This window comes from Hyperolius riggenbachi, chromosome 5 (genome assembly GCF_040937935.1).
Source record: "Hyperolius riggenbachi isolate aHypRig1 chromosome 5, aHypRig1.pri, whole genome shotgun sequence".
Taxonomy (NCBI): Eukaryota; Metazoa; Chordata; class Amphibia; order Anura; family Hyperoliidae; genus Hyperolius; species Hyperolius riggenbachi.
In genome coordinates, this window is record NC_090650.1 from 318,534,054 (window position 1) to 318,658,420 (window position 124,367).

Genomic DNA, 124,367 nt, shown 5'->3' on the forward strand with positions numbered 1-124,367 from the left:
ATATTTAAACCCCTGTGTTGTTCACCTTAGTTGCCATTCTCCTCCAGCTCCTGCCATGTGCGGTTCCTGTGTTTGAATATTGGATGAGTAAGTAGTTTGTGGTCTCTAATTCATCAATTGCTTAGATAGTGATTGTATTATGATATATCTATGAGACTGTATTGAGCCTGTGATTTTTATAGAGTAGTTTATTCGCTGTGGCCATTATATTTCATCTTATCTATTTAATTTTTGATGCCTGCTCTATCCATTTTTTCAGAGCGTTTAATTAATGCCTGCCATTTTCCATAGTTACTGATTGGTCATTTTAAAGAGAGTCTGAAGCGAGAATAAATCTCGCTTCAGACCGCATAGATAGCAGGGGCATGTGTGCCCCTGCTAAACCGCCGCTATCGCGCCGCTAAACGGGGGTCCCTTCACCCCCAAATCCCCCTCCGTGCAGCGCATCCCCTCTTCCTGGTTGGGGCAGGGCTAACCGCCGCAGCCCTGCCCCACGCGCGTCTGTCAGCACGTATCTCCGCCTCTCCCCCGCCCCTCTCAGTCTTCCTTCACTGAGAGGGGCGGGGGAGAGGTGGCGATGCGCCGCTGATAGACGCGACTGGAGGCAGGGCTGCAGCCGTTAGCCCTGCCTCCAGGAACGACCAATTCCACGACCAAGTGTTGCGGGGATGGGTTTGGGGGTGAAGGGACCCCCGTTTAGCGGCGCGATATCGGCGGTTTAGCAGGGGCACACATGCCCCTGCTAACTATGAGCTCTGAAGCGAGATTTATGCTCGCTTCAGAGTCTCTTTAAGTGTTTTGCTTGCTGTTTTTTTAATTAGCTTAGTGATAGAGTTTACATATACGTATAATTTTATAGGTGGTCATACCTGGCTTCATATTGTCCAGATGTTTTTTAAGAACAAGTGTTAACTATACAGGTACCCTTTTTCAATCTTGAGTTTGCCATTTTTATCGGTGGTATCTGTTGCTTATTACTCTCTTTAGGGTTCCTGGTATCTTTTTTCTTTTTTCAATTGTTTCTTTCCTTACTATAACAACCTTGTCACACCAGTGGTACTGTATATTATTACTCTTTACTTTTGCACTTTTTATTTTCTTTGCACCAGCTCATATTATGCTTCACTCTTTGGTTACATCGTATCACTATATGGTCCTAATGGCTTTATATTTATTGTTTTTAGATTTATCTTTACATGTGAAGGCCTGATGAAGGGTCTATCCCGAAACAAGTCGACGTTGTCGCCTCAATGTTTACAATTGCACTAATCTTGATGTTAATCACTGCTGTATGTTTGCCATTCTTTCCTATGAAAAAAAAAGATTTAGGTCCTGATTCACAAAGCGGTACTAACTGTTAGCACGCCTGTGAAAACCCCTTTAGCACGTCTAAATGAGCTTTTCGCGCACAAAACTTTATGCGCGTAAAACTTTACGCGCACACTGCACAGAGCGCAGGGCGCTCCGCGCGAAGTGCCCATTAAAGCCTATGGGACTTAGCTCGCGCATAGGACTTTGCGCGTGCAAAACTTTGCGTGCGGTACTTAGCGCGCGATCTGATTGAGAAAACCGGTGCTAACCTACTTAGCACCCTGGTTAGCGCGCCTAAAGAATTTAGATGTGCTAAGTAGGTTAGCACCGCATAGTGAATAAAGCCCATATTGTATCTTTATATATACATTTTTCAAGTTTCTTCAATGTGCTTGATATACATATCCTTGTATTGAAATAAAATGTATTCTGTGGACCCCGCCAGTGGGAACACAGACAGCAGGAGGATAAATACAGCAGCAGCAGGAGGAGGAGTGACGTGTGGCAGCAGGCAATGTATTCTGTGGACCCTGGCAGTGGGAACACAGACAGCAGGAGGATAAATACAGCAGCAGCAGGAGGTGGAGTGACGTGTGGCAGCAGGCAATGTAACAGGGCCATGGTACTTAGCGTTGGTACCACGGCTGTAAATAAACAGCAAGATCAGGAGGAGGTTCCGGTCAGCAGTCAAGAAGCCCACATTGTGTCCAATGCACAACTGGGACAGCACAGTTTTCAACCCAGACACCTCAGAATTTTTTTTTTACAACAGTATACAGCTATTGTAGCGGCGTAATAGCTAGTGGCGCATGGCAGCAGCGCATAATTCTGTGGACCCTGGCGGTGGGAACACAGACAGCAGGAGGATGAAAATTAGCGCTGTGTAATATGTTGGTGCTTTATAAATACAATAAATTCGCATAGGACTTTGCGCGTGCAAAACTTTGCGCGCAGTACTTAGCGCGCGATCTGATTGAGAAGACCGGTGCTAACCTACTTAGCACCCTGGTTAGCGCGCCTAAAGAATTTAGATGTGCTAAGTAGGTTAGCACCGCATAGTGAATAAAGCCCATATTGTATCTTTATATATACATTTTTCAAGTTTCTTCAATGTGCTTGATATACATATCCTTGTATTGGAATAAAATGTATTTTGTGGACCCCGGCAGGGGGAACACAGACAGCAGGAGGATAAATACAGCAGCAGCAGGAGGAGGAGTGACGTGTGGCAGCAGGCAATGTATTCTGTGGACCCTGGCAGTGGGAACACAGACAGCAGGAGGATAAATACAGCAGCAGCAGGAGGTGGAGTGACGTGTGGCAGCAGGCAATGTAACAGGGCCATGGTACTTAGCGTTGGTACCACGGCTGTAAATAAACAGCAAGATCAGGAGGAGGTTCCGGTCAGCAGTCAAGAAGCCCACATTGTGTCCAATGCACAACTGGGACAGCACAGTTTTCAACCCAGACACCTCAGAATTTTTTTTTTTTACAACAGTATACAGCTATTGTAGCGGCGTAATAGCTAGTGGCGCATGGCAGCAGCGCATAATTCTGTGGACCCTGGCGGTGGGAACACAGACAGCAGGAGGATGAAAATTAGCGCTGTGTAATATGTTGGTGCTTTATAAATACAATAAATTCGCATAGGACTTTGCGCGTGCAAAACTTTGCGCGCAGTACTTAGCGCGCGATCTGATTGAGAAAACCGGTGCTAACCTACTTAGCACCCTGGTTAGCTCGCTTAAAGAATTTAGATGTGCTAAGTAGGTTAGCACCGCATAGTGAATAAAGCCCATATTGTATCTTTATATATACATTTTTCAAGTTTCTTCAATGTGCTTGATATACATATCCTTGTATTGAAATAAAATGTATTCTGTGGACCCCGGCAGTGGGAACACAGACAGCAGGAGGATAAATACAGCAGCAGCAGGAGGAGGAGTGACGTGTGGCAGCAGGCAATGTATTCTGTGGACCCTGGCAGTGGGAACACAGACAGCAGGAGGATAAATACAGCAGCAGCAGGAGGTGGAGTGACGTGTGGCAGCAGGCAATGTAACAGGGCCATGGTACTTAGCGTTGGTACCACGGCTGTAAATAAACAGCAAGATCAGGAGGAGGTTCCGGTCAGCAGTCAAGAAGCCCACATTGTGTCCAATGCACAACTGGGACAGCACAGTTTTCAACCCAGACACCTCAGAATTTTTTTTTTTACAACAGTATACAGCTATTGTAGCGGCGTAATAGCTAGTGGCGCATGGCAGCAGCGCATAATTCTGTGGACCCTGGCGGTGGGAACACAGACAGCAGGAGGATGAAAATTAGCGCTGTGTAATATGTTGGTGCTTTATAAATACAATAAATTCGCATAGGACTTTGCGCGTGCAAAACTTTGCGCGTAGTACTTAGCGCGCGATCTGATTGAGAAAACCGGTGCTAACCTACTTAGCACCCTGGTTAGCGCGCCTAAAGAATTTAGATGTGCTAAGTAGGTTAGCACCGCATAGTGAATAAAACCCATATTGTATCTTTATATATACATTTTTCAAGTTTCTTCAATGTGCTTGATATACATATCCTTGTATTGGAATAAAATGTATTCTGTGGACCCCGGCAGTGGGAACACAGACAGCAGGAGGATAAATACAGCAGCAGCAGGAGGAGGAGTGACGTGTGGCAGCAGGCAATGTATTCTGTGGACCCTGGCAGTGGGAACACAGACAGCAGGTGGATAAATACAGCAGCAGCAGGAGGTGGAGTGACGTGTGGCAGCAGGCAATGTAACAGGGCCATGGTACTTAGCGTTGGTACCACGGCTGTAAATAAACAGCAAGATCAGGAGGAGGTTCCGGTCAGCAGTCAAGAAGCCCACATTGTGTCCAATGCACAACTGGGACAGCACAGTCTTCAACCCAGACACCTCAGAATTTTTTTTTTTTTACAACAGTATACAGCTATTGTAGCGGCGTAATAGCTAGTGGCGCATGGCAGCAGCGCATAATTCTGTGGACCCTGGCGGTGGGAACACAGTCAGCAGGAGGATGAAAATTAGCGCTGTGTAATATGTTGGTGCTTTATAAATACAATAAATGAATAAATACTGTGAGGGGTTAGCTTCAAGTGGGGTTCAGACAGTGTTACAGACAGGCTCAGGCACAGTACTTCACAGACAAATGGTGCTTTATTGTGGCAAACAACAATCAAAAAACAGTGCAGCAGTACCACAAAAACGGTCCTTACTTGGTGATAGCCAAACAGTGTAACACACAGTGCACCGAAAAGTCCTCCAAAATGCCGCTAGCGTTCCTAGCTCCAGAAACTTCCAGACAGCAGACTTCAAGTCCTCACACTCTGTCAGTCTGTCTCCTCACTCTCTCTCTCTGCACACTAATCTGCTGCCTATTTAAGCATTAGCACCTGATTAATCAGCAGGTGCACATCAGAAAACCTGTTGAACAACTCCACCCAGGACTCGGCAGGCAGGAGCACCCACCCTGCACTACTCCTGGCCAGCTTCAGACCCAGACGAGGACTTTGCTCATGCTAACCTGCATCAGCAAAGTCCAACTACAGCCTCTGGAGCTGCTTAACAAAGAAAGCGCCGGAACCTGGGAGCAATATGTCTCCCATCTATAACACAGGACAAAGTAAGTGGTGTTTCACCACTCACTTTGTCACAATACATACATAAATAAATAAAATCATAAATAAATAAATACAGCAGGAGGAGGAGTGACGTGTGGCAGCAGCAGGCATGTCATGGGCCATGGTACCTAGCGTTAGTACCACAGCAACTAAAGAAAAACCAGGCCAAATTATCAGGACCCAGGAACTGAGGGTTGATGGCAAACAATAATTCCCCGGCACCTCATGTCCTCCTCTCGCCGACAACAGGTGCCAGGAACGTGCCTTCAATCCAGGCCTGGTTAATATTTAGAAATGTCAGTCTGTCCAAGCCCTCTGGGGACAGACGAGAGCGCTTCTCGGTGACCACGCCACCGGCCGCACTGAAGCATCTCTCGGACTGCACGCTGGAAGGGGGGCAAGACAATACTTTCAGGGCGTACTGCGCCAGCTCACTCCAGATGTGCAAGCGCTCCTCCCAGTACTCCATGGGGTCCACAGGCTCTACGCTGCCGGTGTCAAGCCCACTGAAGGACCTCATGTAGTCGGCCACCATCCGGGTCATGCGTTGGCTGTGACTTTGAGAGGAGGTGGCTGCTGCACGCACCTCCTCTCTCGGCTGCTCTACCGTCATGTAGAGCGCCTGCGTCAATGACAGCAGGTCTACTGGGTGCCTGAGGCTGCTGCTGGCCTCAGACACTGGCTGCTGTGCTGGCTGAACAGGGACAGAGGGGGTGGGAGGCTGGAGGAAGGTTTCACCAGTCGCCGAACAAGGATCTCCTGCAACTCCCTTGTTCGCTGCTCACGGTCTCTAGCAGGCAGAAACTGATCCCACCTCCCCCTCAGCTGTGGGTCCAGGATCATGCTGATGCAGGCATCATCCCTTGCTTGCAGCTGCTTGACCCTGGGGTCTGTGCACAGGCAGCACAGCATGTGTGCTGCCATGGGGAGCAGGGTGGTCCGTCCAACAGAGACATCAGGGTCAGCGTCCTCCTCTGGCCCCTTGAGCCTCTTCCTCCTCTCTCCACCCTCGCACCACTGCTGCTGCGCTCCGCTGTTCCCCCTCAGCAGCAACGTCCAGCACCTCCAACTCCTCCTCATCCTCCTCCAGGGACTCAAATACCTGCGCAGCAGTGGACTGCGCAGGCGGATGCTGTTCCAGCTGGTTCAAGGCCTCCTCTCCCAAATCCACCAAATCCAACAGACAAACAAAGGGCACCCACTGGCGGAGTGATGCCCATTGTTCGCTCACCAGGTTGGTTCCCTGCAGGAAGGGAGCCAACACCAAGCAGACCTGCTGCATCTGCCCCCACTGTGCGTTGGTGAGGATCTGGAGTTTGGTGTTGCTGACGGCGACAGTGGCATCATAGATGTAGCATTGGACAGCCCTCCTCTGCTCAACCAGCTGCTCCAACATTGCCAGGGTGGAGTTCCAGGGAGTTGGCACATCGATGACGAGGCGGTGTCATGGCAGGCCCTCGAGCTGCTGGATGCCTGCCAGTTTTGCTGCGGCAGCAGATGAGCGGCGGAAAGTGCGCACAATTTTCCGCGCCACTTCTAACAGCTCCTCCATCCCCTGGTAGGTGCGCATGAACTTTTGCACCACCAGGTTGAGGACGTGGGCCAAGCAAGGGACGTGGACCAAGTCTCCCCTGCTGATGGCAGCCAGCAGGTTGGCGGCATTGTGGGACACCACCATTCCCACTGTGAGGCCTCTGGGGGTCAGCCACATCTTCTCCTGCTCCCTGAGGTACTGGAGCACGTTGGCTGCCGTCAAGCTGTTTTTACCCAGGCTTCTCATCTCCAGCAGCGCTTGGCAGTGGCGGGCCTTCACGCTGCTGTTCAGATGGGTCTGCTTGGTGGCTGGAGCTGCTGCTTCTCCCCTGACCCCGCGTGGTGGCACCACATAGTGGGCGACTGGTGCCGCTGCTGCCGCTGATGCACCCGAGGGTGGACCTGCTGCTTCCTCGCTCAAGCATTCCACCAGGCTGACCCAGTGGGCCGTAAAGGACAGATAGCGGTCTGTCCCGAAACGGCTGCTCCATGAATCCATGGTTATGTGGATCCGCGCACTCACGGCGTGATCGAGCACGCAGGCCACGTTCACCATGGCAAAGCTGTGCAGTGCTGGGATCGCCGTGCGTGAAAAATAGTGGCGGCTGGGGACTTGCCACTCCGGGATCCCAACCTGCAGCAGCGCTCTCATGTCACTCCCCTCCTGCACAAAGGAATATGGCAGGAGCTGGGAGCACATGGCCCGGGCAAGCAACCCATTCAGCACCCGAATGCACCTGTTGGTGGGAGGCAGCACCTTGGTCACACCGGGAAAGGACTCGCTGAGCAGGGTCTGGCGGCGTTTGCCTGCACGGGAGGATGAGGAGGCCACTGTGGAGGGAGCTGATGAGGCCACAGAGGACTGGCTGCCCGGGGGGGAACAGTGAGTTGCTGCTGCTGCTGTGCTCCTGCTGCTGCTGCTGGATGGGCAGGAGGGTGGAATGCTGCTGCTGCTGCTGAAGTCTGTGCAGTGGCTGTCTGGCTCTGACCACTGCCTGCGCAACTGTCCTTCAGTTTCATATACTCACTATAGTTCTCAAAATGTTTGTTCTCTAAGTGGGTCTGCAGGCACGAGGTACTCAACTTGAGGAGATTGCGACATCTGCTCACACTGACACCGCAACTGTTGCAAATTGCACGGGTCGCGTCCACTGGGCACTTGGTGAAGTACCACCAGACTGGGGACTTCAACTTGCTCTTTGAGCTTGAGGGCTGGGGATTTTTTTTGCCCTTGGAGGGTTGTGCTTTTTTCTGTTTGCTTGGAGGAGGTTTGCTGCGGGTGGTGTTAGCGGCTGAAGCAGCAGGCTGTTGCTCCTGCCTTCCACGCCCTGTGCTGGCTGCCTTGCTGCTGCTGCTGCGCCTCTGCGCCAGAGACGCCTCCTCCTCCGATGATGAGCTGGCTTCAACCAACTGTGCTGGTGGTACTGGTAGTACAGAGGAAGGATCCAGCAGCACATCATCATCATCCCTAAACATCTCCTCTGAGCCCGCCTCAACCAATTCCTCTACTCCAACATCCCCTGCATCACGCCCCTCCTCCTCAGCGCCAACAACAAACTGTTCCACCTCTAAACTCCTCCTCCTCCTTGCATGTCCCCGTATTGTCCACCTCAAATTGCTCCAAAACATCCCTGTAAACGCTTGCGAGCTCAGTGAGGGCAGGCTGGTCGATGGGGTCACCGTGACCATGACCTCAAGCGGTGGTGGAGGCCTGCTGCGGACCGGAGTGCTGGTGGTGTTGGCACTGGTCTCGCTGGTGCTGGAGGCCTGGCTGAAAATGTTGGCTTGCTGCTCCGCCATCATTTCCACCACAGCCTGCACCTGACTCTCCAGAATGGGCAGGGGGCGATAACCCGTCTCAAAGATGGGCACAATGCGCTGCTGTTGTGCCTCAGCTCCCTCCTCCACAACTCTGCGGTCAGTGGCTGGCGACGGACCAGTCACAGACCTGCTGCTGCTGCCAGTGGCTACTGCAATGGCGCTGCCTCTCCTGGTGGTGCCTCGCCCTCTACCTCTGCCAGTCATTATGTAATAATAATATACAAATACAGTTAAAAAAATACGTAGAAAAGGGCGGGAAAGGGTGAAAACTTTAATAAAGTCTGGGTTGGTGGTGACTGGTGTTGAGTGACAACAAAAAATGAAAGATTTTTTTTATTTATTTAAATAATAGTACTACTAACAACAGTAGTGTAGTCTACAGTACTAACTAACTCATGTGACGGACAGTGACAATTAAAGTCAGTCACACACTGTCAGACGCAATCAATCAATAGGGTCGGGCAGATGACTGTCACAGATCACAATGGATGCTGGCCTGTGATGTAACTGTTATTTATGACGCAGTGCAGAAACGAACAAACTCACAGACTAACAGTAGAAGTAGAAATTAAATGAACGGGTAGTAAGTACACAACTAGCTATAAATCGCTAGTGTACTTCTACACAATAACTAAGTCATGTGCCAGACAGTGGGTGACAAATTACAGTCGGTCACACACGGTCAGACGCAATCAATCAATAGGGTCGGGCAGACACAGTCACAGGTCACAGTGGATGCTGGCCTGTGATGTAACTGTTATTTATGACGCAGTACAGAAACTAATAAACTCACAGACTAACAGTAGAAATAGAAATGAAATGAACGGGTAGTAAGTACGCAACTAACTATAAATCGCTAGTGTACTACTACACAATAACTAAGTCGTGTGCCAGACAGTGGATGACAAATTACAGTCGGTCACACACGGTCAGACGCAATCAATCAATAGGGTCGGGCAGACACAGTCACAGGTCACAATGGATGCTGGCCTGTGATGTAACTGTTATTTATGACGCAGTACAGAAACTAATAAACTCACAGACTAACAGTAGAAATAGAAATGAAATGAACGGGTAGTAAGTACGCAACTAACTATAAATCGCTAGTGTACTACTACACAATAACTAAGTCGTGTGCCAGACAGTGGATGACAAATTACAGTCGGTCACACACGGTCGGACGCAATCAATCAATAGGGTCGGGCAGATCACAGTCACAGGTCACAACGGATGCTGGCCTGTGATGTAACTGTTATTTATGACGCAGTACAGAAACTGATAAACTCACTAACTAACTGTGAGAGATCACGGAATAGCCGCCACATGTGCTACTGAGCAGGCGGCTGATTCCACGTCCAGTGCGGCGGTTTGCACGCGGAAGCATGTGTTTGGTAGCAGGGCAGAACGCAGAAAAGCCGCCGCATGCAACAACAGTAAGGCGGCTGGTTCCGCGTCCAGCGTTGCGGTTTGCACGCGGCAGCGTGTGTCTGGTGTGGCTGAGTCTGTTAGTGCACATAGACCTAGGAATACACACGCGCGCACTGAGAGGCAGAATTCTTATACTAAGCAGGAAGAGTCAGCTGACCACGCCGATCAGCTGACTCCTGAGCGGGATACTATTGGTTGAGCAATTAGGGGTGGTGCTGGAGAGCACTACTCCATATATAGTTCCTGCTGGTCACTTGTAAGTTGTGTGCCGTTGCGATCACTACGTGGAAGCACTCCGACCTAGTCAGATCCTCAGTGTGTTTGAACCAGGTGGACCTTGGAATACACACTTAGCCAGATTATTTGAATTGTATTTTGTTTATGCTCTAGATAGTTCCAGGGTGTAGAGACCAAGGACCTCACACCCAGCTTAGGGAACTGTATTATCATCTGTGTTATACTTCAGACTAGTTCCAGGGTGTAGAGACCAAGGACCTCACACCCAGCTTAGGGAACTGTGTTATCATCTGTGTTATACTTCAGACTAGTTCCAGGGTGCTGAGACTACGGACCTCGCACCCAGTCTAGGGAATACTGTATTATCATCTGTGTATTCTTCAGACTAGTTCCGGGGTGCTGAGACCAAGGACCTCGCACCCAGAATAGGCATTGTTTGATATATGTTATGACTTATAGCTTTTCTGACTACTCCTCTGTCTTCTGATTCGGTACCTCGTATATCTGATATTCCGTTGCCAGACCCTGCTTGACTTGGATACTGAATCAGCCTTCTGTCTTTGTACTTTATCTGTCAGTGTGTTGCCGACCCGGCATGCCCGACCTCGAGAGCTATCTCTCCCCTTAAAAGAGATAGTCTCCAAATCAGATAGTGACATCCATCTTAGGTGTCATTCACTCCTAGGTCCTTCCCGTCTCCAGCCTGACTCCTCCCCCCGTAGAGCCTCAGGCTGCTGGAAGGTTCCTGTTCTCCCAGAGCTGTGTCTCTATATTGTATACCACCTGCTCAGCAGGTACATTACTCAAAGTATTACTGTTACACCAAACACTCATTTATCCATAGGTGTCCAGAGGTTAGCAATAGATCTGATTATCGGTGATACTGCAGATCATCAATAATCAGGTATATATCTGCATTCTTGGTGATACTGCAGATCACCAATAATCAGATTCTCTCTGCGTGCTGACACCAATCGTTACAGAACGGCAGACCAAACCCAAATGGACGCATTCCGCAGCCGTCTCGATGTACTCACCACTATGGTGGAGAATTACAACCGAGTACTGGGCAGTCACCAGGCTCAACTCAACGCTTTGTCTGGGATTGTACAAGTTTATCAGACAGCTGTGGATACCGTGCGATCTCCTCCTAGCACAGACATTCGTATGCCTGTACCTGAAAAGTTTTCTGGCCACAGATCTGACTTCCGGAATTTTAGAAACAGAGTGTTATCATACTTTGAGCTAAGACCTAATTCCTCAGGGACCATGGCCCAGAGAGTAACTTTCATTAAGACTCTATTGTCAGGGGATTCCCAGACTTGGGCGTATAACCTTCCCACAGGGGATAAGGCCCTAACCTCGGTAGAGGAATTTTTTAAAGCGATGGCTATAATTTATGATGACCCGGATATTGCCTCGTCCGCTGAACGGAAACTCAAGTTATTGGGGCAAGGCAAAGGTCCGGTAGAAAACTATGCTGCTGAGTTTAGAAAGTGGGCAGTGTCAGCTCGATGGGACTCATTTGCTCTACTTGACTGTTTCTTATCAGGATTGTCAGACGCAGTTTCTGATCTAATGTTGGGTCATCCTGAACCCAAATCCATCGATGAGGCCATTTCATCGGCCATCAGAATTGATCGTCGTTTACGATATCAAAGACAGACCCGGGGTAGGAACAATGTTAGGTACTTGTCCTACGCAGCGTCTCCTTCTGCTCCATCTCCACCTGATTCACCCCCACCGGAACCAATGCAGATTGGTCGGTCGAAATTGTGGAACGGAGACGCAGGGAAACAGAGCAGCTCTGTCTTTACTGTGCAGAGGGGGGTCATAAGGTACAGAATTGTCCCAAGAAGTCGGGAAACGCTGCCGCCTAGGTGTAGTCGGAGGTAATACCCTAGGCGAGCAGACTCGTTACCTCTCGATGATAAACGTTTTCTTCTCCCTTGCACTATATCTTGGCAAGATAAGACAGAGACTACTGAGGCCTTCATTGATTCAGGCTCAGCAGCTAATTTTATGGATTACGAATTTGCTAAGAAATTGGGGATCCCGATCTCCCCTTTGAAACAACAGATTCGGGTCACAGTGGTGGATGATTCCCCCCTGCAGAGTAATCACCCTCTTTCCCAGACACCAGAGTTGGGGGTCACAATAGGGGTCTTGCATAAAGAAAGTCTATCATTTTTTGTGTTACAAATGGCAACCTCCACGATCATTCTTGGCATGCCATGGTTACAGATTCACTCGCCTCAGATTAATTGGGCCACGGGTCAGCTAACCAGCTGGTCTACCCACTGTTATCATCATTGTCTTGCGAAAGTAACCTTTGGTAAAACCAAGATTCACATGGAGGGATTGCCAGATCCCTATTCAGAATTTGCAGACGTATTCTGTCCCAAGTCAGCAGATAAACTTCCTCCACACCGTCCCTTTGATTGCCCCATTGATCTTAGGTCTGGTTGTATGCCCCCTAGAGGTCATCTCTATAACTTATCTGGGCCAAAGAAATTGGCCATGCAGGAATACATCCGAGAAAACTTAGCTAAAGGTTTTATTCGCCCTTCTCGATCCCCGGCCGGGGCAGGGTTCTTTTTTGTGAAAAAGAAAGATGGTGGTCTACGCCCTTGCATTGACTATCGGGGCTTAAATAAAATCACAGTAAAAAATCGCTATCCTTTGCCGTTAATAGACGATTTGTTTACTCAAGTCACCAATGCTAAGATTTTTTCAAAGTTGGATCTGAGGGGTGCTTACAGCCTTGTGTGAATCAGGGACGGTGATGAATGGAAGACGGCCTTTAACACACCCGACGGGCATTACGAGTACCTAGTGATGCCTTTCGGGTTGTGTAATGCACCGGCCGTCTTTCAAGAACTGCTCAATGAGGTCTTCAGAGAGGTATTGGGCAAATTCGTCTTGGTATACTTAGATGACATTCTAATTTTCTCATCCAACCTCTCAGAGCACAGAGATCATGTTAAGTTTGTGTTACGGAAATTGAGACAAAACATGCTGTACGCTAAACTGGAGAAATGCATATTTGAAGTGACCTCTGTCGCCTTTCTAGGGTACATAATTTCAACCTCTGGCCTCTCTATGGACCCTGGGAAAGTTTCAGCTGTGTTAGATTGGCCTCAACCTGTGGGATTGAAAGCTCTCCAGAGGTTCCTGGGGTTCGCTAACTACTACAGAAGGTTCATAAAGTGGTACTCTATGGTGATATCACCTCTCACCAGTCTCACAAAGAAAGGGGCGGATACTCACCACTGGTCCCCTGAGGCCCATGCTGCTTTCTCCACGTTAAAGAAATTGTTCTGTACTGCACCCATTTTGAGACACGTTGACACCACCTTCCCCTTTATCGTAGAGGTAGATGCCTCAGAGGTAGGGGTAGGGGCTGTGCTGTCTCAGCGTTCTGGGTTGCAGGGAAAGCTACACCCCTGTGCCTATTTTTCACGTAGGTTTTCACCCGCTGAGAAAAACTACTATATAGGCAATAGGGAACTTCTAGCCATTAAGTTGGCCTTTGAGGAATGGCGACATTGGCTAGAGGGTGCAGAACATACCATTACTTTCTATACTGACCACAAGAATTTGGAGTACATTGAGGGCGCTAAGAGACTTAGCCCCCGACAGGCTCGGTGGTCATTGTTCTTCTCGAGATTCAGATTTTTAATCACGTACACCCCTGGTAGTAAAAACATCAAAGCTGATGCTTTGTCCAGATGTTTTGAGCCCAAGACAGCACAGCCCTCAGACCCAGAAACCATTCTGCCACATAAAGTGGTTCTGGCCGCCACTGAGACCTGGAGGGACTGGACTAAAACGTTGAGTCCGTTCCAACAGGATGTACCTGAGGGAAAGCCTGAAGGGGTCATGTTTGTACCACTGCCTTTTCATCTACAAATACTGCAGTTGTTTCATTCTCACAAGAATGCTGGGCATCCTGGAGCCACCAGAACTCAGGACCTTGTAGCAAGATGTGCCTGGTGGCCTTCATTGGCAACTGACTTCAAAGAGTGCTTCTCCACGTTAAAGAGAATGTGCAGTGTGTGCAAGAAGCAAACCCTCCCGTCAGGCACCTGTTGGGACATTACAATCACTGCCAGTCCCGAAGGAACCATGGACCCATCTGTCCATGGATTTTGTGGGCGAACTCCCTAGGTCTGAAGGCATGACGGTCATTTGGGTGGTAGTCGATCGTTTTAGCAAGATGGCCCATTTTGTCCCCCTGAAAGGACTCCCCTCGGCCCAGGAGTTGGCCGACCTCTTCGTCCAACATGTTTTCCAGCTGCATGGCATTCCGGAAAATATAGTGTCAGATCGGGGAGTCCAATTTGTTTCTAAATTCTGGAGGGCATTCTGCCAGCAGTTAGACATGGAGCTATCTTTCTCATCAGGCTACCACCCACAGACCAATGGCCAGACCGAGAGAACCAATCAGTCTCTGGAACAGTTTTTGAGATGTTATGTGGCAGATGTTCAAACTGACTGGGTTAAATTCCTGCCATTTGCAGAATTTGCACACAACAACTTGCGGAGCTCGTCCTCAGGCTTTTCTCCATTTCAGGTGGTGACTGGAAGGTCACCTAAGTTCACCCTATTGCCAGTGGCTGCCACCCCGTTTCCAGCCCTGGAAGATTGGCAAAGGTCCTTGAAGCAGACGTGGGGAATGGTAGAAAGAAACTTGAGGAGGGCTTTTCAGAGTCAGAAGAAACAGGCTGATAAAAGACGTTCCATTGAGTGGGAGTTTCTTCCAGGTGACCTGGTCTGGGTGTCCACACGACATTTGGCTCTGAAGCAACTGTCTCCCAAGTTAGGTCCCAGATTTGTGGGTCCGTTTCCTGTGATAAGAAAAATCAATGATGTCACTTACGCCATTGATCTCCCCGCCAGCATGCGGGGTGTGAGATCTTTCCATGTGTCCTTGCTCAAGCCGGCAGTGCACGTGGATTCCGCTCCCCCCCCCCCCCCCCCCGTGTTGATTGATGACCAACCTGAGTATGAGATTGAGAAGATTCTTGACTCCCGACTTGTGCAGAACTCCGTGCAGTATTTGGTGCATTGGAAAGGGTATGGCATTGAGGAGATAACTTGGGTGCCAGAATGTAGCATGCATGCAGAGGAGTCAAAAAAGGAGTTTCATAACTTACATCCTGAGAAGCCGGGCAGGAGATGTCCGGAGTCCACTCCTCGGGGGGGGGGGGGGGGGGGGGGGTGGAGGGTACTGTGAGAGATCGCGGAAAAGCCGCCACATGTGCTACTGAGCAGGCGGCTGATTCCGCATCCAGTGCGGCGGTTTGCATGCGGAAGCGTGTGTTTGGTAGCAGGGCAGAACGCGGAAAAGCCGCCGCATGCAACAACAGTAAGGCGGCTGGTTCTGCGTCCAGCGCGGCGGTTTGCACGCAGCAGCGTGTGTCTGGTGTGGCTGAGTCTGTTAGTGCACATAGACTTAGGAATACACGCGCGCGCGCTGAGAGGCAGAATTCTTATACTAAGCAGGAAGAGTCAGCTGACCACGCCGATCAGCTGACTCCTGAGCGGGATACTATTGGTTGAGCAATTAGGGGTGGTGCTGGAGAGCACTACTCCATATATAGTTCCTGCTGGTCACTTGTAAGTTGTCTGCCGTTGCGATCACTACGTGGAAGCACTCCGACCTAGTCAGATCCTCAGTGTGTTTGAACCAGGTGGACCTGGGAATACACACTTAGCCAGATTATTTGAATTGTAATCTGTTTATGCTCTAGCTAGTTCCAGGGTGTAGAGACCAAGGACCTCACACCCAGCTTAGGGAACTGTATTATCATCTGTGTTATACTTCAGACTAGTTCCAGGGTGTAGAGACCAAGGACCTCACACCCAGCTTAGGGAACTGTGTTATTATCTGTGTTATACTTCAGACTAGTTCCAGGGTGCTGAGACTACGGACCTCACACCCAGTCTAGGGAATACTGTATTATCATCTGTGTATTCTTCAGACTAGTTCCGGGGTGCTGAGACCAAGGACCTCGCACCCAGAATAGGCATTGTTTGATATACAGTGGTGTGAAAAACTATTTGCCCCCTTCCTGATTTCTTATTCTTTTGCATGTTTGTCACACTTAAATGTTTCTGCTCATCAAAAACCGTTAACCATTAGTTAAAGATAACATAATTGAACACAAAACGCAGTTTTAAATGATGGTTTTTATTATTTAGTGAGAAAAAAAACTCAAAACCTACATGGTCCTGTGTGAAAAAGAAATTGCCCCCTGAACCTAATAACTGGTTGGACCACCCTTAGCAGCAATAACTGCAATCAAGCGTTTGCGATAACTTGAAACAAGTCTTTTACAGCGCTCTGGAGGAATTTTGGCCCACTCATCTTTGCAGAATTGTTGTAATTCAGCTTTATTTGAGGGTTTTCTAGCATGAACTGCCTTTTTAAGGTCATGCCACAACATCTCAATAGGATTCAGGTCAGGGCTTTGACTAGGCCACTCCAAAGTCTTCATTTTGTTTTTCTTCAGCCATTCAGAGGTGGATTTGCTGGTGTCTTTTGGGTCATTGTCCTGCTGCAGCACCCAAGATCGCTTCAGCTTGAGTTGACGAACAGATGGCTGGACATTCTCCTTCAGGATTTTTTGGCAGACAGTAGAATTCATGGTTCCATCTATCACAGCAAGCCTTCCAGGTCCTGAAGCAGCAACACAACCCCAGACCATCACACAACCACCACCATATTTTACTGTTGGTATGATGTTCTTTTGCTGAAATGCTGTGTTACTTCTATGACAGATTTAACAGGACACGCACCTTCCAAAAAGTTCAACTTTTGTCTCGGCGGTCCACAAGGTATTTTCCCACTAGTCTTGGCAATCATTGAGATGTTTTTTTAGCAAAATTGAGATGAGCCTTAATGTTCTTTTTGCTTAAAAGTGGTTTGCGCCTTGGATATCTGTCATGCAGGCCGTTTTTGCCCAGTCTCTTTCTTATGGTGGAGTTGTGAACACTGACCTTAATTGAGGCAAGTGAGGCCTGCAGTTCTTTAGATGTTGTCCAGGGGGCCTTTTGTGGCCTCTCGGATGAGTTTTCTCTGCGCTCTTGGGGTAATTTTGACACAGGAAAAAAATGAGCAGACATTACTAAGTAACTAATGTTGCTACAGTTACCATAATAGGCTGGGGGAAATGGGTCACCGACCCAAGCCAATGAATGCAAAGAATAAAAAAGAACTAGAAGTCCCCTTTATGAAAACGATAATTAAGCAAATGATTTGCTGGTGTCTTTTGGGTCATTGTCCTGCTGCAGCACCCAAGATCGCTTCAGCTTGAGTTGACGAACAGATGGCTGGACATTCTCCTTCAGGATTTTTTGGCAGACAGTAGAATTCATGGTTCCATCTATCACAGCAAGCCTTCCAGGTCCTGAAGCAGCAACACAACCCCAGACCATCACACAACCACCACCATATTTTACTGTTGGTATGATGTTCTTTTGCTGAAATGCTGTGTTACTTCTATGACAGATTTAACAGGACACGCACCTTCCAAAAAGTTCAACTTTTGTCTCGGCGGTCCACAAGGTATTTTCCCACTAGTCTTGGCAATCATTGAGATGTTTTTTTAGCAAAATTGAGATGAGCCTTAATGTTCTTTTTGCTTAAAAGTGGTTTGCGCCTTGGATATGTCATGCAGGCCGTTTTTGCCCAGTCTCTTTCTTATGGTGGAGTTGTGAACACTGACCTTAATTGAGGCAAGTGAGGCCTGCAGTTCTTTAGATGTTGTCCAGGGGGCCTTTTGTGGCCTCTCGGATGAGTTTTCTCTGCGCTCTTGGGGTAATTTTGACACAGGAACAAAATGAGCAGACATTACTAAGTAACTAATGTTGCTACAGTTACCATAATAGGCTGGGGGAAATGGGTCACCGACCCAAGCCAATGAATGCAAAGAATAAAAAAGAACTAGAAGTCCCCTTTATGAAAACGATAATTAAGCAAATGAGCAAACCAGATACAGAATGCGTGGAAGGTACAAAAAATCTTTATTTATAAGCCAACCATAATTAAAAACAATTAAGAACAAGGCAGCCAGACCTGAGCGTTAAGCCCCTGGTATATCAGTATAAAAATGCAAGCCCTGCGTATCAATAAATGGTAATAAGCCTGTGTGTGCCTACTTAGGGATCTCTGCAGAGAAAATGTAAAAAATAAATATGTATAGCAGTGCCCAAAAGGTTGTGTTTAAAAAAGCATAATAAGTGACACAATAGTTAGGGCACTAAACTGCAGAGAATAAAACCCCCCAAGGGGGCACACACATCCGTTTAAATATAGGGTACAAACAGTGAAAACAAAGTTAAGATTGAGTAACAGCAAGAAAGGAGAGAATGTCTGCGCAAGGCTCACCTAGTATAATGGATGAACGGGTCTCAGGACCAGCTGCAAGGGCACTACCAACGCCGTCCGACTAGTTCCGCCTAAGCTGCAAGGGGACATGCTTTTGGTCTACTTCTCTGTGTCAGATAGCTCCTACCGGTGTGGCAGTAATCAGGCCTGGGGGTGACTACAGAAATTGAACTCAGGTGTGATAAACCACAGTTAAGTTATTTTTTAACAAGGGGGGCAATCACTTTTTCACACAGGGCCATGTAGGTTTTGAGTTTTTTTTCCTCACTAAATAATAAAAACCATCATTTAAAACTACATTTTGTGTTCAATCATGTTATCTTTGACTAATAGTTAACGGCTTTTGATGAGAAGAAACATTTACGGTAAGTGTGACAAACATGCAAAAGAATAAGAAATCAGGAAGGGGGCAAATAGTTTTTCACACCACTGTATGTTATGACTTATAGCTTTTCTGACTACTCCTCTGTCTTCTGATTCGGTACCTCGTATATCTGATATTCCGTTGCCAGACCCTGCTTGACTTGGATACTGAATCAGCCTTCTGTCTTTGTACTTTATCTGTCAGTGTGTTGCCGACCCGGCATGCCCGACCTCGAGAGCTATCTCTCCCCTTAAAAGAGATAGTCTCCAAATCAGATAGTGACATCCATCTTAGGTGTCATTCACTCCTAGGTCCTTCCCGTCTCCAGCCTGACTCCTCCCCCCGGAGAGCCTCAGGCTGCTGGAAGGTTCCTGTTCTCCCAGAGCTGTGTCTCTATATTGTATACCACCTGCTCAGCAGGTACATTACTCAAAGTATTACTGTTACACCAAACACTCACTTATCCATAGGTGTCCAGAGGTTAGCAATATATCTGATTATCGGTGATACTGCAGATCATCAATAATCAGGTATATGTCTGCAGATCACCAATAGTCAGATTCTCTCTGCGTGCTGACACCAATCGTTACACTAAGGCTGGTTTCACACCAGGACGTTGCGTTTTAGGGGACGTTATGGTCGCATAACGTGCCCCTAACGCAACACCTGGTGCTCTCTGCTTTGGACGTCAGAGTGAGCCGCGTTGTGCAGCTCACTCTGGCGTCCGTGATGCCGTGATGCGCACTCTTGGACGCATGCGGCATCACGTGGTCCCGCCGGCCAATCGTCGCACAGAGCGGCCGCTCCAGGAAGTAAACACTGCACGTCACTGAGTGCAGTGAATATTAATTAGCCATGTACCTGGTCGCTCTCCGCTCCTCCCCAACGTTACTGAGCATGTGCAAACAGTCTAACGTGGCTCTGCCGCTTACAAAGTACTGCATGCAGTACGTTATATTATGGCGCAGCGTTACACTGTAACGCAACGTGGGCACTGTGAACAGCCCATTGATTTTTGATTGCTGTGCGGTGGGGTGCGTTACAGGCTGCTCTAACGTGCGCCTGTAACGTCTCACTGTGAAACCAGCCATACAGTAGAAATAGAAATTAAATGAACGGACAGTAAGTACGCAACTAACTATAAATCGCTAGTGTACTACTACACAATAACTAAAGAAGATAGGTAGAAAAAAGTAGACGGGCACTACACTGCTAGTGTGCTTTCATCAAGGTATATAAATGACATTAAAGGAATCCGGGGTAAGGACCAGGTTGGATCAATATAGTTCATGCGTGCTCAAAACCAATAAACAACATTGTGCATATGAAAAAAGGAAAAAGAAAAGAGCAGTTTGGCACTTGCATTCCACTAAAAAAGCTTTATTCTTGCGGCTTCAGAATTTCTCTTGAATAAATACATGTAAAAATCATGTTGAAAGTTCCTACCAGGTCCCTTGGGCGCTGTGGGGTTGGTGGGAGCAGTGTAGGGCCTGACGACCGTTTCGCTCACTGAGCGTCCTCAGAGGCTCTCTGCACGCTGCGGCATCCATTTTTGGAATCATTTATAGGGATATCCTCCCTCCCGCTTGCGTGCTTAATCACCGCCGCTCGCCGAATCCCCGGCCGGCTGTCGCTTGATCGACGTCACGCCGGAACCGGAAGTTCGTGCGTTCCACCGCGGCCTCTCATTGCCAGGAAAACAATGTAACCACTGGCAGTGTGAGAAGCCACCGCTAGATGGCGCCAAAACATAAAGAGCATATGACCGTTCAGTATGGGAGATTCTTATCTCCCATACCAGAAACCGTCCTATTCTGACCTGGGAGAAAGATTACTGTTTAGTTAAAAAGTACAGGCAACAAAATAAATAATAGTGGATAGTGATGTTGATAATGAGATGCATAAAGGGGGGGAGGGAAAAGAAAAAAACACACACGTGCGGGTGCATGCGCAATGGCCACCAAGGGATAAAGTCCTATTGAGGTTTGCCACCGCACATCCACCTACACCCCATCCACCCCTAAAAGACATCACACCATCCTAAAGGGAAAGGGGAGGAGAAGAAAGACCATGGGATAATTTATACTATCTCTCAAAGTGTTCATTTACATTTTGGCTATTCAGTTCCCACTACTCACTCCCACGTGTTCCCACCTATTCTGACTGTACTAGCTAAAAACAACAATAAAAAAAAGTGCAATTAGACATGTGACTCTTTCCATAATAACTATCTAGGAAGGATGTATTCTCCACAGGCAACTCACTACACCTAAATTCAGGGGTCAAGAAAACAGGCCATGTCCACATAATCATTTAGTCCCAACGCACCCATGGCATCAGTTCTAATAATCCATTGGGTTTCTTTTCTCAGAAGCATTTTCTTCCTATCTCCACCTCTATGTGGTATCATGACCTGTTCCAATCCAGCAAATTGTAAACATCCTGGGTTTCCATCATGTTGTGACCTAACATGTTCTATCAAGCGGGGACAGCCCTTCCCTGACCTTATAGATCCCAGGTGCCTTTGTATTCTTTCTTTAAGTTTTCTGGTCGTCATGCCAACGTAAAAACGCTGGCACGAGCACCAGATAATATATACCACATACCTCGTCTGGCATGTAATTAAGGTTTTCAACCTGTTTTCTACCGGGCCTACTTTCAAACTCTTCCCCTGTTCCATTTGGGGACATACAGAACAACGTCCACACCTATAGTTGCCTTGTGGCTGCATTTTTTCCAGCCAATTCTGTTTTCTAGGGGTCCTGAACTCACTACTAGTTAGATGGTTTCCCAATGTTGGAGCTCTCTTGAAGGTAATTAAAGGGGGTTCTTTGTAAATTTTCCCTAAAATGGGGTCTCTTTCAATAATTTTCCAATTTTTCAAAATACTCTTTTTTATTTCTCTGGCCATCGGTGTATACTCAAAGGTGAAGGTGAGACGCTCATCTGTTCTCTCTTGTTTTTTGTTTTTCCTTACTATCAGATTCTTCCTATCCACTCTTTGTGCCCTCATCCAGGCTTCATCTAATTGTTTCTGGTTGTATCCTCTTTTCTCTAGGTTTGATTTGAGTTCTTGTGCCTGTTCTATGAAGTCCTCTTCATTTGTATTATTTCGCCTAAGGCGCAAAAATTGACTATATGGCAGGGATTTAAATACATGTTCCGGATGGTAACTTTCTCTGTGTAACAGGGTATTTCCTGTAATTGGTTTTTTATAACCTTTTGAAGTAATAAATCCGTTCTGTATTCGGATACATAGGTCCAGATATGCCACTTCCTTAGTACTGTAGACATAGGTGAATTGCATATTATTTTTTCCAGTGTTCAGGTATTCAAAAAACTCCTTAAACATGTCCTCGGTCCCGGTCCAAAACACCAGGACGTGTGCCAGACAGTGGGTGACAAATTACAGTCGGTCGGTCACACACGGTCAGACGCAATCAATCAATAGGGTCGGGCAGATCACAGTCACAGGTCACAACAGATGCTGGCCTGTGATGTAACTGTTATTTATGACGCAGTACAGAAACTAATAAACTCACTGACTAACAGTAGAAATAGAAATGAAATGAACGGGTAGTAAGTACGCAACTAACTATAAATGGCTAGTGTACTACTGCACAATAACTAAGTCGTGTGCCAGACAGTGGGTGACAATTACAGTCGGTCACACGCGGTCGGACGCAATCAATCAATAGGGTTGGGCAGATGACTGTCTGTCACAGATCACAACAGATGCTTGCTGGCCTGTACACAGTCAGTAACTAACTATTAACTAACAGTACTGAAGCTATAAACTAGTGTTGGGCGAACATCTAGATGTTCGGGTTCGGGCCGAACAGGCCGAACATGGCCGCGATGTTCGGGTGTTCGACCCGAACTCCGAACATAATGGAAGTCAATGGGGACCCGAACTTTTGTGCTTTGTAAAGCCTCCTTACATGCTACATACCCCAAATTTACAGGGTATGTGCACCTTGGGAGTGGGTACAAGAGGAAAAAAAAATTAGCAAAAAGAGCTTATAGTTTTTGAGAAAATCGATTTTAAAGTTTCAAAGGGAAAACTGTCTTTTAAATGCGGGAAATGTCTGTTTTCTTTGCACAGGTAACATGCTTTTTGTCGGCATGCAGTCATAAATGTAATACATATAAGAGGTTCCAGGAAAAGGGACCGGTAACGCTAACCCAGCAGCAGCACACGTGATGGAACAGGAGGAGGGTGGCGCAGGAGGAGAAGGCCACGCTTTGAGACACAACAACCCAGGCCTTGCATGAGGACAAGAAGCGTGCGGATAGCATGCTTTGTACCACCATGCAGTCATAAATGTAATAAAGATAAGTGGTTCAATAAACAGGGACCACGCGGCAACGCTAACCCAGCAGCAGCACACGTGATGGAACAGGAGGAGGCGCAGGAGGAGAAGGCCACGCTTTGTGAGACACAACAACCCAGGCCTTGCATGAGGACAAAAAGCGTGCGGATAGCATGCTTTGTACCGCCATGTAGTCATAAATGTAATAAAGATAAGAGGTTCAATAAACAGGGACCACGCGGCAACGCTAACCCAGCAGCAGCAGCAGCAGCAGCACACGTGATGGAACAGGAGGAGGCGCAGGAGGAGAAGGCCACGCTTTGTGAGACACAACAACCCAGGCCTTGCATGAGGACAAAAAGCGTGCGGATAGCATGCTTTGTACCGCCATGTAGTCATAAATGTAATAAAGATAAGAGGTTCCATAAACAGGGACCGGCAACGGTAACCCAGCAGCAGCAGCAGCAGCAGCAGCACACGTGATGGAACAGGAGGAGGCGCAGGAGGAGAAGGCCACGCTTTGTGAGACACAACAACCCAGGCCTTGCATGAGGACAAAAAGCGTGCGGATAGCATGCTTTGTACCGCCATGTAGTCATAAATGTAATAAAGATAAGAGGTTCCATAAACAGGGACCGGCAACGGTAACCCAGCAGCAGCAGCAGCAGCAGCACACGTGATGGAACAGGAGGAGGCGCAGGAGGAGAAGGCCACGCTTTGTGAGACACAACAACCCAGGCCTTGCATGAGGACAAAAAGCGTGCGGATAGCATGCTTTGTACCGCCATGTAGTCATAAATGTAATAAAGATAAGAGGTTCCATAAACAGGGACCGGCAACGGTAACCCAGCAGCAGCAGCAGCACACGTGATGGAACAGGAGGAGGCGCAGGAGGAGAAGGCCACGCTTTGTGAGACACAACAACCCAGGCCTTGCATGAGGACAAAAAGCGTGCGGATATAGCAGCAATGCTTTTTGCCGCCATGCAGTCATAAATGTAATACAGATGAGAGGTTCAATAAACAGGGACCGGAAACGCTAAACCATCCCAGATCTTCATCGGTCATGTTACTTGGTTGGGGTCCAGGAGTGTTGCGTAGTCGTTTCCAATCCAGGATTGATTCATTTTAATTTGAGTCAGACGGTCTGCATTTTCTGTGGAGAGGCGGATACGCCGATCTGTGATGATGCCTCCGGCAGCACTGAAACAGCGTTCCGACATAACGCTGGCTGCCGGGCAAGCCAGCACCTCTATTGCGTACATTGCCAGTTCGTGCCAGGTGTCTAGCTTCATGCCCGGTTTCAGGTCCAGCGGTGCCAGCCACAAATCCGTCTGTTCCTTTATTCCCCTCCAAATTTCCTCCCCTGTGTGCTGCTTATCCCCAAGGCAGATCAGCTTCAGCAACGCTTGCTGACGCATGCCAACAGCTGTGCTGCACTGCTTCCACGATCCTACTGCTGCTGGTGCTGGGTTAGCGTTTCCGGATGAGGTACAGCTTTGAGATGCGTTGGAGGAGAAGGAGTCAGAGAGGTAGGTGCTGCTGTTGTTATCCAGTGGGAGGGACGGCGGTGCAGCTGTTTGCGGCGTGGGCAACACCCGCGCCGTAGCAGGTGAGGAATCGCTGCCAGGCTCCACAAGGTTCACCCAGTGCGCGGTAAGGGAGATGTATCGACCCTGGCCGAACGCACTCGTCCAGGTGTCAGTGGTGAGGTGAACCTTGCAGGCAACGGCATTCTTCAAGCTTCGGGTTATTTAGCTGACCACGTGCTCATGCAACTCAGGCACTGCAGAGCGCGCAAAGTGGTAGCGGCTGGGAACCACGTAACGTGGGATGGCCACTGACATCATGCCCTTGAAGCTGTTTGTCTCCACCACTCGATATGGCAGCATTTCGCAGGCCAGAAGCTTGGCTATGCTGGCTGGCTGTTACTGCCACGGCCCGGGGGTCATTTGCTGGCAATTTCCTCTTGTGCTCAAACATCTCAGAGACAGACAACTCAACCGTAGCGCTGCACACCGAAGGGCTGTTGGTTGTTGTGTTTGATGAACACTGGGAGACCTCAAGAGCACTAGTCCGGAAAGTGACAGTGTCAGCATCGTCTGATGTTTGTGAATGTTGTGAACCACGCAATGGCTGGGCTACTGCTGCTGCTGAGGCGGGTCTGGTGGTGAGTCTGGTGAACCCAAGGGAGGCAGTGTTGCTGGTGGTACGGTGGTACCCTGTCCTGCCGCGTTTGCCCACAGAGTGGGATGTTTGGATAGAATGTGGCGGCTCATGCTGGTGGTGGAGAGGTTGTTAATACTTTTCCCCCTGCTCAGGCGGGTCTTGCACACCTTGCAAATCGCCATGGTAACATCCTCAGTGCAGTCTTCAAAGAAAGCCCAGACTTTAACTGGCTGAGGACTCGGACCTCGTGCGTGATGTGCTGGTGCTGCTTAACCCACTGCTGGACGCTTGAGAGGTCATCCAAGTAATTATCTGGTCCTGTTCTTTTGGATCTGTGAGGGTTGTTGTCCTGGACAACATGGGCAGTATTGAGTGGGTTTTCTTGGGTGCTCCCCTGTGGCCTGTACGTGAACCGTCAGGGGAAACACCTCTTCCCTTGCCCCTCCCTCTTTCACCGGATTTCTTCCTCATTTCACTTATCCTTAAAGTACACGCTGACTGGCAGCAGTACAGTGGCAGTACAGAAATGCTATACAGTGGTGGGTGAGCGGTGTACCACTATTGTCAGCAGTGACACAGAGCACAATGCTATACAGTGGCGGGTGAGCGGTGTACTACTGTTCCCAGCAGACACAGAGTGGAAGTAAACACAATGCTATATAGTGTGGCTGAGCCGTGTACACAGAGTGGCATTAAACACAATGCTATATAGTCTGCTATATAGTCACCCCGAACAGGGTGATGTTCTGCAGAACCCGAACAGTGGCAAACACTGTTCGCCCAACACTACTGGGAGGGATCGCAGATTTTAGTACCTAAACACACGATACAACATGTTTTCCGGGGTCGGACTCTGAGGCACATACAGATGGTCCCGATCATCATCCTCATCATACAACTCTTCTCCTGAGTCTGACCCACCCACCACCTCTGCCACCCCAACATCCCCAGACACAGACCCCTCATCGTCCTCAACATTAACTTGGGATGCTGGCCTGAGCCAGACCTCCTCCTCCACATCAGGCCCCATCATCTCCTCAATGGCAGCCCTCATTAATCGCTCTGGCGACGGACTGATGGACACAACGTTCTCCTCCGGGGAGGGCTGCTGCTGACCACTGGCTGCTGGGGTGGATGTTATAGCTTGCGTGGGGCGTTGGCTGTTGCTGTTGTTGGGAGTGCTGCTCACAGCGGAGGTCTCTGGGGAACTCATGTTGAGCTCATATAGTGGTTGACGGTGAGTGGAGTATTACTGATCCCAGCAATATACACACTGACTGGCAGAGTACGCAATGCTATATAGTGTGGCTGAGCGGTGTACACAGAGTGGCAGTAAACACAATGCTATATAGTCTGGCTGAGCGAGCGGTGTACTACTGTTCCCAGCAGAATCAGAGTGGCAGTAAACAATGGTATATAGTCTGGCTGAGCGGTGTACACAGAGTGTCAGTAAACAATGGTATATAGTCTGGCTGAGCGAGCGGTGTACTACTGTTCCCAGCAGAATCAGAGTGGCAGTAAACAATGGTATATAGTCTGGCTGAGCGGTGTACACAGAGTGTCAGTAAACAATGGTATATAGTCTGGCTGAGCGGTGTACACACAATGCTATATAGTCTGCTATATAGTGTCAGTAAACAATGGTATATAGTCTGGCTGAGCGAGCGGTGTACTACTGTTCCCAGCAGAATCAGAGTGGCAGTAAACAATGGTATATAGTCTGGCTGAGCGGTGTACACAGAGTGTCAGTAAACAATGGTATATAGTCTGGCTGAGCGGTGTACACACAATGCTATATAGTCTGCTATATAGTGTCAGTAAACAATGGTATATAGTCTGGCTGAGCGAGCGGTGTACTACTGTTCCCAGCAGAATCAGAGTGGCAGTAAACAATGGTATATAGTCTGGCTGAGCGAGCGGTGTACTACTGTTCCCAGCAGAATCAGAGTGGCAGTAAACAATGGTATATAGTCTGGCTGAGCGGTGTACACAGAGTGTCAGTAAACAATGGTATATAGTCTGGCTGAGCGGTGTACACACAATGCTATATAGTCTGCTATATAGTGTCAGTAAACAATGGTATATAGTCTGGCTGAGCGAGCGGTGTACTACTGTTCCCAGCAGAATCAGAGTGGCAGTAAACAATGGTATATAGTCTGGCTGAGCGAGCGGTGTACTACTGTTCCCAGCAGAATCAGAGTGGCAGTAAACAATGGTATATAGTCTGGCTGAGCGGTGTACACAGAGTGTCAGTAAACAATGGTATATAGTCTGGCTGAGCGGTGTACACACAATGCTATATAGTCTGCTATATAGTGTCAGTAAACAATGGTATATAGTCTGGCTGAGCGAGCGGTGTACTACTGTTCCCAGCAGAATCAGAGTGGCAGTAAACAATGGTATATAGTCTGGCTGAGCGGTGTACACAGAGTGTCAGTAAACAATGGTATATAGTCTGGCTGAGCGGTGTACACACAATGCTATATAGTCTGCTATATAGTGTCAGTAAACAATGCTATATAGTGTGGCTGAACGAGCGGTGTACTACTGTTCCCAGCAGACACAGAACAGTACACAGAATGCTATATAGTGTGGCTGAACGAGCGGTGTACTACTGTTCCCAGCAGACACAGAACAGTACACAGAATGCTATATAGTGTGGCTGAACGAGCGGTGTACCACTGTTCCCAGCAGACACAGAACAGTACACAGAATGCTATATAGTGTGGCTGAACGAGCGGTGTACTACTGTTCCCAGCAGACACAGAACAGTACACAGAATGCTATATAGTGTGGCTGAACGAGCGGTGTACTACTGTTCCCAGCAGACACAGAACAGTACACAGAATGCTATATAGTGTGGCTGAACGAGCGGTGTACTACTGTTCCCAGCAGACACAGAACAGTACACAGAATGCTATATAGTGTGGCTGAACGAGCGGTGTACCACTGTTCCCAGCAGACACAGAACAGTACACAGAATGCTATATAGTGTGGCTGAACGAGCGGTGTACTACTGTTCCCAGCAGACACAGAACAGTACACAGAATGCTATATAGTGTGGCTGAACGAGCGGTGTACTACTGTTCCCAGCAGACACAGAACAGTACACAGAATGCTATATAGTGTGGCTGAACGAGCGGTGTACTACTGTTCCCAGCAGACACAGAACAGTACACAGAATGCTATATAGTGTGGCTGAACGAGCGGTGTACCACTGTTCCCAGCAGACACAGAACAGTACACAGAATGCTATATAGTGTGGCTGAACGAGCGGTGTACTACTGTTCCCAGCAGACACAGAACAGTACACAGAATGCTATATAGTGTGGCTGAACGAGCGGTGTACTACTGTTCCCAGCAGACACAGAACAGTACACAGAATGCTATATAGTGTGGCTGAACGAGCGGTGTACTACTGTTCCCAGCAGCGACACACAATGACTGGGGGGGACCCTGGCTAGCGTGGCTGGAGCGCGAACTACCCTGCCTGCCTACCCAAAGCTAAACCCACAGACAAATGGCGGAGATATGACGTGGTTCGGGTATTTATTTACCCGAACCACGTGACAGTTCGGCCAATCAGAGCGCGTTCGGGTCCGAACCACGTGACCCGTTCGGCCAATCACAGCGCTAGCCGAACGTTCGGGGAACGTTCGGCCATGCGCTCTTAGTTCGGCCATATGGCCGAACGGTTTGGCCGAGCACCGTCAGGTGTTCGGCCGAACTCGAACATCACCCGAACAGGGTGATGTTCTGCAGAACCCGAACAGTGGCGAACACTGTTCGCCCAACACTACTATAAACTAACAGACTACAGCAGTACAAAGTAATTAAACTAGTACTAGTACTAATTAAACTAACTATAATCCCTAACCTACCTAAGCTAGTAGTAGGCTAAGGCTGCCCTAGGCTAGCAGGCCTAGCCTGCACACAGACTAACACTAGCCTAGCACAGTACACTATACACTAGCTGACTACAAACAATCAAATTACTAGCTATCTATATAAGAGTACAATCAATGTGTTTAGGAGGTGTTTAGGAAGCAAAACGCTGGGTTTAGCTCAAGAGAAATGCACTTGCTCATACGCAGCAGCACTGGAGATACTCTCAGTACCAACATAAGTCACACAGCAAGTACGTGGCTCCGCAACATGGCCGCCACCTCATATAGAGGAGGGGAGGGCCAGGCTCCCGTCTTCTGATTGGTTGCTAGGGTTGCCAGGGCCTCGGCTGGAGGACTTCTCATTGACCCACGTCACTCCCGAGTACCAAAACTGAACCCACCGCGTCATCTGGCCGAATTCAAGTGCGCATATTTGGGAACATTCGGATTCGGCATGATGCAGAAATCTTTAGGTTCGGTTTCAGTTTCGGCAACGCTAAAAATCTACCCGAATATTCAGGTAGATTTGCATTTGGGAGTCCTGGAAAGCACCCCTGCACACACACACAGGGACAGGACGCAGAGACACAGGGGTTTTATTATAGAGGATATCACAAATAGCTGCTATATTATCACATAAAGCATAACATTTTCTGACCCTGTTATTCCTGTCAGGGCCGGTTTAAGCAACAATGGGGCCCCAGGGCAAAATAAACAATGCCCCCCCCCCCCAACAGATTCCCCGGAACAAAAATCGGCATTAAGGGACCTTTTTTGCAGCTGGTATAGTCAGGGTGTGAAGCCCCAATCGGTCGGAGCTCCACATTCTGGCTACCCCAGCCTGCATGGGGGACAAGGGGTTAAGGGGGCAAGGGGGACCCCACATAATTTAAAAAAAAAAATTCCCGTACTCTAAACATACATTTTTTGGGGGGGAAATAGGAAAAAATGCCAGGGATCTTCATACAGCCATATTGCGGCTGCATAGCGATCCCTGGCCAAAGCGCTGCGGCTGCGTATGGACCCCCTGGAAACCCCGTCAGGAAATGTATTGCTCTTTCTTTTGATGCATGTAAAATTACACTATCGTTAGATTTGCTACTAAAAGTGACATTTACCGCATTTAAAAGTATACTTTTTCCTTCGAAACTTTAAAATCGATTTTCTCAAAAACTATAAGGTCTTTTTGAAAAATTGTTTTTTCCTCTTATTCCCAATGATCTCCTTAACATATCCTGCAAATTTAGGGTTTCTAGCATTTAAGGTGGATTTGCTATTAACCATTAAAGTCGGCAGGTTTTTAAATGTGTATTTTTTTTTCCTTTGAAACTTTAAAATCAGTTTTCTCAAAAACTATAAGGTCGATTCGAATTTTTTTTCCTCTTGTAGCCACTGGGGGCCCCTACAAGCTCTGGGGCCCTGGGGCAATTGCCCCCTTTGCCTCTATGGTAGCGCCGTCCCTGATTCCTGTTCTATTTTGTTGACTTTAATTCCAGTACTTTTTATTCTTGGTATTGTCTTTTGTTGCAAGATTCTGCCCACTCTGTATCCTACATACTGTAATAATCCCCCTGTGTGCCTGTGTCGGTGCCTGCTGCCTGGTGTGCCTATGCGGCATGCAGGTGGGCTTCTGGCAGTGGCCATGGACAAGATGTGAGTGTGTGTGTGGAGGAGGGTTGGGTGTCGGGTTGTGGATAGTTGCCTAGCGCCTGTTATTAAGTGTGCAGGCTTTTTCACTAGTCATTAATAAGATTCTATACTGGAATTAAAAAAAACTGTAATGAGAAAAATATGGAGGCTGACATATTTATTTCCTCAAGGAGTCAGAAAATGATCCCCTTGACTAATTGACCTGTCTGGGTGTGGTGAACTGGTTGCCCTCATATTAAAGAGAATCCGAGGCAGGGTTCTGACAATGCAATCCACGTACAGAGGCTGGGTCTGCCTATACTGTCCAGCCTCTGTTGCTATTTCAATCCCCTCTAAGTTTTCCCTGCGCTCTGCAATCCCCCATAAATCACAGCCGCGCTATGCGGGCTGTGTTTACATCTGTACTGTTACTCTGCGTGCTCCCCCCGCCTCCTGCATAGCTCCGGTCCCGTCCGCGCCCCTTCCCTCCAATCAACGGGGAGGGAAGGGACGCGGGCGGGGACCGAAGCGATGCAGGAGGCGGGGGGAGCGCCAAGACTGACAGTACAGGTACCGTGACACACTGCGTGTCTGCAGCGCGGCTGTGATTTATGGGGGATAGCAGAGCGCAGGGGGGGCTTAGGGGGGATTGAAATAGCAACAGAGGCTGGGCAGTATAGGCAGACCCAGCCTCTGTATGTGGATTGCATTGTCAGAACCCCACCTCGGGTTCTTTTTAAGGGAGTAGGGAAAATAGCATCTCATTCAATAAGCCCACTTCCTTTTTGGAAAACTCTGGGGAGACTCTGAGGAGGATCCATTTGTCTCGCTGCAATGGGACAAGGACACTCTTCAAATTAACATTTTCCTGTTCAGTTGAAATTTTGGCTCATCGTTAATAATAATTAGGCCTGGGGTCCACTGGGAGGGATTTTCAGTACTCTACGATTCGGGAAATCACATGCATTTTGTCATTTCCAGTAAAACACTAGTAGTGGGTCCCTAACCTTAAAGGGAACCTGGACATAAGTAAAAAATGCCAAACTGGACACTCCTTAAGCTTCCTCCAGCCCCCCGCAGTCTGTGAGATCCGATGGCGTCCTCTGGCTACCTCTGTTCTCCTGCTGTTGACTCCATTAACTGCGTGACTTGGCAGGGACTCAGGAGCAACTACGCATGTGCAGCCCATCTGCGCATGCTTCTTGCTCGGCGACGGGCGTGCAAACGGGGCGGGCATGCGAACAGGCTGCAGATGCTCAGTTTCGCACGACTCCCGGCTAAGTTGCACATCTAACAGAGCCACAAGCGGGAGAACAGAGCGAGCCAGAGGATGCCGAGGGACCTCACGCACTACGGGTTACCTGGAGGAAGCCCCAAGTAAGTTCAGTATGGCACTTTTTACTTGTGTTTAGGTTCCCTTTAAATTTCCTCCACTCCTTTTAGGCTATATTCACAGTGGGATGTTGCAGAGCTGCGTTATAAACTCTAAAACACAGATTACCGCACTGCAATGCTAATCCTATGGTACATTCACAGTGCAACGTTAGCGTCACACTGTAACGTGTAGCGTTATGGTAACGCTCTGCTGCAATGTGTTACCTCTAAAAACACACGTTACCAGGTACAGGAAAGCATTCTTTTTATTGCCATGCTTTACTGTACCTAACGTATGCAACGGTAACGCAGCGTTAATGTGCGTTATCACCCTTTTTTTGTGACTTTAATGTTGCATTACAGCGTAATGTCCCACTATGAATAAGCCCTCCATTTAACTAATTTTAGAGAACAGTGGAGAACACTGGAGAAATTAAAGGACAACTGTAGTGAATGGTATATGGAGGCTGCCATATTTATTTCCTTTTAAACAATACCAGTTGCCTGGCAGCCCTGCTGATCTATTTGCGTGCAAGCATGCAGCTAATCTTGTCGGATCTGGCACGCATATAAAAAAAATGCATATGCGTTTTCAAACCTGCATTTTTAAAAAAGCTGGTTTTGTTGCATAATATTGCATAATATTCATGAATGCATCAAAAACACACATAATGAAAGTCAATGGAAATGCAATGGTATGCGTTTTCCTATACGTTTCTTGAAAAAAAATTGTTTTATTATGTATTTCCACTTCCTGTCTTCTTTCTAGTGATTTACATAAAACGCAAAAGAAAAACGCATTAAAAACGCATCCAAACACATATACATTAAAATGCACGCAAAACGCTTAAAAAACGCATCTACACTAATTTTGTTAGGCCTAGTGGACACCGAGCGGTTTTGGTAGCGTTTTTAGAACCGCTTGCGGATGTGGAAACGCTTGGGTTATGTATTTCAATGGGCTGGTGCACACCAGAGCGGTAGGCATTTTGCAGAAATGCATACTACTGGGCTGCAGCATTTTTTGGATTTCAAAGGTGTTTCTGCCTCCAATGTTAAGTATAGGAAAAACGCAAAATGCTTGATAAAATGCCAGATCAGAGCGGTTTTCCAGGTGTTTTTGTTACAGTAGCTGTTCAGTAACAGCTTTACTGTAACAATACCTAGAATCTGTTACACAAAAAAATGCTACACAAAACCGCAAATCGCTAGCAAAACGCTTCATGATAATAAGAAAAAACGCTTCAAAAAACGGTAGCGTTTTGCGGATCAGCTAGCGGTTTTTGGTGTGCACTGGGCCTTAGTGAATATTTAAATTATATTATTAAAAATAAATATTAGTTTGATATTACTATGTGAGGCTGCAGTGATGGTTTATAAATATTGTTTCCTAACAAAATCCATATGTGAATTAAACAATAGCTCGTGCAAAGGACTTTTACACTGCTTCTTATTACTCCAGAGAACATTACAAAACAATCTTGAAAATCAATAGTTGAGGCGTTCGCATTGACCTGTTTGTGTTGGTAAAGTACTGCTGGGAAATGAGAAATCAGTCTGGCTGCGAGTCCTTCAGCTGCTGACAGGAGCTGCTGTGGGGAGATTTACAAATCTTTTAGTGGGTAAACATTTTAAATATTTGTAGGATGTACGGTAACTACAAAGCACACTTTTAATCTGTTTTCAGTGTATTTTATCCTTTGTTGGTGCCCCTGTTTTTTTTAATTGTTTATACCTACTGATATCCACCCCTGGTGGAGGAGTGCTTCCCCCCTTTTCTACATTACAGAGAGCAACTCCTTAAAGTGAACCTCCGGACTAAAAATCGACTCAGCAGCACTAAAAAGGCTTGGTGTTTCTTTAACAGTTTCACAGCATAAGAACTTTGTTTCTCTTATACAAGCCTCATTTTTAGCTGCACAGAAGAAAACTGCCCGGGCATTCTTTCCCCTGATGCTGTGCAAAGCATGATGGGATTTCTGATTTTGTTCTCGTTCTGCTGTTTTGGTGCAAATTTTTTTTTTACATTTTGAATTTGACATTTGAAGCCTAGCGTGTGCAGCTGGGAGGGGTAATCAGGACACAGGACAGTTGGAACTGTGTCTCCTGCTCCTTGTCACCTCCTTTCAACCAAAAAGATGGCAGCCCCCATGAATCACAAACATTTGCCTGTTCTTTTAAAACAGGGTGGGTAAGAGATTATATTACCTATCTATTCTAATTAACATAACTAATGTAACTTAATGACAGTATGTTTGTTTAGGCTGAAGTTCCTCTTTAACCTGAGTGGGATCAGGTCTAATCTCCCCATCTGCCTTTACAGTGGTTGCCTTTGGGGTACCCCACCATTGTGAGTATCATTTCAATCAAGCTTTCTTATGCTGGGAATACACGGTGCGTTTCTGAGGCTCGATCGAGCCATTAGATGGCTCGATTGATAATTTCCGACGTGTTCGATCACCTGCCAGATCGATTCCGCGCTCGATACTGTGGGACAATGGAAAAAGATAAGGAAAACGAGCAGAAGATAAGAAAATCGCCCGCGTGGACGAGCGGGAATCGATGCGGCGGCATAATCGAGCCGCGGAAACGTCCCGTGTATTCCCGGCATTACAAGCCATCCAGTATGGCCTAGTGCACACCAAAAACCGCTAGCAGATCCGCAAAATGCTAGCAGATTTCGAAACGCTTTTTCTTCTTTTTCTGTAGCGTTTCAGCTAGCATTTTGCGGTTTTGTGAAGCGTTTTTGGTGTAGTAGATTTCATGTATTGTTACAGTAAAGCTGTTACTGAACAGCTACTGTAACAAAAAACGCCTGGCAAACCGCTCTGAAGTGCCGTTTTTCAGAGCGGTTTGCGTTTTTCCTATACTTAACATTGAGGCAGAAACGCCTCCGCAATCCAAAATCTGCAGCAGCCCGGGAGTATGCGTTTCTGCAAAACGCCTCCCGCTCTGGTGTGCACCAGCCCATTGAAATACATTACCCTAGCCTAGCGGATCCGCACCCGCAAGCGGATCGCAAAACGCAGCCGAACCGCTCTGGTGTGCACTAGGCCTACCAGTACATACTGCATTATAGTTGGCTCTCGGTTTCTCCTCACCTCTTTTCTGTCTTACAGGTCACAGAAGTAGCTTTTATGATGAGGTGATAAAAGAATGTACCTCTTATTATAATTAACCACTTGCCGACCGCGCACTCATAACGCGCGTCGGCAAAGTGGCAGCTGCAGGACCAGCGACGCAGTATTGCGTCGCCAGCTGCAGGCTGATTAATCAGGAAGCAGCCGCTCATGCGAGCGGCTGCTTCCTGTCAATTCACGGCGGGGGGCTCCGTGAATGCAGGCTAAATGTAAACACAAGCGGAAATAATCCGCTTTGTTTACATTTGTACGGCGCTGCTGCGCAGCAGCGCCGTAAGGCAGATCGGCGATCCCCGGCCAATCAGCGGCCGGGGATCGCCGCCATGTGACAGGGGACGTCCCGTCACTGGCTGCACAGGACGGATAGCGTCCTGTGCAGCCCGGATCTCCAGGGGGGGCCAGGTAGGAGAGGGAGTGGGAGGATTTCGCCGCGGAGGGGGGCTTTGAGGTGCCCCCCCCCCCGCAACACCCGCAGGCAGGAGCGATCAGACCCCCCCAGCACATCATCCCCCTAGTGGGGAAAAAAGGGGGGCGATCTGGTCGCTCTGCCTGCACGCTGATCTGTGCTGGGGGCTGCAGAGCCCACCCAGCACAGATCAGCTACAACAGCGCTGGTCGTTAAGGGGGGGTAAAGGGTGGGTCCTCAAGTGGTTAAAAGACGTTCTAATGGATGCAGTTGTGACGAGTGGGAAGGTTGACTCCAGGATTTTCATTTGCTGTTTTACCAACTTGTTTGTTGTTTTGGCTGTGTGTTTTTGTAATTGTTATAGTGGAATAATAATACACCATCATTTTACTTTCAACACATTTTATATGTTCTATTTGATTGTTGTTGTGATTGTGTCAAAATCAAATATGTGCATGTGTTACATCCGTTCCATGAGTCTAAATTTTTTATTGTGGCTACATTCACAGTGGGACGTTGCGGAGCTGCGTTATAAAGTCTTATAAAGCAGCTTACCACACTGCAATGCTAATCCTATGGGACGTTCTGCGTCATTAGAGTCACATTATAACATGTTGTGTTATGGTAACACAGTGCATTACCTCTAAACACACGCGTTACCAGCTACAGGAAAGCATACTTTTCATTGCCTATATGCTTCACTGTACCTACTGCATGCAATGGTAACACATCGTTAATGTAATGTTAATGCTTTTGTACGTTGCATTGTAATGCTGCATTGTGACTTTAAAGGGGTTCTTTCGGGAAAAAAGTAGGCAGTTAAAAAATGTGACAGATGACAGGTTTTGGGACAGTCCATCTTTTTAATGGTGCCCATACACGATACAATAAAAATGTTCGATTTTCCCGTTTATTCGATCTAAATGATCGAATTGAATGAAAGTTGAAAATATTTTTTTTTTTTTCGATTAAGAAATTCGAACGATTATCCCGTTTTTTTCAGGAAAAATGATCGGACATGCTGGAAAAATCTTTATATTCGATCTAACGGAATAATCGAACTAAATTATCTAATTGAAAAATTGTACCATGTATGGCCACCTTAAAGAGAATCTGTATTGTTAAAATCGCTCAAAAGTAAACATACCAGTGCGTTAGGGGACATCTCCTATTACCCTCTGTCACAATTTCGCCGCTCCTCGCCGCATTAAAAGTGGTTAAAAACAGTTTTAAAAAGTTTGTTTGTAAACAAACAAAATGGCCACCAAAACAGGAAGTAGGTTGATGTACAGTATGTCCACACAAAGAAAATACATCCATACACAAGCAGGCTGTATACAGCATTCCTTTTGAATCTCAAGAGATCATTTGTGTGTTTCTTTCCCCCATGCACTGAAGTTTCAGGCTGATCTTTTCTTCCTGCAAATAGCTTTGCCCTTGTCTGAATTTCCTCAGTATGTGAAAGCCCAGCCAGCTCAGAGGACGATTTATCCAGCTTGTAAAAGATAAGAGAGAAGAGAGAAGCTGCTCTAATCTAAATAACACACAGGCAGTGTGCAGAGAGGGGCCTGGAAGGTTGAGTTCATAGCCGAACCACAACACTGAAGAACTTGGCAGCCTTCCAGACACAGGCTGACAAGTCTGACAGGGGAAAGATACATTGATTTATAACAGAGACAGTGATAGTATAAAGTGCTGCAGTAAGCCAGAGCACATTAAAATAGCTTTTGGAACTTGTAGGATGATAAAAAACAGGATGCAATTTTTGTTATGGAGTCTCTTTAAGGGGGATTCTCAGGGCTTTCTTTGTTTTCAACAGCATTTCCTGAACAACAGTTGCAAAATCTAACTGACATAATAGTGTGCAAGTGATTAGGGAGGCCGGCTGGTATCTTGCTATTTTGGCAGTTAAACTGCTGTTCAGGAAATGCTGTTGAAAACAGAAAGAAGGGAAAGGGAAGAAAGCCCTGAGAATCTCCCTTAAAGGGGTTCTTTCGCGAAAAAAGTAGGCAGTTAAAAAATGTGACAGATGACAGGTTTTGGACCATTCCATCTTTTTAAGGGGGATTCTCAGGGCTTTCTTTGTTTTCAACAGCATTTCCTGAACAGCAGTTTACCTGCCAAAATAGCAAGATACCAGCCGGCCTCCCTAATCACTTGCACACTATTATGTCAGTTAGATTTTGCAACTGTTGTTCAGGAAATGCTGTTGAAAACAAAGAAAGCCCTGAGTATCCCCCTTAAAAAGATGGACTGGCCCAAAACCTGTCATCTGTCACATTTTTTAACTGCCTACTTTTTTCGCGAAAGAACCCCTTTAAAGAAAACCTGAACTGAAAATTAAAAGTCAAAATAAGCATACACAAGTCATACTTACCTTCCATGTAGTCTACTCCTCAGTGTCTTTCTCCTGTCCCGCGTCCTGTTTCTTCACTGTGATCAAGGGAATTTTCTGTCCTCCATTTTGAAAATGGCCATTACCCCATAACAGCTTCCTGGTCAGCACACAGTTAAACTGTAACATCGCCCACTTAAACCATAGGGAAACATGGACATTACCTGGTACATCAGTTTTCCTCTCAGTTATAACTGACAGCAACTGATATTTTACTGACAGCAACTGATATATTTCAGATCTGACAAAATGTTGTCAGAACTGAAAGGGATTATTGTCAGAAGAAAATTGTGAGCTTCTGAGAGGAACTGATGGCAAGGTAACTATGCAATGTTCATTTGAAGTTACCGCATGTGTTTATTTTAAATAGTTTTACTCAGTACAGGTTCTCTTTAAGCTGGCCACTAACGGTCCAATTTCTAGCAAAAAATCGTTCGAGCGATCAGAAATTCTGATTGGACGAAAAATCGTTCACTACACCATCAACTAACCAATCATTGCTTCCTATCTATCACGACCACCAAGAAAATCCAAATTTATATTCGACGAAAATTCATTCGGGCGACATTTTTTTCACTCGTTCATAATCGATTGTGTCCACCAATGGAGATTATTTACAACCAATCCGATCAGAATTTCTGATCCCTCGAACGATTTTTCGCTAGAAATTGGACCGTTAGTGGCCAGCTTAAAGCTGGTCACTAGCGGTCCAATTTCTAGAGAAAAATTGTTCGAGCGATCAGAAATTCTGATCGGATTGGTTGTAAATAATCTCCATTGGTGGACACAATCGATTATGAACGAGTGAAAAAAATGTCGCCCGATTGAATTTTCGTCGAACGAAAATTTGGATTTTCTTGGTGGTCGTGATAGATAGGAAGCAAAGATTGGTTAGTTGATGGTGTAGTGAACGATTTTTCATCCGATCAGAATTTCTGATCGCTCGAACGATTTTTCGCTAGAAATTGGACCGTTAGTGGCCAGCTAGATAGACTGGCCCAAAACCTGTCATCTGTCACATTTTTTAACTGCCTACTTTTTTCGCGAAAGAACCCCTTTAACTTCGCATCACAAGGCAACGTCTCACTGTGAATAAGCCCTGAGGAGAAAAACAAACAAACAAAAAAAGATTGAAATCGTTGAATCAAAAAAAAAGGAAAAAGTTGTGACGTTACTGGCCACCTTTATGCTCAGTTCCACTTGTAGGCTGGTTTCACAGTGGGACGTTACAGGCGCACGTTAGAGCAACCTGTAACGCACCCCACCGCACAGCAATGAAAAATCAATGGGCTGTTCACAGTGCCCACGTTGCGTTACTTAGTAACGCTGCGACATAAGACAACATACTGTATGCAGTACTTTATAAGCGGCAGAGCCGCGTTATACTGCTTGCACATGCTCAGTAACGTTGGGGAGGAGCAGAGAGCGGCCAGTCACATGTCTAATTAATATTCACTGCACTCAGTGACGTGCAGTGTTTACTTCCTGGAGCGGCCGCTCTGAGCGGCGATTGGCCGGGCAGGGACCACGTGATGCCGCATACGTCCAAGAGTACGCATCACGGCATCACGGACGCCAGAGTGATCTGCACAACGTGGCTCACTCTGACGTCCACAGCAGAGAGCACCAGGCGTTGCGTTAGGGGCACGTTATGCGACCATAACGTCCCTTAAAACGCAACGTCCTGGTGTGAAACCAGCCGTATGGAAAAACGTAATGCTTACCACAGCACAGCTAAACTGAGCAAACCAATCCAATGCAGACCCATGGGTCCACCTCCACTCTTCATTTAAAAACAGAGCGGATTCTTCCCCAATCAGGGAAATAATTATTGAAAACTCTGAAACAACTTGCTTGGGTCTAATTAAGAAACTGCCAATCTATCCTACACCATTCCATTTTCTGAAAAAATTATCAGAAGTTTCCACCATTCCCAATCAATAGAAAAAAAATGAGAAATTCAATCACAGTTCTTGCGCTGAAAAAATTCATTTTTCCTGAACTACTAATAGTTTTTATAGAAAATCTAAAAAAATCTAATATTTTTTATTGTATCATGTGTGGCCACTGTTACTATCAGATTTGTATAAACATAGCTAGCAACAAACTAAAATTAAAAGCATAATATTCAATAACACTTGAGCAGCATCAATCCACGTTATCAGCACATTTTTTTAGCAGGAGTGGAATTGCCCTTTAAATATTGCAGTGTGTTTTGGATGAAGGATCCAATCAGCTGCAAGGGGTGTGGTTTGTCATATTTATCAGGAAGTCTGGGAGTTGAACAGGGCTGTGTAGACTTCTCTAGTTTGCTGTGCTTACGCTCACTTCACACGTAACTGCTAGGAAGAAATATGGTTAAAGCAAAGATTACTGGTCTTTCAGTGACTGATGTGCGCTTCCCTACATCTATGGAACATCATGGCTCTGATGCTATGGTAAGCACAATCATTAGTTGCTCACAAGCTGCATGTGTGCATTCAGCACCTGACTCTTCTCAATGCCTGAAACTTTGCAGTTCTGGAGAAGTGATCTCAAATTAAAATTGTGAGGTGTTTTTTTGTTTGTTTGTTTTTTATCTTAAATTACTAGAATTTCTTGGAGCTGAAGCAGAACTTTGCAAGTGACTAGTCAGATTTGGAAGCTACTTATTGATACAGTGATGTCGTTCACATCTGCTGCGCTGAAAAACATGTGAAAGTGCGTGGTAAAAAATGCATGCGCTTGTGTGTGCTTTAGTGTGCATTGCGCTGTGCTTCTTTAAAGCACGTTTTGCTTATTGTAGCAGTTGCCAATAAAACTTTTTGTTTTTATATGTAAATGTATTTTTTTTTTCTCCAATTAGGGGTAAAAACCACATGTGCTTCTATGCCCTTCTATGTGCTAAAAAAAAAAAAACACCCATTCACTTGCATTGATGTGCGCTTCACCCATTCACTTGCATTGATGTGCGCTTCACCCATTCACTTGCATTGATGTGCGCTTCACCCATTCACTTGCATTGATGTGCGCTTCACCCATTCACTTGCATTGATGTGCATGCAACACTACTTTCCTCCTTTTTTTTTTTTTTTTTTTTTTTTTTTTTTTTTTTTTTTTTTTTTTTTTTTTTTACACTGCTCTGCGCAGCGCATAGATGTGAACCAGCTACATTTAGTTACATAGGAAAATCAATACCTTGCTGATCTCACAGGGCACAGCGAGGCCTAACTATTCAAACTTCTACTAGCTTCTTAATCTGATTAGCCCTGTACAGAGTTCTGGTTCAGCCTTTTGCTATTTCTGGTTCCCACTAAAGCTCTGCTTGTTTCACAGTCCTGTAAGAGTAGTAATGATCAACTATATGTAAATATTTTTTTCTCCTTGCATTCAAATTTCATACTATGCAAACTTCAATGGTCTGCAGTTTGAACTTGGACTAATAAGTTGCCAGGAAGTTATTCTGATTGGTCTGATTTCAAGCTGCATACAATTTTTACATGAAATTTTATGCAAGGAGAAATGATTTTCATCTTATTGGGTGCTAGTCTAGTTCTGCGATTACAGCACCCTACAGCTTGGCTGAAAAGTGTGGGTGTAGTTTACTACAACCTAACATTTCCAAAGGGTGCTATTCACCCAAATATGTCAGCATATTTTGCCTAGGAGGTTTCCTGCTGGGTCCCCTAAACTAGACTAATGCCTCTCGTTGATCTCTCAATACATTATGAGCACTCAGTGCAAGGAATGTTTTTGGGGTATATAGACCACTCTACTAGCTGCCTGGTCTGGAATCCCATCATCAGTTAATTCCTGCAGTACAGACCAGTGATCAGAAAATCTGAATAAACTACGGCTGTGGGTTTAAAATGTGACTTTTTTTGTGTATGTTTAAGGCAGAGAACACACTTGTCAGAATCGCATGTGGTTTCCACTATGTGCTATGGGAAAAACACATGCAATTCTGCTCAGTATATGTGAGAAAGGCTCCCTGCACACTGCAAATCCGTTTTCCGATTCAGTTTCCGATTTTCCTTGAATACATTCAACAGAAAAACGGATCAAAAAACGCAGCATGCAGTTAAGATTAAAAATCTGAATCGGATGTAAAAACAGATTAAAAAGCGGAATCGGAATCTGAAATGCATGCAGTGTGCAAGAGGCCGTAGATGTGTTTTGCATGCAGTTTTCTTTTTTTTTTTTTTTATGCAAATCACTAGGAAGTCAACAGGAAGCAGAAATACATCCGAAAACAGTTTTTTCTTTCAATAACTCATACAAAACGCATTACATTGTCACCATTGACTTTTTTTAATTATGTATTTTTTTTTATTTTTTTTTTTAAATGCGGCCCATTGACTAACATATGCATCAACGCTGCATTTTAGGCAATGCTAGCGGTTTTATAGTGTGTTCCCAGCCTGAATGCAAGTTTTCTGTGCACCCATTGACTTGCATTGAAACAAAAATTACACACATTAAAGGATACCAGATGTCTAACAAAACCTAAAATGGAGTGGGTAGGGGAGTAAGCGCTCAGTCAACCTCTGTTCTCACATAATCCTTGTTCTCACATAATCCTCTCCAGTCTTCTCTGTCTGTCACTGCAAGTCAGACAACTCTCCTGACTTGTCTTCTGGGCATACTGCACCGTGCATGTGCAGTATGTCCTTTTCTGTTTCCCAGTGGCCGCACATAATGATGTAGCAGCCTGCCAATGCTACGGGTTACATAGGGACAATGCAGTGGATGCAGCCGTGTCTACATTGGCAGTGAGGCATACTTTGCTGGTACTGCCTCACTGTATGGTCGGTTCTGCATTGCTGCTTAGATCCATGACCAGTTTTTGTGTCAAGATTTGTAGTTGCAGTCACTTTTCTCAACACAATGGTAGCATTTTGATACTCTTACTGAACTACTGGATTATACTTCAGCTCAGCATTTTAATACCATTAGTAGAGATGGCACCAACATGAAATTTTCAGTACTCGAACTTGTTGCAAATGTTCACAAACGGGCGAACCGATATAGACTTCAATGGGCAGGCAGGTACTGGTTCTGGACACAAAAGTGATGGAAAAGTTGTTTCAGGAGGCCTAACACCTGGACGGGGGCATGCTGGAGTGGTATCCATAGCAAAAGTTCCACCAAAAATTACGTAGTTTACGCAGAGTTGTGTTTTAATCCAGGGCTGTGGAGTCGAGGAGTCGGGGCAATTTTGGGCAGTCCGAGTCGGAGTTGGAATGGGAGTCGTGGTTTCAGAAACTGCGGAGTCGGAAGATTTTTGTACCGACTCCACAGCCCTGTTTTAATCGCTAAAGGGCAAAAATCACTTTATATTACTAAATTTGTGGAATAAAGTGCATTAAAACGTCTGGCATGTGTACATGTCAATCGGGTAGTGTAAGGGTTAGGCCCACTTCACACTGACAGACCAAATGCTGCATTTTTCGCACCGCAAAGAGCTTTAATTTATGAAGTGTGCCCAGTAAAGTGGCCAGAAAATCCCCAGCTCTGCAGAGCCTGTCCTAGCACCCAGGTCCTACAGATGCTAATCTAATCGATGGCTCGTTCTTGTTCAAACATCATGATGAGCATGGAACTGCAGCGAGTCTGGCTGTCGCAAATCAAGCCCCTCACTGGCATGTTTCGCTGCTGAATCTCAGCAAAGCGCACCATCGTTGTGTATGAATGTCTGCAGCAGAGGCCAGAACGCTGTTGTCATGGCATATACATACAACATTTTTTTTATTTTTTTTTTTGCATCCCTGGTGAGTGGCACTGACAAGAGATGTGTTGTCTTGGCCAGGGCCGGATGTGTACTCTTTACTGCCCTAGGCCACTGTCGCCTTCCGTATAGGTAGCCAGATGACTTCTCCCCCTTTTCCCTCCAGTATAGTTAGCCAGATGACTCAATCCCTCTTCCCCCCCCCCCCCCCCCCCCCTCAGTATAGGTAGCCAGCTTGCCCTCACTGCAGCAGCCATCTGTGTCACTCATTTCTCCGTTCGTCTCCAGTGCAGAAGCTTCCTGTTTCTTTTGTTCCGCCTCCAATGCTGTCCAAGTCCATAGCCGCCGGCCACAATGCAAACATGCACAGAGAGCACGGTGGCTGCTGCACAGGTGATTAGCAGCAGAGTACTGCAGTCAGGTGCTCACCTTATCTCCCTTCATTGCAGCATTTGCTAGCTTGCAAATGCTGCACCAGTTTAGCCTGCTTTGGTGCCCTTCCTCCTGTGGTGCCCTAGGCCATGGCCTAAATCCGGCCCTGGTCTTGGCTCTGCAAATGATTGTGCAGATTTACACATACAAAATTATATTTTAAAAATAAGTAAATAAAATTGTCAGACGCCAGGCAAGAGGGATATTCAGAGACATCGGCTATTTACACTCAAATTTCCTTCACAGAAACCTGACTGGGCAGATGAGCAGCAACTGCACAAGGTTAGAGGCAGAGTGGAGGGTGGTGAGGCGGGACAAGGACTACAGAGGTAGACATGGTTAAAGAAGCAGGACCAGGAGGGTGGCTTTGACTGTGTGCTGCTAATCCTAATGTGCTAAATGCACTGCACATTGATTGCTGTGTTTGTTGTCCCCGTTTTTATTGCCTGAAGAAGTCGGTCTGTTCCCACGAAACTCGTTGCAGATTTTGGGGTACTATTGAATAAATGTATTCGTTTGATTTGATGACAGACCTTGGTGTCTAATTATTGAGAGGAAGTCCACCACTTTCCCTCCCGGCAATTTTTAACAATTTTATATATATTTTATTCTGCTGGCGCCTCTGATCACCTACCAGTATAATCCTAATGTGTTGCTCCCATTGTCGTTTGTGATGGGAGATTAGGTGCTTTCACAAAGTTGTACCTAGGTGGGAAGTGGCTTTTACCCCCCCCCCCCCCCCCCCTCCTCTGGCAATAATGCTTGTGCATCACTAATTTCCTCAAACTGATGTGTAAATAACTCCCCTGACACTTCGAGTGAAGCAGCTGTCACTGTGGTAGTAGTAGTGGGGCAAGTCGTGGAGTGCCTAATCAGAGCCGGAGGAGGATGGTGCAGCAAGGTTCCCAGAGGAAGCAGTAGATGGGCTGTGCTGTTGTGTAAGCCAGTCAACTACTTCCTTAGTATTTTGGGAGTTCAGGGTATGTGGCCCCTGAACACTGGGCATTATTCTAGCTTCCCCCCCCCCCCCCCCCCTGCCAGTGAGGAGGAACTGGTTCACTTCACACAGGTCTGTGTGCGCACACCTGTGTCGTGCAGCTAAAGTCACTGCACTGGACACAGAGAACTGCAATATAACCATATCAAAAGAGAACATAATAGCACTTATGTGAACAGTATCAGTAGTGTGCACAGTGCCCACCTGCATCTGTGCACTGTGGACAGTGGCCTCAATTCACAGAGCTTTATCAAACACTTTATCAAACTTTTGATAATTTTCCTCATGGGTAAAATCTAATTTTGAATTCACTAAGGTGTTATAGATTTATTGAAAATTTCATCGATAAAACATTTGATAAATCTGTAACACCTTAGTGAATTCAAAATTAGATTTTACCCATGAGGAAAATTATCAAACGTTTGATAAAGTGTTTGATAAAGCTCCGTGAACTGAGGCCAGTGAGACCCATAGAACCGTGATAGCACAATAGTGAGAAAACCTGTGAACCAACCCTTAGAAAGGGGTCTTTGGGAGCTCAGGATGCTGTACTAACAGCAAGAAAATCAGTGGAGACACAGAATAGAGGCCTAACTAACACTATTCCTATCTGCAGGGTCAAAGTTTGGCTCCATGATGATGTATGGGGGAGGGTCAAACACGCCATGTATTCGTCTGAAGGGGTATGCGCGAACAACCATTCTTTGCTGTGAACTATTCGCCAGGTGAACAATTCGGGCCATCCCTAACCATTAGCCACCGCATACAACAGGAAAACCTTGCAGCACTTGAGGTCCACCCTTCCCTGCGCCTGTGGATCACTGACTTCCACATAAACAGGTCCCAAGTCGTCAAGCTGGACACTCTCTCCTCACAGTCAAGGTCACCAACACTGGGGACCCACAAGGTTGCGTCCTGTCACCAATCCTTCACTAATGTGTCAAACACCATAAGTTAACAATTGTTTTGGGGCCACACAGGTTCCCCTTCCTCAGAACAGTGCAGACAAAGCTGTTTGTCTGCACTGTTCTGAGGAAGGGGATCCTGCGTGGCCTTGAAACAATTGGTTGACACATGATTGAAGAACAATCCTATGCCTTGCTCTTTGAGAAGCCTGTGTGCTAACCAATCCTTCTGACTTGATGTAGGATGTTGCTTTGCATCCATGGTTATGAACCCAAATTGGTATGGTAAGGTGTGCCGCTCCTCAGTTCTCTGACACAGATTCTGTTCTCCCTTTATACAAATAACTGCAGATCCAAGACACTGTCAAAGTCCTCAGATTTGCTGATGACCTCACCATAGTCTACATCATTACTAGTAATGACAAGAAAGCCTACCGTCAGCAGGTTGACAGAATATGCCATTGGTGCAGTGAGAACTGGTTGGTCTTAAACATTGCCCAAACCCTTGATGATTGTTCTCTTTAAGAGGAACTCGCCCCACCCCATCTCTGATATTCAGGATCTTCTCAAAAAATTTGCATATTGTGATAAAGTTCATTATTTTCTGTGATGTACTGATAAACATTAGACCTTCATATATTTTGGATTCATTACACACAACTGAAGTAGTTCAAGCCTTTTATTGTTTTAATATTGATGATTTTGGCATACAGCTCATGAAAACCCAAAATTCCTATCTCAAAAAATTAGCATATTTCATCCAACCAATAAAAGAAAAGTGTTTTTTAAAACAAAAGTCAACCTTTAAATAATTATGGTCAGTTATGCACTCAATACTTGGTCGGGAATCCTTTTTCAGAAATGACTGCTTCAATGTGGCGTGGCATGGAGGCAATCAGCCTGTGGCACTGCTCAGGTGTTATGGAGGCCCAGGATGCTTCGATAGCGGCCTTAAGCTCATCCAGAGTGTTGGGTCTTGCGTCTCTCAACTTTCTCTTCACAATATCCCACAGATTCTCTATGGGGTTCAGGTCAGGAGAGTTGGCAGGCCAATTGAGCACAGTAATACCATGGTCAGTAAACAATTTACCAGTGGTTTTGGCACTGTGAGCAGGTGCCAGGTCGTGCTGAAAAATGAAATCTTCATCTCCATAAAGCTTTTCAGCAGATGGTAGCATAAACCCACTTTGATCCAGAAACGGCGGCAGAAGCGCCTGACCTGGGCTACAGAGAAGCAGCATTGGACTGTTGCTCAGTGGTCCAAAGTACTTTTCGGATGAAAGCAACTTTTGCATATCATTCGGAAATCAAGGTGCCAGAGTCTGGAGGAAGACTGGGGAGAGGGAAGTGCCAAAATGCCTGAAGTCTATTGTCAACTACCCACAGTCAGTGATGGTCTGGGGTGCCATGTCAGCTGGCGGTGTTGGTCCACTGTGTTTTATCAAGGGCAGGGTCAATGCAGCTAGCTATCAGGAGATTTTGGAGCACTTCATGCTCTCATCTGCTGAAAAGCTTTATGGAGATGATTTCATCTGCAAAAGGATCCCCGACCAAGTATTGAGTGCATAACTGAACATAATTATTTTAAGGTAGACTCTTTTTTTTTTTTTTTTTTTTTTTTTTTTTTAAAAACCCTTTTCTTTTATTGGTCGGATGAAATATGCTAATTTTTTGAGATAGGAATTTTGGGTTTTCATGAGCTGTATGCCAAAATAATCAATATTAAAACAAGAAAAGGCTTGAACTACTTTAGTTGTGTGTAATGAATCTAAAATATATGAAAGTCTGTTTATCAGTACATTACAGAAAATAATGAACTTTATCACAATACGCTAATTTTTTGAGAAAATCCTGTACATTGAGGGTACAGTTGTCGAAAGGTTACCCTGTGTCTGCCTCCTGGGCACAGCCATCTCAAGACCTGAGCTGGAAGGCCAATGCCACCTCTACCCAGAGGAAAGCCCAGCAGAGGCTTTTCTTTCTTTGCCAACTGAAGAAGTTTGGTATGGCCCAAGAACTTCTGATTACATTCAGTATTGAATCTGTTCTCTGTCCGTCCATCCATCCTGGTTTGGTATACTGGCTCCTCTGCCCACAACAGACACAAACTACAGAACGTCATCAGATTAGCCGCGGGATTCATTGGGACTAGTGTTGGGCGAACAGTGTTCGCCATTGTTCGGGTTCTGCAGAACATCACCCTGTTCGGGTGATGTTCGGGTTCGGCCGAACACCTGATGGTGTTCGGCCAAACTGTTCGGCCATATGGCCGAACTAAGAGCGCATGGCCGAACGTTACCCGAACGTTCGGCTAGCGCTGTGATTGGCCGAACGGGTCACGTGTAGTGTTGGGCGAACATCTAGATGTTCGGGTTCGGGCCGAACATGGCCGAACTCCGAACATAATGGAAGTCAATGGGGACCCGAACTTTCGTGCTTTGTAAAGCCTCCTTATATGCTACATACCCCAAATTTACAGGGTATGTGCACCTTGGGAGTGGGTACAAGAGGAAAAATTTTTTAGCAAAAAGAGCTTATAGTTTTTGAGAAAATCGATTTTAAAGTTTCAAAGGGAAAACTGTCTTTTAAATGCGGGAAATGTCTGTTTTCTTTGCACAGGTAACATGCTTTTTGTCGGCATGCAGTCATAAATGTAATACATATAAGAGGTTCCAGGAAAAGGGACCGGTAACGCTAACCCAGCAGCAGCACACGTGATGGAACAGGAGGAGGGTGGCGCAGGAGGAGAAGGCCACGCTTTGAGACACAACAACCCAGGCCTTGCATGAGGACAAGAAGCGTGCGGATAGCAATTTGCATTTTGTCGCCATGCAGTCATAAATGTAATACAGATGAGGTTCAATAAACAGGGACCGGAAACGCTAACCCATCACAGATGTTCATTGTTCATGTTACTTGGTTGGGGTCCGGGAGTGTTGCGTAGTCGTTTCCAATCCAGGATTGATTCATTTTAATTTGAGTCAGACGGTCTGCATTTTCTGTGGAGAGGCGGATACGCCGCCGATCTGTGACGATGCCTCCGGCAGCACTGAAACAGCGTTCCGACATAACGCTGGCTGCCGGGCAAGCCAGCACCTCTATTGCGTACATTGCCAGTTTGTGCCAGGTGTCTAGCTTCGATACCCAATAGTTGAAGGGTGCAGATGGATTGTTCAACACAGCTACGCCATCTGACATGTAGTCCTTGACCATCTTCTCCAGGCGATCGGTGTTGGAGGTGGATCTGCACACTTGCTGTTCTGTGTGCTGCTGCATGGGTGTCAGAAAATTTTCCCACTCCAAGGACACTGCCGATACCATTCCCTTTTGGGCACTAGCTGCGGCTTGTGTTGTTTGCTGCCCTCCTGGTCGTCCTGGGTTTGCGGAAGTCAGTCTGTCGGCGTACAACTGGCTAGAGGAGGGGGAGGATGTCAATCTCCTCTCTAAAGTCTCCACAAGGGCCTGCTGGTATTCTTCCATTTTGACCTGTCTGACTCTTTCTTCAAGCAGTTTTGGAACATTGTGTTTGTACCGTGGATCCAGAAGGGTATAAACCCAGTAATTGGTGTTGTCCAGAATGCGCACAATGCGTGGGTCGCGTTCAATGCAGTCCTAGGCCGAAGAGGTCATAGCCTAGGGTCACAAAACCTGTTTATTTGGGCAATTTCAATGGTGGCGAGTCTGACGTACATAAATCGCAGCAATGGCCGTTAGCAACGTCTGAATCTCACAAAATGTCTCATGCAGGTAGAAGACATATTGTTAGACTTGGGCTCCAAAGATGGGTTCCCTACATCTCTGCAAACCAGAGTTACAGGGCTCCAAATTTGGTTAAATCACCCATAGGCTTTCATTGGGCCTCCTATTTACAGTTCCAAAATCTCACATCTTTTCAAAGGGCAATGGCTCAGCAGTACCAAATTTTCTAGCATTGTAGGGACCCTTAGGGGGATCATGACTGGTGAGTTTTGCCACTGCTGAGCCATTGCCCTTTGAAATGGTGTGAGATTTTGGAACGGTAAATAGGAGGCCCAATGAAAGCCTATGGGGGATTTTACCAATTTTGGACCCCTGTAACTCTGGTTTGCAGAGATGTAGGGAACCCATCTTTGGAGCCCAAGTCTAACAATATGTCTTCTACCTGCATGAGACATTTCGTGAGATTCAGACGTTGCTAACGGCCATTGCTGCGATTTATGTACGTCAGACTCGCCACCATTGACATTGCCCAAATAAACAGGTTTTGTGACCGTAGGCTATGACCTCTTCGGCCTAGGACTGCATTGAACGCGACCCACGCATTGTGCGCATTCTGGACAACACCAATTACTGGGTTTATACCCTTCTGGATCCACGGTACAAACACAATGTTCCAAAACTGCTTGAAGAAAGAGCCAGACAAGTCAAAATGGAAGAATACCAGCAGGCCCTTGTGGAGACTTTAGAGAGGAGATTGACATCCTCCCCCTCCTCTAGCCAGTTGTACGCCGACAGACTGACTTCCGCAAACCCAGGACGACCAGGAGGGCAGCAAACACAAGCCGCAGCTAGTGCCCAAAAGGGAATGGTATCGGCAGTGTCCTTGGAGTGGGAAAATTTTCTGACACCCATGCAGCAGCACACAGAACAGCAAGCTTGCGGGGCGCATGCGCGACGCGCCGGAAGGAGGAAGCATGGAGGAGTAGCTCCGCTCGTTACTGATCCAATTTGCCGCTAACCGGAGGGTTCTTTAGCACTGCTGGACACTAAAATACAAGCCATCCCCTCCTGAACTGTTGGTGCATGTCTCGGAGGCGAAAGACCGAATCCTCATCAACACAGAGGTCAGTCTCAGACTATTTTCTCAGACCGCGAGTAGCAGCCATGTTGACCCAAGATGGCCGCAGCTCCCCAACTGCGTCACAAGACTCCCTGCCCGATACAGGCCCAGACTGGACTGAATCAAGACCTGAACGGGAAAAACCTCTTACTAAAAGAGACTTAGAAGACAGTCTGGAGCTGATGTACACTAAGCTAGCGGGGAAGTTTCAATCAGAGCTGCGAAGGGTGGAAGAAACTTTAGCCCATGAGATCGCTTCTCTCGGCAGGAGAACAGACCTACTTGAAACTAAGCATGATGACTTACTTAAGTCCCATAAAGAGCTACAGGCTGAACATGGATCTTTGCAGGAGTCTGTACAGGCGCTCTAGTTGCAGTCAGAGGACCTAGACAACCGCAATCGGCGGAACAACTTGAGGATTAGGGGCCTTCCGGAATCTTACCAGGAGTTAATCCCGCACGTCAATAACATCTTTAAAACACTGTTGCCTGATACGGCTGATGGCGCTTTTACATGCGACAGAATGCACCGAGCTTTACCAGCACCAAACTTGCCACCGAGGGATATCATCCTATGCATGAAGGATTTCTTAATCAAAGAGCAAATCATACAAGCTGCAAGAACCGTGGGGCCTATCAAATATGAGGATCACGATATCCAAATTTTTCAAGATATCTCACCGATCACCTTGGAAAAGCGTAAAAGCATGAAAGCAATCACCTCGGTCTTGATTAAGGAGCAAATTCGCTATAAATGGGGTTATCCCTTTAAGTTAATTGTAACATCGAACGGCAAGACACACATCATTCAGACACCAAAAGAAGGTGAAAAGCTGCTGGTCTCGCTGGGCCTATCTAGGATGTCTCCTCAGAAATCACAATCACAGCGAAGGCCTCTGACCCCCATCTGGTCACAATCAAAGAATCGCTCTGGCTCTTCTTCTGCAAGAAGCTCTCCCTCGAGGTCACAGGATCCTACTTGACGTGAGACTGGAACTGGCAAGCATTATTACTTTTTTGTATTGCACCTCTATTACGGATGACACTTATGAGAATCTATCTTTGCTCACCCTATAATGCACCTATTTTGAACTAAGCTTCAGATAGCAGCGGCTCCCTCTGGATTGGGCCTAGCGCATTATTCTCCCCCCTCAGCGTTTGGATTTATATCCCTTCTGCTGTTGTATCACAGGAACTCACTCCCAAATAATATTGGGGTTGTTACCTGCTGAACTTATCACTCTACTGTTAGTTCTATTGTAATGATTGAACTTAGGATTGCTAATGTAGCTGTTCTCTTATTTTTTAATTTTTTCCTTAACATTATTATTTTGAATGTTTATGATATGCTTGTTCCAGGGTCGATATTTCACACTTTGCTTTTATTTACAAAACGTATACTCCAAGCCGATTTGAACATACTGGGCCACTCTCAAAGGAATTGCACCGCCCTTAGTAATTCTGAGCTATTTCTCCTATACTTTCCAATATGGCCATTCGCCTAATTAGCCACAATGTACAGGGATTTAACTCCCCATCTAAAAGGAGGAAAGCCTTCAATCAGTATAAACAGCTCAAGGCTGACATTCTGTTTCTACAGGAGACTCACTACAATACTGGGGCTTGCTCCAGATTTTTTGATAGGGCTTATCAAAAAGCATATTTTACCACGTATACAAATAAAACTAGGGGCGTTGCAATTCTGATCAGAAATGGCATAGCTTTTGATCCGATAAAGACATATAAAGACCCTGAGAGTCGATTCCTGATTATACAAGGTTCTCTAAATGGGAAGGATGTCACATTATGTAATATATATGCTCCAAGCTCAGCTCAAGCATCATTCTTTCGCGATTTTTTTATAATACTTGATAAATATATCTCTGGCCATTTGATAGTAGCAGGGGATTTGAACTGTGTGAGTAACCCTTTATCTGATAGAAGTTCAGTTTCAGAGGTTAGTAAGTCATTTCCTAAAGCGCTTCGCAGATGCCTGAAAACGCACCAATTAACAGACCTTTGGAGGGCCTTCAATATGGGGGACAGATCATACTCCTTTTACTCTAATCCACATAATACTTATGCCAGGCTGGATTACTTATTTCTCTCACCCATCTTGATGGCTAATGCCACTTCCTCAGATATTCAACATTGTGTATGGTCTGATCATCACATTGTCACAGGTAATCTGGGATTCCTTGGAATGCCATACTCACATGAGAGTTGGCGTCTTAATGACTTATTATTACAGGACCCTGCAATTGTACAAGAAGTCCATGCATCTCTTGAAGAATATTTTCTGTTGAATGATAATGGAGAGGTGTCTGTTGGAACCTTGTGGGCGGCACACAAAACTGTATTGAGAGGAAAACTTATACAATTAGCTTCTAGGAGGAAAAAAAAAAGATTGTCAAATTCTGAAGCTTACGACTGAGCTGGATAATTTATATAATCAGCATAGCTCTACATTAGATCATAATAGGCTGATCCAGATCCGGGAAAAGAGACAGGCACTGAATCAGCTTCTTTCAGACTCAGTGGAGAAAACGTTGAAATTTTCTAAAGCGAGATTTTTACTTTATGGCAACTCACCTAGCACACAATTTGCTAGAAAACTGACACAATACTATAAGCCTCCTCATTTATATAGGCTACAAAACAAACACGGTGCAGTTGAGTCTGCTCCCCACAAGGTTCTTGAGATATTCGAAGATTTTTATACTAAGCTCTTTCACGCCCCTCAGCTACCACCAAACCCTGACCTAGACGGATGGCTGGAGTCTTTACCATTACCTAGGATCACTGATGAACAAAAGTCTCACTTAAATGCCCCAATCTCTATCAAAGAAATTGAAGCTGCAATTTCCTCATTAAAAAATTCAAAAGCCCCAGGCCCTGATGGCTTCACTGGTCTTTATTTCAAGAAATTTAAACAAATTCTTATCCCTCAGCTCCATTCTTTATATAATGATGCTTTGAGTGGTCAGAAATTCCCTCCAGACCTCACCAGAGCATTTGTGTCTCTGATACCAAAGCCCAATTTAGACCACACCCTCCCACAAAACTATAGACCTATCTCATTGATAAACAATGATATTAAAATCTTCTCAAAGATCCTAGCCATCCGTTTATCATCAGTTATAACAGACTTAATCTCTCCCTCTCAGTCTGGCTTTGTCCCTGCGAGGCAAACTACAGACAACACCAGATTGGCCTGTAATATCTTACAGGACGTTAAGCTGAATGATCAAAGACTCCTTCTTTTGAGTTTAGATTTACATAAAGCGTTCGACTCTGTCTTGTGGCCCTATTTACATGCAGTACTTTCTAAAATGGGCTTCTCTGGAGAATTTGTCCAAGCAATTTTAGCTTTGTATAACACTCCACAGGCAAAATTGAGATTGCCAGGTATTCTCTCCAATCCAATTCCGATCACTAGAGGTACCAGGCAGGGGTGCCCCCTTTCCCCGCTACTCTTCTCCATAGCGATTGAACCCCTCTCTCTTGCAATACAAACGAATCCCAATATTAAAGGTTATACGAAAGAAGATAAAGAATACAAACTTAGCTTGTATGCTGACGACGCTTTATTATTTCTATCACAACCCTTGACATCTATGCCCACATTACTTCCACTACTAGAGCGTTTTGGTGAACTGTCCGGTCTCAAAGTGAACCCCTCAAAGTCCCAAGCATTACCTATAAACTTACCCACACAAGTGATAAAATTATATAAAGCCAACTTTGATTTTAAATGGGTGTCTAAAGAGCTTTCTTACCTGGGGATTAAATTAACCCCTACATTTGATGGCCTTATTAAGGCTAATTATGAGCCATTACTTAAAAATATTGAGAGTACACTCAAGGAATGGTCGCAGTATAGGATCTCGTGGTTGGGCAAGGCAGTTGCTATAAAAATGGTGATATTGCCACGTGTACTATATTATATGAGAGCCCTTCCTTTAAATCCTGGAAACCAGATAATTTCCAAAATGCAGAAATTACTAAACAAATTTGTGTGGGGCGGAAAATCAGCGAGATTTAAAAATATTTATCTATATAGGCACAGCTCTAAGGGTGGAATTGGCTTACCTAATCTTTCTTACTATCACTTGGCAGCTAGATTTGCACAATTAATAGCATGGTTTAACCCAGAAAAACAAACACCCTGGATAAAATTTGAAAGAGACTCGGTTAGTCCTTTTAACTTAACATCTATACTTTCCCTCAAAAAGGCAAATTATAAAAAGCTCAAGTCATTAAACCTAATAGTTGCAGACTCTTTCTTATTATGGCATATTCATGGGGTCAAGTGGAAGCTGCAGTCCATGAAACCTCCTTGTTTATCATTTGTCGGCCACCCAGAGTTCCCCCCTGCATTTGAAGATCATTCACCATTCCAATGGTGGATAGCAAACTCTTTGACAACCTCAAACCGATTTTGGATAGGCGATAAATTTTTACCTTTTTTCTTTAATCCAATTTAATTATAATGCCCCTATAGTAGAGCATTTTAGATACATACAAATAAAGAACTTCTTCTTAAAAAATACTGTTCCAAATGCTAGACTTAATTGCACATTTGTTGAAAACCTTTATCTCACTCCAGCACCTAATTCTGGAATAATCTCTAGAATATATTTACACATAATTGATCTAACACAAGAGACTAAAACTAAGAGCATGCTAGACTGGGAGAGGGAACTGCAGCTTGACTGGGACATTCATGAATGGAATAAAGTAGGCCTCAACCGAATTAGCTCTACTAGAACGCCTGCATTGAAGGACACTGCACTAAAATTAGCAACTAGATGGTACAAGACCCCTGTTTATTTACATAAAATTTTTCCAGCAGTATCTTCACAATGCTACAGAGGATGTCAGAGTGAAGGCACCCTGAAACACTTGTTTTGGGATTGCAGTGCTGTAAGTATACATTGGGACAGGATTAAAGTTGAACTGGGTGCATTAGCCGTATGTACAATCACATTAGAACCATATCATGTACTATTATTCGCCCCTAACCCCAGTATCCCTAAAAAATGGAAGCGGGTGTATTATGTCATGATCAGCGCTTTATTGTGGGCAATTGCGAGAAACTGGAAACAACCCACGGTACCTTTTGAACAGGTTTATTCCAGGATAGAAGACATTCGACTTATGGATTTTATTACTCATACCATGCACGATAATATACCTAAATATAACTACGATTGGGAAGAGTGGTCCAGTTCTGATACTTTTTCACTCAACAATCCTTAAATCGGCTTGGAGGCAGGAATGATATGTGACCCTGGATGTATATGTTTCCCTTAGACGGTTTATTTGGTCTTTAAAGGATTAAGCAGTTTGAATTCTCTTATGTTTAGCTAATTCCATTCTGAGCACTTTGATATCGCACCATATATGCACATATACCTGGAAAAACTATTTCTATACGCTTGGAAAACATCAATATGTACAATGTAAAATGTGCTGATGTACCTCATTACTGAGAATTCTTTGTCTGTATATGACTTTGTTTTTCAATAAAAATTTAGTAAAAGAACAGCAAGCTTGCAGATCCACCTCCAACACCGATCGCCTGGAGAAGATGGTCAAGGACTACATGTCAGATGGCGTAGCTGTTTTGAACAATTTATCTGCACCCTTCAACTATTGGTTATCGAAGCTAGACACCTGGCACAAACTAGCAATGTACGCAATAGAGGTGCTGGCTTGCCCGGCAGCCAGCGTTATGTCGGAACGCTGTTTCAGTGCTGCCGGAGGCATCGTCACAGATCGGCGGCGTATCCGCCTCTCCACAGAAAATGCAGACCGTCTGACTCAAATTAAAATGAATCAATCCTGGATTGGAAACGACTACGCAACACTCCCGGACCCCAAACAAGTAACATGAACAATGAACATCTGTGATGGGTTAGCGTTTCCGGTCCCTGTTTATTGAACCTCTCATCTGTATTACATTTATGACTGCATGGCGACAAAATGCAAATTGCTATCCGCACGCTTCTTGTCCTCATGCAAGGCCTGGGTTGTTGTGTCTCAAAGCGTGGCCTTCTCCTCCTGCGCCACCCTCCTCCTGTTCCATCACGTGTGCTGCTGCTGGGTTAGCGTTACCGGTCCCTTTTCCTGGAACCTCTTATATGTATTACATTTATGACTGCATGCCGACAAAAAGCATGTTACCTGTGCAAAGAAAACAGTTTTCCCTTTGAAACTTTAAAATCGATATTCTCAAAAACTATAAGCTCTTTTTGCTAAATTTTTTTTCCTCTTGTACCCACTCCCAAGCTGCACATACCCTGTAAATTTGGGGTATGTAGCATGTAAGGAGGCTTTACAAAGCACAAAAATTCGGGTCCCCATTGACTTCCATTATGTTCGGAGTTCGGGTCGAACACCCGAACATCGCGGCCATGTTCGGCCCGAACATCTAGATGTTCGCCCAACACTAATTGGGACATCCCTCCCATCTCCAGGGCATTGATTGCCAGCAATCCCTCACATCCAGGCCACTGCTTTTTCAGATGGCTCCCATCAGACTGGAGGTTTTGGGCCATCTCAACCAGAAACTCAGGACATAGGGACAGGTGTGTGTGTGTGTGTTCGTCCCCCCTGCCAGTCAAACTCCTGAACTCTCATCACCACCCCAGTCTACAGTCTAGTCTTAATTTAACACAGGCAAATACTATAAGCATGTTTGTTTAGGTCAAAAGGCGTAATCTAACGAATTGTTTTTGGTCAGTCTGTTGAAATGTATTGGAGGATCAGCATGTTGGCCAGGAAAGAAGCCTTTATTAAGTCTGCAACAAATCCTTCCATATTCCTCTTAGGCCCCTTTTCCATGAGCATGAGGCAGTGAAATGCCTCTCAAACTCTCAAAACTGTTCGCTGCTGCTTGGTAACTGCTTGCTGAGCACACTGTTCCACTGCCTGTATAAATGAACCCTTAGGCTTTCATTAAAGCACACCTGAAGTGTGCCTACATTTTAAAATCACAGAACCTGGTGAGCAAAAGTTTGTTGTTCTTCAGGATCCCTCTCATTCGATAAGTCTGTCCGTCATATTTATTCTCCAGTGTCCCAGGCATGACTAATACTCCATCCAGCAAAGTCCATCCATTTAAGACTGGTGAACGTAGCACCAATCTGTCCTAAAAGGGAAGCAAATGCTGACAAAGCCTGCAAGGGGCAGGCAAAGTGCATAGGTGGGCGGGGTTACATGCCTGCTCTGCTGCAGGAGCACCCCCATTGGCCACTGACCATATTCATCATGTTTACCACCTACCCACCTCTTCCCACACATTACCAGCAACATCAGTCTACTGCTGTGGCTGCATCATTAGACTAATAGACTGCTGCCTTTTCTAAAGACATCATATAGTTTTCATATGTCATGGCCATAATTGGACAAAAAAATGTATGGCTATAGCCAGCTGCTTTGTATGTCACATCTGCTATTCAGCAGACTTCTTATCTTCTGGCTTCCTGTTATTTGTGGAAAGTAATTATTCACAGCCTTTATACTGGACTTTGTTTACTAGCAGGAAAATATTCATTCACTTACTAAATGCATTACAGAGGCCACCAGTTGTAAAGATTTACATTGATTCTGCTTTGCTATGATTTTGTTAACGCAACAGAACCTTGATCAGTACAAGCATAATTTTTTTTTTTTTTTTTTTTTTTATATATAGTCAAGGGAAAAGGATGGTGAATTGATAGGCAGAGCCCTTAACCATTACACTGACCCAGGAAACCTGGGTTCACATTCCAGCTTTTCCTGTTCAGTAAGCCAACACCTATTCAGAAAGGAGTCCTTGGGCATGACTTCCTAAGGCCTCTTTTCCATGGACTGTTGAACTGTGTGCTCAGCAAGCAGTTGCCAGGCAGCAGTGAGTTTGAGAGGCATTTCACTGCCTATCAACAGTCTGAAAAGCAGCCTCGCACTGCTACTGCCTACTGAATGCGCCTTATTTGTTAGCGGCTCTGTCGCTTTCAATCCGCCAGGAGTGTGATTTAAATGTTCTGCATCTGTCTGTAACTAATTTGAGAATTTTGGCATCTAGTTTCCAGTTGACAACTCTTACTTTAATGGATTATATGCACTTTTTACCTAAATTTATCCTAGCATTGGTCAAATTCTTTTCAAACTGTATAAAGTCAGACTTCTCTTTCATGCCTCTTATCCTACTCCTTTGTGGTCCTATCAGGTGCCAACCCTTTTTTCCTAAATAGTCACAGTAGAGCCTCCTTCACTGCAGTACGAATATTAAAATGTGGTTTCTATGCCATATGAGGAGTTGAACATATTCTACAGAAAATGATTGCCTCTCGCTGTATATTCAATGATTTAGTCATCTGCTCATTAATTTCCACATAAGTCTAGGTCTTCAGTCTCATCCTTGGCCTTGGTTTGTGACTGCAGAGAGGGAGTGGTTATTAGGCAGTACTGCCTGAGATGCTTTTTAGAAGTGGATTGCTATGTATAGCAGTATCTGCTCTATAAACTTGTCCAGCTTAGGCAGCCGTGTCAGGCGCAGTTGATAAAAGTGCAGCCAAAAAATGGGCGCAATTGTGATTTATCGAAATATTGATAGCCGTTACACTATTTAGTGGGCGGCTGCAATTAAAGGTATTATTCCTAGCAGTGTTCCGCTAAGGCCCGGTTCACTTTAGTGTTTTACGGAACCGGACATACGGATCAGGCCAGCTGGATCCAGTGAAAACTGTCCATTTTACAGCCAGTGTGTTGTAAAATGTCCGTTTTTCATTGGTTCCTATATGCTGCAAAACCTTCCGGTTCCACTGAGCGAAACATGCCTGGAAGAAGCCGCTGTATGTGGCGAATCGCGACGGCCTCTTGCACGCCTGCCCTCTGGTCCAGCTCCACGCCGGTAAGCCCTTCACTCAGCACGCACGCTTCCAGTCACTTCGACTTCTCCCTAACCAGGGCTTTCATTGCCCCTCTTGTCTGGCCATCACTCTTCACCCACTGGCCTCAGTATATGGAACCACCGTCCATAATCTCTCTTTTCTCACCAGACACACACCTTATCAGCATAGGCCACTAATTTGCATGCTTAGACTTGCCCTCTTCACATCCCCTCCCTCCTTGTTCCCGGTGTGTGCAGCTGTGTTCAGGCTACATTCTACATATGTATCCATATGATTGATATGAGCATATACAGTGCAATTTTTGAGGGCATTATTTATACTGTGCTTGTTTTTATGGTTTTGTTTGTATGGTTCAATAAAGGCTATTTTGTACTTTCTACATATTGTGGTGCGGATTATGCAGGGCCATACGCTTGTCTTTTTGGTTGTATGCCACTGAGCGAAATAGTCCAGAAAATTGGGTCCTGCAGCTTTTTTTTATGTGTGTGTGTGTGTGTGTGTGTGTGTGTGTGTGTGTGTGTGTCCGTCTCCATTGGCAAACGCTAATGTGAACCGGGCCTCAGGGTTAGGCACAGGGGAGGGTTCTGTGTGAGAGTAGGGAGAGGTTATGTTATAGTCAGGTTGTAGACTTATCAGTAAATTTACAGATAATGTAACACTGCAATTTACCGTTTTTGTTATGATGGTTGTTTAACCTCTAGCCCCAGGACTGCCTAACGCCGATCGGCGTGAAGTCCTGGGGCTCTGTTTTGCAGGAGATCGCGCGCAGGGTGCGTGCGCATCTCCTACTTGGTGGGCAGAGCTGAGCTCCACCTTCAGTCTCCTCGGTTGCCGCTTGGGAGACTTAGACAGCGTAACCGCCATCTAATTACATGTACAGCGCTGCGATCTGCAGCAGCGCTCCTGAGACACAGAGGTGATTGGCTGATCACGGATTGGCTGGCAGGAGGAGGGAGGGGGGGGTTACAGATGTGGGGGGAAAAACCCACTTTTTTTTTTTTTTTTTAAACCACACACATAAACAAATATTTGCGGGGGGGGGGGGGGGGGGAAATCACTTGTGTGCTTGTCGAGTGGGCCTGCAGCTTGGCCTTAAAGCCGCAGTGGCCAATTTAATGCAAAATGGCCTAGTCTTTAGGGGCGTTTAACACTGAGGTCCTCAAGAGGTTAACATTGTGCCTGAATGGTTGTTCACCATTGATATTATTTACCGTTGTGCCTAAATTACCTCGCCACTTTTTTCCAATGTACACCACAGTGTTAAACTGTGCTTATGACAGTAAGGTTGTGATATGGGCTCCTGATACTAGCCAATCAGATATATCATTTTTTTTTTTTTTTTTATCCTCATTATGCTGTAAATGTACAACAATTATTTTTGATTTGCTTGCCTAACTTGCACAGTAGTGAATTTTGTTACATATTTCACATTTTCCTTTTCTCACTTGGGTGTAGCACACAGATCCTGACTACTCCGCAGCATATGTCGTCCTAGAAACTGATTCTTGTGATGGATTAAAAGGGTACGGTTTAACCTTCACACTGGGAAAAGGAACAGAAGTTGGTAAGTATTATAGCATTATTGATGCTGAACTTGTCACTTTACTGTCAAGAAAAGCAGACATGCTGAAATTAAGGAAGTGTAACTATCTGTAGTCTGGATGTCACTTTTCACCCAAGAGCTTTCCTGAACTGAAGGAACCAGCTGTGAAAAGAGAACTGCCAGCTACAAAAGAATGCTTAGAAATGCATTCTAATGCAGTTCCTTGTACAGTATTAGGAGACTTCTGCCAGTATGTGTACTAAAGATGCTCCATGGGGGAGGAGGGGAAACTGAGGGACTTTTTATGTTTGACTCATAAGAACATGGCTCCACTAATTTTGAAGTCAGAGCGCCTAAAATCACAAAAATCAACCCATGTCAACCTGCTAAATATGTTGTATGTATAATTTAGGCGTTTAACCACCCTGGCGGTATGGACGAGCTGAGTTCATCCAGCAAAAACCTGCAAAAAACGTTAATGAGCTTGTCCATGCCGACGGGAGATTTCCTGTTTCTCTGCCCCACGGCTGCATTTTTTTTCCTCATCGGAGGGATTCCCCAGGATGGCTGGATGCCTGACTGCACGCTGTGGGTAGCGATCTGTGCTACCCCCAGCATGCAGAACAAGCATCCAGCCACCCTAGGGAATCCCTGGGCAGCCAGCGGGACAGAGAATGTGCAGGGGTTCCCCCTTGTATGCGGAGGCTGTGCGGGCAGGGGATCCCCCTTCTTTGGCAACTGTGTGGGTGGCCTATTTCCCCCCCAAATCTCAGTCCGTTGAGTAAATAAATCTACTCACCCGAGGGCTTTCTCGAGCGACGGCTGTGGCACACACCCTCCTCCATCTCCAAATGAAAATCTCGTTCTCTGTACAGTTACATTACAAGACTTGGTGACGTCACCAAGTCTCGTTTCCTGATCCGTTATGTGTAATATTCACATCTGCTTTGTAAGTGAAGTGAGCTCACATGCAGTAAAGCATTGCAACACCACATGAATTGTGCGAATGCACCCATACTGACTGGTGAAGCAATAGGGGATGAAGAGGTTGGGGCAGCACCTGGACCCTGAAGCAAAGCAGACCCTCATTCAGCCAGCCATTATTGGTGCTTATTGGGTTTACAATAGTGGCAATCTTTAACCATTTTGCCCCACCTCACACAATGGCATAGCTCCCAACTATCCCTCTTTTGGAGGGACAGTCCCTCTTTGGTAGCCCTGTCCCTCTGTCCCACTTTCCTCCTCATTTGTCCCTCTTTCAGGACTTTGTCCCTATTTCTACCAAAATATATATCTATATCGATCTCTCTATCTCTCTATCTCATTGACTCTAAACTTTATTCCCATCCTTTAAATTGATATATTACTAATTTTAAAATGTTAATACGAAGGTAAATGAACCAGGATAGAAAGGAACAGTGTGGTTTGAATTATAAAACATATTTTTCTTTATGGTATGCCTGGGGTGGGGTGGGATCAGGGGTGTGGCTTAAGTGTCCCTCATTCTCATCTCAAAGTTGGAGGTATGCACAATGGTAAGCAGGTTAAGATATGAGCTTTAATTCAGACTGCCCCGACTTGAAATTGAGTCTGTCAAGCCCAGGAGCTAATTGACTAACGCCTATGCCAGTGGAAATTTGCATGGGTGTCTGTGTTAAAACATAGTTTCCCTATGCAATTAACGTTCTCTTCTTCTAAACCGGCTTCTGACTTTGCTACATATACAGTAGACAATTGCTCATAGGAACTCTGTGCCTTCATGAATATAAGCATGACTGTTGGGTAATTGACAATGTACAAATATTTCACAGTGGCAAACTGTCCCCCATGTGATGCATTGTGTAATCTCTTGTACACTGTTTTGCAGTGGTGTCTGCTGTTAAAGCCCTTTCAAGACTCGTTGTGGGAAGAATTTTTCGAGACGTTGTTGAGAATTTCAGCGGCTTCTACAGGGAGCTAACCAGTGATGGACAGTTACGCTGGGTATGGTAAACACTTCATTCTATTGCTTTTTATGAGGCAATAATAACCAATACTTGTGTGAATATATTTAGAGAATTGTGTGTGCGATCAAGATTAGCAATGTTCAAAGACGGCCCGAATGGTTCACTGGTGAACTGGCGACCCCCCCCCTACATCAGTCAGCAGGCACATTGTGGCCAATCAGGCTACACTCCCTCCTGGAGGGCCCCCCCCCTTATAAAAGGCAGGCAGCGTCAGGCTTTTCACTCACTTATGTGCCTGCAGTAATCCGAGAAGGGATAGCTCCTGCAGACTCTCATAGGGAAAGCTTAGTTAGGCTCTTGTAGGCTTCTTAGCTTGCTCCTTGCGGATTCTTATTGCTCAAAAAGCACCCCTCAACAGCTCTTTTGAGAGCTAATCTTGTTCTTGTGATTTATTTTTATTTTTTTGTCTGGCCCACTTGCATTATATACAGCCCAGTCAGTCGCAGCTGGCCTTTGGCCCCTTGGTGGTATAATTATTACTGTGCAAGGTGCACATTATAATACCCGTCACTTCATATACCGACCTGTTGTTCACTTCAGTGCACCCACCTACCTACGTGAGCGCACGCAATGTAGCTGTGCCTGTCCGGTACCTGTCTCTGTGTGTGTGACAGATGCACATTGTAAGACCCATCACTGCATATACCTACCTACGTGAGTGCACGCAGTGTGATATACCACTCCGTGCATACCTGTTAACTGCACCTGTGTGACTGACTGCACATTGTATTAGTCAAGTCAGTGCATACCTTTCACTTCTATGGACAAAACAAAAGGCAGAGGCAGGCCTGTTCTAGATCGTGATTTCGTGCAGCCCTCGACCAAAGTACAGTGTTCAGAAGAAGACACGTGCCATCAACCCCCAATATTGTCAGGACGTAGTTGACTATTTAACACAGAACACCTCATCTTTCTCAGCTTCCGCGCGGAAGTGTGACATATCCTTATGCTCTGATTCTGGTACCCCACTTAACACTCAGTCGACCACCACCAAAGTGCCATCACCCCAGGGCTCAGCAGTAGGGAATAATTTTTTTTTTTTTTTTTTTTTTTTTGGTCTGCCTCAGATGAGAGCAATGCCATCTGTACTCTCTGCCACTGAAAATTGAGCCGTGGAAAGACCATGACCTGCATAGGGACAACTATCTTACGAAGGCACATGATTACAAAGGACAAACTGCAATGGATGACCACCTGAGGAAAAGTAGCACACAAAAGCAAAGCCACTCACCACAGTGGTAGATACCAGTCCGCAATTATTTCTCAAAGGCAATACCTAGACTGTACCGTGATGTTGAAAGGCAAGTGGTGACATCTCTGGCACACAGCGTTGGGTCAAGGGTCCATCTGACCATGGATGCCTGGTCTGCAAAGCACGCTCAGGCCTGCCCGAAGACTAAGTCAGTCCCCACACACAGCATCTCTGCCTGCACGCTGTGTGACTGCCTGCCCCAAGACTAAGTCGCTCTCCACACAGCATCTCTGCCCGCAGGCCGGTTGACTACCTTCTCCGCCACCAACAGGGTCCAGGACTCCAGGTGGATTCCTGAATTTTTAAGGCCGCTCTACATGCCTGCCTAATTTTTCTGGCTGCACTGCAGCTGCAACAACAAAACAAAAGGCATGTACATGTGCCAAATCCCCTTCTTGATCATTACCTTGCCATGGTGAAGGGGCTTGTGTATCACAATAAAGCAATGACAGACGGCTATATGAGTGTCTGGGGGGGGGGGGGGGTGCACACCCAAGATAAGGTCGTTGCTTCATTGTGGACAGACCAAATTTCATCAGCTGGATAGTCACTGTTCTACCACTGAGCTACCACAGCCCGGCAACCATATGGGCTTGAGAACCGCCATGGCCTGCACTCTCGCCATGGTGCGCACCAGTCCAGCATGGCCGTCACAACACAAACAGCTGTTTGCGGTGCGTTACAGTGAGTTTGGTGTTTCAGTGTGAAGCAATACTCTAATTACACTCCCAAGATGTTTTAAAGCACTTTAGGCCTGCAATTTGGCATTTAATGTGATTTCGGCCCTTAAAACGCTGCTTTGCTTCAAATCCAGATTTTTCCCCGGGACTTTTGGCGTCTATCCCACTCCGACCATGCCCCCCTCCCAGGTGTTAGACCCCTTGAAACCTCTTTTCCATCACTTTTCTGACCAGCATAAGTGTTTCTAGTTTTCAGAGTTCGCCTCCCCATTGGAGTCTATTGCAGTTCGCGCGAATCGAACTTTTGCGGAAGTTCACAAACCAAAAATCGGAGGTTCGGGCCATCTCTATGGTTAAACTCAAAAAGGAAACCTTAAGTTGGGGGAATATGAATGCTCTATAACAAAGGTGTATGGACCCCCCCCCAACTTGTACCTAAAAAAAGATAGACCCTCATATAAGCCGGGGGGTAAGAAATGCTGGCCACGTGTTAACCCCCCCAGCCTCCCCCCCCCCCCAGTGTGTCCCAGTATAGCTAGTATCGTGCCCAGAATGGGTAGGTAGTGCCCCAGTATAGCTAGTATAGTGCCCATATAGCGCCCAGTATAGCTAGTATAGTGCCCAGTATGGGTAGGTAGTGCAGGAGCCGTAGAGAGAGAGCGGTTCCCATAGCTACAGGAAGTCTCTCTCTACGGCTTCCTGCTTCATCACAGCAGCCGCCGTGGGGCGCGATGCTGTGAATTACTTTACAAGCGGAGAGGGGAATAATAGAAGATGCGGGGCCGGCTCAGGTGATAGCGGCAGCCGTAGGAGGGGGGAACGGGGGGGCGCGGACCACAGGTGACTCGCAAGCAAGCCGACCCCCTTTTTGGGGGTCAAAAATTCGGCTTGCTTGCGAGTGTATATATGGTAAATAAACATTCAAGCCTATGGGCATTTTAGAAAATAGATTTTATTTCTAAAATCTTGTATTTTTAATTTGGGTCCACTTTAACTGCTAGTTGCTATAATCCCATTATTCACAACAGGTTTTACTGTAAAGGAAATTATTAGCAGCTATTGCTGAATGTGAATCAGTTGGTGCCAAGTTTTGTTCTGATAACGAGAGGTGGGGCATCAGTGTATAAAAGAGATTCAGTGGTATAAAAGGTGTGGATTCAATCAGTGACCTTTCAGATCCCTTTCAGGTATGAACCTTTTTTTTTTTTTTTTTTTTTTTTTTTTTTTTTTTTTCCTGGAACTACGGTATCTTGAACACCTTCCTTGTTTGCACAAGTATACTTCTAATTTCCCAGAACGTCATTTCGGACAGCACCCCTGGATGAGACTTGTCTCCCTCCCCACTGTGGACAGGAAACTGTTAAAAGAAGAATTTGCATAAGCAATAGGCAGCCACATATAAGATACTACTCCTGCCACAGTACCTCAGTTTAGTTTCCTGTCCCGGACGGGATGCATGGGAGAGGTCTCCAGGAGTGCCATCCATGTCAGGCGGCAGGGGCAGCGTTTTCCAGGGCTCCAAGCAGCACTGTTCAGTGAACAGTCGGAGCCCTGCAGCGTGGAGGAGGCTTCTCCATTGGAGGCAGCAACTTTATGCGCGCAGGTGCGTGCATTGGAGAGAGTTCACTTCCGGTTGAACCGGAGGTAGTCACGCGCTGGCGTCCCGCGTGATCTGAAGTCTGAGCCGGGCGGCAGGGGCCGCGGCGGTGATTAGGAATCGGCATACAGCTGATTCCTTAAGGTAAGAAGCTGATTAAGCATATGTTTAGACGGCGGGGGCCGCATGCATAATTGGATCAGCTGCATCAAATCAGCAGCACAGGTATAAGTTTGTAGAGTCCATGATGCACTCTGGTTTGTGGCTGGGATCATGGAGGACGCCTCTGGGTCAGCTCCTGCACAATCTGCTGAATCTGCCCAGGATCCCTCTCTGGCAAGTAGATGTGATTATGTTTCTTCTGCTTGGCTGGATGTATGTTATGTATAGAGGGATTTGTCTAATGGCTGGCTATCGTTTATTATGTTTTATACCCCAAAAGACATAAGACTGAGAAGGTTGAAAAGTCTGAAAAATCTTCTACTCAGTCCAGTCAGCATGGATTGGCAACTCTGAATGGAAATTGTGCCAGTATTGTACAGAGAAGGTCCACAGCAATAGGAAATTAAAGATTCTGCTATTGCTTCTACCGCCTCAGCTGCTTCAGATGGGCCTGGGACTAGTACTGCTATGGCTTATCTACCTGTTATAGCTAATCCATCATCTCCTATGTTGTCTGCACCTCTAACTATGCCTCCTGCTTCCAAGAGACATAGGCCTCTATTTATTGAGCATTCCTGCATGCGGTAATGCTCAAAACAGCTGACTTTACCCACCATTTAGTAAAGTGTGCATTCATAAAACCTGTGTCCGCATGAAAATTTATAATTCCTGAGCAGGTGCGGGAAATTAACACCTTGTGCGGAGATTATCACAACACAGGTCACTGAAGGTTAATTCATAAAAATTAAAGCAGGCAAATGTGAGCAGAGAAACCCTGGCTGTTTAGAGAAGGCGATAAGCCAGCCATAACAGGCAAGCTAATGGAGAGACAGACCTCCCAGGCAGCTGCAGTGAGAGCAGAACAAACTGCATCCCAGAATACCCAGGCTGTGTTTTTAACCCCTTGGGTACCTGTTTTCAGATAAATTTCACATCAGAAAGCCTGCATGTGTAACATTCTTGAAGTTCTTCTAAGCTGCAGCAATTAAATAGATTGTTTAAAAGAACTAGACAGATTCAGGGCAAGGAGAGGCAATTTAAACAAAAATGCACATGTAAAGGAATGCTGGGGCTGCCTCCTTTATAGTAACTCTCTCTGCACAGAGAAAATGTATCAAACTAGGAGGAAGATTTGAGTAAAACTGACTAAGGGCCTTTTTTTTTCATTACTCTGCGAGTTACGATTTGATTCTGATCACGAGGTACGTTAAACTAATGGAAACTGCAGCAGCAATTTCCATTAGTGCAATCTGATTGCGATGCGATTTGGACAAAGCACAATCGTCATCCTCCTGCATTGTATGCAATTGAGCTGTACTATAAGTATAGTAGCGCAATCGCATAGTGGAAATTGAAGTGCGATTGGGATCGCAAATGCGGTTGCGATCGCATTTCATAGTAGAAAAGAGCCCTAACCGCAATGTTTTTTTCCTGAATTAATGAAAGACTTACTAATAGGTATTAAGTCTGAGCAGAAATCTTTGACACCTTTGGATCAAATGTATGAGAGTTTGGCGGATCCTCATTCTCGGCTTATTCCAGTCCATTCTACTCTTAAGATTAGGATTAAGGAGTGGGATAATCTAGGAAAAGTTTTTTTTGGCCCAGATCATTATCTAAATGTTGTTTTTCTCCTGAAGATCAGGGTTTTGGGGAACCCCGCCTAAATTAGATCCATATTTTTCAAGGGTATCAAACAAAACTGACCTACTTTTTTGAGGATTTCTGGGAAATTTTGAATGATTTCCCTAAAGTTTGGAATGCTTCCAATTATCTAGTGGACGCTTCAGATGATACGGTTAAACTTATGGCCAGAACTACGGCATTAGTTAATTCAGCCAGAAGAGGTGTATGGGTAAAAACTTGGAATGATGACAATTCTTCAAAATCAAGTTATGTGGTGTACCTTGTGAAGGGGGTCTGCTGTTTGAGTCAGTTAGACAACCCTCTAGACAGAACGGCAGACACACAATAAAAAAAAAACAAAAAAAAAAAAACAAAGTATTCCTGTTAAAGGAATTCTATCGATTCACATATTTTCAATTGACACAGGAATTGTTTGGGAAGTGTTGCTAAGTACTGGTGTATACATTTTAGTAGCAACCTCTTTGTTTACTGTTATCAAAATGCTTTCAAACTTTACTGACAAAACTGACTCTGAGCCATGAGGAGAGGGGAAATTCCCCTCACACTTGATCAGATAACTCTGTGTAACTGTGTGACAGAGAGAACAGCTGCAGCTTCTGTGTCCTGTTTCGGACTGAAGTGTCTGTAGAGAGCAGAGGAAATGTAACTAATTGTTACAGCTTTTCATACTGTTTTTTGCTTTCAGAGTTTGTTTGATATTTGCTTTCTGTAGTCCGATATGCAACTCTGGCTGTGCATTGAAGTAGACACCCCTTCTGCAATTGATTTGTCCCAATATAGCTAATCCTACCCTCAGTAAATTACAGCTTTTGCCTCTGATATTTAACATGAAAGGTAGGAAAATGTTTACACAGCAACTTAGACATTATTTGTACATTGTCATTTTAGAACACTTGGGTATCGATAGTATTCCTTTAAGAAAGGACCTTTTCAAAGTAAACGGTCCTTTCGTCCCTCCTTCTAAGAATAAGTCAGATCCCTAGTCCTCTAAGGGCAGGAGATGGGCTCTCTACAAGTCACAGAAGCCTAAGGGCCTGTTCAGACTGCACACGTTTCCTGCTGCGTTTTGGAAACGCGTGCAGAAGGCCAACACGCACGACATCAGACAGTGCATAGAGTGCACTGTCTGATGTTCACACTGCATGCGTTCCGGACCTGTGCGGTCCGGGAACGCATGCTGCACGCAGATTTAGCAAAAACGCGCGGCTGTCCCATTCACTTTTCAGTGATGGGATCAGCCACGCAACGCATGCAAACGCGGATGGCGTGCGTTCGTACGCGTTGCGTTCCGCATGCGTGGCCGTCCGCGTTTGTAATGTGAACCGGCCCTAAGTCCAACTTCACTTTTACCAAGAAGTCAGATAAGCAATGACGCTAGTATTCCAGTGAGATGGAGAATTGCAAATTTCAAAACATGGCAACTACAGTGCACAAAATATTGTTTATTTAGGCTTCTTTCACAGTGGGACGTTACAGGCGCAGGTTAGAGCAGCTTGTAACGCAGCCCAGCTCACAGTAATGAAAAATCAATGGGCTGTTCACAGTGCCCACGTTGTGTTACACTCTAACGCTGGACGTTTAAAGAAAGTGCATCATGCTGTGCGTTATACACGGTTTTTAGCCGCATTAGACTGTTTGCATATGCTCAATGTGTGTTTTTTGTTTTTTCTTGCAGGAGAGGAGGGGAGAGTCCGCTGTTGTGGCCAGCCACATGACTAATTAATATGCACTGCAGTGTTAACTTCCTGGAGCGGCCGCTTATTGGCTGGCAGGACCACGTGATGCGGAGTTTTCCGATCACGTGCTCTCCACAGTCTTTTGCCGCATGCGCCGTTTTCGTCCGATAGTAAGCGTCAAAAAGTACGCATCACAGACCCATCAGGAGACGCATAACGTGGCTCTAAATAGCATCCAACTTCAAAGCTCACATGCGTTGCGTTGGGGGCACGTTATGTGACCTTAGCGTCGCATCTAACGCAACGTCTTAGTGGGAAAGAGCCTTTAAGGTGTTTTTTGTTGGAGGGATACAGAATAGAGTTCAGCCAGCCTCCTTTTAAGAGCTTTTGCATTACTCCCCGTTTGCAGGACCAAATAAAGTTTTCAGCCCTACAATCGAAAGTCCTTTCCCTGTTTAGAAAAAAAGGGTAATTCGAGAAGTACCGAAATGTCAGAGGACAGGGATTCTATTGCCCTGTGTTTTGTCTAGTAAAGGAGCTACAGGGAAATCAGTTCATACTAAATTTAAAGAGTCTAAACAAGAGGGTAAAATACAGAAAATTCAGGATGGATTTGATCTATTATTCATCTCTTACAGAAGGACGATTTCCTAGCCTTTCTAGACTGAAAAGATGCGTATCTTCAATTACCGATACATCTGACTTCTCAATAATGCTTAAGGTTTGCCATCCAGATGGAGGAAGAGGTAAGAATGTATCAGTTTAATGCTTTGCCCTTCGGATTATCCTCAGCTCCAGGGTTGTTTATGAAGGTAATGTCTGGGGTTCTAGCTACACTTAGACAGAGAAAGGTTAACATTTTGGGTTACCTTGATTTTCTGTTTTGGGGGACATCTCCCAATTCGGTAAGAGATCAGATTGTTACGACAATAGTCTTACTACAAGATCTACGTTGGATCATTAATTGGGAGAAATCTTCCTTAATTAAATCCTACACAGATTATACATTTGTTTGGGCTATTTCATTAGCATATCAGACACAGGGGGAGCAATTCAATTCTATCATGGCTCATTCCACAAGAGGAATTTCGACTTCTTGGGCAGAGAGGGCAGGGGCCTCTATAGATCAGATTTGCAGAGCTGCGACCTGGTCAAGTCACAATAAGTTTGTAAAGCACTATCGCCTTAATGTATCTGTCTCTGCAGGTTTATCCTTCAGAAGGAAAGTTTTGCAAGCTGTGGTCCCACCCTAAGGTTTTAACTCTTGTATATCGTCTCATCCAGGGGTGCTGTCCGAAATGACGTTCTGGGAAAGACCACTTTACTTACGGTAAAGTCTTTTCCAGTAGTCATGAGGACAGCACCCCTGCAACCCGCCCTTATTTGGGTAGGAAAGAGAAATAAGTTTGTGTAAGCATCATTAAATGTCCGTGTCATCTTTTTATTAACTGAGGTACTGTGGCAGGTGTAGTATCTTATATGTGGCTGCCTATTGCTTATGCAAATTCTTCTTTTAACAGTTTCCTGTCCACAGTGGGGAGGGAGACAAGTCTCATCCAGGGGTGCTGTCCTTATGACTACTGGAAAAGACTTTGCCGTAAGTAAAGTGGTCTTTTGTGTTTGCTTCCTGGTAATCAATATCTGCTAAACTTTGGAAAAACAAATTCTTATTACCCCATTCCCCCCCCCTCTTTTTTTTTTTTGTTTGTTTGTTTGTTTGTTGTTTTTTTTTTTTTTTTTCTTTGTTCTAGCACCGATTGCTAAGAATTCTACAGGGTTTTATTTGGCACTATGTAATATACCGCTGTTATACATGGCCCTACAGGATATCAATTACAAATATTTTTAATATCCCATAAGCCAAATGTATAGTGAGCCCTGACTAGTACCTTGGTTTTTAAAACCACAAATAGGAAATACAGCAGAAAAGTGATTCATGTTTGAACTTTCAAATTAATCACAAACCAGGTAAGCGATAATTAAAATTTAACTTGGTTGGAACTGTTTTTTTCTGCATCAGTTATTTAAACGCTGAAAGTAAAGTTAACCCCTGCATTCCACCAACTTATAGTTGACACTTATCCTCGTGTGTTTGCGCCACTGCACATGTATGGTACACGGGTGGACATTGGCGAGCAGGAGGACGGGTGCAAAGGGAGTGCGAGCGTGCAGTGGAGAGTGCTGGGAGCGTGGCCGTGCGTGATCGTGGCGGGGAGAGTGGCTTTCAGCATGGGCAAGGGGGGGGGGTCCAAACACGAGCTCACTGAATAACTCATAAATCCAGTGGTGTAGCAATTGGGGGTGCAGAGGTAGCGACCGCACGGGGGACTTTGAACCAGAGGGGACCACTAGAGGCCCTCCTTAATCCATCTTATTAGCTTTTTAATGGTGTAATTATGTTTAACGAACACCTCTGTGCTGTGAATAGTGGTAATACTTAAACTGTTTCCTTACTCTGCCACTGCCTAAATTCAAAGTATATGTTGTTGGTAACAAGGGGTTTGCATATTTCTGTTAATCTTGATCTTCAGGACAGAGCTTAGAATTTGGGTGACCTGGTCCCATTTTAAAGGAAACCTCTACTTACCTGGGGCTTCCTCCAGCCCAAGGTAGTCGTTCTGTGCACTCGCTGCAGCTCCGGTGGCTCCCGGTGTTCTTCGCTGCAGAAGCCGACCTCGACAGGTCGGCTTCTTCTGTGCTCCATGCCGCAGGTCACGTGGTCTGGACGACGTCATCAGGATTGTACTGCGCAGACGCAGTAGGCCTGTGCAGTATAATCCTGATGACGTCGGCCGGACCACGTGACCAGCGCCAAAGAAGCTGACCCAGAACCCGACCTAGCGAGGTCGGCTTCTGCAGCGGGGAAGACCGGGAGCTGCAGCGGGGGGCGCAGAACGACTGCCAGGGGCTGGAGGAAGCCCCAGGTAAGTGGAGTTTTTTTTAGCTTGGACCTTCACTTTAAGCACAATTAAAATGAACCAGAGATGGTTCACTAGGCTTAATTTCTATACTTGCCCAGAGCTTCCTCTAGCCCTATAAGCAGCGCTGAGTACCTCTCTGTCCTCCTTGCCCCCTCCGTTAAGTTGCTATGACTCCTGGTAATCCAGCCAGTCGTGGCCTTCTGCACAAGCGTAGCTTGGCCATGTGTGCACCCCTTGTCACACTCCTGTCCCTTGGTGTGTCCTGCGCATGAAAGCTCCATGGGGACAGGAGGACGCCGGGGATGCCCATGCGCAAAAGACCTCAACTGACCGGATTACCTGCAGGCGTAGCGCCAGAGCCGAGGGGCCAAGGAGGACAGCGAGGGACTCCGTGCTGCTTTTGGGTCTAGAGGAAGCCCCAGGTAAGTATAAATTAAGCCTAGTTTACCATCTCTGGTACACTTTAAGCATGCAAACAGTTTAAAGGACACCTGAAGTGAGGGATATAGAGGCTGTCATGTTTGTTTTCCTTTTTAAAGTGGACCTGAACTCTTGCACAGGACAGAAGGAAAACATAGATAAATGCACCCTGTATGTATTTAGAGAGTTTAGCCTGTCTAATTACCCCTCATCTGACTAATTGCCACTGTAATCTTTAAGCTCAGGAATCTCCTCTGCCACGGTAGAGCAGCTAATTTGTAAACACAGGATGTTAACAATATGCCTGCTTCCATGAAAACAGGAAGTAGACAAACTTTAGATTTATTGCAGGGTTTGCATGAGCTGTAACAAATGTTTTTTTTTTCTTTAAAGGTCATTATGCTGTTGCATATGTGGAAGTTCTGAGTTCAGGTTTGCTTTAAACAATCATTATGAATGAAAGTACTCAGGAAAATATAGTATGAATACGTATCCCTAATGGGAAAGGTCCCTTAGCGCACTGAGGGTTAAAAATTAACTTTTATTCAGTTCAATTAAAATATAAATTGCAGTGCAAAACACATATGACATGACAGTGCTTTACATTCATGTGTTCATGTATAATGACACACAATATATATTATGTGAGTGAGGGGCACGCAGGTGTCATGTAAGCAAACCTGCTACCCTTCCTCTATTGCAGGTGTCCACATACTGATTACACACACTGCGCCACAGTTCCAGATTCAATAATTTAAAAGTTCACCAGTTCCTGGGATCGCTGCAGAAAGTCCAATCACGGATAATCAAATACAAAAAGCTGCTGTGCTCTCCAACCTGCTGATTCCCTCAACGATGTTATAATGCGCTAATACCACTAGATTCTCCACATCTGCAATGTAAAGTAAACTGCACATAGGGTAATAACGTCAAATATATAGATAGCCTGACTCCACACACAGATGCCAGTATCCAGATAGCAACCACTCCCGTGGAAAATTACACCTCCGTGCCTGGAACTTTCACTCTGTGCACCCTCAGTGTCAATCCAAACGTAGTGAATGCCAAAAAGCTCACCAGATGCTGCCCACCTCAACTTGCAGGTGGAAACTGCGCTTACATTCACTTCCAGTAACACCAAGGCACTTGCCGATAAATACTACTTTTAATCCAATAAAATTCTCAATAAAATCAAATAAAAGAAAAGTACATAGCGTAATACTGTTAATATTAACCTCAGGGCGCATACAGAATTGAACTTGCGCATCCCGGAGAAATTTCAGCATATAACCACTTGCATAGCCAATGCCCATCCGCTTAGATTGCTGGGTGCGGGATATGTGTCCGCAGAGCTCCGTTCCCAGTTTTCAGCCGCAGGATAATTCTCTTTCGTTGGCGTTGCCTACTGCCGGTCCGTCTGCTTCTGTCTGTGTGTGGAGTCAGGCTATCTATATATTGGATGTTATTACCCTATGTGCAGTTTACTTTACATTGCAGATGTGGAGAATCTAGTGGTATTAGCACATTATAACATCGTGGAGGGAATCAGCAGGTTGGAGAGCGCAGCAGCTTTTTGTATTTGCTTATAGGTGTCCACATAGGCCCACTCTGTGGACTGATGCACACCGGAGAGGGTCTGGACCGTTTTTTAAAACTCTTGCAGGGGAAAACCGCTTGGCTAATGGAAGTGAATGGGATGGTGCACACCAGAGCGGTTCATTTTTTCCACAAACGCAAACTGCGGGGGGCGCGGGGGGGCGGGGGGCTGCAGCATTTTTTAAATTTCTGAGGCGTTTCTGCCTCAATATAGGAAAGTGGAAATCTGCTCTGAAAAACGCTAGATCAGAGCGGTTTTCCAGGCATTTTTGTTACAGAAGCTGTTCAGTAACAGCTTTACTGTAACAATATTTGTAATCTGCTGCAAAAAAAGCTAGGCATGTTAAGAAAACCTCTCTAAACATGCCTAGAATCGCTCTGAAATCTGCTTCAAAAACCTCTAGCGTTTTGCAGATCTGCTAGAGGTTTTTGTTGTGCACTAGGCCTTAACCTCCCTGGCGGTAAGCCCGAGCTGAGCTCGGGCTATGCCACGCAGGGGGAGATCTCAGCCCCTAGTGGGGCGATTTTCATTCTGTAAATTGCTGTGCGCGCAGCCAGCACTTTGCTAGCCGCGTGCACAGCTTGATCGCAGCGGCTGAAGAGGGCCCCCCCCCCCCCCCCGCCAGAGCCCTGCGCTGCCCAGATCAATGAGTTCCGGGCAGCGCTATGGGCTGGATCGGGTGTGCAGGACGTCAGGACGTCGGCTGACGTCCATGACATCATCCCGATCGTCGCCATGGAGACAGGAGAAGCCAAACAGGGGAACGCGTTATATACGCGTTCCCCTGTTTGCTATAGATGCCGGCGAGGATCGGACTAGAGGGCCACATGCGCCCTCTAGTGGTGTTTCATGTAGCTACCACTCTGGTAGCTTTACATGAAACAAAAAATTTTTTAAAAAAAAGGATTTTTTTCAATTAGGAAAAAAAAAATTAACAGCCATGGAGGTTAATCACACTGGGAGGAAATACTACTATAACACTCCCTATCAAAAGGTGTAAATACACCTGTCGTGTCTAGGACTCCAGAAACGCTCACACATACTTCAGGCAGTTAGGTGAGATGGGTGCATCACCCCCTATATCGCACACAAGCTCAACATGTTACACCCATAGAGAACGAGCTTCATCAGGAGACCATATACATGTATACAGTGATATCTTGTGAAAAATAACCCCTCCCCCAACTATAAATTAAAAAACTGCCAGCATAACAGCCCCAGTCAGAGCTCAGAAAACGTATGCGCAAATACATATGCAGCAAAATGCTACTTTTCGCGCACTGCCTGAGTGCCTGTGTTTCCACCCTCAGTTTTTAAAAGCAATCAAATGCTCAGCACACAAGTGTTAAGGATTTTCCACACTCTGATCAGATGTTTCCTGCAGCCACCAGCTGTACTTGATGAAGCGCTGAGCATGTGATTGCTTTCAGGGCTCATTCAGACTATGCACGCTGCCATGTGCATTTTGGTAGCGCGCATAGTGTGTGACATGGAAGGGCATAGACAGCCCTTCTACCATTCCCATCATATGCGCTGCGCAGCAGTGCAATGCGCTATCGCTTTGCTGCATGTATTTTCTTGAATTGCAGCGCAGATCCCATTTACTGTAGTGAAACGTAGCGCAGATGGCATGCGATCGTACGTGTTGCATTCTGATCGCACAGCCATCTGCGCTGAATGATGTGAACGAGGCCTCAGTTTTACTACTGTGGATGGTTACCTCTAGCAACTCATCAGTCATCTGTGTGACTATATAGCACCAGTATTTCTTATTTGCTACATAGTTTCAGATGTTTCCATTCGACTGTACCGTATTAATTTTTTATTTTATTTTTATTTTTTTTATAGCCAGTGTGCTCATTGAGCAGGAGATTGGAAGCTAAACTGTATATTTAACCACTTCACCACTGAGGGGTTTTACCCCTTGAGCACCAGAGCAATTTTCACCTTTCAGCACTCCCTCTATTCATTCGTCTATAACTTTATCATTACTTATCACAATTAAATTAACAATATCTTGTTTTTTTCCGCCACTAATTAGGCTTTCTTTAGGTGGGACATTATGCCAAGAATTATTTTATTCGAAATATGTTTTAATGGGAAAATAGGAAAAATGTGGGAAACTTCATTATTTTTCAGTTTTCGGCCATTATAGTTTTTAAATAATGCATACTACTGTAATTAAAACCCATGAAATGTATTTGCCCATTTGTCCCGGTTATAAAACTGTTTAAATTATGTCCCCATCACAATGTTTGGCGCCAATATTTTATTTGGAAATAAAGGTGCATTTTTTTTCAGTTTTGCGTCCATCCCTAATTACAAGCCCTTAATTTTTTTTTTTATTTTTTTTTACCACTTGCCGACCGCCTACTTCATATTGGCGGTGGCAAAGTGGCAGCCCCAGGACCACGTAACGCAGAATGGCGTCAGGTCCTGGGGCACTGTTTTGCCGGCAATAGGCTCCGCCCACCCGCGACGTCAACCCGCCGGCCAATCGGAAGCGCCGGCGGGTTGTTAACCCGACGATCGCCGGATAGGAAGCGTATAATACGCTTTGTAATGTTTACAAAGTGTATTATACAGGCTGCCTCCTGCCCTGGTGGTCCTAGTGTCCGAGGGACCACCAGGGCAGGCTGCAGCCACCCTAGTCTGCACCCAAACACACTGATCTGCCCACCCCCCAGACCACTGTTTGCACACAATCACCCCCCTAATCACCATCAATCACTCCCTGTCACTATCAACGCTTTTTTTTTTTTGTCCCTAAACTGCCCCCTGGGTACTCCTGATCACCCCCCCCCCCTGTGTACTGTATGCATCTATCCCCCCTGATCACCTGTCAATCATCCCCTGTCACTGCCACCCATCAATCAGCCTCTAATCTGCCCCTTGCGGGCAATCTGATCACCCACCCACACCAATAGATCGCCCGCAGATCCGACATCAGATCACCTCCCAAGTGCAGTGTTTACATCTGTTCTCTCCTGTAAACACCCACTAATTACCCATCTATCACCACCCATCAGATTAGACCCTAATCTTCCCCTTGCGGGCACCCAATCACCCGCCCACCCGCTCAGATTGCCCTCAGACCCCCCCTTATCAATTCGCCAGTGCATTATTTACATCCGTTCTTCCCTGTAATAACCCACTGATCACCTGTCACTGCCACCCATCAATCACCCCCTGTCACTGCCACCCATCAATCACCCCCTGTCACTGCCACTCATCAATCAGCTCCTAACCTGCCCCTTGCGGGAAATCTGATCACCCACCCACACCATCAGATTGCCCCAGACCTACCCTCAGATCACCTCCAAAGTGCATTGTTTACATCTGTTCTGCCATCTAATCACCCACTGATCACCCATCAATCAGCCCCTGTCACTGCTACCCATCAGATTAGACCCCTAGGGCACCCAATCACCCGCCCACACCCTCAGAACGCCCTTAGACCCCAGCCCTGATCACCTCGCCAGTGCATTGCTTGCATCTATTCCCCCCACTAATCACACCTTGAGACACCCATCAATCACCACCTGTCACCCCCTAACACACCTACCCATCAAATCAGGCCCTAATTTGCCCCGTGTGGGCTCCTGATCAATCGGCCAAACCCTCCGATCCCCCTCAGACCCCCTTCCGATCACCTCCCCAGTGCATTGATTGCATCTATTTTCCCCTCTAACCACCCCCTGAGACACCCATCAATCACCTCCTGTCACCCCCCCCCCCCCCCTAGCACTCCTATCCATCAGATCAGGCCCAATACAACCTGTCATCTAAACGGCCACCCTGCTTATGACCGGTTCCACAAAATTCGCCCCCTCATAGACCACCTGCCATCAAAATTTGCAGATGCTTATACCCCTGAACAGTCATTTTGAGACATTTGGTTTCCAGACTACTCACGGTTTGGGGCCTGTAAAATGCCAGGCAGTATAGGAACTCCACAAGTTTATTTTTATTATTTTTTTCACAAAGTTTCATTTTTCACTGACTTGTGGCAAAAAATAAGATCTTCTATGAACTCACCATACACCTAACGGAATACCTTGGGGTGTCTTCTTTCTAAAATGTGGTCACTTGTGGCGTTCCTATACTGCCCTGGCATTTTAGGGTCCCTAAACCGTGAGGAGTAGTCTAGAAAACAAATGCCTCAAAATGACCTGTGAATAGGACATTGGGCCCCTTAGAGCACCTAGGCTGCAAAAGTGTCACACATGTGGTATCGCCGTACTCAGGAGAAGTAGTATAATGTGTTTTGGGGTGTATTTTTACACATACCCATGCTGGGTGGGAGAAATCTCTCTGTAAATGGACAATTGTGTGTAAAACAAATCAAAAAATTGTCATTTACAGAGATTTCTCCCACTCCGCATGGGTATGTGTAAAAATACACCCCAAAACACATTATACTACTTCTCCTGAGTACGGCGATACCACATGTGTGGCACTTTTTTGCACCCTAACTGCGCTAAGGGGCCCAAAGTCCAATGAGTACCTTTAGGATTTCACAGGTCATTTCGCGACATTTGGTTTCAAGACTACTCCTCACGGTTTAGGGCCCCTAAAATGCCAAAGCAGTATAGGAACCCCACAAATGACCCCATTTTAGAAAGACACCCCAAGGTATTCCGTTAGGAGTATGGTGAGTCCATAGATTTTATTTTTTGTCACAAGTTAGCGGAAAATGACACTTTGCGGAGAAGCAGCGGATCATTGCGTGGCTTAGATCAACGAAAGGGAATGGATTTTACCGTTCATTGATCTCCGGGCGAGCGGCCGGCGGCGTGTTTACGAGCGGGAGTGCGCGCTACAGCGAGCGGGCAGCGGCGGGAGCGCGGAAAGTACGGATTTCTTCGTCCCTGGGGGTGAAAGGATGGAAAAAGGGACGGAGAAATTGGTACGGGCGGGGGTAAAGTGGTTAAGTGTACCCGAGGCAACATAAGATAAACATTTGTATGTACAGTACAAAACCTATTAATAACCAGGCTTTGTTACTTGTTTTGCTGCCTGAAAGTTAATTTCTAGGCATGAAAGTGACACCTTCGCTTCTGTCTTGTTGGGAATATAGTAAACTTCTCTGCTAAGCAAATTAGAGCCATAAAAGTTTCCAGGAAGAATATGACTTATGAGAAACTATTGTGCTTTTTTTTTTTCCTAACTCTGGGACACTTAATAGGCTGCCACTGATTAGAGACCGTAAAACATTCAACCTACTTTGTAAATGTTTAAAAATAAAACTGATACACAACAGTAATTTTAGGAGTAGGGATTGTTTTTTTTTTTCACATGGGGTTCGCTTTTAAGTGTATTAAGGAATTCAATCTATGTGAATTCCTTCCTTACTACATGCCTTCGTTAATGAGGCCCAGACAGTTCTTCTTCCAGCGATTATGATGGATGAGTCCTAAAATCTTTGTACTGTCTTCCCTTCTTACAGATTGGCCCTGAGAAGGGGGCGGTGCATCTGGCAACTGCTGCTGTCCTTAATGCAGTATGGGACCTATGGGCCAAGAAGCTAAGGAAGGTAATATACATGCAGTCATAAAATTACATCATACTTTGCCAGTATAACCAAATGTAGCTAAATATGTTAGACCCAGGTTACACCTCCTTATGCTACAACACACTGATTCCCAGACTGTCACTGTCCACAGCCGCCTTCTTGCTACTTTTCCCAAGATTGTCAATGGAAGGCTTTGGGTTTGCTTTGCTTTGTTTTCTGACTGATATGCAAATTTTATGCAGCTAGGAATTGGGACTAGATTGTGAGCCCCTCTGAGGGATAGCTAGTGACAAGACAATATACTCTGTACAGTGCTATGTAATATGTCAGCGCTATATAAATACTTGAATAAAAAAAAAAATCAAATTCACTTCCTCCTGATCTGGATTGGCCCAATTCCAAGTTGCATACAATTCACATGATATTTACCTGGAAGTTGAAACCATTAGCATTTTGTTTAACAGCTCTACCTGCAGATGAGAAAACGAGGCTGGTTTTCAAGGGGTGTGCTCTAAGGGCTTCTTCACACTTAAGCTGAGTACGCACGTACGATAACGATCATTCGAAAACTAACGATAACGACAATCGGACCAATAATCGTGCGTTCCAAATTTTACAACGATCGTTTTTTGTTTTTTTTGGACGATAACGACCGTTATCGTTCAATCCGACCGATCCAACCCGGCGAATTTTTTCGAAACATAATCGTTCAATCCTTGCAGTGTGTACAAAGATCGTCCGATAATGATTATCTGTGGAGTAGTACGCATGTTCTTATTGCCTGTCATAACGTCTCTTCCGTTTGCGCACGCATTTTTTTTTATCGTTCGTCGTTCAGTACTTTATACTTATATCGTTCCCGTGTGTACACAATCGTTCATTACGAACGATCTTTTCGTTCTAATTTGAATATCGTGTAAATGTCCTGAATTGTTCGTAACGAACGATCTTTATCGGACATGTATACTAACCCTTAGGCCTCTTTCCACGGCCTGTTGATAGGCAATGAAATGCCTCTCAAACTCACATCTGCTCATTGCTGCCCGACTGTCGGGAATTGAAGACAAATCAGCGCTTGTGATAGAGCTGGCAATTTATAATGTGAACAAGGCCTAAGGGCCCTTTTCCATGGGCAGTTGAACTGTGTGCTTACCAAGCTGTTACTTAGCAGTGTGCAGTGAGCAGTTACCAGGCAGCAGCGAGCAGTTGTGAGTTTCAGAGGCTTTTCACTGCCTATCAACTGACGTGGAAAGGGTCCTCACTCAAGATAACTTATTTTTAATAAATGCAGGGAAGTATGGATTAGTTAAAGGAAAATGCTCGATGAGTTATAATGCAGCTTTATATATTTTAGCCCCTTTTTTTTTTTTTTTTTTTTTTTTTTTTTTTTTCACACAGGCAGTTGATGGGCAGTGAAATGCCTCTCAAACTCAGTGATGTCTGGTAACTGCTTGTTGCTGCCTGGCAACTGCTTGCTGAGCACACAGCACAGCTGCCTGTGGAAAAGAGGCCTAAGAAACCCTGATGATTAAATTAACCTGGAGGAAAATTCTACTTTCGCCATGAAGTTGCCTTTTTCATTTTGATCACAGCCTCACTAAACTTTGTATTTTATTGTTAGTCTTTCATTTCAATTTGCAACCAGCTATGAATTTCTAAAACAGAGCTCACCCTGCACTACTCTGCAACCGTGGCAGCAATAATGTTTGGAGTACACGGTCAAGAAGTCCATGCATATAGCATGAGCTGCTATTACTAATTTTCCTCAGCAGCAATTGTCAGCACCATCTTGGGGACTTTTGCCACACCACTCCAACTGCTGCATGGTCGCTGGACAATGTCTGCAGCACTCCATAGTCATTTAACCCAGCCTTTCAGTAGTTGAAAGCACTGACACAATGGGGTGTATGCACTAAACTGCGTTAAGCAGAATTACGTACGTAAAGTCTTAATACATTGCATTCAGCTCTACTGATTGTGCAGTAAGACTTTGTGGAAAAGAAAAAGTGACCTGGATTTTATGCAAATGCTTGATTTATTTTCCCATAGCCAAAGATAAACACACGACGTTTCGGCCAGCGGCCTTTATCAAGTGTGGGAAGACTTGCTGAGTGTGCAAATGAGCAGGTAGATGCCATCGTATGATGCAATGAGGTAGAAAGAAATGCAGATTTCATTCAGTATAGAGGGTGCTATTGCGGCCAGGAACGTGAACAATCACTCACGTTCCCAGCCTGTCGGCGATTGTCACCGAAAGCTAAGGGGGCTGCTGGCAGGGCCAGGAGGACCTGATGGAGACTGCGTGGACACCGGACAGCTGCAGGGGGCTGGTGGAAGCCCCAGGTGAGTTAAACTCCCCCCCCCCCCCCCCCCCCCCTCCGAGCCTTAAGTGTCCCTTTAAATTGTATTGTTACAGTAAAGCTGTTACTGAACAGCTACTGTAACAAAAAACGCCTGGCAAACCGCTCTGAAGTGCCGTTTTTCAGAGCGGTTTGCGTTTTTCCTATACTTAACATTGAGGCAGAAACGCATCCGCAATCCAAAATCTGCAGCAGCCCGGGAGTATGCGTTTCTGAAAAACGCCTCCCGTTCTGGTGTGCACCAGCCCATTGAAATACATTACCCTAGCAGATCCGCACCCGCAAGCGGATCGCAAACCACAGCAGAACCGCTCTGGTGTGCACTAGGCCTATATGTCCATGATCTATCTGTCTACAGATTGCTGTCAGACTGCAGTGCACAATGTAGCTGTGTCTGGCTTCTAGCGCTGCTATGAATCAGGTTCCTGCATTAAACGGCACCACTTAGTGGCCATTTTATATACTACACTGCAAACTTCACTGAAGGGTGCTTTGCAAATGTACAGTAGTCTTCATTGTGTAGTTAGAGTACCTGGCAAGCTCACAGTGAACCAGCACTACTAGGAGTGTAAGGCTAAAAGACTGAAAAACCCTCAGTAGTGATGCGCTGTGAGACCTCTGAGCGCACTCTAACCGAATAATTCTAAATACCCTCTGTTTAAGAAGGCAAACTTCCTTGTGAAGAAAGTTTATGTAACTATGGGGAACAAACCAGTTGGTATAGTTTCTTAGCTTGTTGACAAACTTATTTACAGTCCAGTGAAGCAACATTTTTTTAAAACTGTTTTTTCTCTTTCAGCCCCTCTGGAAGTTGCTAGTTGATATGGTAAGGTTGTGCCCCTTATTTGTATTTTCTTATGTTTCCATCAGGGCCAGATTTACAGCTGAGGAACCTATAGGCACATAAGCTTCGGTGCCCTAATCGCCACTTCTTAACTCTGGCAGCACCCCTTACACACCCCCATATAGGTTATCCGGGTATAGGTGTATTAGTATAGGTTTCCCCAGTATAGGTTAACCAGCTATGGGTGCCCCAGTATAGGTAGCTAGGTATAGGTTAGCCAAGTATAGGTTAGCCAGCCATGGGTTCCTCAGTATAGGTTGTCCAGCTATAGGTGCCCCCAGTATAGGTTAGCCAAGTATAGGTTAGCCAGCCATGGGTTCCTCAGTATAGGTTGTCCAGCTATAGGTGCTCACTTTCCCTCCCTCTGCAGAGCATGAAGAGTGGATCTCGATGTTCCAGTGATGACGTTTATTCAGCAGCGTGTCCAGTGTTGTCACCATAGCTACAGCGTGTCACCCGGCGGCTTGTAACAGCAAGTCGCATGAGTCATGTGACACACTGCTATGAGCGTCTGGGTCACACGCACAGACACGCTGAAGCTATGGCGATGACGCTGGATAGGCTGCCGCTGCTGAATGGACGTCATCGCTTGAATGTCTGGACCCGATGCGGGTGGGAATCTGTGGAGTAGGAGACACACACTAATTTGCTATGAAGGTTGGCCCAAGAGGTAACCCATCTACTACTTTAGAAGAAATAAGGGGGTGTTAATGATTATTAAACTTTCAGTTAAAGGTGGAAATGCTTTAAGGCGGCAGTAATGTATTTGACCGTGCTTTAGTAGCAGGTTTTAGGCCTAATTATATAGTAGTGGTTAAGGAAATCCATAATGTGATGCCTTGTATTGATCTTTTAAATGCGTTGCTGGGACACTTTCAGCAGAGCTTTATAGACTGCATGGAACACGCTCATAACTTATACCTGACAGAGAACTGGATTCTCTAAAGCTTGCAGTCCATTATACTGTTTTAACCAGTAGGGCATCTCTTACTTCCCCCTCCAAGGTGAATAATGCAACAAGTACTATTACTGTACATTACAAAGTCATTCTGAGCGTTTTTAATCTAAAAGGGCCCCACCATAAAACCTAACTGTTGTGAGGAACCTGATGGCAATCTGAATTGATTTGTGGACCATCTATTGATCTTGCGAAAATGAGCCTTTTTGAGACCTGCAGGTTATACAGGCCTAATTGACATAATTCAATGAGTAATACATTCCTTTGACATAAAATGTGTGTAATTATATTCCTGTTTCCTGCATTTCAGACTCCAGAGCAGTTGGTATCCTGCATTGATTTTAGATATATATCAGATGCACTGACTGACGAGGAAGCACTTGGTAGGCCACATTCTTACACCAGGTCTACAATCGGAAATAAATGCTAGTTTGTTTTTTTTTATTTTTTATTTTTTTTTTATATTATAGAAATCCTTAGAAACGGAAGACAAGAAGGAGAAATAAGAGGTAGCTAATATTTGAGCTTAATAACCGTGTTGAAAGGTTTGTCCAGGATAGATTCCCTGGTCCTTTGCATTATCCACGTACAAACACTTTTGGGGGGCAGTGAGGTATTTCTTTACATAGTGTATCCAATCTGACTCAAAGCCCATTTAACACCAGTCAGCATGCATTGTTCACCCCCCCCCCCCCCCCTTCATAGTCACATTTGTTAGACATTCAAGGCATGCATGAAAGATTAGATGGCGTATGTTTGATTTATCTACACTTATAAGCATAGATGATTGGTCACAGTTACCAGAGTTTGCAAGAAGTCATGTGGCCCAGCCAACAAGTGCCACACATCTGCCCTGTAACCCACCTCATGGGTTGCCCAGTATCTTCACCTTGCTTGCATCCTTGTTTTGACATACACAGAATAGTGAAGATAGCTATACTAGTGGGGTGCATAGTTCTATTTTTTACAAAAAAAAAATAAAAAAAAATCACCCCCAACAGGTCCAAGCTGACCACTAGCAGAAATGTTAAGAAATATCTCAAACTTTCCAAGACTAAAGTTGGTGTCCCTGATGGTATTGTTTGACCACCAAAGTTCCAGAAACTATGAACAAATGTCTAATATACATACACACTATGTAAAGAGTTTGGCTGCAATCCTTATTTGCTGGTATGTAAAGTATGTTAAGATATGTGTTTTTTTTTTTTGTTTTTTTGTTAGAGCAGTACATGCTACAGAATGGATACCCTGCATACACAACGTCTTGTGCCTGGTTAGGCTATCCAGATGAACAGCTAGAAAAGGTTTGGCTTTTACTAACCTAAGTTGTTGGCAAATGTGTTTGTATGTCAATTTAACATGTTATCATAGAACAAAGCGTACCTAGACTTTTCGTTAACTCCTAACTGCACAGAATACAATTGCATTTTTAGTGCTTTAGCCCGCAGTTTTGTCCGCTTTTCAGTTACGTCAATGTTACAGATGCTGAAAAGTGGACGGAAGCGGCTACAACTGAGTTAGTGGGCTCGGGCCCTTACCTTGGCTAACTGTTTTGCCTCTGTGCTTGGTGACTTGAGAGCAGTTTTTTTTTTTTCTGCTTTTTAACTTCTGATCTTAAATCATGCTAACTAGAGATAGGTGTATTCCATATTTATAGAAGTCTGTGTCTTTTGTATAAATATTTGGTTTCTTTTTTTTTTCCATTTTATACACGAAGTCCTCTTCTAGGTCTTTAAACCAGTGAAAGGCTAGAAACCCTCTGAGTTTGTGGGGCTAGTTTAAAGTAAGAATGCCCTAGTTTAAAGTGGAACGCCTGTGTAAATATAAAACGCACAGGCAGCAGAAGTTCTAACAGAATAGCAGGAAAATGTCTATAAACTGACCACTTGTGCCATAAATGCAAGATTTTCTTAGCCATGCCCCCTTTTTTGCCAATGAGATAGTGTTATCTGTGGGTGGAAGGTGCCTCATAGTTTGGCCTGCAGGGTGCTCTGCTTCTACCTGAGCCAGGCTATCTCGGAGAGGAGAGATGAAGAGAAAAATAGTGCAGTGCCAGCCACAGTATTTTGCATTCCAGAGCCGCCACAGTGCGTCCCTGCTGCTCAATGAAGTAGTCAAGCGTTGCTGCATTGGGTTAAAAAAAAACCCACAAACTGTCATATAGTTTCACTCAATTTACAGTGGAGGTCAACTTTAACATACATTTTTTTTTTTTTCCTATCAACCTCTTGTGTTCCAGCTGTGTACAGAAGCGATAAAGGAAGGCTGGACAAGGTAAGTTTACCCCACACACACACAATAGTTGAAGCACATTTCAGACTAATTTTGCAGCTTGAAAGTGGACTAATGAAATGCATGTTCACTGCATCTATTTAGTTTTTTTTTTTTTTTTTTTTTTTTTTAAGAGTAAAGTCTATCAACTTAGAATTATAAGCACTTTATTCAACATCCCTGGATCTTACTAGTGAGATTCACTTTTTTTTGAGAACCGCTAAAGAAATAAGTGGATTAAACACAATATAAAGGGAGCCAATCCTAACAGGTGAATAGCACCTATAGCAGGAATATTGGAATTTTAGAATTCTTGAAGAGCTGGGACAGATCGGAATCATCCAATGTAGGGTACCTATAGTTCCGTAACCGTTCTTCGATGTCCCTTTTGGAGCTGTTGCTGAGTACATTTCGACAGCAAGGTCTTATTGCTGCATCCATAAAAATCAAACACCAAGATGCATGTATCTATAAAGATGGACATTCTCTCCATCTCAAACCTCCAAAGATTCTCTCTATCAGCTTAATGTCATTCAGCTGTACAGGCACCAGAATTGCCTAGCATTGATTATCTGATCTTTTCCTGTAATCCATAAAAAAAATAAAGGGTTTGATGTACTATGCGTGGGGAATATTGCTCTGCGCAAGCAGTGGATGGAAATATTACGGCCGACCGCATCCTGCATATCCTTTGCAACGCAGAGTGCAGATTGTGACATCACTTCCAGTGGAGAGACTTGGCATCCTCAGTCAGATCCAGTACACCCGCGTGAGTGGTGTTTGTGCACTCAGCATGGAACGTATGCCCGCGGAGGACTTCATGTAACAGCTGGAGGTATTTTCCTTATACCCACGCTGTTTGCTGGTACTGCTTTTACACAATCAATACAGCGGCTGGTTTTCAGGGACATTTTATCCTCCAGCCATCAAGCGCCAGGTCCTCCTAGTGTTTATTTTGACTCTGAACTGTTGGGGTTTGAGGACTGACCCTGAGACTTCTGACCTAGGCTTCTTTTTTTCTTCTCCAGTATGCCCACTGCTTTCTTTTATATTTTCATTACTGTAGTAACTATGGCATTCATTGTAATGTGGGACGCGCTAATAGTGTAACCCGCGCTACACTGGTGGTGGTAGTAACGGTAATATTGTACAGCAAGATTACCGACACTTGTATAAAAGAACAAATTAATTCTACCTGAAACTGTAACCATATGTTCTTATGAATTTCATTTTCAGATTTAAAGTGAAAGTTGGGGCAGATTTAATAGATGATTACAGAAGGTGCAAATTAATCAGAAACCTGATTGGATCTGAGAGAACACTGGTGAGCAAACCCTATTGTATTCATATATAATCCTTGCTTGTTATGCTTACCCCTTTTCAACATCAGAAAGATGCCTGTCCTGCCTAATCTGTAAAATAATGCCAAATTTTGAGGAGAGCTTCAGCATTAAAGGGTCACTACAGCGAAAAGTAAGCAGTTAAAATCTGACAGAACATCAGGTTTTGGACTAGTCCATCTCCTCACGTGGGATTCTCTGGGTTTTCTTTTTTCAAATGCATATCTTGAATGGTAGTTCAACTGCCAAAATGGTAAGATACCAGCCAGCTTCCCTACTCACGTGCATGCGATCTTGTCAGGCAGGGAACATGCTTGTCCTTCAATTTTCTGTACACAGTGTGTTTCTATGCAAGAAAAGAGTGCATTCATATTTTTTTTTTTCACAACAGCTAATGTAATTGATAGAGGAAACTGACAAAATGTGCAGAATCATTCAGAAATATATTTTTTTTTTTTTTTCTGCATGTGAAACTCATTTAGTGTAAACTAGCCCATTGATTAACACGAGTTGACTGTTTTCTGCACAGAAAAACTGAGCAGTGTTCCCTGCCTTACTTAGCAATTGCTGTTCAGAAAATGCTTTTGAAGAAAAGAAAAAAAAGTTGTGCAGATCTGAGATGGGTTGGCTATTATTACAGGCTGGTCAGTTTCTCAAGGCTGGTCTGTGAAGCTGAACATCAAGGAATAGTCTGCACCTGCTCCAAGTGTTGCAGTCATTATTCACAAAGAATAATACCAATGTTTCAAGTTCTTGTTAGTCAGTTTTTTTTATCAAGGTAATGTGCTGTCAGGCCAGGGCTGTGGAGTCTGAGTCGAGTCGTGGAGTCGGGCAATTTTGGGTGCCTGGAGTCGGGAAAAAAATGCACCGACTCCGACTCCTAATGAATTTGTAACTGTAATTAAAATAGAAAATATGATAAAATGTTATATTTCTCAGATAATGGTTATTAAAAATAATGTATATATACAGTGTATATATATATATATATATATACAGTAATAGCTGTGCTTAGTCTACAAAAATGAAATAAACCAATCAAAATTAGTTACTTGTGCTGCTTCAATAAAGCAGTCCCCGTATTTTTAAAGTCAGATATACATATCTGATTGTGACTGTATATATGATGTGTACACAGGAATCTCTTATATATACTAAATAACATCTATACTGTAAGTATAAAGCCTGATGTGTAGCTGTGTCACTAATAGAGATGGTCAACGAGATGGAAATAATTCTGCATTGATGCTGATTTATGCAAATGTATGCACTCCCTTTGCTGATGAAATCAAATAATTTGATATGTTATTAAAATTTGGTTTGGTGACTACAAATTAAAGGGAAACTGAGACGGATGAAAAGTAAAGTTTTATACATACCTGGGGCTTCCTCCAGCCCCCTTCATGCTAATCAGTCCCTCACTGTCTTCCACCACCCGGATCTTCTGCTATGAGTCCTGGTAATTCAGCCAGTCAGCGCTGTCCGGCCGCATGCCGTTCCCACAGCCAGGAACATTCTGCACCTGCGCAATAGTGCTGCACAGGTGTAGTATGCTCCTGGCGGCGGAGTGTGTGAATGCGCACTACGCCTGACTGGCTCAAGTACCTGGACTCATAGCAGAAGATCCAGGTGGTGGAGGAGGACAACGAGGGACTGATTATCCTGAAGGCGGCTGGAGGAAGCCCCAGGTATGTATAAAACTTTAATTTCATCTGTCTCAGGTTTACTTTGTTACACAGTAGTACTATACTCTACATATGCACTCCCCACAGAGCTGCAGGGAATCCACTGAGAATGCTGTGCACATTGAACACAGAGGTGTTGTCTGTTTACAATCTCCTCATTCCCCTGCAGAGTACCTGCACATCATTCTTACATGTACCCACACTTACACTGCCTAGGGCCTGATAGATGTTCTTTGTTCCGGTTTTTACCTTTTACAAGTACTCTTACCAAGGACTAGTTTTAGTCTAAAGGGAATAAATATAGTAGTCTACATATCCTTCTCACTTCAGTTGTCTTGTAAAATTCCTAAGCGTTGGCAGTTAAGAGACGAATTTCACGTTACATACTTTTAATCAACAAAATTGTAATATGCAAATTAGAGGAGGTGGAGTCGGAGTCGGTGGAATCCTAAACTGAGGAGTTGGAGTCGGTGGATTTTTGGACCGACTCCACAGCCCTGTGTCAGGCCTTCTTGTTCCTAAATTGAACTGGCGCAAGGGACACGGTGAAACCACCTCAAGAGCATTGTGACCTTAGACACTGCTCTACGGTGGTTTTACCTTGTTCCTGATGGTTCTTTATCATGATCACATTATCCTATCCTCCTTTGAGGTAATCCCGAGTCAAGCTCTGGGGCAGAAATCTGCAGTTCATAGTGGTAGTGTCGTGCCTGAGTGAGTTATACAGTGGGATGCGAAAAGTTTGGGCAACCTTGTTAATCGCCATGATTTTCCTGTATAAACTGTTGGTTGTTATGATAAAAAGTCAGTTAACCTATTTTGGTTCCTGGATGTAGAAACTACGTCCAGGAACCATGCGCGCTGCTGCGCACCCCCGCGGCCGATCGCGCGCGTGTACGCGCACTCCCGGCCGCGGATTCGGTAGCCAGGGAATCAATGTATCGGGCTATGGTGCCCGATCACTGATTCCTCTCCCCCGCTGAAAAAGCGACAGCTTCTCTCGGAAGCTGCGCCTTTTCTGGCCGTTCCCTCCCCGATGCGCCACTCTAAGCGTGTGTTACGCTTAGAGTGACGTCATGTAAACAAACTCATGGCCGCCACCTTGTGGCCAAAAAGTAATACTACAACTGAAAATAAAAATAAATTAAAATGAACAAACATTTACATTATAAATCTATTGTTTACCCCCCACCCTCCCAAAACTACCCAAATAAAATGTTTACTATAAAAAAAAAAACATTACGATAAAAAAAAAAATGTAAATATTTACCTAAGGGTCTAAACTTTTTAAATATCAATGTAAAGATGAAATATTTCTATATTTTTTTTTTTTTTTTTTTTATTTTAAACTTGTTAATAGTGATAGATGCAAAATGGAAAAAAAATGCACCTTTATTTCCAAATAAAATATTGTCGCCATACATTGTGATAGGGACATAATTTTAACGGTGTAATAACCGGGACATATGGGCAAATACAATACGTGAGTTTTAATTATGGAGGCATGTATTATTTTAAAACTATATAATGGCTGAAAACTGAGAAGATTTTTTTTTCCATTTTTTTCTTATTCTTCCTGTTAAAATGCGTTTACAGTAAAGTTGCTCTAAGCAAAATGTACCCCCCAAAGAAAGCCTAATTGGTGGCGGAAAAAACAAGATATAGATCAGTTCCTTGTGATAAGTAGTGATAAAGTTATAGGCTAATGAATGGGAGGTGAACATTTCTCACGTGAAAACCACGGAACCTGAATGGGTTAAATATATCTAGGAGACACAGTGATATTTGAGAAGTGAAATGGAAGTTTATTGGATTTACAGAAAGTGTGCAATAATTGTTTAAATAAAATTAGGCAGGTGCATAAATTTGGGCACTGTTGTCATTTTATTGATTCCAAAACCTTTACACTAATTATTGGAACTCAGATTGGCTTGGTAAGCTCAGTGACCCCTGACCTACATACACAGGTGAATCTAGTTATGAGAGAGTATTTAAGGGGGTCAATTGTAAGTTTCCCTCCTAACTTTCTCTGAAGAGTAGCAACATGGGGGTCTCAAAACAACTCTCAATTGACCTGAAGACCAAGATTGTTCACCATGATGGTTTAGGGGACGTATACAGGAAACTTCACTAAATAAAACATCACGAGGAGTTTGCTGATCACAAAATTTGTATTCAATAAGCACGCACATTGCATTGCTATACCCTCAAACCTCCCGTGAAATTGCACATACCCCAATTATTGATCACCCCCCTTTTACCCCAAACCCCAGTCAGGAATGTTGTTTGCCTGCAGGACTTATTTGCATGTACCAGCGCTGGTTTTTAAATCTCCTTACAGGATTCATACAGGAAAATCATGACGATTAAGTCAGACGAAGGTTGCCCAAACTTTCGCATCCCACTGTCTGCAATAGCTGTTGCAGATCTTTCTTTTTTTTTTTTTTGTGGGGGGGGGGATAAATTTGCATGGCTTTTAGACCCTAAATCTTGAAATGATCAACGCAAGGGAGGGACCCAATGTGGTCTCAATAATTGGTGGTATTCTGTGTGAAGTAATAAAGACTGTTTAACACTTGGAGGTGTCTGACTTGCACTTGTTGTTGAGCCATAGGAGCCAGCAATGTTTCTCTCCCCTGCAGCACGCTCAATGTAATTTCCTAGGTAGCAGTGGCTTCTCCTTACTATTACGCGCTACTGCCAGTACGTGCAGGCGCGTCATAGTAAGGAGACGCCACTGCTACCTAGGAGATGACACTGGGCGTGCTGCAGGGGAGAGAAGCGATCAGCAATGGCACGCAGTGAGTCTGATGTGTAACACTCCATTCGCAATTTGCAGAGAGGGAGAGGGAGAACCTTTTTTTTTATAGTGCTCCGCATAGGGGCACATCTGACTATGGGTGCACTCCTGACTATAGGGGCTAATTGGGACGCATCTGACCATCTATAGGGGCTAATGAGGGCATATCTGACTATAAGGTCTGATTGGGGGGGGGGGGGGGGGGCACATTTTAAGAAAAAAAAGGGGGTGTTGCTTTTGTTAAGGGGTGTGGTTTAGGGTGCCAAAGCTTATGTGCCTATAGGCTCCTGAGCTGTAAATCTGGCCCTGATCCACTCCGGCTGTGTGGGATCACTCTTGATATACACTGGTCTGTGAAGTTGGGCACAGCATATCTTAAGGTGGCCACTAATGGTCCAATTTTCTAGCGAAAAATCGTTCGAGCGATCAGAAATTCTGATCGGACGAAAAATCGTTCACTACACCATTAACTAACCAATCATTGCTTCCTATCTATCACGACCACCAAGAAAATCCAAATTTTCGTTCGACAAATTCATTTGGGCGACATTTTTTTTTTCACTCGTTCATAATCGATTGTGTCCACCAATGGAGATTATTTACAACCAATCCGATCAGAATTTCTGATCGCTCGTAGGATTTTTCGCTAGAAATTGGACCGTTAGTGGCCAGCTTTACAGTAGCTTGGTGCAGTCAAGCTATGATCAATGGTATCAAACTTTTTTTAGTATTTTACCTGTGAACTATAGCCTGTAGGCAATGTGGTAATTAGAAATACTGTACATTTAAATTCCTGCTATTTAGTTTTTGGTCTATAAAAATCTATTACATAAAATTTTCTGTTTTTTATTTATTCAATGTTGTATCTTTCTTTAGCTGCTTGACGCCAACCAGAGATGGGAAATCGATGAAGCCATTTCTTGGGTGAAAGAGTTGGCTGAATTTAAACCCTTATGGATTGAAGAGCCAACATCCCCAGATGACATACTTGGCCATGCAGCTATTTCCAAGGTGTGTATATAATTTTTTTTAAACCACTTTTGTTAAGGTGTGGCGTTTGTTTTTATCAATTTGGCATTTCCGGATGTAAAGTACGGTATTCTATCAAACTATGAAGCGTTGCCTTGGCTGTCATGCTTACTAAAAAGCAGTGATATTTAGGGCTTGGTCACACTACAAGAGCTTTTTTTAAAGAATACCCAAAGTGACATGTGACCTGAGCTAGACATGTGTATGTGCAGTGCCAAGCACACAAATAACCAAGCTGTGTTCCTTTTTTTCTTTCTCTGCCTGAAAGAGTTAAATATCAGGTATGTAAGTGGCTGACTCAGTCCTGACGGGAAGTGACTACAGTGAGACCCTCACTGATAAGAAATTCCCCTTTTTATCTCTGTTGCTCTCAGAAGCCATTTTCTGCTAGGAAAGTGTTATATAGTTGGAATTTCTTATCAGTGAGGGTATCCCTTCGGTATCCCTGCACAGTCCGCTCCGGCCCACGTGGCAGTGATTGACAGCGCCGCTTGCGCAGTACAGAGCGACCTGGAGGTCGCTCTGACGTCGTCGCCGGGGACCGGGATGGACCTGCGGCGAACTGCTGCGGGCAGAGCTGCAGCGAGGGACGTCCTGGGAGCTTGGAGCTGGAGGAAGCCCCCGGTAAGTACCACTTATTTTAGCCTTTTTTCCCCTGATAACAACTTTAAGCGCTAGGGTTTTTAAAATCTCTTGCTAATGCAATGCCATGGGGGATTTTTACAAAATCTCATTGCTCCAGTGTGAACACTCATAGTATAACCTTAGCAATAGCTTTTAAAATCACAAAGCCCTCAGAAAAGCTCTTGTAGAATGAACAAGCCCTTAGTATGCATTCAGAGCAGGGACAAGGTCCTCCAGCACCCAAAGCTGAGACACCAAAGTGCGCCAGTCCATCCCTCCCACCCCAGCCATCACACACTGATTGCTATTAGACTAAGAGGGCCACAGGGCCCACAACCTCCCCAATACCTTAATATCTAGTTATCTGGCTTGCCGTCACTGCTATGTATACTTTTCTTATTGCTTTCTGCTTCATACACAATTAGGAATGACAGCTGAATGAATTTTGCTCCCCCTCCTACACTGCGCCCTGAGGCTGGAGCCTCTTCAGCCTATGCCTCGGCCCGGCCCTGTATGCATTCAATTTGAGTGCCTCCTTTTTATTACCTTAGTCTTCTTTTTAGTCTCCTTTTTCTAAGATGCTGTATCTCTTTGCAACTCTGATTTTGATTGAAAAAGATATACTTTTCAGAAGACTTGACTAGACTTCAATGACAAATTATACTGTACAGATCATGGAGCTACAAGTTTTTCTGCAACACTGGCATTCAGGCTTTTGTTTTTCTTTTTTTGTTACATATTGCAGCTCTTTAGCTAAATGGAGTACTAGGAGTACTATAACAGCAGGAACCACTAGAAATAACACAAAACCACAAACCACTTTTTTTGTTTTGTGCCAGTTTCTGGCCAGCCCACCTTGTTTGCATTGGTTCCACCCATGAGGCCAGGACATTGATGCTGTGCCCCTCCAGCCAAAAAATACAGTGCTAGACACCCCCCTGCCCATGAAGTTGCACAGCACTGAGTTAGATGAATCTAACAAGCTTTACTATAAAGACACTAGTAGGATATATTACTGAGTAGCAGTACCCCTCCCAACTTAAGCATCCACAGGATGGTTAACCTCTCAGAGGATTTTTCACGCCAGGGAAGTGCGGTATTTTTAACCCACCCCACCGCCATGCAATGAAAGTCTAGGGAGACTTTCATATTGTGATATGATGCAACGGAAGTGACGTTTTAGCCGCATCCCTGATGCAGGTCAAGAACTGTTACCGCGCGGCTTCTGCGTTGAGTTGCAGCGATCTGCCATGGCCCGGAAGTCGTTAGTCTATTGCGACAATTGGATTTATAAAAAAATTAAACTGCATGCATGCGTAGAAACTTATTTAACAATACACTTCCGCATCCCCGAAGCAGGAAATGACTGTTAAGTGCGTTTTTTTTCCTTAGCCCTCGCCCCCGCCTTTTTTTTTTTTTTTTTTTTTTATAGGCCGTCTGAATTGGACAACAATAGTCAGTGGTAAAATGTACGTGTGCCCAAAGCTAAATTGAGTCAGCTCAGCATAACCTTGTCAGTTATAGTTACATCATGTGACAAATTGTGCTGGCCCTATGCTGATTCCTCCACCTCACCAACTTCCATAATACTTCGGAATAGGCTTACTGCCAATGAGTTCTGAAATCCAATCAATAACTGTTACCATGTTACCAAATATTTGTAAGATCCTTGCTTTGAATTTGCAAGCCTGGTAAACCTCTTAATCAAAATAAAATGCATCTTTCGTGGTGGTCTTTTTTCATTAGGCTTTAGAACCTCTGGGGATCGGAGTTGCCACAGGAGAACAAGTAAGTTTGGTTTGTTAGTTTTTTCTGTTTGTTTGTTTTTTTTTTTCTTCTTAAATTCCACCCCCACCTTACAATTCCCCAAAAGGCCATGTAGCAGCTGCAGTTCTACTGCCATGTGTGGTGTCCATAGAATAGATGGGCTCCCAAGGCAGAAAATAGCACAGCGGCTGTTCTGTGGTTTCTGCCTTTAAAAGTAGACTTGTCAGGGTTTTATTTTTTTTATTTTTTTTCCCCTTATCCACTACTTGTATAAGAACTGTTCACCTGGTAGTATTGAATTCTGTGAAAACCTACTACTTCTGGGGTCTCCAGTCCTTGAGTCAGATACCTGTCACACCGTGACATATTAGTCTGTGTAGATGCCCCCTCAGCATGGCCTAGAGCAGAGTTCCCCAACCCTGTCCTCAAGGCCCATCAACAGTATACGGTTTGCAGAAAACCACAAACATGCACAGGTGGGGTAATTAGTGTCTCAGCAGAGCTGATTAACTACCTCTGTGGATTTTAACAAAACATGCACTGTTGGTTGGCCTTGAGGACTGGGTTGGGAAACTCTGGCCTAGAGCAGATCTGAAGGCAGAATTTCACAAAACACTGAAATTCTTTACTTCTGTCATCTTAGCCTTACAAGGGTGACCTGTGCCAACTCTATAGGGAGGCTTTTTGTTCGCAGCTAAGAAAACTAGCATTTAGTCTACGCTCTACAGCCTCACGTCAACTTCATTTAAAAATAAATTCAACAAATCAAGACTGAATTTTCTGGTTCACAATTAGAGATGCCATATCAGGTGCAATATAACAGCAAAACTAATAAGATTTTTTTTTTTTTTTTTAAATTACATGCAGGTGAATACAGGACAGTACCAGCACTACTAAACGCATAACTGCAGACAAAATGCCACCAAAACCAGTATGGCTGCCCAAACGTAACTTGTTAGTTCAATGTGTATCAATAATATATAGTAAGTAGATAGATGTATTCATATTCATTATCATAGTATATATGTATATATCCCTGAGTGGGGAAAAGGGATAGTATATCTCAGAATATTGTAGAAAGACCAATATGATCAATAATAGTGTTGCAATGAGTAATACAGAGCATGATATATGTGGTGCGCACACTAATCGGGCAGGTTCTGCCTGTTACCTTGGTGCCGCAAGCTGAGTTTTCTCAGCTTTAGGCCTTCCGAGTTCCAGCTACTTTCTGTAGTGACGCTGTGCGCGCTGAGGTAGCGCACCGCGTCAACTGAGAGGAGGGGTGGCACTTCCAGCAGCCGGACCAATGAAGGGGGGCAGAATATGGGCGTGTATTTTACACAGTCCAAGCATAGCACGGAGGTGTGAAACAATTGTTGGATCATCCGTGGGCTATCTGTGTGTGGGTCATCAGACTGGTGAAGTATTGCATGTTCTATGTTAACTGTATTGCTGCTACTAGAATTCTTTTATCACAAGTGGATTAAATCCACTTGCCACATCATCGGTGCACATGTGGTGTTTTCCTGATGTGCAATAAGAGCATGTATGGTAAGCATCATGAGAATTAATCCTTACTGAATACATTGCATATTTCTGCATCCATGGATCAAGTAACAGTTCAGTCCTTTGTATGGTAGCAAACTGGCAATCCACTGGTTAAGGTATGACCGGTCATCCAAAAGTTCTGTAAAGTTTGTAAAGCTGCGTCATCACTGAGCATGAGGTCTATACTATATATTATTGATACAAATTTAATTCATCTATTAATAAATTTGTTTGGGCTGCACATACTTGTTTTGGTGGTGTTTTCGTCTAACAATATGACCGCAACCTACACTGGAGATTGGGAGAGGGGTAGTCCTTTTTCAATGGCTTGTCATTTATCCAAGTTTCACAGCCACATTCTAGAAGCTTCTTTTTTTTTTTTTTTTATAAAGTTTTGTCTAATCTATTAAAATGATCCGGGTTTCACATTGGCCTCATAGTTTTGCACTTCAGCAAGGGGTACAAAGCAGTGGTGGCATCCCAAGTTATTGATCAATATGGAGTGGTGCACCCTGGTAACATGATCACCCAATAGACTGCCCACCGGGAAATCTATTTCCAGAGTAGAGCATGCAGTGGATGTAGTTTTAGGCATAACCTTTTTAAAATTAATCCTTTATTAAAATTTTTGTTTGGTTTCTTTTTTCCCCTGAAAGACATTAACTTTTTAAGCTTTTATATATTTTCTTGTTAACCTAGTGCCATAACCGAGTGATGTTTAAGCAGTTCCTACAAGCCCGCGCTCTCCAGTATCTTCAGATAGACAGCTGCAGATTGGGAAGTGTCAATGAAAACCTCTCTGTTCTGCTTATGGCAAAGAAATTTAATAGTAAGACTGAGTCCTTTGCACAATCTTTAAATTATTCAAGATTTGTTTTTGTTATGTATCTAGTGTAGACAAGCAGGTCGCTCAGGGCACCTCAAAAAAAAGTGTGTGTGTGTGTGTATATATTATATGCTGCGAAGAACCGCCATAAAGCTCTGGCTCTAAAATGGTGTGGAGCTCCACCCTTGGGGGGGGGGCTCTCTCTGGCTACCTATGCCTGTGGCCTCAAGTGTGGTTCTATCATTCATAATCCTGTACATGGAGACAGACCAGGCACTGTCACTTTAACTGCTTTATTGTCTTTTAGCCATGCAAACAAGGTATCGCCATATACATGATACATCAATTTTGCCATACAGTGTTGTATTCTCAAACCTGGAATAATGATGGTGCTGGGGCTACGGGTGACCGGGGAAGATGGACGGCACAACAGCCATTTCATGCCTAATCTGCTCTTGCTCACGTGCGTGTCCTGTGTAAGACTACTTCTCTTACACAGGACACGCACGTGAGCAAGCGCCGATTAGGCATGAAATGGCTGTTGTGCCATCCATCTTCCCCGGTCACCCTGGCAAAATTGATGTACCATATATATGGCGATGCCTTGTTTGCATGGCTAAAAGACAATAAAGCAGTTAAAGTGACAGTGCCTGGTCTGTCTCCATGTACAGGATTTCCTTTGAATGTTTTTCACGTCATAATTTCCGGTTGCACGTCACCAAGCTTGCCAGAAAGGCCTCCATACAGGTGCTCAATTGGGGTGTGATTAATTGTAATTTGCCCAGGCATAGACTGGTCCCCTTTTTCCCTCAGAAGACGAACTCCTGAGTGCCGAGTGGTATTTCATCCTACAGAGTACTTGACTATCATTCTGAATGTTCTGATTTACAGTTTGCCCCTCTATGGATTGATTATACTAGTAGTCCTCATTGCAAGCCATTTTTTTTTTCAAGCCCTTTCAGTACAGCTCATGGTGATGTGGAAAGCCTAGTGGATGACAACCAATGCCTTTGGGTTTTTCTAGTTGCAAATGTAAAATCGGAGCTATTACAAAAATCCAGGTTTTAGAAAATTGCTTCCCCAACTGACAAATTGCTTAATCTTTGGCACCATTTAACCTTTTTAATACTCATGCAGAATCGGGGCTGGTTGTAGACTTTTTGCTGCCTTAGGCAAACTTGTGAGGATGCCCCCCCCTCCCCAAATTTGGAACGATCGCACAGCACCCAACAATTTACTCTGCTTTATTTAGTGTTCTCACATGACATGCTGCAGCTCAATACAATAACACATTGGCTGGCTGTGACAAACAAAATGCTCACTCTCAGCCACTCCATTCTTCCTCAGTCAGGACTCAGGAACCGCCTCTTCCCTTCTGCTGTGCAAGTCAAATGAAACACTGCTGCTCTCCTGCCTCACTCACTGTCAGACTTCTCACACAGCACAACAAGCTGCTTTTCCCCAATGATGACATCTTCACCTCGCTCTCCTCTCTTCTCCTCCTACTCTGACTGCATGCTATTAGTGTAAACACAGCACAAACATGCTTCCCCTGATATCTATGCGCCTGATGCTAATGTTTTACCTTGCTTCATGAGAGAACCTGCCCTGTGCGGAATCTAGACTATAAGTCCGCTTCAGTAATCTACACAACACAATATAGATTATCTGAGGTATCCGATTCAATGCATAGATTTTACTTTGCTTTAAAGTGTATTATTATATAAAAAAAAAAAGAGGAAGGGTTCGCACTTGATATCTGCAGTAAAGCATGTTTTTCCACATCTGTTTAAAAAAAAAAAATGCACAGAAAAATGTAAACCTTTTTAAAGTGTACCAGAGCCAGCGATATGTAAAGATTTGATACTTACTCTGGGCTTCCTCCAGGCCCATAAGTACGTGTGAGTCCCTCGCTGTCCTCCAGCGGTCTGCCGTTAAGCTGTGATCAGCCCTGGCAACAGGCTGTCGTGTCAGTCAGGGTTTTCTGCACATGCGTGGGAGGTCCGCGCATGCGCAGAAGCTCACGATTGGCATGACTGAGCCTGTTACTGGATCTGATCGCTCCTAGGAGTGTGCAAGGGATTAAAAAGGGCCAAAAAACTGAATAAATCACAAATGCCATCTGTTTTAAGAAGGAAAACTGTTATGCAGAATGACTGCTATAACGTGCGGAACTTGGGCGCAACGTAGCCCTGGCTTGTTCTGGGACAGTGACTTAAAGTGTGCCTGAAGTGAAAGAAGGGAGGGGGGAAATTTTAATTCTAACGTAATAGAGGGAAGCCTCTGGATAGTCCAAAGGCTTCCCTGATGTTCTAACCCCCTTCCACTCCTGTGCTGGGACCCTTGAAAATTCTGACATTAATGGCCACGCTCCCCTCTGCCCCTGTGCTGTGTGGCTGCACTTCTACACAAAGTATGCCACACATCTGCGCAGCAGTGCTGCCATGCTTGTGCACGCAGTGGAGCTTGGCCGTGAAGAGGGTGACTGTGAGCAATGGATGGGCAGATGAGGAATGGGGAAGCCTCCAAAGCAATTCTGAAGTGAGGAAAAAAATTAGATGCCACTGTAGAGGGAAGCATTAGAGGCAGAGCACCAGCTCAGCGGTCAGGAAACTGGCATTGTTAGAGCATGAATGGCTTTATGGTTTTCCGATCTCAAAGGGTGCACGTTCAATGCTTAAAGCGGACCCAAACCAAAAATTTTTGTAATTCAAAATATTTAGTTGCACCACTCTGACTCATACAGAAGATAAATGAACACTCCTTCAAGCCTATGAGCATTTCATTGCATGCTTTTCACCCTTCTCTTTTCATAACTAGGGTAATACAGGTGGCAGCCATTAGCAATTCTGCCTTTGCTGGACACCATCTACTCCACCAGTTTGCCGGATTCTGTCCCAGCAACATGAAAGGAAGGGAGGGGTTCCTCCAATAAATGTAAAATATTTTATATTTGTCATCATGCAGCTGAAAAAAGGCTGCTATTTATTACTATAATTTAGAAACTAGATTTTATTTCTGAAATCTTGTATTTTTAATTTGGGTCCACTTTAAAAGAACTGAGAAACTGTCCAGAATACCAGTGCCCTGATATTGCAGCAATGGAATTTTTTGCTTCGACATGGAATGTGGCCAAACTAAGATCTCGGCTCTTGTATTACAATTCTTATTTACCTTGTGTGAGAAATACTGGGTTGCTTCATTTCTCACCTTTTGCTAGTAGAGATCTATTGCAGAAAGAGAAAATCTTATCCAATAATGCTGGGAATACAGAGTGAGATTTTTCAGCAGATTTACTATCCAATGTTTTCTCATAGAAGTGAATGGAAATTGATAAGAAAAAACAATCGAAAATAAGATCGGACCTGTTGGAAATTATCTGCCAAAATATCTCATGGTGTATTCCCAGCATAAGAATAGTCTGTATTGCTCAACACGAGCATTTCCATGTCTTAAAGGTTGTTTTTTTTGTTGTTGTTTTTATTCAGTCCCTGTTTGCCCTCACGCTGGTGGTGTTGGCCTTTGTGAACTTGTTCAGCATTTAATTATATTTGATTACATTTCGGTGTCGGGAAGCCTAGAAAACAGGTTGGTGACTTCATGCATTTCAATTTAAATGAGTGTATTTTTGTTCTTTGAAATCTATTGAAAGTAAATGGTGTTCTAGCTTGAGCTATGGAGTGCTTGTGCAAAATACAAAGCCAGAGGCTCAATGTGTATATATCATGTGATCGGGTTGTATTGTTCGTGTTTGAAAGCTGCCACTGCTGCTTAATTTCTTGGCTCATGCTGCTTGTTTTTTTTGTTTTTAGTTATGAGCTTGCCATGGGTGGATAACTACTAAACAGGAGTTGTCTATATCCTTGTTCTGGCTCATGCAAATGACTTAATTTGTCTGATTTCAGGATGTGTGAATATGTGGATCATCTTCATGAACACTTCAAGTACCCTGTGGTTATCCAGAATGCTGCTTATATGCCACCAAAGGTACACATAAATAAACACAAACCTCCCTAGCAATTATTGCTTTAAAGCTGCAGCCTTTCCCACCCTGTTCCCCATCCCTTTGTGGCCACATCGTTTACCTCATTTATGTAGAGGAATTTCTTCACACCTCATCTGTAGCACCTTCTACAGGCACCCTTGATGTGAATATCAATCTTAAAGGACAACTGAAGTGAGAAGAATATGGAGGCTGCCATATATTTTAATTTTTTTTTAATCAATACTAGTTGCCTGGCAGCCCTGCTGATCTAATTGGCTGCAAAAATGTGTAAATAACACCAGAAACAAGCATGCAGCTAATCTTGTCAGATCTGACAATGTCAGAAATGCCTGATCTGCTGCATGCTTGTTCAAGGGCTAGGGCTAAACGTATTATGCTACGTACACACATGCGACAACGATCGTTCGTTGAGAACGACAAACGAACTTTTAATTGATGAAGGAACAACCTAAGTAAAGTTAGTTTTAAAATGTGTGTAACGATCTGATCGTTAGAACGAACGTTACATCACGTAAAGCAACTATTGCGCTTGCGCATAAAAATGAGAAGTTTCATGGAGAAATAGCGAAATGCGCATGTCAAGCCTAGTACGAACAACCGTTTCCAACGATGTACTACTTTTGCAAACGATCGTCGTTGGTAAAAATCAGCCAAGCTAGATCGTTCGTTTTTTTAACGATCTAGCTCGTCCGTCGTTAGACTTAATGATCGTTGGTTGCGTTTTTTTTTTTGTTTTTTTTTTTAAACAATAGTCGTTTGAAACGATCGGAACGATCGCTTCAAACTACTATAGTCGCATGTGTGTACGCACCTTTAGAGGCAGAAGATCAGCAGGACAGCCAGGCAACAGGTCTTGCTTAATCACTTGAGGACCGGGCTATTTTGGCTGATCTGTTCTGTGTGGGCTCTCCAGCCCACAGCACAGATCAGGAACCAAGCAGGGCCGACCAGACTTCTCCAACCCCCCCCCCCCCCCCCATTTTTTTTCCCCCACTAGGGGATGACCTGCAGGGGGGGGAGGGGGTCTGATCGCCGCCACTCTGTGTGGCCTAGCGGGGGGGGGGTCCTCAAAGCCCCCTTCTGCAGCGATTTTTCCGCCTCCCTCTGTTTCCCTCCCCTCCTTCCCCTGGGCGTTGCCGATCTCCTTTACGGCACAGCAGCACCTTATGATGTAAAAAGCGTGGATTTCTTCCCCGCGTGTTTACATTTCGCCAGCGAGCCGCGAACGGAGGCTCGCAGGCTGTTCACGGAGACACCCTCCGTGAACTGACATGGAACGGCCGCTTGTACGAGCGGCCGGTTCCATGTAAAACCACTTATGACCTGCCGACGCCTATCGGCGTTAGGCGGTCGTTAAAGATGATAAATATTGCAACCTCCATATTCTTCCCACTTCATTTGTCCTTTAAGTAAATTTAACCAAATTTACAGGAGGATAAAGCCAAGTAGACACCTGAGATAAGTCTTTGGAAAATGAAAGCTCACAGACCAATTTTACCACCCTCCATGCAGTATGAAAGCCATACCTACACAGTCTATTCTATTAAGCTGAGTAAACCCATCAGTTAAAAATCTTTGCAAACTGTCTATAGGTTTGTCAGGGAGGTTTGAAAGACTGATCTTTCTAAAGATGCTGTACACACGTAAAAGATCTGTATTTGCAAAAGATCACTTCCTGCAAAATGCATTCATAGGCCCAGTGCACACCAAAACCACTAGCAGATCCGCAATATGCTTGCGGTTTTGAGAGCTGATTTCAGAGCGATTCTAGGTATGTTTAGAGAGGTTTTCTAAACCTACCTAGCGGTTTTGGGTGCGTTTTTTGTGTAGCAGATTGTTACAGTAAAAGCTGTTACTGAACAGCTTCTGTAACAAAAAACGCATGGCAAACCGCTCTGAAGTAGCGTTTTTCAGAGCGGTTTGCGGTTTTCCTATACTTTGAGGACGAAACGCTTCAGAAAACCGCAAACGTGCAGCACGAGGCACGTTTGCAGCTGGGCAAAAAACGCAAATCGCCGGTGTGCACCATCCCATTGCAATAAATTAACCAAGCGTTTTTTACAGGCGGATGCGGCCGGCGGATCGCTCCGAAAACCGCTCGGTGTGCACTAGGCCATAGTCTATATCTAGAGATCTCTTACACACCTTAATTAACTGACATTCATCTGCAGATCAGATGCATCCTGGTCTGATCCAGATTACCTACAGATGAATGTCTGTTAAACAAGGTGTGAATCTTCAGATATTGTGGACTATGAATACATTTTGCAGGAACTTATCTTTTGCAGATACAGATCTTTTGCAGGTGTACAGCATCTTTAGAAAGCTTAGGCTTTCAAACCTCTCTGACAAACCTATTTGCAAACTGAGGAATTTGTCAGACTTTTATCTGATGGGGTACTCGACATAATAGAATAGACTGTGTAGGTATGCCCTCATCAGCGGCGTAGAAATCGCTATAGCAACCATAGCGTTGCTATAGGGCCCACGGCAGCCCTACGTCACAGGGGGCCCGCCGCCCTCAGCTAAGAGGACCTTTTTTTTTTTTTTTTTTTTTTTTTTTTTTTTTTTAATTATAATGCTGCCAGCGCTCCGGCCCGGGCCCCCTCCTCCTATTATGAGCGGCGCGGGAGAGCGGCATATAGAGCAGGCTCCGGCGGGAGGTCCAACAGGCTCAGACGCTAGAGGTGGAGCTGCCCCGGGCTATGGTGTCTCCTCTGTATGCTGCTCGCATTCGAGCAGCATACAGAGGAGACACCGTAGCCCGGCGGCAGCTGGACCTCTAGCGCCTGATTACCCCGCCGGAGCCTGCTCTATATATGCCGCTCTCCTGCACCGCTCATAATAGGAGGGGGGGCCCCCGAGGTGAGGGAGGGGGCCCTACCCCACTAAGCCACCCGTCTGCCCACTCATCACCCACCTACCTGGCTGCCTAACTGCCTACCTGGCTACCTATATGCCTACCCTGCCCACCCGTCTACCTATCTGCCTACCCTGTGGGGAAATCTGCTGACAATCTGGTTGCAATTTGTGGGGAAATCTGCCACCAATCTGGCTGCATATTGTAGGGAAATCTGCCGACAATCTGGGTGCATTTTGTGGGGAAATCTGCCGACAATCTGGGTGCATTTTGGTGGGGAAATCTGCCGACAATCTGGGTGCGTTTTGGTGGGGAAATCTGCCGCCAATCTGGGTGCGTTTTGGTGGGGAAATCTGCCGCCAATCTGGGTGCGTTTTGGTGGGGAAATCTGCCGCCAATCTGGGTGCGTTTTGGTGGGGAAATCTGCCACCAATCTGGGTGCGTTTTGGTGGGGAAATCTGCCGCCAATCTGGGTGCGTTTTGGTGGGGAAATCTGCCGCCAATCTGGGTGCATTTGGTGGGGAAATCTGCCGCCAATCTGGGTGCATTTGGTGGGGAAATCTGCCGCCAATCTGGGTGCATTTGGTGGGGAAATCTGCTGCCAATCTGGGTGCATTTGGTGGGGAAATCTGCTGCCAATCTGGGTGCATTTTGTGGGGAAATCTGCCGCCAATCTGGGTGCATTTTGTGGGGAAATCTGCCGCCAATCTGGGTGCATTTGGTGGGGAAATCTGCTGCCAATCTGGGTGCATTTTGTGGGGAAATCAGATTTCTCCACAAAATGTTTGAGTGGGAGATCCGTGGGGTTGGAAGGTCGTGGGGGGCCCAGTCATTTCTAGCTACGCCCCTGGCTCTCATACTGCATGGAGAGTGGTAAAATTGGTCTGATCTTTAATTTTACCAAATACTTTTATCTCATGTGTGTATTTGGCTTAATACTCAAGGTCTGGCTTACCCAGATGAGTTTTCTTGCTGTTCCGTGGTCGTTTAGGCAACCCAAAGTTTGAACCATTAGTCACCAGTTTAGAATTACAGTACATATAATTTCGATCAGCAACCTTGCAGCGTTCTTATCGCTGGATAAGGAGTTTCTAAAGGTCTTTGTTGGTGGGGGTTTTTTTTTTTAAATATTTAAAGCATGTGCAAAGACCATAATCTGGACACTATGCAATTAACTTTTTTTCTTCTGAGTTTTCTCCTAGGACTTTTTTTCATTTTCCATTATAACTTCCCATAATTTTACAATTTTGAAAAAGTGAACCAGTGCTATCAGAATTATTTCGAGTATTTTCTTGCTTGTTGGTGGTTTAGAGGCATTTTGACAAGTTTAAAAAACATCACCTTCCCCTGGGCGTTGCCGATCAAATGAGGTCTGCTGCTTATGTGTTTTGTTTTTTTTTGTTTTGTTTTTTTTTTATTTAAATATGAAAAGAAATTTGACCAAGAGTGCTGCAACATTTGCATGCAGTTGTACAGTAATTGGCCACATCTCATGATTATGTGCTAAACAGATGACTGAACAAGAATAGCAAGAAGTTATCAGGATGATACCATTTTATTGGCTGTTAACAGGATATAAGCCAGACGAAGGCTGCGAGGCCGAAAGCTTGCTTATTTTTATTCATTTTTAGTTAGCCAATAAATGGTATCATCCTGATATAAAACTTCTTGCTTTTACTGATGGCTAACACGGTACAATACCCTACTGAACAAGAATAGTAAGTGGAACTCTTAAAAAGGACTTTTGGTTAAAGTGCAAAGCAGAAACTAGAATCTCTACCAGTCTTTTTTGTCTCGCTTACCAAAACTTCAGAATACCAAGCAGCTCAGGGTAACCCAAAACCACTAGGAAAGTATAGGACTAAGAGACCGAAAAGCCCTACCCCCATACTAAAAAGCCATGTTTGGTGTAATTTGCCTTCTTAAAACAGAAGGTATTTGCAATAATTCAGCTTTAAAGAGTTTAAGATAAATTGCAGGTGAAAAGTATTTAAATTTGGCTTCAAAGGAACCCAGAGCAGTAATTAAAGAGCATGCGCATTTTTCTACCTCTGAATCGCGCATGCGCAGTACTGTCACACTGGCCAGCGCGATGACGCTAAGCGGGTGCCAAGGCTTCAAAATCAGGAAGTGTCAGCCCAACAACCGGGTGTCGCCGGCAACAGAGCCGCCAGGGGGACCCGCAGAAGAGCCAGGAGGACAGCGAGGGACCTCACGGCCTACGGTGGGCTGGAGGAAGCCCCAGGTAAGTGAAAATTTTAATTACTGCTCACGGTCCCTTTAAGCAATATCAGCAGTGCTGAAAAACTGCATTCCCGCGGCAAAATGAGGTAATTATACCCCCAAATCCCGGGGCAAGATTCCACAACTTTCCAGGTCGTGGATTTTGATGCTCGGGGAGGTTGATATAGTAGTAATCAGGCAAAAAAAAGTTTTGCTTACCTGGGGCTTCTACCAGCCCCATGCAGCCATCCTGTGCCCTCCTAGTCGCTCACTGCTGCTCCAGTCCCCTGCCGCCAGCTAGTTTCGTTTTTGTCGACCTCGGGGTCGGTGGGCCGCATTGTGTACATTTTTACGCATTCCTGCTAGTGCAGGAACATTAACGCATACACTTTTTCGCGTTTGCGGTGCACCGCTAATAAATGTTAGCATTGCAACACGAAAATGTATTAGTGTTGCAACGCTAACGTGAAAAAAATGTATGCGTTAATGTTCCTGCACTAGCGGGAATGCGTAAAAATGTACGCAATGCGACCTGCCAACCCTGAGGTCGACAAACTAAACTAGCTGGCGGTGGGGAACTGGAGCAGCAGTGAGTGACTACGAGGGCACAGCATGGCTGCATGGGAGCCTTAAGTAAATGAATTTTTTTTTTTTTTTTTTTTATACACAAAAGGAACCTCACATATATTGGACAAAAGAACAAAAGCTGCCTAAAAACATGACCGTTTAATTCTATTCAGAATACATTTTTGGCTAGACATGCACTTAAATGTCATGTAATTAGGATGTCCACTGACATGCAAATCATTTTGAGTTGATGCAGGATTGTGCAAATTCTGAATGCAAAGTTATGCAGCTTGAAATAGACCAATTAAATTCCACATTGGCATTCAGTATTTGCATAATACTGCATGAGCTCAGAACGATTTGCATGTCATTTGACCATCACTAGTGACCATCCCCATCTTTCTTTCAGGATCCTGGCTACTCCACAGAAATGATTGTGGAATCTGTGTTACAGCACCAGTACCCAGATGGAGAAGTGTGGCAGAAGCTAGCTCTGGAGAAGGAGGAACTATAGTACATTTACAATACAGTATTAATATGCATTAGGATAAACCTAAAAGAGAAAATTTAAACCGTAATCATGAAGTGATCAGAATCAACATGTGATTTAAAAGAAGAAAAAAAAAACTTTCCTAGAAATGCTTTAACTTGCATTCTTAAATTAAAATGGTATTACTATGCCAGTGTTTTGCAATGTACAGCTTTGGAGGTAGCCATGTCTGCTGCTCCTTCCGATTGGATGGCCACCCTGACAAACTAGCAGTTTTGCTATCTTTTACTGTTGAAATCTCTGCACTACGTTATCCATGCTTGAGTTAAAGCAAACCTGAAAATAAACTTATCTGAAGGATAAATGTATCTAAGGTCTTAATTCCCTCCAAAGACTATGAACTTCTAGTCCAGTGATGGCTAACCTTGGCACTCCAGCTGTGGTGGAACTACAAGTCCCATGAGGCATTGCAATACTCTGACAGCTGTAAGCATAACTCAGGGAGGCAGAGGCATGATGGGATTTGTAGTTTTGTCAGCTGGAGTGCCAAGGTTGGCCATCCCTGTTCTAGTCCCTCTAGGTCCTGCTTTGAAAGAAACTGTTATTTTTGTACCTGAATGTTTAACTCCTTCATTGAGAGAGGGGAAAAAAATTAGCACAGCCTATTTGTAAGTGCAAATGGCACTATACATACTGTACATGGTTTATCTCTTGTCGCATCTGTTCAGGTAACCATTTAAAATGGCATGATTTTTTTTTTGTTTTTGTTTTTTTTTTATTTTGCCACTTTTCTGCAAGGTCTTTAAGTCTCCCTGCAAGCTCTGTAAGTACTGGTTTCTGGTGTGTAAATCCACCCTACTTGCAGAAAAGTGCCATGGCATTCCCTGTATTGGCACTGTCAGCACTTATCTGCAATGGGGTGGGGCTACATGCTGGAAGCTGGGGCTTTGGGGGGGGGGGGGAGAGGTGGGGGAGACTTCAAAGATAAAGACCCAGCAAGTCGTTTTACCTGAAGGGGATCCATCTAATGTGCAATTTTGGCTGTAGAGTCTCTTCAAAGTACCATTTTGACACTTATTCCCTACTGAGTCTCAAGTTTGCATCTGCTAATCTGTGCCATATTTATACAATGCTGTCTCTCACAATAATGAGGCTATATGGTCTTCACTGACAAGACAAATAACCTTTATATCATGCTTTTCTCCTGGCGGACTCAAAGTGCCAGAGCTGCAGCCACTAGGGCGCGCTCTATAGGCAGTAGGAGTGCTAGGGAAACTTGCCTAAGGTCTCCTACTGAATAGGTGCTAGCTTGCTGAACAGGCAGAGCCGAGGTTCGAACCCTGGTCTCCTGTGTCAGAGGCAGAGCCCTTAACCACTACACCATCCAGCCCCCCTACAGCATGAAGTGTACTAACCAAGATACAGTTTTAGAGTGGAGACAGTTTGGAAAATGAATAGTTCACCATGCAAAACATAAGTTTAGAACCAACCATATATAAACTAAAAAATAACAGCAAGCTCTGAGAACAGTTGCATGATCAGGCGAGACGCTATTAGAGAATCTGTATTGTTAAAATCGCACAAAAGTAAACATACCAGTGCGTTAGGGGACATCTCCTATTACCCTCTGTCACAATTTCGCCGCACCTCGCCTCATTTAAAAGTGGTTAAAAACAGTTTTAAAAAGTTTGTTTATAAACAAACAAAATGGCCACCAAAACAGGAAGTAGGTTGATGTACAGTATGTCCACACATAGAAAATACATCCATACACAAGCAGGCTGTATACACCCTTTTTGAATCTCAAGAGATCATTTGTGTTTCTTTCCCCCTGCAGCTATCTTCAACTAAGTGTCAGGCTGTTTCTTCCTGCAGAGTGCAGACAGCTCTGCCTGTATGTAATTCCTCAGTATGTGAAAGCCCAGCCAGCACAGATGAGGATTTATCCAGCTTGTAAAAGATAATAGAGCAGAGAGAAGCTGCACGAATCTAAATAACACACAGGCAGTGTGCAGAGAGGGGCCTGGAGGGGGGAGATGCATCACAGAACCACAACACTGAAGAACTTGGCAGCCTAATGTGGTGGTGCACCATCTTGCTGGAAAAACTCAGGGAACGTACACCACCACATTGTGGGTGTCAGGTCCGAGCATTCCTAAATGAACAGTTTCCTGGAAAGTGGATTGGTTGTCCTGGGCCAGTTGAATGGCCCCCAAGGTCTCCCGATTTGACCTCCTTAGATTTTTATCTTTGGGGTCATCTGAAGGCAATGGTCTACGCTGTGGAGATACGAGATGTGCAGCACCTGAAACTACAGATACACACGAGAAATGCTAGTACAAGCTTCCTGTGTGTGTGTGTGTGTGTGTGTGTGTGTGTGTGTGTGTGTGTGTGTGTGTGTGTGTGTGTGTGTGTGTGTGTGTGTGTGAGAAGTGTTGCATTAACAATCCAAAACAATGCGCAGCACATTGAACACATTTTTATAAGTGGTCAGAAACTTGTAAATAACTCATGAAAGAATAAAGTTATGTTACAACCAAGCGCACCATTGTTTTTTTCTTGTGAAATTCCCAATAAGTTTGTGTCACATCACCCTCTTCTTATTGAAAAACAAAAGTTGGATTTAAAATGGCCGCCATGGTCACTACCCATCTTGAAGGGTCCCCCCCCTTACATATACTGTGCCACAAACAGGAAGTTAATATCATCAACCATCCCCATTTTATTAAAGGATAACTGTAGTGAAAGGTACATGGAGGCTGCCATATTGGTTTCCTTGCAATACCAGTTACCTAGCAGCCCTGCTGAGCTATATAATACAATAACATTTGTAAAGCACTTTTCTCCCATAGGACTCAAAGCGCATAGTTGTCTCAGATTAATACAGGGTTGCAGGCTGGGTTGTGTTACAGAGGAGATAGTCAGATGTTCATGAATGGCAGACTAAAGATGTAGGTTTTCAGTTTAGACTTAAATGCTTCCAGGGATGGAGCTGTCCTGATTGGGTGTGGCAGGGAGTTCCAAAGTGTAGGGGCAGCATGACAAAAGGCTCTGTCTCCAAAGGTTTTGAGGTGGACTCTGGGGGTGACCATGGTGTTACGTCCTTTTGATCTAAGATTGGGGGGGGGGGGGGTGATGCAGTTGCAACAAGTCCTTCAGGTACCCAGATTGTGCAAGGATTTGAATGTCAGTAAGCCAATCTTAAACAGAATTCTCCATTTTATCGGTAGCCAGTGGAATGAGTTCAGGGTTGGTGTTATGTGGCAATGGCGGGGTTGGCTCATTAACAGCCTTGTGGTGGCATTCTGTACTAATTGCAGGCAGCGTAAGTCTTTCTTATGCAGGCCTGTGTAGGGGGCGTTGCAGTAGTCTAACCTTGATGTGACGAAGGCATGGACTAGGGTTGGAAGATCCTCTGAAGGAATTAGGTGTTTAATCTTTGCAATATTCCTTAGATGAAAGAAGGAATGTTTCACAACAGCTGAGATTTGATTCCTGAAGCTTAATTTCCCATCAATCAGTACTCCCAGGCTATGCACACAGTCTGAGTTCTTCAGGTCTGAGCTCCCTATCCTTAGCCGTGTTGGTTGAGACTGGGGCTGCTTTGCTGTTGAACCCTGGCCCTCGATAACAAGAACCTCAGTTTTGTCAGCATTAAGTTTTAGCCAATTAATATTCATCCACTCCTGAAGCTCAGCTAAGCATGAGTTTATCTGTGGAGTAGGGTCTGTGATGCCAGGTTTGAATGACAAATATAGCTGGGTGTCATCAGCATAGCAATGATATGTCAGGCCATGTTTTGTATGATTTCTCCAAGTGGCAGCATGTATATGGTGAAAAGTAAAGGGGATAATATTGCACCCTGAGGTACACTGTATTTTAGTGGTACAGGGTTGGAGAGTAAGGGCCCTAAGGCTACCCTTTGTGTTCTGCCTGCCAGGAAGGAGTTGAACCACTGGAGAACAATGCCATCTATGCCACAGTACTCTTGTAGCCTGTTGAGCAAGATTCCATGATCGACTGTGTCAAAAGCCGCTGAGAGGTCGAGCAAAATCAGGATGGAACATTGACCTTTGTCTCTTGCAATGAGCAGATCATTGCAAATCTGTGAGGGCTGTTTCACAGCTGTGATATTTCCTGAAGCCAGATTGAAGAGGGTCAAGGATGTTGTTTCTGGAGAGCCTGGCTTCAAGTTGAAGGTAGACAGCCTTTTCAATAACTTTTCCCAGAAAGTGGAGGTTGGAGACAGGTCTGTAGCTGTTTAGAGCATCTGGGTCTAAGGATGGTTTCTTGAGTAGTGGTCTGACGATTGCTTCTTTCAGAGTAGAGGGAAACCACCCTTCTTGTAAGGAGCCGTTGACTATTTTGTGGAATGCCGGTATAAATAGTTCAGGGCATTTCAACATGAACTTAGTGGGGCCAGATCGCAGGTAGTCTGGTGAAGGTTTGAGAGGATATCTAAGATGTCCTTTCAGTGATTACCTTAAAATCTAAGCTATCTGCCTGCAGAATTAAACCAGAAACAAGCATGCAGCTAATCTTGTCGGATCTGACAATGTCAGAAACCCCAGATCTGCTGCATGCTTATTCAGGGTCTAGGGCAAAAAGTATTAGAGGCAGAGGATTAGCAGGAAAACCAAGCAACTGGTATTGCTGAAGAGGAAATTAGTATGGCAGCCTCTATATACCTCTCACTACAGTTCTCCTTTAACCACTTGCCGACCGCACACTCATAACGTGCGTCGGCAAAGTGGCAGCTGCAGGACCAGCGACGCAGTACTGCGTCGCCAGCTGCAGCCTAATTAATCAGGAAGCAGCCGCTCGTACGAGCGGCTGCTTCCTGTCAAATCACGGCGGGGGGCTCCGTGAATAGCCTGCGGGCCGCCGATGGCGGCTCGCAGGCTAGATGTAAACACAAGCGGAAATAATCCGCTTTGTTTACATTTGTACGGCGCTGCTGCGCAGCAGCGCCGTAAGGCAGATCGGCGATCCCCGGCCAATCAGCGGCCGGGGATCGCCGCCATGTGACGGGACGTCCTGTCACTGGCTGCACAGGACGGATAGCGTCCTGTGCAGCCCGGATCTCCAGGGGAGGCAGCAGGTAGGAGAGGGAGGGGGGAATTTCGCCGCGGAGGGGGGCTTTGAGGTGCCCCCCCCACCACCCACAGCAGGCAGGAGAGATTAGACCCCCCCTGCACATCATCCCCATAGGGGGGAAAAAAGGGGGGCAATCTGATCTCCCTGCCTGCACCCTGATCTGTGCTGGGGGCTGCAGAGCCCACCCAGCACAGATCAATCAAACCAGCGCTGGTCCTTAAGGGGGGGTAAAGGGTGGGTCCTCAAGTGGTTAAGGTGTATCCATATAAATGGCCCACCCTGTAGATACAGCTCCTATTTATCTATGCATTTCTGGCTCTTGTAAGGCCCTAATGGCTTAATAGCCCTAAAAAAAAGGCTTATTACTGTAATATTAGGTAACCTGGCTTGAGGGCTAAAACCTACATTGCTGTATAAGGTAATGATTGCTCATTTAGACATCTTTCAAAGCATTTTTGCAGGTTTGTCAATTACTGCTGCTCTGAGCTGTTAGACTGAGGCTAGATTCACAGTGGGACGTTGCGGTTTGATGCAACGCAAACTTACAACACTGTACCAAAAAAAGTTGCACCGCAGCGTTACCATTGCATATAGCAGATATAGTAGAACATATAGGAAATGAAAAGTAAACTAAGTCATTACTGAGCATGTGCAAACTAATAACATAACACACTGCATGCAGTACTTTTTAACGTGCAGCGTTAGACACCAACCAAGTGTGCACTGTGAATGGTGCATTGATTTTTCATTGCAGTGCGCTATTCTGCGTTAAATTTAGTTTTAATGACCCACTGTGAACTTAGCCTGAGGATTTATATGCTGAGCTCCTAAAGTAAAGCAAACTGTGGGAGGAAATCAGTGCCTGCAGGAAACTAGAGCAAACCTCTGAATAATATACAATCTCCATTGGAGAATCTGGCTAGGCCCAGATGTGAACTGAGTACATGCAGTGCTGCAATTTCTATCTGCCACATCACTAAAAATGCCATATAGTCATGTGGAATAAGGGTCTTGCCTATACTGAAACATATTAGCCATGCTGATAAGTACTTTAAAAAGTGTGCATCTGACATGACCTCAGTGCCTCTAACGTCATATGCCACTTACCTCATTGGTTTGTAAATGTTTCCGCTGTGCTTTTTCTTCCCTGTGGTGATTGTTTTGTCCTTTTTGGAAACACTGGGGAATAATGAACTGTTTGGTCAGGCCCTGGTTTTACCATAAATAGTAGGAGTGACAGGTTTGTGTCCTAGAGCAATAAAGTCTTAAAGAACACCTGAAATGAGTTACAGCAAAATCCCCAGCATCAGATATGTTCTTGCTGTTTGCCTGAGCAATCAGCTGAAAAAGCACAAGTCCTCCCCTCCCATGAACCAAAAATACTCATCGCGCCTCCAGCAACATCCTGAAGCTCCTTGCTGCTTTCCAGCTTCCTCAATGTATGGCTCCCGACATGCAACCTGAAGTGCCAGGAGCTGTGGACGGATGCTGGAAGGCTGCAAGAAATCACTGGAGGCTTGGATTATTTAATGGCTTGCAACCCCCCCCCCCAAACAAAAGTCCTAGTTATCCCCTCAGGCATGCTGGTTAGTTGAGTCTTCTGGTTGCCTGAGTTCCAGATATCAGCAACTTTGCTGTATATGGAGGCTGCTATATATATTTCCTCTTAAACAAATTCAAAACCTGAGGAGCCACCACTTCTTGCCTCACCCCCCATTTGGGTTCCCCTGGCCAGTAGCAATAATCAATTGTCCAGCTGGTGCGAGTCCCCAGGATCTGTGCTGTCACTTCTTCCCTTCCTGTCGCGTTCTGTGATTAGCAGAAGTTCATACAGTAGAGGGTTCTCTACTGTTTGAACTTCAGCTAGTCATAGGATGCAACAGAAAGGGAAGAGGAGAGTGAGAAGAAAGAGATGGCATGGACCCCAGGAACTCATGTTGGCTGGACAGGTGATGTTGTTTCTGCCGCTATGTTGCGTAGGTTGTTGCCGAATCGAACACTGCTAGTAACTCGTACCCGACAACGATTGAGCAAAATTTTCCGTCTGGACTGATGGCAATCTGTTGATCAGTCAGCATTTGCATTAACTATTTCATAGTAGATTGAATCTGCTGTGTATCAGTGGGAATTTGACTCAATGTATGTGTTACTTAAAGAGAACCTGAGGTGGAATTTTATTATGCTAGTGGGGCACAGAGGCTGGTTGTGCACACTAACACCAGCCTCTGTTGCCCCATGGTATGCCTCCAAGACTCCCCTGCACGCCGCTAAACCCCTGCAGTGCTGGAGACACGCAGCGTGTTACCAGCACAATGTTTACCTAAGTGCTGTCTGTCAGCACCACTCCCCCGCCTCCTCCATATCAGCACTACCCGCCTGCATCACTTCCCTCCAATCAGCCGGAGGGAAGGGACACGGCGGGTAGCGCCGATACGGAGGAGGCGGGGGAGCGGTGCTGACAGACAGCGCTTAGGTAAACCTTGTGCTGGCGATACGTTGTTGCCAGCACTGCGGGGGGTATAGCGGCGTGCAGGGGGATCTTGTAGGCACACCATGGGGAAGTGGAGGCTAGTGTTAGTGTGCACAACCAGCCTCTGTGACCCACTAACATAATAAAATCCCACCTCTAGTTCTCTTTAAAGGGATACTGTAGGGGGGTCGGGGGAAAATGAGCTGAACTTACCCGGGGCTTCTAATGGTCCCCCGCAGACATCCTGTGCCCGCACAGCCGCTCACCGATGCTCCGGCCCTGCCTCCGGTTCACTTCTGGAATTTCTGACTTTAAAGTCAGAAAACCACTGCGCCTGCGTTGCCGTGTCCTCGATCTCGCTGATGTCATCAAGAGCGCACAGCGCAGGCCCATTATGGTCTGTGTCTGCGCAGTACACTCCTGGTGACATCAGCGGGAGCGAGGACACGGCAATGCAGGCGCAGTGGTTTTCTGACTTTAAAGTCAGAAATTCCAGAAGTGAACTGGAGGCGGGGCCGGAGCATTGGGGAGTGGCTGCGCCAACACAGGATGTCTGCGGGGGACCATTAGAAGCCCCGGGTAAGTTCAGCTCATTTTCCCCCGACACCCCCCCCCCCCCCCCTACAGTATCTCTTTAAGAGGTGCAAACAATTGATACTGACTACATAAGTATTCTTTGAATACCATCAAATAATTAACCCATCCACATAAAAAAAATGCAGTCATATTGAAACATAAACCTTGCTTCCAACCACTAAGCCCGTTGGAACTTCTATATAAAAATTGTGATTTGAACAGTATTCTCTGCACTGTAGGCAGAACTTTGCAGGAAAAAAAGTGTAAGATGTGGAGGAAGAGTCAGGACCAATGAAAATACTCTGCTGTAATGTATGATCTTCATGTGGCTGTTTGGAAGTAAGTTGCATTACTTTATTGGAGAACTAAGTCTAGCCACTGATGCCCTTGTTTTAAAATAACTGAAGGGGAGGAATGGTAAGACATCTATCATGAAAAATTGTAAAATTTAAACATCCAGTACATAAGATGTTAAATGTACTATATAGATAACTTTATTTGTGTCACTTAGAAACAAGCTGATCATCTATTATGGGGAGATTTTTTGGTTTTACCATATACTTGAGTATAAGTCTAGAAATTTAGGTCTGACTCACTTAAGTATAGGGGTTGACAAGTCACGGGCAGCAGAGTGTGTACTATTATACATTCCCATTTGTAGCAATTTACCAAATGGTGACACTTTTTTTTGTCATAAAGGAAATGCCAAGAAAACACAGGTCTGAAAGTCCTGGCCCTAACAATTAAACTGCAGCAATAGTGAATAATTGCTGCACTTGGGAGCCTGGATGGGTTATTGGCTGCAATGCTGTATGCAGTGCAGTCAATAACTTATCCTGGTCCCCAAGTGCAGCTGTTAATTCTTCCTTGTGCCCAAGTGCAGCCATTAACTTTGCAGGGTAGACTTATACTTGAGTCAATAGAAAATTCCACAGTAGAGGGTCAAATATTGCAGTAGTTGAAGTACATGAAGTTGACTTCTATTTGAGTATATACAGTTACTTCATTTTCAAGGCCCTTACTGAATGGTAGTTGCTCAGCTGTTCAGTAGGGAGGCTTGTGGCCATCCTTGTATAGATCTTTTCCAGGAAGCGCTTTTGTAACAAATGAAGGCAATACTAAAGGCCCCATGAGGAGATTAACTACTCCAAAAATTTTAAATCTTCGTCCGAGGGGGGGAAAAAGTCAAAATACACACACTTTATAGTGGTCTTCAACCACTTGCCGACTGCCCACTACCTATTGGCGGCGGGAAAGTGGCACCCCAGGACAGTGTAACGCCGATCGGTGGCACCTGGGAGACTAATTAGCCGGGGATCGCACGCAGGGATGTGCACGCATCTGCCAGCATTAGGCTCCACCCACCCATGACATCATCCTGCCAGCTGTTTAGAAGTGCCGGCGGGTTGTTAACCCCCGATCTGCCGCAAACTGTGTATAATACACTTTAACGTATACAAAGTGTATTATACAGGCTGCCTCCTGCCCTGGTGGTCCCAGTGATTGAGGAACCACCAGGGCAGGAGGCAACACCCCCCCTAGTAAGCACACACTGATCCTGCTAACCCCGATCGCCCACAGCACCCCTCAGACCACTGTTTGCAACCAATTACCCCCTGTCACTATCTGTCAACGCTGTTTTAGATTAGGTCCTAAACTGCCCCCCCCCCCCGTGTACTGTATACATCTATTCTGCCCTGTAATCACCCCCTGTCACTGCTACACATCAGACCCTCATCTGCCCCTTGCAGACACCCAAGCACCTGCCCACACCCTCAGATTTCCCCCCCCCCCCCCGATCACCTTGGCAGTGCATTGCTTGCACCTATTCTCCCCTCTAATCACCCCCTGAGACACCCATCAATCACCCCATCACCACCTATCACTGCTACCCATCAGACCAGACCCTAATCTGCCCTTGCGGGTACCCAATTACCCGCTCAGACACCCCCCCCCCCCCACCCGATCACCTCCCCCGTGCATTACTTGCATCTATTCCCCCCTCTAATCACACCCTGAGACACCCATCAATCGCCTCCTGTCACCCCTGCCCATCAGATCAGGCCCTAATTTGCCCCGTGTGGGCTCCTGATCACTCGGCCAAACCCTCAGATCTCCCTCAAATCCCCTTCCGATCACCTCCCCAGTGCATTGATTGCATCTATTCTTCCGTCTAATCACCCCAAGACACCAATCAATCACCTCCTGTCACCCCCTAGCAGTCCTATCCATCAGATCAGGCCCCAATCTGCCCCCTGCGGGCTTCTGATCACCTGGCCAAAGCCTCACCCACTCCAAGTTTCGAACGTAACATTTTTGGGCGCCTTCTCCTTAACATGGGTCTAGTCAAAAAGAATGTATTGCGGTCTTATTGGTCTACGCACCCAATACATCACATGCCCATGTTCTCCGTTGCCATGTCCAGGTCACGATTTGAGAACATCCTGCGCTTCCTGCACTTCAGTGCTAATACAACCTGTCATCTAAGAGGCCACCCTGCTTATGAGCGGTTCCACAAAATTCAGCCCCTCAGACCACCTGTCCTCAAATTTGCAGATGCTTATACCCCTGAACAGTCATTTTAAGGCATTTGGTTTCCAGACTACTCCTCTTGGGCCCCTAAAATGCCAGGGCAGTATAGAAACCCCATAAGTGACCCCATTTTAGAAAGAAGACACCCTAAGGTATTCCGTTAGGTGTATGAGTTCATAGATTTTATTTTGTCGTTAGCAGAAACTGGTTTTATTTCAGAGAGTCATTTTCTGCTAACTTGTGACAAAAATAAAATCCATAAACTCACCACACTCCTAACGGAATACCTTGGTGTCTTTCTAAAATGAGGTCACTTGTGGGGTTCCTATACTGCCCTGGCATTTTAGGGGCCTTAAACCACGAGTAGTCTAGAAACCAAATGCCTCAAAATGAACTGTAAATAGGACGTTGGGCCCCTTAGCGCACCTAGGCTGAAAAAAAGTGTGTCACACGTATCGACGTACTCAGGAGTAGTATAATGTGTTTTGGGGTGTATTTTTACACATACCCATGCTGGGTGGGAGAAATCTCTGTAAATGGACAATTGTGCGTGGTTAAAAAAAAAAAAAAAGAAGATATTTCTCCCACCCAGCATGGGTATAGTAAAAATACACCCCAGAACATTATTTCTCCTGAGTACGGCGATACCACGTGTGACACTTTTTTTTTGCTAAGGGGCCTAACGTCCTATGAGCACCTTTAGGCTTTACAGGGGTGCTTACAATTTAGCACCCCCCCAAAATGCCAGGACAGTAAACACACCCCACAAATGACCCTATTTTGGAAAGTAGACATCCCAAAGTATTCAGAGAGGGGCATAATGAGTCTGTAGCAGATTTCATTTTTTTTGTCACAAGTTAGCAGAAATGGAAACCTTTTTTTGGTCAGTGTCATTTTCCGCTAACTTGTGACAAAATAAAATCTATGAACTTACATGCCTCTTAGTGAATACTTTGGGATGTCTTCTTTCCAAAATGGGGTCATTTGGGGGGGGGGGGGGGGGGGGTTATTTATACTATCCTGGAATTCTAGCACCTCATGAAACCTGACAGGTGCTCAGAAAAGTCAGAGATGCTTAAAATTGGGAAAATTCACTTTTTGCACCATAGTTTGTAAATGCTATAACTTTTACCCAAACCAATAAATATACACTTAAAGAGACTCTGAAGCGAGAATACATCTCGCTTCAGAGCTCATAGCTGCTAAACCGCCGCAATAGCGCCGCTAAACTGAGGTCCCTTGACCCCCAAACCCCCCACTGCAACACTTGGTCCCTCCTGGAGGCAGGGCTAACAGCTGCAGCCCTGCCTCCAGTCGCGTCTGTCAGCGCCGCATCACCGCCTCTCCCCCGCCCCTCTCAGTGAAGGAAGACTGAGAGGGGCGGGGGAGAGGCGGAGATACGTGCTGACAGACGCGCGCGGGGCAGGACTGCGGCGGTTAGCCCTGCCCTAACCAGGAAGCGCTCCCCCGCATTACAGAGGGGATTTGGGGGATCAGGGACCCCCGTTAAGCCGCGGGATAGCGCCGGTTTAGCAGGGGCACACATGCCCCTGCTAACTCTGAAGCGAGATTTATTCTCGCTTCACTCTCTAAGACATTTAGCACAATAAATTTGGGCAAAAATGTATATAGAAATTTTACTTTTTGAAAAATGTCAGCACAGAAAGTTAAAACATCTTTTTTGACAAAATGTATGTCTTTTTTTGATGAATATAATAACTGAAAATCACAGCAGCAATTAAATAGCACCAAAAGAAAACTGTATTAGTGACAAGAAAAGGAGGTAAAATTCATTTAGCTGGTAGGTTGTATGACCGAGCAATAAACCATTAACTGCAGTGGTCTGAATGGAAAAAAAGTGTCTAGTCCTTAAAGAGAATCTGTACTCTAATATTCTTACAATAAAAAGCATACCATTCTATTCCATATGTTCCCCTGTGCCCCTCAGTGCTGTTTCTGTCATTCCCTGCTGCAATCCTGGCTTGTAATTAACAGTTTTAGACAGTGTTTACAAACAAATGACTGGCTTCTAACCAGAGTATCATAGGCTGAGAACAGCTTACTGTGTGATTCATGCAGAGCTTGGAAGGGGTGTGTAAAGCTTCTGCCAATAACAAGCAGTGCTGCACATTCCACACATTCCAGCCTCTTGCTGACAGATACAACAGAGGAAAGAAGATAAGATTTATTACAGAGACAGTGCAACTAGAAAAGGTTGCAGTAAGAGATCAAATCAGAACAGGTATAGGAACTTATAGAATAGAAAAAATAAGGCTCAAAATTTTGTTAGTCTCTTTAAGGGGTTTTATGACTGCAGTCCTTAACTGGTTAAAAAAAAACGCAACACGCCCTAGGTGTGAACAAGCTCTAAGGGAAGAAATGACATCAGGATTGGCTTCAAAATAGCTACAGTTAATGAGAAATGCTAAAAAGAAAAGATGTTCTTTTTACTCTAGAAATCACTAAAATCAAAATGTGGACAGTGCAATACATACACTCACCTAAAGGATTATTAGGAACACCTGTTCAATTTTTCATTAATGCAAGTATCGAATCAACCAATGCTTCAATGCATTTAGGGGTGGGGTCCTGGTCAAGACAATCTCCTGAACTCCAAACAATGTCAGAATGGAAAAGACATTTTGAGCGTGATATGGTTGTTGGTGCCAGAGGGGCCGGTCTGAGTATTTCACAATCTGCTCAGTTACTGGGATTTTCACACACAACCACTTCTAGGGTTTACAAAGAATGGTGTGAAAAGGGAAAAACATCCTGTTTGCTGCAGTCCTGTGAGCGAAAATGCATTGTTGATGCTAGAGGTCAGAGGCGGATGGGCTACAACAGCAGAAGACTTCACCGGGTACCACTCATCTCCACTACAAAGAGGAAAAACAGGCTACAATTTGCACAAGCTCACCAAAATTGGACAGTTGAAGACTGGAAAAATGTTGCCTGGTCTGAGGAGTCTCAATAGTCAGAATTTGGCATAAACAGAATGAGAACATGGATCCATCATGCCTTGTTACCACTGCGCAGGGTGGTGGTGGTGTAATGGTGTATAAATAATTTATTGGCACACTTTTGGCCCCTTAGTGCCAATTGGGCATGGTTTAAATGCTTATCAAAACAATCAACAGTGCGCTAATGGAAAGTTGCAATAGATCGTGGTGCGCTGGTCAATGGCACCTGCATGGAATGAATCACAAAAAACACTTTCAAATTTGACCGCGCTCAGTCTATAACGATAAGAGGAGTGTTCTCTCCGGGGGGGGGTTACATATCTGGGAGCAAGTTAATTCTTTAAATTTGGTGCGCATCTGTACACAAAGATGATTCACAAAGCAGTGCTAACTGTTAGCACACTTGTGAAAAGCCCCTCTTCACGTCTAAACTCAGTCTAGGCGTAATAAAATCAACTCGCGTGCAAAGTCCCACACGCAAAACTGCACGCGTTAAACATTGCACCGCGATGCGCCGATAAGGTCGCATGGAGTGCAACCTTAACGTCGCACTATGGTGAGTCCGAGCGCGGGGGGGGGGGGGGGGAGGGGTTCCTGCACAGAGGAGAGTGAGGTGGAAGCGTTTTGGTTTACACTGGTATGGTGGAGGTGTCATCAGTAACTGGTTACGCTATGAGCCTTTTTCTTTCCCCTTATGTGCATGAATTTCGTGATGTCTGAGATGAAGTATTTTATTGGCTTGATCTGAACAGTATCAACCCGGTTTGTGCATTCCATCTGGTACCCTATATGGATGGTGACATTAACTGTATACCTCTTATCGTTAGACTCTGAGCGCGGTCAAATTTGAAAATGGTTTTAATGCCACAGGCTACATGAGCATAGTTTCTGTCCATCCCTTCATGACCACCATGCATCCATCCTCTGATGGCTACTTCCAGCAGGATAATGCACTGTCACAAAGCTCGAATCATTTCAAATTGGTTTCTTGAACATGACAATGAGTGCACTGTATTAAAATGCCCCCCCCCCCCCCAGATCTCAAACCAGTAAAGCATCTTTGGGATGTGATAGAACATGAGCTTCGTGCCCTGGATGTGCATCCCACAAATCTCCATCATCTGCAAGATGATTTCCTATCAATATGGGCCAACATTTCTAAAGAATGCTTTCAGCACCTTGTTGAATCAAGGTCACTTAGAATTAAGGCAGTTCTGAAGGTCAAACACCATATAGTATGGTGTTCCTAATAATCCTTTAGGTGAGTGTGTTATGTAAGTAAAGCAAGTATTTATCTACTTAATACGTTTGTTTGTTTTCTGATATAGTATGGCTGACAGCTCCTCTAAGTCTGACCCAACTTTGATTTAAAGCACAGGTGTCGAACACAAGGCCCAAAAGCTGAATGTGGCCTTCCTTGCCATTTTAAGGGACAATCGAAAGCTTCAAATGTGTATGATAGTAAGAATGACAGTACACTGCCTTTCCATTCAGAGAATGAATTTTTTTTCTGGTTAAAACAGTGCAGCAAAAGCCCATGGGACCCCCTCATTGGATCAAAATCCCCCCACCCCCCAGTGCCTGCTATTATACACACCCCTTTTCCCATAGCGTACAGCATAATATTTACCTGCTCCAGCGATGCGTCATGTCTCTTCTGTACACAATACTGCCATACATCCAGCTTTTGATCATGTGACAGGAACTGG

The 124,367-nt window shown here is 45.1% G+C and overlaps 1 protein-coding gene across 1 annotated transcript; it reads left to right on the forward strand.

The window, feature by feature from the left end:
* The first annotated feature begins 40,327 nt into the window (after positions 1–40,327).
* Positions 40,328–109,387, forward strand: ENOSF1 (enolase superfamily member 1). Its single transcript, XM_068237229.1, has 16 exons — positions 40,328–40,487; positions 61,265–61,373; positions 63,220–63,335; positions 80,760–80,846; positions 83,985–84,011; positions 85,298–85,370; positions 85,458–85,496; positions 86,209–86,291; positions 87,227–87,261; positions 88,495–88,582; positions 93,960–94,094; positions 96,483–96,524; positions 98,751–98,880; positions 102,366–102,465; positions 102,783–102,864; positions 108,943–109,387. Exons 1-16 carry the CDS (start codon positions 40,404–40,406, stop codon positions 109,045–109,047), a joined length of 1,335 nt encoding a protein of 444 aa, XP_068093330.1. The 5' UTR covers positions 40,328–40,403; the 3' UTR covers positions 109,048–109,387.
* Positions 109,388–124,367: the final 14,980 nt, after the last annotated feature.

Excerpts from the sequence above, each read along its gene's own strand:
- ENOSF1 (XM_068237229.1), top strand. The coding sequence starts at position 40,404 with ATGGTTAAAGCAAAGATTACTGGTCTTTCAGTGACTGATGTGCGCTTC. Across the intron at positions 40,488-61,264 it reads ATCATGGCTCTGATGCTATG|CACACAGATCCTGACTACTC; the intron begins GTAAGCACAATC and ends ACTTGGGTGTAG. Across the intron at positions 61,374-63,219 it reads GGGAAAAGGAACAGAAGTTG|TGGTGTCTGCTGTTAAAGCC; the intron begins GTAAGTATTATA and ends ACTGTTTTGCAG.